Here is a 126,862-nt window from a genome sequence, read left to right on the forward strand (position 1 = left end):
ACTTGATCAGTGATGGAGACATATTTCGACGTACTTATGTAAGGGAGTACTGCACATGTACTTACGGGCGGGTAGTGAGTGCATTTGCAAGTGTGCAGGAGTGTGCACAGCACCTCGGTACTTTCTTGTGCCTATTCGTCAGTGCGCCGACATGTATATGTACATGTGTAACCACAAGTACTTGATGCTTTGTACAAGTAGGTAAGTACATGTACTTGCAAGTAATTGTAGGTTATACAACAACTAATCATTTTTTAAGTACAGTACTCCGTACTTCGTACTTCATAGCTTTTGATACTTGCTCATACATGTGCATATAAGTACAGTACATGTACGGAGTAGAGTAGTTGTACATGTACACCTTTTTAAGTTTCTTGTAAGTATCTATACAAGTACTCCCTAATGCGGAGTAAGTGCAAAGTACTTCTGTCCAGATAAGTACTCGTACTAGCCTCAGCAACCACTAAAGGCGAACATTAGCGTACCCAGGGATTTAGGTGCCAAGCAGTTTGATAGGCCCGTTACGGTCACTTGACAAAAGTGACGATTCAGTTTTGGTAGCACTACCTTTACAAATTGAATCGACAATTTTGTCACCTCCCTGTAGCAGCATGTTGATGCCCAGTATCAATTAACACGGCGTCGCGAACGCGGTGCAAGTAGTGTTATACTTACAATAATTACTTATTCGTGTACAGCGGGTACGAGTAAGTAACTGGGCAGCATTCCCTGGTACTAAAGTGCACCTTCAGGGGACTGGGTCCAATGGCTCCACGATTCGAGTCGCCGACGTCTCTGACCTTGTCAAGGGAATCAAGCGCTGGCTTCTCCTCATGAATTATCCCCCAGTCCTGAGGCTGAGTTGCGCCTACATGTACTGTAAGTGTACTCCGTACAGGAGACTACTTATCAGAGTACAAATCAGTTGACGAGTAAGTACAATTGTTGCAAGTTGTATTACTCGTACACGTATGCCGTGACTAACATGGCCCCCAATAGCATCAACTCTACCAGCCATTGTTGGTCCTGGCAAGGAAAACGTTGCGAGCTCGCTCCTCGCTTGCGGGTGTCCCAGAGCAGCAGCAGCAGCAGCAGCAGCAGCAGCAGCAGCAAGCAGCACGTACTTCTCTGCCTCAGCTTGCCGTGCTCGATGCTATAGTACCTTTCGAGCGCCTCCCCGACTACGGCATGCTAGGATGTTAGCGGCAAGCATCGCGTCCCCGTCCTTCAGGGCCAGCCGGCCTCGACGGCCTGGACCTGGTCGATGAGGGCGATTTCTGTTCGCTTTTCCTTAAAACCTTCCGCATCGTCTTTTGCAGTTCTTCCGTTTCCCAGTAGTTCTGCTCTTCTTCCGCTGCTGGAGAAAGTTCCCCCTCGAGGTCAGGTGAGAGAGGCTCACGGGCATCTCATCGTACCTTCCCAACCGAACGAAACTGCACCTGCCCTGAAGAGTTCCATATCCCGGAGCGAGATCAAACTTCGCCAGCATGGCCGATTCATCACCATGCGTGACATCGGGCAATAGTTTCTTCACCATTCTCGAACATGACTGCCGCCAGTACTTCGAATTCACCTTCATCTTTGACCGGTCCGTCCTGGCCATCCTGCCGTCGCCGCTTTTCATCCTGCTCGCTCTTTCGCGCTCCGTGTTCATCTGGAAGAGGCCCATGCTGCTGCGCCGCCGTCTCGATCTTCTCTTCTGCTGCAAGATGGTACGTTCTCCTTCATCCGAGGATGGATGTCATTGAGGAGCGGTACGAGCGAGAGGCGTGAATATTGACAAACCCCACACCCTTCTAGTTCGCCTTGCTCGCCCTTGCCGGCATCCAGGTGGCCATCGTCGTCCGGTACGCTTCGGACGACATGGCCTCCAAGCCTTCGCTCGCCGTCCCTGCCCTCTCGCTGGCCACCACCGTGCCCGCCGCTCTGCTATCCTTCCTCGAGCATTACCGCTCCATCCGTCCTTCGACCCTGCTCTGCCTCTACCTTGCCCTTGCCACCGTGTATGACGTCGAGCAGACTCGTATCCTGTGGATGAGCTCGTACGCATCCTGGCTCATGCTGGCCACCGTTACCGCCAGAGTCGCCGTTCGATTTTGCCTCCTGCTGCTGGAATCGGTGGAGAAAAGGTCACTTCTCCAGCCCGACTATGCTGCCTGTTCGCCCGAGGCACTTGGTGGCATATTCAATCGCAGCGTCTGTTGGTGGCTGAACAAGCTCCTCCTCCGGGATTCGGCAACCGCCCTTGGTCGAGGGGACTTGATGCCGCTCGATCCGCTGCTGCTGCCGAGCCCAACCAGGACAAGAGCCTTCGAAACTGCATGGGCCGGTAGAAGGAAAGGCGGCAAGCACGCGCTGTTGAAGACGACGGTCACCTTCTTCGCTACCAAGTATCTGCCCGTCATCCTTCCGAGGATCCTTCTCGTCTGCCTCAACGTTGCCCAGCCCCTTCTCATCTATCGAGCCCTCGAGCTTCTCGCCAAGCCCGACGGTGGAGCAGGCCAGAGCCCCGGCCATGGCCTCATCGCCGCCACCATCTTGATCTACTTGGGCGCCGCCCTCGCCACCGGCCTCTACAAGGGGCAGACCTACCGCTGCGTCGCCATGGTTCGGTCGGCACTCGTCACCATGCTCCATGACACGACACTCGAGATCCGCTCTTCCGTTGACGCAGACAAGAGAGCTCTCACGCTCATGAGTACAGACGTCGATCTGATTGCCTCGGGGCTAGAGAACCTCGACGTGCTCTGGGCCACACCCATCGAGATGGCAGTGGTCACCTATCTTCTTGTCGACAAGATCGGCCTTGCCGCCGTCGCACCCGTTGTCGTCGCACTCGCGTTTACTGCGTCCGCTTTTGCCTTGTCCAGGTTGGCCCCGAAGCACCAGGTGACGTGGTTGGCAGCCGTGCAAGCGAGAGTGGCCGCCACGGCTTCCATGCTGAGCAGCATGAAGGGAATCCGCATGTCTGGTCTCGCCGCCATACACGCCTCGATCATTCATGGCGCCCGTGCCACCGAGCTCGGCGAATCATTGCCCTTTCGAAGGATAGTCGTCGTAACCAACGTCTTCTGCACGGCTGCTCGCTCTCTCGCCCCGGTAGGTGCCTTCGTCGCCCACTCGCTCCTGCGGAATACGCCATTCGCAAAGGCCGTCGACGCCGCCACCCTCTTCTCTTCGCTCGCGCTTGTTATGCTCGTTGTCCAGCCGCTCATGCACCTGACGCTCGCTCTACCCGCGCTGCTCGGCTCCGTAGCCTGCTTCCGTCGCATCGAGACGTTTCTGCTATCCTGCGGCAAGTCGGGTGGAAACGAGCCAGTGTCTCGGCCACCTGGTTCGCATGTCAAGCCGGTCTTGTGCGAGGAACGGCGCTCTTCGAAAGATCTCATATCGCTTCGAGATGCCACATTCAGCTTTGACGACGAGTCCGATGCCGTTCTGCGTCATCTCTCCGTTTCCATCCCTCACGCCACACTGACCATGGTCACCGGGCCCGTTGGTTGCGGAAAGAGCGCACTCCTTCTCGCCCTGCTCGGCGAAATTCCATTGACTCATGGCGCACTGGATCGCCTTCCGTGCCTGAGAAGCAGCTATTGTGCCCAGGAAGCCTGGCTACCGAACATGCCCATTCGACAGATCATCCTTGGCCCTGCAGAGTTCGCCGATGGCTGGTATGCTCAGGTCATCCACGCCTGCGCGCTCGAGCAAGATCTGGCTACCTTCGCCGATGGGGACCAGACTGAGGTTGGCACGGGCGGCATCATGTTAAGCCACGGCCAGAAGCAGCGCGTTGCACTGGCCAGGGCCCTCTACGCAAGACCCCAGTTGATACTCCTCGACGACATCATGAGCGCTCTCGACGCCACCACAGAGCAGGCCGTTGTCCAACGTGTCTTGGGCGCCGATGGTCTCTGTCGTTACTATGACATGTCTGTTTTGCTTGTCACCCACAAGAGTAAGTGCTGCCCGGACTAATGCATCATGCCGCGGACAAACTGACGCGGTTCACTGCTCGCTTTCTAGCCCACTTTATGCATCTGATGGATCAGATATGGACTCTGCAAGAGGATGGGAGACTCTCCGATACGACGCAGTCGCCTGCCCTGGTGAGCGCGAGTGGCCATGGGGTCGTATCGACACTTGCAGCAGTCCCGGAGAACGACGATAGGGCCGAGGAGTCGCTTGCCGAACCTGTCACCACTGCGCAGCCTGATGAAGCGGACCCTTCACGCGAGCAAGGAAATCTCGGCCTCAGCTTCTACTATCTCAAAATGATGGGCTACAAACGAGTCACCTCGGTCGTGATCTCGGCCATCGCTTTTGCCTTCCTGTTCACCTCCCCCAACGTCTGGCTGGCGTGGTGGTGCAACTCGGAATCAGAGCATCTAGGTGAACGAGAGGGTCTGTTTCTCGGCGTCTATGCCGCTTTAGCCGTCGCCGTCATCATCTTCCATGCGTTGCAGTTGTGGACCAGTCTTGTCAAGGCAGTGCCGGTGGCATCCAGCAAGTTGCACCAAGTCCTGCTGGATAAGGTCATGGCCGCCCCCCTATCGTTCTTCGTGGACACGAACAATGGCGTGACATTGAATCGCCTCAGCCAGGATATGTCCTTGGTCGATTCAGAGGTGCCGGCCGCCATGGTCCAAGCCTTGGACAGTGCTCTCTTGGTCATCGCGACGGCCATTGTAATAGCCGTCTCGTCCAAATACACGGCCATCTCCTTCCCCCTACTTCTTGCCATCACCTACATGCTGCAGAAGTTTTACCTCCGCACGTCGAAGCAGATGAGGCTTCTTGATCTCGAATCCAAGTCGGCACTTTACACACACTTCCTCGAGACCCTGCAAGGGTGTCGCCACCGTCCGCGCTTTCGGCTGGCAAAGTTACTTTGGAGAGCGGAATCGCCGATTCCTCTCCGAAGCCCAAAAGCCTTATTACCTCCTGTTCAGCATCCAAGTATGGCTGAATGTGATGCTGGATCTGCTTGTCGCCGTCACCATGATACTTACCGTGTCACTTGCCATGGGGTTACGAAGCGCTTTCACCGCAGGTTCCCTCGGCCTCGCCCTAATGTACATTCCGTCCATGGGCAGAACGCTATCATACGTCATTCAATCCAGAGACTTGATGGAGACCTCCGAGGATGCCTTGAAAAGACTGAAAGCCTTCATCGCCGAGACTCCAACCGAACATCTGCCCGGAGAGGACGGTGTCGTCGAAGTGGGATGGCCGTCGCAAGGGCACCTGACCTTGAACGGCCTTACCGTGAAGTACAGGTGAGAGGAAATGTCCCCGTCTACCTGCCGTCGTACCAGGCGAGAGCTAAGCAGTAATTTGTTTCTGGAACGCAGCACTGAGACCCCGCCTGTTTTGCGGGACGTTTGCCTGGTGGCCGCGCCGGGCATGAAAATCGGTGTCTGTGGTCGTCCTGGAAGGTAAGAAGCGAGATCCCTCCGTCGTGGGCATGAAATAACGAAATACACAAAACACGTCGCATAATGATCATCGGTAATTTCATTTAATTAACGTACTTTTTGCAGCGGGAAAAGCTCCTTGATACCGAGCATTCTGCGGATGAACGACATTGATGCCGGATCCATCATCATCGACGACCGAGACCTGAGCTCTCTTCCTCGAGACGCAATCCGACGTAGTATTGCCGTCCTGCCGCAAGAACCGATACTCTTGGATGGATCTTTGCGACTTAACCTGGACCCCTTCGGCGAACGTTCCGATGAAGAGATCAATTCAGCGCTCGCCGACGTTGACCTGGGACATCTTTGCCAGGCGCCTGGGGCACTGGACGCGGCACTGGAAGCGACAAAGCTCTCGCTCGGTCAAAAGCAGCTTCTGTGCATTGCGCGTGCCTTGATAAGTCGGTCGAAGTTCCTGATGTTAGATGAGGCAACGTCGTCGGTTGACGAAGAAACGGAGGGCAAGATTATGCAACTGGTTCATGACAAATGCTGCGGCCGCACCGTCATTGCCGTTGCCCGCAGACTTCGCACACTTATGGAGTTTGACCTCATCCTGGTCATGGAGCAAGGACAGGTCGTCGAACAGGGTAGTCCAAGTGAGCTGCTCGCACGAGGGCATGGGCGATGGAGAGAACTATGGGATGATCAACAGTAGGCCGATGAAGGGAGTTGGCAATGCACAAGGCAGGCCGGTTAACTATCGATGGAAGCATGCTCCAACGGGCAAGTCCCAATATTATTCTCATGCCATTTCCATTTCTAGGTATCGAATATGCTATATACATGCATTTTTTAAGCACTGGACTGTTCCGTGCCGCATGAGAAGAACGACTTGGATTCCTGGATTCAAACAACTGTCTCGGGCCAAATTGAGGATCCCCAGGCACATGACGAGCCCTTGGCCAGTCCCCAATAACTGAGCCTAAGGATGCGCATGAAAGGACAAATGCTCATATACCACCAAGGCTTGTTTTTTTTTTTGGGGGGGGGGGGGGGTACAGCAAGTCTTCCGCTCATCATGCGGAGTTGAAATGCCTTGCTGCCCGCTCCCAGCCACGCCATCCTACAGCAGAGCATGATCGAGCCGACGGAGTTCCCCGGCGGCAGAGGGAGGCAACACGTCAGACTTCTGTTTGAATAGCAGTGGAAGCCTATTGCTTTTGGTAATGTCGCCCAAGGCAATACCATCACCCGTTTCGACCAAGCTCGTGAGGCTCGCGTGATAGCGGTAGCCGCAGCGAGTTTTGTCGCCCATCTTTTGTATGCAGAAATGCTCCCGCATATCGGCGACAGAGTCTCGAAGGCTGATTGTAAGCAGCTCGGCGGTGACACCGGCGTACACAGTCGACGCGGTGTCGGACGATTTGGCAAGGCAGTACAATGGCGTCACAGCAGGATACACGACGGGAAGGTAGAGATTGCAGTTGGGTCTGTAATAGTCGGTTCGTGCGAGCGAGTGAAGGCCGCAGTGGCGTCCAGATAGATGACAGCAGGCCGAGTAGCCGCTCGGACGCGGAGGCGGGATCCCCGTGAGGGCTTTCGGTGTAGGGCCCAGCTCAGTCTGGCTGCAAGCGAGGGCGTCGGTGTAGGAGTATGGCCTCGTCCATCGATAGTCGAAGATCTTCAAAATGGGCATGCGCGCACTTCCGGCAATGAACCTCTCGGCCCCATACGACAGAAGGGGGCCGACGGGGGTGGTCAACTCAAAATGATCCTGAAAGATGGCATCGATAGGGGATGGACTCCTGAGATCCTGCAGCCGGACGGTTCCGTCATCATACGAGCTCAAGATGGTGTTTCCGGAGCAACCGATGGCCGAGGCCGTGTTCACGGGCAGAAGACTCCGAGCGGTTTGGAAGGTGTTTTCGCCCAAGATGTATGACTCCGCGCATCGCTTCGAGGGCTGCAGCTTGTGTGCATTAGTCAAGACCGTTCCCGAGGGCGTCCTCGTGAGATAACGCAGGGGCTGCGTTGTGCCAGTCATGCACAGGGCGATGTCCCCGTTGCTCATGAACTTGGCCTCGCGCAGGAATCTAAAGTCGTGAGAGTGCTGCATTCTCCTCAAGCTGAGAGTCTCTGTAGGTTCGACCACAACGTCAGGCGTGTCCAGGGCCGGGCCACCATCGACGACTGGCCATCGACTGGGCGCCAGGGGGTAGAACAAGACGTCTCCCTTGGTGGCGACGACGATGGCATCTTGTGCTTTGTTCGTATCAACGTGCCGGACGTCTCGCTGGTCCACAACAGACGCACCATCCCGATGGACGGGTTGGAAGCAGGCAAGGGGGCGTCCTACGTCGTTGCGTTCCGTCGACAACAGGTGCAGAAAGCCATTTGCTCGGCCAACAAGGAGTCCGGGCTGGGGCGCGGTACTGTCAAGAATTGAAATAGCCGTCACGTCATCTTCACCGCCCCTGAAGCCAGCCTCGGCTCCCGGGAGGGACACCCAGGTTTCGGCTTGGAGAATGGATCGGGTCAACTTTCGGGATCGAATGATGACGTCCTCGCCGAGGCCCCAGGCGACCATCTCCTCCTCGGTTGTGCCTTGCCACTGGGAGGCCGCGTCGACGACGACGTGCGCGGGAAAGGTTTGCCTGCTCGACGGACCAGCACCGCCGCGGCCGCGACGTCCTTGACCACGAGCGCCTCGGCCTCGACCTCGACCATGACTTTGGTCGTCTCCGCGCGGTTGGACGGGAGGAACGAGTGAGGTGACGGAAAATGCGCGGCGGTCCCAGGCGGCCGATTGTGAAGTGAGCTTCCTCGCCAGCGCAGCCCATTCCTCGTCGCTCAGCCTCTTCGGAAGCGCGAGGGTTGCGAACCGGCTCCTGACGAAGCAAGACCAGCCTTGGGCCCGAGCAACGGCGTCCAGTGTCCTGCAGGTCGTTGCAATGCGTGCGACGGTCTGGGCCGAGTCGAGGAAGGAGAAGATTATGGCCCATATGGCGGGCTCAAGGTCTTGCAATCCAGGGGGATCGCGGAGGCGCAGCTCGGCCAGTGAGGGGGGAGCGCCAACCGCCATGGCTGGCGAAAGCCTCGCTTCCGCTGCCCGTTGCCGTTGCCGATGCGGTTGCAGCAATGTCCAGGATCCGAGAGGGACTGTTTACAGATGATTTTTCACCGAAGAATAGCTGGACAGCACTCTCGGCGTGTCGAATGGCAGCTTCTGAGCCAGGATAGGTACAGTGGAACAGAGGGCAGGAGGATGGCGGCTGTTGACAGTCCTCGATTGGCTTCGATAGATAGGCAGGCCTCTAGGTGGAAAGAAAGGCGAGCGTAATGTAGCTGGAGGAGTTGGTCGAGAAGAACGCTGCTGGTTCTTCCATCTACCCTCTCCATGAACAAGCAGGTTGAGTCAACGCCTGTGTGCACAGTACAGTATTAAAACCAAGCGTACTGTACGGAGTACACGAAAGGTGTACCGTAGGTGCAATGTGTACTGTACACAGTGCAGATTAAATATACTGCACAGTACGAAATCGGCGTACTTGAAATGAGAACTCAAATCTCTGCAGAGCCCCCATTTATAGTCGATTAGCTAGTACGAATTGAGGCAATAATGCTGTACTTAATTACGGAATACGGATACTCCGTCCTACCTACGGATAACTTCGTAAGTACACCTCTTGAACAAGTATGTTAGTACTCCGTACTCCGTACTTACGGAGTATTTATGTAACTACTTGTACAGGTAAGCCAAAGCTCATGTACAGTACATGTACGGAGTGCCTACTGTGTGCACTAGCACAGGTGCACAAGCACAAGTATGGAGGACGGGGTTTTATACGGAGTACTCCGTAAGTATTACTTGCTTCCAGTTGTACTTGTACCGTACAGTACATGTACATGTAAGCACTGTGGTTAGTTGATGTGGGGCCGTTGCGCGTCGGCGGTTGAGGCTCGCCGATGACGGTATTTACGGCGCGGCTGCGTCCGGCAGGTATGCGCCGGACTCCGGACAAGTAGTGGAAGAACTAATACATTAAACGCTTCCTCTTGGGCGCCATTTCCCTTTCCATGTGCTCCAAGTAAAGCTTTGTCCTCATCTACTCAACAGAAACGGCCCTAAGCGGGAGCGACTGGCGCAAGGGGGGACAATGCTGGCAGCGGATCATGGCGTCGTCCATGGAGTGAGGGCTCGTTCCCCGTCCCGGGCTGGTCTTTGCGGAAGATTGCCCCAATACCATGATTGACCCTGTTGAATTCAGGGCTGAAGGGCAACGGACAGCGACGTGAGTGCCAAATGCCCCGTGAATGGATGCTTGTATGGTCCACAACGCACAATGAACTACACGATGCAATCTGCCGGCTTCCAAAGAACACTTCACCGCGGAATACCGGTTGAACTGAACCGGTGCAATGTTCAATGCAGCCTCCGGTAGCTCCTACGCTACGACTTGAATTGCCATCAACACTTGCCACGTCATAGGATTCATACACGCCGAGGACGACCACCTGGTGAATGGTCAACAAGCGACATGTTCGTTGTCAACAGCGAAAGGAGACAAGTAGACCCTATGATATGGTGTAGTCGAAATCATTTCTTCAAGTGTTTCCTAAAGAATGCGTCTTGCTTTCGCATCACAAAAGTCATGGTGTGCACATGATGGGAGCCGCCGGGGACAAAGACCAAGTCAAAGTCCTTGTCCGCCTCGATCAGGGCACTTGCCAGCCGCAGCGTCGATGCCGGATCGACATTTTTATCGAGCTCACCTACCGCCAGCATCAAGGCGCCGCTCAACTTGTGCGCGTGAGTCATGTTGGACGAATCCTCATAGCTCGCGTCGACCGGGTAGCCCATCCACATCTCGTTCCACCAGAGCTTGTCCATCCGGTTATCGTGGCATCCGGCCGACGCAAAGGCAGCCTTGTAGAAGCCGCCATGATGAATCACGGCTGCGGCCGCGTTCTGCCCGCCGGCGGAGACGCCGTAGCAGCCGACGCGGGATAAGTCCATCCAAGGTCGCGACTCGGCCGCGCTGCGAATCCAGGCAATGCGGTCTGCGAAGCCGCCGTCCTTTAGGTCCTTGTAGCAAACATCGTGGAAGGCTTTGGACCGCCAGTTGGTGCCCATGCCGTCCATGCATACCAAGACGTAGCCTTGGTTCGCGACTCGGCGAAGCCTTGTCAGGTCTTGAAACGCCTTGGGCGTGTTGAAACCTTGCGGGCCGGCGTAAATGTATTCGATCACGGGATACTTCGTCGCGCCGTGGAAGTCGCTTGGACGAATGATGATGCCGTAGATGCTTGTCTTTCCATCCCGCCCCGGCGCAGCAAATCTCTCCGGGGGCATCCAGTCCGCATGGGGCACGACCTGCTGCAGGGAGACGACTCTCTTGCCCGTCCGTGCTTCTCGGACGACAGCTTGAGGTAGGGAATCAACCCGCGACCAGCTATCGAGTAGAAAACGCTTTTTTGGCCCCCACGTCCAAGTATGGGTACCGTCTCCTTTCGATAACACCCGAAGATCGGATCCGTCAAAGGCGACGGATGCCAGATGCGCGTAGTACGGGTCCTGGCCTGGTTCGATGCCGAACGCACGAAACCAGATTCGACGTTTTTCCTCGTCAATGTGCTCGACGGACCGTACTACCCAGGGTCCCTTGGTCACTTGGTTTTTCAAAGTACCATCGTCGAGCGTAAACAGGTAGAGGTGGTTCCAGCCATCTCGCTCACTGGCCCAAAGAATTTCGTTGCTTGATGGTAGGAGTTTGTAGAACAGCTTGTTGGCATAGTCAACAAAGGTTTTGCTGCTCTCCTCGACAAGAACGGTTACAGTACCGTTCATGATTATTTCTAGAAGCCGTAGGGATTGATGGCCGCGTTGGTTGAATAGAAATCGGTACCGCCGACCGTCCCCTGACCAGCCAACGTTGGTCAGTGAAAAGGGGTTTCGAAACAAGGCATCATCGACAAGGATCTCTCTGTTCGCCTCGAGGTCGAAAAGGCGTGGTCTTTGATGTTCGACGTTGTCCCCGGGCCTAAGATACTCCTCGCTAATCAATGCTGGACGCAGTTGGTCCTTTGGGGACGAGTCCACCATGTACAAGAGGGATTGCTTGGATGGCGGCCTGCATTGTTTTACCACCACGTGTCGACCATTAGGCGACGGGTACATGTCCTTGAACTCGTTGTCCGCGTTGCCGTCAAAGGAAATTTGCTTCTCCGCGCCGTCCGAGCTTCGACACCAGAGATTGAAGTTGCGAATGAACGGCTTGGGCCCGGTGCTCGGTGCCTGCGGAGACTCCTGGCCGGCCAAGGCAGTTTCCCATCGAAGGGCGAGGCCAAGGGGAGACTCTCCAATGGTCACGGTGCAGGGTCCATTCTTCACGGTGCACGCCACACGCTTCTCGGAGTCGTCTACCGATAGGCGCCAAAGGTGGCCGACGTACGAGGATATGGTTTTGGACTGGTCCGGTTGTATCGATCCATAGTGCTGAGGGTCTCCGGAATTGGAAATCCAATAACAGCTGATGGCATCGGCCGTGTTGTTGATGAAGGTAATATCACTTGCCTGGCGCGAGTATGGCGAAGGAAACTCTTCGCAGCCATAATCAAAGCTACCTGGATCGAACCCCCCCTGCCAAACTTCCAGCTTTCCGTCGTCTGTATATTGCCAAGTCTGGCCATCGAACTGAAAGCGCACCCAAGCAGCGTTGACCGGCACGTTGATCCAGGAAAAGGGAAGGTTGCCGGGATTGATCTGCTCCTTGCTATATTTTCCAAGCTCCGAGGCAAGTCCGGCATGATCAAAAGCGGTTCGACAAAGTTCCCTTTCGCAATCGACGAGGATAAATTGAAACTCTCCTATTCTGCCTTCTCGCCTGTACCAAAATACGCTGTCACTGCCGGACAACCAGTGTGGAGAAACGATGGCCCGTCGGACGCAACTCTTCTCGAACTCTTGGAGGCTGCATTCCATCTCTGCGGTGCTCTTGATTCTTCTGGACAGGATAACGTGCATGACATGTCCATGTAGTGTACTGGGTACGGGGGAAGCGATTGCGTGCTCTACTTTTCGAGATTCGAGGGGCAAGCTGTGAGAATCGGAGTGCCTCAACCAACCAGCATGGCAGCAGCTAAATCCCTCCTATGCAAGCAAGCATCAAGCAATGGCACAGAGTACGTGGAATGTCAGATGACCTTTATTCCCGGCTGCATTAGCGCAGTCGACCGGGTAGGGGACCGGAATGTCGGATGAGCGAATTCCCTCCGCACCGCCTGTCAACACCTCACTTACATGTGCCTTCGATGATGACCACAGACGGCCGGCGAAAAGAATCTGCACGTAGTTGGAGGTATGCTTCGTACCTATGCAAGGAAATCTGGACGTTTGCATTCTATTGAAGTGTACTGAATCAGTATTGATGCAGGATGCCCCGGTCTCCTCTGGTCCTTTCTTCCCAAGCTGGCTTGAGCTCTCCCGTTGTCAACTTCATTCGGATATGCGCCTCATGAATGGCAACGACCTTGTTTCAGATGCAGAGATCAATCATCTCTCGGGAATACCTCGGGGGCTGCGTAAATCAAATCTGACCACAATGGTCCAACAACATCAATAAGCCGTTGGAAGACAACGCACACTGCAGTGTAGGTATGTGTGAGATGCTGGACCGAAAAACGAGTCGTGGACAGCATACATGTGATACCTCCGTGTCGCGGTACGGCCGGCTCTTCATGTTCACGCGAGTAAAGGCCATTCCAGACAGGACAGGCATGAACCGAACTTGGCTTACAGGAACATCTTCCCCGCCCGATACGTAAACCATGCAGCTGCTGGCTACCGCTTCCACCACTCGGCTGAGGCGTCCCGAAGTGTATTCGTACCGCAGTGAACGTCTCCATCGCGTTGATGGTATTGCCAGTCGTCGACGAAATCAACGTCAAATCCTGCCCTTTGGTAGGAATTGCGAGTCGCACTCTCGAAGATGTCGGTACCGTTCACCATCGGCCCCCAGGGCTTAGGCGCAATATATCGAGAGCGGCTGAGCACTAGGCCGTTGACAACAGCAGGGGAGATGGAGCTCATCATGCCCGGGTACTTGCACTCTCTGCGCTTCTGGGCCAAATGACGCCCGTGCGTGGCCGAGTCTCCTACTTGTCGTCGTCTTTGCTGGTGGCAGGCCGCATCGGCCCACTCATACACCGCCGGGACGCGAAAGATTTCCTGGTCGGTGATGCCCGTCTCATGCTTGAGAAGGTCAATGGTTGCCTGGATGCGGTGGGAGGCATTCGCATTCGCATGCCTATGAGGACCATCCAGCAGGTCGTTGGCCGTAACCAACGATCTGTTCTTGTAGTTTATGAAGGGAGTCGCCCCAAGGCCGGCCTGTTGGGCATCCCTGACGAGCTGCATGCCGGCGTCGGGGTCGTTGATCATGATGCTCCAGCCACGGGTCGTGTTCGCGGGGAGGAATTGAAGGAACTCGTCGACATGCTGAACCAAGAGCCACTGCGAGTCGACGAGCAGAGGGTCTTGCACCCCTTGGGCCCGGAATATATCGTAGCCGGTAGGCGGTCGGTCAGACATGGCTCCGCCAGCGATTATTCTGCCCATGGGATATTTTTTCCCCGTACCAGGCGCCTCGTAGGGCGGAATGGTCTCGAGATTCCCGAAAGCTTCCATGTAGTTCTGGTTGGAAATGTCGCCCGGATGATAATGCACAGCACCGATGCCGGTGTCGCGGAGCTGCTGGAACGGGAGACGATGGGTGAGGTAGGATCGATGTTCATCCGACGTCGAAACCATGATTCGAAGAACAACAGGCCCCTCGGGCCCCGGGATACTCATGAACGTCGGCTCAAAGTAGTCCTCGGTCCATAGGTCTGGCGTGTGAAGTTGGCGAAGGGGGCGGTCGATGCCCGCCGCCTTGACGATCTTTGCAATCTCTCGAATTGTAGCCGAGGCCTCCGCCTTTTCCGACGCATTCATGTAGGCCCTTTCCCCCGACATGTCGCTGGCCAGCACCGTTTCGACCTTTTGGAGGTGGTGATGGGTAAACAGGGGGGCGACGCGCAGGGCCACGGCATCGCTGGACGTTTGGCCACCATCCGTCACGGAAAACTGCACCGTCGCCTTGCCGTCCCAGCCGGGCCTTCGCACATCTCTCGCATCGATTCCTAGCTCCAGGCCGTTCGCCAGCTCCTCGGCGGCGAGGACGGTGTCGTTTTTGACGATGCGCCATCCTTCTTGACCGCCGACGCGGCGAAAGACGCGCACCAGCGTCCGGGACTGCTCCTCGACGACGGAGACGGAGCCAAAGGCACTGGGGCTCAGGTTCATCAACGGCATCGTACGCATCGGAGCGAGGTACTGCGGCGCGCGCTGGAGGTCGTCTGCAGCATCGTGGCAGGCCATCAGCGTCTCGTCCGACACGACCGTCTCGTTGCCTTGCATGCCCTCCATCTGGCCGCATCGGCGGTTCGTGTCTCCAATGTTGGCGAGGAACAGAGCGCCGAGTGAGTCGGTCCAGCGATGCTTGCCCGGGACATCCGTCACGCCTTCCGTGTCCACCTTGCCATCACGGTTGGTGTCTGCACGTATGTCGACCTTGAGTGCGCACGATGCCTGCGCCAAGGCGGCTGCGGCAAGGACGTTCCTGTAAGCGGAAATGATGCATTAAGCATGTTGAGCCGGGAGAGCATACCCAAGACGGCGATGAAGGAGACAGATCTCATCCTGACGAGCCTGGAAGGAGCCCGAGGACGAAGGAAGGTAGGGCGGGGCTGGAGATGATCCGAACAGTAGACTGCACGACAGTCCCTCCATTCGATTGACGGGACAGGCAGGGTTATTATATAAACGACAATCACCCTCCTCCTCGGACAGTCAACGGCCCGCAGCATGACAAGTGGCCATCACCAAGGGTGGTGATTGTGCCTACGAGCGAGCACCTACGTATCTGCAGGAGCAGCACGGCAGACTCCACAAGCTCTGCTTGTCCCGTCCCGACGGACATGAATGAGGCTTCATCTACACCGTAGAGTACGATGCCGTCCTCGCTGGTGCAAGTACACTTTCTCGCACTAGTGCATCGCCCTTCTCCATCGGCATGGTCCAGGGACGAAGACGGGCGGCGGCGACGAGGACGGTGGGTGCCATGCAAACGATGCCAACGATGATGGTGTTGTGATTGTACTTGCACTTGCAGCTGCGACACAGTGGTTGGCGGAGATGGGAGCACGCGAAGCCGCCAACACCGCCTGTAATGTGCCTTGCTACAGCGGGGCGGCAACAGTGTCGTCGATTAAATTTTAGGCATATTAGCGCTACCACGACTGAATCATCACTGTTGACAAGTGACGTACGAAGGCGCGGGGTGCCAAGTTAGTACTTATTTAGCACGAACACCTCTGACTTGACGCGCTGAAAACCGAGCCAGACGCGTACAGTGGGGTGACATAAATGTCGATTCAATTTGTAGGAGTAGTGCTACCAAAACTGAATCGTCACTTTTGTCAAGTGACTGTAACGAAGGCGCTTGCCGGCGCATGCACCGCTAGTTATGCAGTAGAAATACACAGACAGATGACAGTATTCGTACGTCGAGTCATGCCATCAGTCAAGGTAAACTTCCGAGTCAGCGCTGTCAAACAGCGGATCGCCAAACATGCCCAGACCCGCCCAGGAGTGGACGAGTGAATGACGACTGCACGTTACTGTTGCCGCTGTGCCGCCCTGCTGCTGTTGCAGGGTCAAAACGGCATGCCATGTCCGACACCACTGCATCCGCCGACGAGGGATGCAAGCTATGATGTTGCGACGTGTGCAGCACGAGTAAGTGCACCCCTGCTCCGTTTCCTTTGCAACGTCCAGGCATAAACTCGAGTAGCTGAGATACAACACTTTGTCGGTTGTTGCAAGTCGCCCAGGATGGCTGAGATATGGAGGAAATGTCAACAAAAATCCAGAGTGGCGCGCGGCAGGCTGAGATCAACCCTTGCTAAGCTATCGTACGACAGCATCTTATAATAATGATAGCCTACCTAGTACTGTACTTACTTGTGTACTGTACTGTGCTCCGTACACCTAGGCGTACCCCGTCATGCTGGGTTGTACATGTAAGTGCAGTAGTTGTATGCTGGGCTGTATACCTAAGTAAGTATGCTGGTCATGTACTGCGTACTTGGCCTAGTGAAATAGCTCGCGCATCTGTATCTACAGCAGGTAATTAATACTCCGTACCGCCCGATCGATCGATCGATGCAGCCGCGGATGAAATCCTTCCAACACCGAATGTTGACTGCCGGTACTAAAATAGGCCCTGGAATAAATACAGCAGTACGGAGTACTCTGGGTCGGATCGGCTGCCTACAAGCACATGTACTTCCAGCAGGACCTTGTTCCTCCCAAGCTCCCCGTCCGGACACCTTGTACGGTGACGGCCTGTAGCTGGACTGATTGATACAATGATTTGGATGGATGCGGGAGAATACGTGCATGATGCAGATACAAGTACATGTTTCACTACGCAAATCGACTGCTGGAATATCGTATTTCCATCCGTACAGTGCAGCTAGCACGGAGCACGGAGTCAGCACTTTGTATGCATTTTGACGGAAGAACACACTCCCGTGAGTGGAAGGAGACCGTCGTCCCTACGTGGTGTGCGGCATTTCTCATCCATTCCTGACAATGACAGGCCAGCAAGAGCAAGCATGGCAACATCATGTGAAAAGGAAGCCGGCTGAGTGCCGACCACCATTGGGCGCCGCCGCGCTCATGTCGACATGGCCACTACGAAACATCGGCGGAGCGTAATCGGCCTCTCTTCACATCTACGCCTGCCCCCTCGGCATCCTCTACCTCGCGGCCTCGGTTCGACGCCGCAGCTGCGTGTGCGCGCACATCGTGGACACCATCAACCGGTGTCATTCGCTAGCATACTCGTCGTCTGCCTTGTCGAGCGAGCGTGCAATACCATGCTCCGCAACCCCCGTATGGTCGGTTCGTCCTCCGTCCGGGTCTGACCCGACAGCCCCTCCCAAGGTTGCGGGTGGACCAGGCCCCGGACACGTCCACCTTTCATGCTGCCGATCCCTGTGCACATGCATTTCTCCAACCTTGTCGGTCGCCAGCAGGTCCGTCCCGCCTCGCCGAATGCCATCGCTCCGCAACGGCCGCAAGGTCTATCGGGACGGTGCGCCGCTGCCAGGGACAGCCGTTGCCGCAAGAGGTCCACCCGCAAAAGTCGTGGACGAATCCGAAGCCGCTCTCCGGCATCTCGTGCGCCGTGCTCGAGGGATGGCGAATGGACGTCGGCCTTCCGCCACGGACTGCCTCGCGCTCACGTCCCGCTTCTCGGCGGCGGGGGGCTGGTGCTTGGATTGGTGGACCCCCGACGCAGATTCATCGACCCGATCCGAGACACGATGTTGCTTCCGACGGCGTCGACGGCGCCACGGGGCGACGTGAGCGTCGGACCCTCGGGCGCCGTTTCCTGCACCCGGAAAAGCTTGATGGCCGTCCCGTTCCAGATGCCCGTCGTTCCCTTCGCAACCTGCATCTCGCTCGTGAAGATGTTGCCCCAGAGGAGCGATTCGTACCACGTCATGGCCAGCTGCGACCATTCGAACGATTGAGTTCGCGGCGGAGACGCCTCCAACCCGACGAGATCGATTTCCCGGATGCGCCGAAGCATCTCGGCCGACGCCGCCTCCTTGCCGGGCTTCTGCTGCTGCGGGTAGAGGCTCAACACCTGCTGGACGACCATCATGAGCGTGTGCAGGGGCAGCTCCGGCAGCCAGCTGTCGATCCAGTAAGCCGTCGGCTCAAACGCCCCCGCTTGCGCGCCGGCAGACGTAGATTGCGCCCCCAGGCTGGCCGTGCTACCCTGCCGCGAAAACGACCGGGCCCCGGCCGGCAGCTTGCCGCGCGCCTTCTCGGACATGCCCCGGAGCTGCGTGGGCACCGCGTCGTTGACGTTGGCCACCGACGACGTCCGTGAACGGTTATCGCTCGTCGTCGAGCGCTCGGGCGTCGGCTGCGCCTCGTCGTCGCTGTCCTCGTCGTCGCCGATGGCAAACGCACCGACCTCCGGCACCTCCGAGAGGGACTGAGCCCGAGACACGGCGCTCCTCGGGCTCCGCGCGCTCTCGGCCGAGCTTCGCCCGGACGCCGGCTCGAACACGTCACCGTTTCCGCCTCCCTCTTTTCTGCGCCTGTGCCACGCCTCAATCTCCTCCTGGCCGCTCTCGAGGGTAAAGTTTCGCAGCGCCTCGATCCGCTTCCTGTTCTTCACCACCGCCAGCACGAGCTCCGCATTCTTGCGCGCCTTGTTCTCGATGATGCAGTTGATCGACTCCAGCAGGGAGCGGAGGAGCGTGTGGTTCGTCTCGTTGGCGAAAAGGAACGACGGCGACGACATGGACGAAAACAAGTGCATCAGCTGCGAGCCGCCGGTGGCGCCCAGGTTCTCGACGTGGGGGGCGATGTTGTTGATGACGGCCAACAGGGCAGGGTATATGGCCGCGAGGCTGCCCTGGCTCTTCGTGATGAGGCTGTAGATTGAGTGGATGAGAAAGTCGGTATACGTGCCCCTGAAACCGTTGATCCGGATCCCGGCCGGGAGGCTGTCCTGGCCCTCGAATCGCTTGTTTAAGCTCGCGCCAAAGGTTGGCTCGACGCTCAGCGTTTGCAAGAGGAAGGCGCACATGCGAACGATGCCTTGCTTGGCAGCCTCGTTCCTGTACTCGAGCGCGTAGAACAGCGTGAGAACGACAAAGTCGTGCGCTCGGTCCGTGTCGATGATGAAGGATCGAAACCTCCTGTTGCACTGCGTCGTTTCCCAGAAGAGCATCAGCATCTCCGGCGCAAAGTTTCCCGACGCCTGGGTGCCGGGCAGGTACGACGCCTTCTCCTGCAGCGGCTGGCTGAGAATCCGATGCATGCCGTCGACGATGAATTGGAAATCTTGAGGGCGATGAAGGCGTCCGAGAAAATGCCGGTAATAGTTCTTCTGCACCGGTGCCTGCTCCGGAATCGTGTACACGAGCAACGCGAGCAGAAACTGCAACGAGTCCGTCACCAACATCTGCTTTCCGTCCTTGAAAACAAGGTTGTTGTACGGCACTCGCCAACTTGCCGGGTTGTATTTCAGCGCCTGCGGTGGGATCCCGGTCAGTTGTCGATCTGGACGTGACGACATGGCGAAGCACGTACCGTGTTGAGCAGAGAGCACAAGACAGAAAGCACAATCTGCTTGTCCTGGCAGGTGCAGAGGTAGGTGAGCGTTCGCACGCCCTGCTGCGGCAAGACGTTCGGCGCTATGTACATGCTTTGACCGGCAAGAGCGAGGAGCAGCCGAAGTATCTCGCATCGATTGTTTTCATATTCCTTGGTCGTGGCCACGGCATTGTGGCACCCAACACCACTCTGCCAGATGGCGTAGCTGACTTTCGGATGGCCGCGTGGTTGGCGCGGAATGGTCAATTCCGAGTAGAAGAGTAGGTCGATCAGCGTGTCTATCAGCTCCTCGCCCAACGGCTTCGCATCCTCGTACTCCTCCGCATCCGGGTTGGGTATGGGCTTGTTGTCCTGGGCGCCGTCGAACAGCACTTCGGCGGCGATCGAAGCCTTGCGCGTCTTCTTCCGGCGGGCACCCCAAAAGAAACGCTCCTCCCACGAGGCAAGGCTCTCCTTTTCGTACAGGTATGGCAGGAGCCTCGTGAGAATTCTGATGCAGTTCAGGGCATCTCGCTCCGGCGCGAGCTCCGGGTCGGGAAAGGACGGGTGGTGTCGAAGGATGAACAAGCGAGACGTCAGCGCAAGCACGAGCGTTTCGATGTTCTCCAGAGCTTGATCGCGGGTTCGACGAATGTCCGCGGGCGAGAAGAGACTAAAAACATCTTCGGAAGATTCCGGAAGCTCCCAAAACTATGTCCAAGGTTAGCAAAGGCCGATGACGACGTGCTGCGGATTCGACGAACCGAGGTCCAATAGATGTCATCCGCTGCGATGCTACGATCCTCCGACAGCTTGAAGATGCCCTGCTTGAATACAATTTTGGAGTCGCTCGCCCCCATGGCTGTCGCAGCGCGGTGCTAGAGGAGGCTGTAGAATGAAGCAATGTGGGATGGTTGCTCACACGAGCTGATGCACAGGGACCGGGTCAGAGGTGAGGTTGCATCACAAACTAGCATGGACGGCTGTACAACTATTACTCCGTACCCAGTACAACAAGTACGGAGATGCTGTTAGGTGATTTCAACTTGTGCAGGGGCAGAACATGGAGGTACTGCTCCGTAGTAACCCGTACATGTACATACTTACATACTTAAGTACTACTGTACGGAGTATATACATACATGTAATACTTACCTAGTACTATGGCGCTCGGTATCGCCAAGGTACTTGCAGTACTTGGCCAGGTACGGAGAGTACTTCAGCAAGTACAAAGGCACAAGTACACGTATCACTCAAAGCGGCCACTTCAGCACAAGGCAACCACCAAAGGGGCCAATCACGTGCCTTGAACGAACGTCGTAGCCGCCGAGGAAATGGCTCGGTAACTTATCGATAAGAAACTCATATCCTCAGCAGCTCTTCTTCTGCCTCACCGTTGATGCCGCCGACTGTCTGGTCTTGGTCTATTCTTTGCGATAGCAAGCAGCCTCGATAGCTGACATGCTTCGCTTTCTACATCGCCCCAGTCGACTGCCCAGCAGAGTCGTCTACCTGGGAACTCCACTGTACAGCATCCCTCATGGCTCCAAGCCATTCTCGGTATCGAACGAGACGAGATCATCGAACCCTACCTCGGAGCCACAAGGCAAGGTGCAAAGGACGGGAGGGCGTCGCAAGGCGCAGAAAAAACGAAGAAAACAGGCATCAAAGGCCGATTCGGCAAATTTGAAACATGAATCACTGGGTTCCGGTGGTCACCATCCGAATGTTACGTTGAACGAATATTTGCGAGGCTTTCAACAAGATGGTCCCGCCGAGACGGACAGTGGTCCAGATGCCGCACCCAAGTCTTGGAAATCCATCTTAGCAGACAGAATCCAACAGCTGCGTGGGAAATATAACCCCAAGGACACGCCCAAATCAGACGAGAAGGAGAAGCCAGCGGGTGCACTGGATGAGGAGGCAGCACGAGAGGCGGTCACGAACGATGGAGCTACGCAACAAATACATTCAGGGGAATGGACATCCCTGCGCACCAAAATTCAGTCGGTCGAAGAGATTCCCGATGCGATGCCACAAAATGGGGCGTCTGAACGAGTCCAGCAGACGGGGGAGGCAGAGGCCACGGGAGAAGCTGGACAAGCGGCGGAGTCAGCCTCGAGCGATGCAACCCCATCCAAAAAAACAGGCGGCGGCGGCGGCGGAAAAGGGAAAAAGGCGAAAGGAAAGTCAAGGACTGCCGCAAAGACGGCGGCCGAGACTCCGCTGGACGTCAAGATCATTCGACCGCAAACATTGCACTTTCGGCCCGTGGAGGAGGATGAGCCGCTGCCTGTGCCACAGCTGGCGCACAATCTGGACCGTGTGCTGTTCAACCCCGGGGTCTACCACATGCAGGATCATCGTTCTCGAGTCTTCAACTTTGACCCGTACCTGGCATCGATCATGCCGGTCGAGGAGTTCGATTTTGGCGCGCTCAAGTCGTACATCACGTCGTCGGAAGATGTCAAGCTGCGGCAGCTGAGCGCAAAACATGGTCTCAAGTACTGCGGCTCGACCTCGAGCATGACTTCGATGCTTTCGCATTTCCATTTCCTGCTGTCGGCGTGGAGGAAACCGACGTTTGACAACCTTTCGCGCTCGCTGGAACCAGAGTCGGTCAACTTCACGGTGCTTTCCCGGGGACCGGCCGCGGCCTTTGCACGGTTCCAAGACGGCGTGTACGCCATCGACTCGGACAAGGAGTACGACACGGAGAACGTGCTGAGCATGCTCGGGAGGTCGATGGAAAAGCTCTTGACGCTGCCAAAGGAGGAGTTTGAACGATATCGGCGCACTCGATCTCATCAAATCTCCGAGGAGGAGCGAAATGCGGATGAATCGTATCACTACACGACAATGGGCGATTTCATGATGCGTTCGCAGCTCGACGCCCACGACGCGCGACTTCCGGGCTCCGGCATGTTTGATCTGAAGACGAGGGCGGTGGTGTCGGTTCGAATGGATGTCAAGGGGTACGAGAAGGGAGTCGGCTACGAGATCCGCAAGCGATTCGGACAGTGGGAGTCGTTTGAGCGCGAGTACTACGACATGATTCGAGCCGCCTTCCTCAAGTACTCCCTGCAAGTTCGCATGGGCCGCATGGACGGCATATTCGTCGCCTTTCACAACACGCGGCGCATATTTGGCTTCCAGTACATCAGCTTGGCCGAGATGGATCACGCGCTGCACGGCACGTCGGACCGGCGGCTGGGCGACGAGGAATTTCAGTGCAGCATCGCTCTGCTAAACGACCTGATGGATCGGGCGACGAAGCGCTTCCCAGGACGGACGCTCCGGCTGCACGTGGAGACGCGTCCGACCAAGGTGCCGCTGACGTACTTTTTCGTCGAGCCCGTGACGGAAGAGGAGATGATGAAGATTCAAGAGGCCGGCAAGCCATCTGTCGAACAGCTCGAGGACGAGATCCGCGGCATCAGCCGCAAGGAGCAGGAGGCCGAGTCCGTGGAAGAGGAGGAGGGTGCCCCGGCGGCGCGACGGACAGAGGAGGCGGACAATCTTGGGGAGGCGGACAATCTTGGGGAGGCGGACAATCTTGGGCAGGCTTCCACGACGGGCGACGCCCAGAGCGATGCTGCCTGGAAGGAGATGATGGCCAAGGTGGAGGAGGCGGTGGAGAACGAATCGGTCGGCATCCGATCCATCAAGGAGGCTGTCCAGGACGCGCTGGAGCACAGCGGCCTCCTGAGCGGGAAAACAGAGGTCGAAAGCGAGAGATGCGTCGACGACCTCGTCGCAGCTCTTACGGCGCATTCGTCGGAGATGAAAGTATCTCGCGAGTCGCCGGTCGAAAATGCCGAGGCGGGAGTCGAAGCAGAGCCGACGACGGGCGACGACGCCAAGGCAGAGACGGTCTCCCTGAGAGACCTGATCTTGAAGGTCACCGAGGACATGGAGAACAAATCGCACAGCTTGAAATCGTTCCAGCGCATTATTTCCGGCGTCGCCACGGACTCGGCAAGGCCAGGGATGGTCTCGGACGCGCGAGAGACGCCGATGGCCGCGGCATCGGCCACCGCCTCCGAGGTGTCGTCGGCCATCGATTCGGCAGCAGAAGAGGCCGAGAACGGCGGCGACGGGAGGGAAGAGCAGCCGGGCGATATACTCGGCCTCTACGTCACGATTCGAAATCGCGTCAACGGCACTTTTGTCGAGCGTCCGTCGAACCCGGGGAAGGAGTTTGACTGGACGGTGCAGTACGCCATCACGGAGCTGCCGGAGAAGAGGGCGAGACGGATCTACGACAAGATCAAGAAGCGGCGGAGGGCGGCGCTGTCGCAGAATCCCGACAGGGCGGAGGATTGGCATCGCATGTTCAAAGGGACGCTGCCGATCATGGCAAAGCAGGGCGAGACGTACAGGGCCAAGCGGACCCAGGAGGAGGCGGGCCACCCCGTCTACGTTGCGTGGGACAAGAACCCTCTGAGAACAGAAGGTCCCAGCTGGGCCGAGAAGAGCGAGTGAATGTCTTGGGCGAGGCGGAGACGGGCCACGGCGACGGGCATCGCATAGCATTGCGTTCTGTATAGTATCATTGTACGACGAAGGAGGCGGCCACCGACCTGCGCGACTTGCCAAGCAGCCATAACGGTGGCCGGCGCGACAAGAATACGACACCGCTCCCGCTGCTCGTGGCCAACGACTGACGGCGGCTTTCGGTCGAGAGAGAATCGCCATGGGCAGCGCTTGCTCACGTCTGGAATCGGGCGAAGCGCCTAGCGCACGGTTGGTCGGGAGTCGTAAGCATGGACAGTCACCGTCAAGATGCTCGCTCTCGGTCGTTTACAAACGACGACGGAGCATGGGTTCGCTGATGCATGCACGGATGCCCAGATGCTGGGTGCCAACACCGCTTCCACGGTTGGTGCGGGGCGGGGCCGATCTGGCGGCGGAGCCCGGAGGTTATGCCGGATCCGAAGCGTCGTCCGGGCGCCATCGGACGTTGCGTGACGCGTTGCTTCCTGGTCGAATCGAACGCCCGGCAGTCGCTCTTCCGTCACGATGCCGTCATCTCGTCTTTCCGGACACCAGGCCAGCACAGGCCATCCCCTGCCTCTCGTGTCGTGCCCACGAGGAGGTTCGAACAGTCCGGAATCGGACGACGACGAGAGGCAGCAGTTTCCGGGTGCCGCCGCGAAGGACACCGACAGGTACGTTCGGCACGCCACGCCGATCAGAAAATGCGTCGAGGCAGATGATTCAACCGCTTCCTCAGTACGCGCAGCAGGCATGGCTTGACGATGGCAGCCAGTCCATGTCAAAGCAGGGGATCTAGGTGCAGCCAAGGCTGAGAAGCAAGATGATGCGAGGGGGGAGGCGCATGCATGCACAGGCAACCGTGCCTACGCGCATACAGGTGCGAGTGCAAGCAGGTATTCTCGGTACATGCACTCGTAGATGCGTGTCTCGGCCACCACGGCGGGGGGCTACGTCATGGTATCTTGGGAGACTGGGAGAGTTACATTCTGCATCGAGTCACAAGACTAGACGATGTTGGAAGGTCCCTCGACGCTGCTGTTCACCATTGGCGACGGCAGGACGAGAACGGCTAGGGGTGCCGGCCAACGTCGGCTGACCGTCATCAGCCCAGCTTGATGCGAAGCTATTTTTTTCTTTAGGCCTCGCGTTCCGGTGGTGTTCCCCAACCCAACGGTGCGAACGACGTTGAGGCTCCTGGCTCGGCGGCACGACGGAGCGCAAGTCAGCGTCGCAGTAAGCAGATGAGGGAGGGCAGCGCATTGGCAGTCGGCCCAGTCCAATGGTTCGAAATAGGCACATGGTCGGGTTGGTGGTCACGCTGCCATTTTCAACTGCCGTCTGCTCTGTCTGCCGTCTGCTCTGTCTGCCGTCTGCTCTGTCTGCCGTCTGCTCTGCCTGCCGTCTGCTGTCTGCTGTCTGCCGTCAGTACGAGGGAGTGCCTGGGCAGAGAAATGTAGGTGTACTGTTTCCGTTAGGTGTGCTGTACTCTGTTTGGTGTGCTGTACTCCGTCAGGTGTGTTCCGTCAGATGTGCTGAAATTACTCCGTTAGGTGTGCTGTACTCACTACTGTACTGTACTTAGTTGCAGGTATACTGAGATATCATGTTTCATCTACTTGCCTAATCAGGAAGAATAAACTATTACCTAAGTGGGTGAACCGGAGCAGCATATTGGCTTGGTTGCATCTGCAGGTTCATCCGAGCGCTCTTGCTCAACCCACAATGGGTGGCTGCTGAGGGTCTCCCCCCCCCCCCAAGTATAGCCTCAACTCCAACTCCAACCCCATCTCGAGCCCCATCTCGAGCTCTAGCTCCCTCGTCCACCCAACCATCTCCCTCTCAAACCCCATCTCGAACCCCATCGCTTGCTCTAGCTCCCTCGTCCACCCAGCCATCTCCAACTCGAACGCCCTCTGGAACCCCATCTCGAGCCCCATCTCGAACCCCATCTCGAACCCCATCTCCAGCTCGCTCTAGCTCTCTCGTCCAACCAGCCCATCCCATGACCAACCGAACGACTCGGCTCCGCATCCAGACGCCAAGGCCGACGGGCGCGGCTGTACGACGTGTCTACTTGCGCGACACCCTCCCCTCCCCATCTGCCGGCCACCGCCGTCAACTCTGGCCTCACCGCACCGGCCGATGGCCTCCTTCTCCCAGGCGGTCTCTGACGGTACATGTGCAGGCGGCTTGACAGCCGTTTCCCGGCCCGTCGTCGGGGGCATGTCGTCGGTTGCCGCGCTCATTGGGTCACGGCACCCCCAATCCAGGCATGCTTCTCAGGGCCGCAAAATCTAGCTTCTCTTTCGAGATGCGATGCCGCTTGGATGGAACCTTGGATCCGTCCGTTCCCCTACCCTTGGATTCCATTACTATCAGCTGCAAGTTCGAATGCAGCACGGTGGACCCTGCGCCTGCCTGTCTGGCTCCTGCGAACAGCAAATGTATCGGGGGCCCTTCAGCGTGGCGGGAAAAAAAATCAATATCATGGGCTCGATCCCGTCGCCGGTCGTCGGCTGGCACTTGATCCGCGGCTTCGCACGGCATAGCAGAACATCACCATGCGTCCTCAGTCGCTGTTTCCATTGTTGGCTCTTGGGAATATCGCCCATGGCGCCGCCACCGGTGACGTCTCCCCCGGCGGCCTTGCGTTGACTCGTCGCGAACTGGAAGCTCGGGGCTTCGTCGACGACATCTGGAAGAAGATCAAGAACGTGGCCAGTTGCGCCGGCTGCGAGGTGAGTGTCGGGGCCGTCCACGCCATGGGTCGTCGGTGTGGCTTACACACAAGACAGGGCGTCTTGGGTCTGTTCAAGGGCCTCACGTGGCTCGGCGACGGCGCCTTTGTCAGGGTGACTCAAACCATCTGCAAGCTCGCCAAGGTTTGTTCCAATCTCGCGAATGCGTCACGACGCGACGCTCACGACACGCCACGCAGGTCCAGGATGCCGATGTCTGCGAAGGCGCCATCGCCCTCGAGGGCCCCGTCATCGCCAACGTCATCCGGAATTTGAAGATCGGCTCCAAGACGTCCAAGACCTTCTGCACCACTCTTTTCGGCCTCTGCGGGTTCCCCGACGTCGCGCCGTGGAGCGTGCCTTTCCCCTCGGTCAAGCCGTCCCGGAGTCGTCCCAAGTCCGGCGGCAAACCCCCGATCAAAATCGTCCACTACTCGGACATTCACATTGATCCCCTCTACGTCGCCGGCGCGTCGGCCGATTGTAGCAAGCCCATCTGCTGCAGGTGAGAGCCGGCCCGGAGCCCTGGACAGGTCGGCGGGGAACTAACGTCTGGCGACGACAAGGCCCTACACGCCCGCCGATGCGCCTGGAAAGAGCAAGTCGCCCGCGGGGCCCAACGGCGACCACAAATGCGATGTGCCCTTCAGCCTCGAGAAGAGCATGTATCGAGCCATCAACAAGGTTGCGCCCGACGCAGCCTTTGCCATCTTCACCGGCGACATTGTCGACCATGCCGTCTGGAAGACGAGCCAGACGTCCAACGCGCAGATCAGTACGCTTCCTCTCGAATTCCGACCATGGGAAATTGGCGCCGGCTAACCCTCTCCAGTCGATCACGCGTACACCACCATGAACGACTCTCTCAAGCTCGTATACGGCACCGTCGGCAACCACGAGCAGCATCCCGTGGACGCCATCCAGCCCATCTCCGTCGGCAACAACGCGAATTGGCTCTACGGCCTCCTGTCCTCCAAGTGGCAGTCGTGGATCGGCAAGCCTTCGACGGCGAGCGCCGAGAGCATGGGTGCCTACTCGACCAAGTATCCCAAGGGAAACCTACGCGTCATCTCGCTCAACACCAACCTGTACTACCAGCGAAATTACTGGCTGTACCGGAACATGGAGGACAAGGACCCCAACTCTCAGATCGCGTGGCTCGTCAGAGAACTAGACGCCGCCGAAAAGGCGGGCGAGAACGTGTACATCATCGGACACATGCCCTTGGGCGACAAGGATGCCCTGCCGGATCCGTCCAACTACCTCGACCAGATCTTGAAGCGCTACTCGTCCATCATTTCCGCCATGTTCTTCGGCCACACCCACGTCGATCACTTCGAGATCAGCTACACCGACTACGCCGCCCGGACGGCGGAGAACGCGTACCTGACGTCGTACATTGCTCCGTCGCTCACGCCGACCTCGGGCATGCCGTCGTTTCGCGTCTACGAAGTCGACCCGGACACGTTCGCCGTCAGGGATGTCATCACCTACATTGCCGACATGAAAAACCCTGCCTTTCAAACGACGGGTCCCGTGTGGGCCAAGTTCTACTCGGCCAAGGAGGCGTACGGCAAGGCGGTCGACCCGCCCGTCACGGACCCCGAGGCCGAGCTGACGCCGGCCTTTTGGCACAGGGTCACGGAAGCCTTTGAGAAGGACGCGAGCTTGTTCGACGCCTACATGGCACGCAAGAGCCGCGGGTGGAACGTGGCCAAGTGCACGGGTGACTGCAAGGCGGCCGAGCTGTGTCAGCTCCGTGCCGGCCGGGCCCAAAACAACTGCTTCGTGCCTCAACCAGGTTTCCATTTCAGCAAGCGGAGCGAGGTTGCGCACGAGCACGGCGAGCACGACGAGTGCGGCGTGCCGGTGACGATGAAGGCGCTGAGCGCGCTGACCGACAGCAAGGAGATGCTGCAAAAGTTCCAGGAGCTGATTGAAGAGGAGAGGGCTCGGGCGGAAAAGCTCGGAGAACAGCCGAAGCTGTAGCAGTAGCATCCCGCTCGGAGGCCTCTCGTTGGTTGGGATTCGGCAACGCACGCCGGTCGACGGCTGCGCACGCGAGGTCCTGGGAGGCAAAGGAACAATATTCACTCGCCATCGTGGCAGGTGGCCCTGAACCGCCTGTCGGAGCGGCACGTGACTGAAGACTTGATTCCGGCAAAAACCCAATTATCACGCAGCGAGTTCATGCTTTATTTACTGTCCAATACTTACTAGATGGGCCGTGGGAAAATCCCTCCTCCCCGTCGAACCTGGCTTGTTGTCACGCTTGTGGTTAAATGTTTGGCATGTTTCCTGTCCTCTCAGCTTGCGAAGCCTATGCCCCGTGTTCCGTTGACCTTTCCATGGCGACGCTTCCAACATAGGTCCGCATTGCGACGGTCAACGACGATGCCTAGGGTTAGGGTTATGCAGTTTCGGCTCCCGAACGGCCTGCGTATTAAATCTAGATACTCATCCTTGGTGTTTTGACCTGACCCGGAGGAGGGTGGAGTTTTGGCGCCGCCAGCGCATGCGCAGTTCACAGTGATTCAATACAAAGTTTTCCTAGGCACTCATTTAACGATACAAGGACGACTTAACTTCCAATGTACATCGTCGTTGACCAACTGAGGCTCGACTCACGTGCTTTACGCAAGCCAACAGGAACGCAAGTGGGCATTAAAGCTGATTGCCGTCTTTTTCAACAGATGCACGATAGGTTGGGTAAACGGCTTGAGCTCGTCGATTGGATTATAATCTCTTGATGCTGACCGTGCCAGGATGCGGCGGACGTGCACACCATGGTATTGTGCGGCAGACAGGGAGCGAGAATGGCGAGGTGGGATGAGCGTCCATTGTGGAGCGATCAACACCCTCCACCAGGCGGATCTCGCTGTGGAGCCGCCAGCGCACCCGAGGGTGGGGATGCAGACCGAACAATAGCCGTCAGCCAATCCGCCCAACACGTTCCGCCGCAGTGCGGTTACAGTGAGTGCCGAGTACTGTACATGTACTCCATAGTAAGTACGGAGTACTCCGTATGACCTGCGTAATTATCGCTAATGGGCTCATTCAAGTATTACATGTACATGTGCATGTACCTACAGACGCGTGCTTACTTGCTTGCATTGTACAATTGCCATGATTACTCGTACTATGGAGTAATACAAGTCGAGAGCCTGCGTAATTCAGTGTACAATGTATTGTATCCGCACTTGCTCCCTACTCCGTACTTGTACCTACATGTTCTTACTATAATAGTACCTGGCTGTTCCATAATGCTTGTTGTAATTCCTCGGCCCCAGTACAACTGCCTAGTATTACTTCGTTACTTACTAGTACTTACATGTACATGTACTATACACCCAAGTACAAGCACTGCATGTACTCGGCGGTTGGTGCGAGACGAGGCCCAAGTACGGAGTACATGCACAGCACACGTCAATATGGTATTAATTACTCCGCACGTCATGTAAACAGCACACCTACAAGTGCATGTGCTAGGCACCTACGGGCAGCACTAATACCAACTGCGTGGAACGGAGAACTTGGAACGGAGCCCGTAAGTAGGTGCTCGTGTCGTGTTCGGAGTGCTGTACAGCTGCTGGCCGCTAGCAAGTGTACATGTACGCGTCTCAGCTGTACATGCACAATCACGGTAGGGCGCCGGCATCCATTATTACCGAGCCCTCAGTCTCAATCGATGCGGTCCTGCAGATGCATTGTTCATCATCACAAAACGTTGACGGCATCAAGCAGTCGCCTCCACGAACTGTTCAGCATTTCCGCCCAACTCTGCTTGCATGCAGCCCGGACTGCGGCCGAGGCTGCAGGCGCGGCCCTCGCTGCTGGACTTGCTGATACGCCGCAGGAGGAGCGAGAGCGACGATGCGCCTGGCCGGCCGAGCTCGCTGTTCCGTAGCAGTTCGTGTCCTGGTGCCGCGACGGTGACGGCTGCCGCAGCCGCTGGCCGCACGAGTACATCGTCGCCTCCACTGTCGCCGCCAGCAGCTCCCACTAATCCCGATGCCAACCCTCCACCAGCGACGCCGCCGCCGCGGCCGCCACAACCACCGCCTGGAGCGCGAGCACCACTATTATTACCACCACCCTATCCTGAGACCGCAGCTGTAGAGCTGCCGAGCCCAAACTCTCCACTCTCAACCTCAACCTCATCCGCCTCCACCCCTCCGCCGTCCCCCCCACAGTCTCCCTCGCCGCTCTCCTCCTCCTCCATCGTCGACGAAGAAGCCGAGCCGACCGACGCTCCGCCCAAGATGGTTGCTGTCCGTTTTCCCCGTCACCCTCCACCGCAGCACCCTGCCAGCACCTCTCGGCGACGGTGAAGCCGTGAATCCTCATCCACCTGCCCCTCCCCCTTCGTCTCGAACACGCACGCACACTTCCCCTCGCCCTGGGCACCGCGGCGGCGTCGTCGGAGCTGACGTTGCCTCTTCCAGAAGAAAGCAAACGACCACGATGGCGAGGCCATCCAGTATGGTGGGAGCTCCCCCCCCCTCCCCCCCGGGACCTTGGCCCGCCTCGCTACCCTTGGCTGACAGACTGCTCGTCTTCTCAGGCAAAATCTTCTCCGTCTCGGGGTCAGTCGAACCGACGGAACAAACGACGTTGCCTGCGGCCCGAGCATGTGGCTAACCCGTCGGATAGGCCCGTCGTCATCGCCGAGGACATGATCGGCGTTGCCATGTACGAGCTGGTAGGTCGGATCCCGCCACGACGGCAGGCGGAAGCGAGCGAACCGTCCCCGGCTGACCTTGCCCCGTCGGCGGCGCCGCGCAGGTCAAAGTAGGCCACAGCAACCTCGTCGGCGAGGTGATTCGAATCAACGCCGATCAAGCGACCATTCAGGTCTACGAGGAGACCGGTACGTACGACGTCGATCACCCGCCGGCCACGCTCCCGCCGCGCCCGAGCCACGCACGCATGACTGACCGCAAGCAGCCGGCGTCAAGGTCGGCGACCCCGTCGGCCGAACCGGCAAGCCCTTGTCCGTCGAGCTCGGCCCCGGCCTCCTCAACGGCATCTACGACGGCATCCAGCGGCCCCTCGAGGACATCGCCCACGTGGCCAAGAGCATCTACATCCCCCGCGGCATCGCCGTCCCCGCCCTCGACCGAGTCAAGAAGTGGGATTTCACGCCGACGATGAAGGTGGGCGATCACATCACGGGCGGTGACATCTGGGGCACCGTCTTCGAGAACTCGTTCATCTCGACGCACAGGATCATGCTCCCGCCCCGCGCCCGCGGCGTCATCACGAGGATCGCGCCCAAGGGAGCCTACACGGTGGCGGAGAAGATCCTCGAGGTCGAGTTCGCCGGCGTCAAGACCGAGTACCCCATGATGCAGCTGTGGCCCACGCGCGTCCCCCGGCCGACGACGGAGAAGCTCGCCGCCGATCAGCCCTTCATCGTCGGCCAGCGCGTCCTCGACGCCCTCTTCCCCGGCGTCCAGGGCGGCACGACGGCCATCCCGGGGGCCTTTGGCTGCGGCAAGACGGTCATCAGCCAGTCGGTTTCCAAGTTCTCCAACAGCGACGTCATAGTCTACGTCGGCTGCGGCGAGCGCGGCAACGAGATGGCCGAGGTCCTCAAGGATTTCCCCGAGCTCACCATCGACGTCGACGGCCGCAAGGAGCAGATCATGAAGCGGACGACGCTCATCGCCAACACGTCCAACATGCCCGTCGCCGCGCGCGAGGCCTCCATCTACACGGGCATCACCGTGGCCGAGTACTTCCGCGACCAGGGCCTCAACGTCGCCATGATGGCCGACTCGACCTCCCGCTGGGCCGAGGCGCTGCGAGAGATCTCGGGCCGTCTCGGCGAGATGCCGGCGGACCAGGGCTTCCCCGCCTACCTCGGTGCCAAGCTCGCCTCCTTCTACGAGCGGGCCGGCAACGTCAAGTCGCTCGGCTCGCCCGAGCGCAGCGGCAGCGTCAGCATCGTCGGCGCCGTCAGCCCGCCCGGCGGCGACTTCTCCGACCCCGTCACCACGTCGACGCTCAACATCGTCCAGGTCTTCTGGGGTCTCGACAAGAAGCTCGCCCAGCGCAAGCACTTCCCCTCCATCAACACGGCCGCCTCCTACTCCAAGTACACCAACGTGCTCGACAAGTGGTACGAGAAGGACTACCCCGACTTCCCGAGGCTGCGCGACCGCATCAAGCAGCTGCTGACGGACTCGGAGGAGCTCGACCAGGTGGTGCAGCTCGTCGGCAAGAGCGCCCTGTCGGACCAGGACAAGATCACCCTCGACCTCGCCAGCCTCATCAAGGAGGACTTTCTGCAGCAGAACGGCTACTCCGACTACGATCAGTTCTGCCCCATGTGGAAGACGGAGTGGATGATGAAGCTCATGGTCGGCTTCCACGACGAGTCGCAGAAGGCCATCGCCCAGGGCCAGAGCTGGGCCAAGGTGCGCGAGGCCACGACCGAGCTGCAGGCCAAGCTGAGGCAGCTCAAGTTCGAGCTGCCCTCGGAAGGCCAGGAGGCCGTTTCCAAGAAGGTTCGTCCACCCGACCCGTCCGTCCCCTTGCGCCGTTGACGCTCCGGGGTTGCTAACGTCGGTCTAGTACGAGGCCATCCAGCAGACCATGATGGACAAGTTTGCCTCCGTCACGGACGAGTAGACGGGAGGTCCGTCATGTTTCCTTTCCTCGTTGACGAGAGGCGCGGTTGCTGCATTGTAAGCATGTGTTCGTGGTCCTGTTATAGAAGGGTGCTTTGTCCGTCCGTCAGAGGGAGTGGCGTGATTTCAGAGTATGCCTAGTACGGTACGCCGCCTTCTCGAGGTGTGTTCAATCGATAGCCTGATTTCGTACTGGCCAGTGCCGTTGGCGTGCGTGCGCTTCGAGGGTACGATCTGCCCAAGGTTAGATGTGTAGGAGGTTCGTTTGTATGCAGAATGCAGCACAATCAACGCTGCTGCAATGCATGGGTGGGCGATGGTTGGGACCCACAGACCGAACTTGCTGAGTAAGTAATAATTACTGGTGCTGCCGCCGCCGCCACAGGTCTGCGCCAACCGCTGTGGCTACAGCCTACAGTAATTACTATGCTTGTACTTACAGCGCACGATGCCCACTGCTGGTCCCGCCCCAAGCCCCAACCGATCGACCTCACCACATCCGCGACGATTTTCGATGCCGTTTCCACGTACGCAGCGTACTCGGTGCCCGCTCCCCGGTTGAGCGCAACCATGTCGGAGGAGCTGCTGGACGAAGTGGAGGCCATCAACTCCATCTACGGCGACGAATCACTTGTGCTGGCCGACGAGGAGGGCGGATCGGGGACGGCGACATCGTCGTCGACATCGTCGAGGTACATCCTGAGCTTGCCGGCCGGTGCGTCGTCGCTGCGTCTCGAGTTCCCAGCCTCGTACCCGTTGGAGCCGCCCTCGGTACTTGGAACGCAGCATTCGTCAGGGGGGGTTCGGGGCGCCGGCGCGCGGGACAAGGCGTTGTTTGCCGAGGTTTTGCGGGAAGTCTTTGACGTCGGCGCTGTCTGTCTCTTCGATGCTGTCGAGGAGTTTGGTCGGCGAGTGCAGGATCACGACGACGACAATGGCGATGATGACGGTATTCAAAAGGACGAGGACGACGAGGACGAGCAGGCGAAGCAGCAGCAGCAGCAGCAGGACGACGCTGGAGCAGGCAATGTCAAGTCGACGGCGACGCCCACGTGGAGCGTATCAACACCCTTCATCGAGAACCGGTCGACGTTTATAGCCCATGCCACTGGCGGCGTGACATCGGTCTCGCAGGCGCGCGCATTTGTCGCCCATCTCCTCGCGTCCGACAAACGGATCCGCAGCGCGACGCACAACATGACGGCATGGCGCATTCGCGGGTCGGTCGCCGGTACCTCCTACCAAGACTGCGACGATGACGGCGAGACGGCGGCCGGTAGTCGACTCCTCCATCTCCTCCAGCTCATGGGTCTTTGGGACGTACTCGTCGTCGTCACTCGCTGGTACGGCGGCGTGAAGCTCGGCCCGAGACGGTTCGCCATCATCAACGCTGCAGCGAGGGATGCCCTTGTCAGGGCTGGCCTGGTGGGAGGCGGAGACAACAACAGTAAAGGCGACGAGAAGGATAAAGAGAAGGAAAAGGAAAAGAACAAGGGTCGGTGAGGCTAACGCAGCTGGCGACGGCGGACTCGCCCATTGTAGGACAATCGACACGGCTGGAAGGCACAGACGGGAAGCACGAATGGGGGGCACAGATGGCATCAGAGGGGTGAGGAGATTCCCCATCCCGACCCCTGCCGTCTTGAATTCTCTCGCAACTTCTCTCTCGACCTCGCCTGCCCTACGAATCGATCGCGGCGCGTCTCACAGGCCGAGTCCGGCCTTCCGGCTCATCCAGCTCACGGCACAGTGCAGTGTTGAGAAGCAGCGCACTTCTGACCCTCGTAACTTTTCGCCGCAGCCTAGTCGGCGAGGCGGTCATGCCGCGGACGTCGCCACACTGTCCAAAGTGTGCGGCGGGCTCGCATCCAACCCAACGAGTTCACCCTAATGCGTTGTTCGACGGCATGCCGGGAGAAAACAAGTCAAAATAATCTTTATGCATCAAAGTCATGTACTCGCTATATCGCTGCTGAATACTCGACGCCCAGCATCGTCAGCAATGCATGCATGACCAACAGTCGGTCCTTTTGTTACCCCCCATTGGTTCGCAATAGAACCTCGCTCCGGTCGTGGCTTTGCAAACATACACTATAAGCCATTCTACCGTGGCAAGATGCGCAACGGTAGCATGACTCCACTTCCTCTCAGCCCCCTTGGTTCTTCTTTTCCAACAGAGGCCCGAGGATGGTCAGCGCCCGCGTCGACTGCTCCTCGGTGAGAATGACGGCTCCGGCCCGCGCCGTGGACAGGTAGGAAAGCTCAAACGTCTCCGTCATCTGCATATCCTCCACGAGGCGACCCGCGACGCCGCAAACGATGCCCGTCACCTCCGACGGCAAGTTCACGAGATCGAGAAAGATGGGCACGAAATTCGAGTCCATGTCGCCGACGATGGAGTCTTCAAAGAGGAGGAGCAGTTTCCGGTCCACCAGGAGGGACGGCGGGTCATCCTGGGCCAATGTGAGGGACATGAACCGCGGCCTCGACACGAGAGCCGAGATGATGCACGTGTACAGCTTCGTGTCCACGTTGTCGATCCAGCTCTGGCGGCGGACCGGGTTTGGCACCTGGCGGCTGGACGACGGTCGGTGGCCGTAGACGACGGCCGGCTGGGGGATCTCTCGTCCGGAGCACTGTATCAGCTGCAGGCCCTCGTCCACGTACGGGGAGACGTTGCGCTTCTGCATGAGGGCAAACGTCCTCGTCTCCAGCTCCTTCGTGTTGGACGGCGGCGGCGAGCCGGGAGGGGAAGCCGAGTGGATCGACGAGCTCTTGCGGCCGTACGCGTTCGCGTTGACGAAGCTGGACTGGTTCTCCGACAGCTCGAAGCCTTTGTCCGACAGGGCCTTGATGACCTTCTGCCTCTCCTTCGAAGGGACGAGGATGAAGTCGGAGTAGTAGGTGGTGATGAAGAAGATGGGGATCCCGGCCAAGGCGAGCGGGTGGCTCAGCTCCATGACCCTGCTCGCGGCATCGAGGCCGGCGCTGATGATGGAGAGGACCATGTACGAGTCCCTGAAGACGGTGACCGTCTTGGCCTGCTGGGCCGGCAAGGCGGCGATGACGGGCTCGAAGACGTTCTTGGCCCACGAGGCATGGCAGACGACCGAACACTCGATGGGCGTGACGCTGATGTTGAGGAAGCCATGCTGGTTCTCGGCCGTGAGCCCTTCGGGAGCGAACTCGGGCGCGTCGTGGGAGACGTCGAGGCTCTGCGTCTGCGGCAGGAGGACGCGGATGATGGGCTGGAGGAAAATGGGGTAGAGGTCGAGAGGGATGTGTATGAGCGTATAAGTGCCGTCCTGCCGCCAGACGAATCAGCCATCATTCCTCTAGCAGCAAAAAACCCCGGCCAAGATACGAGGTGAAGGGCAGGCGGGCAGGCAGGTAGGTAGGTGGAGAAGCGGGCAGGAAGATGGGTGGGTGGAATCATGAAAGCAAGGAGTAGTCGTTAGGGTGTAAGTGGTTGGTTGTATGCGTGAGTATGTAGGCATGTTGGTCGTCTTCAACAACCGTCGTAGTTCACAACGGCCGCTGCCAGGGACCCAATGGCGGGGTCATGCCATGGCTAACCAACATGTACTCGTACTGTAACATATCATGCTGCAGGCAGGCCAAACGCCAAGAGTGCTTGGTATGGGGTAACAAAGGCGCATCTTACAAGAAAAGAGACTTGGGCGTTCATGGTGAAGACGACTTGCTACCATGCAAGAAGGGCCCTGTCCACCCTTTGAGGGTGATTCTTTCCCGGTCGATACCTGTGCCGGTCGGGGGGGTGTTCTCACGGATAGCTGGCTGACTAGGCCACTTCAGGTTCAATCGCAGATGGTGGATGATGGTAAAAGTATGAGCTCGCTGGTGGAGGTAGACATGGATGCCGTCGTTGGACGGTTCACTCGCCGGTGTGCTGGTGGCCGTACCCGTGCGGTGCGGTGCGGTGCGGTGCGGTGCTCTGCGGCGGTGCGTATGCTGATGATGATGGCTACGAATGAATCGAACCGGATGTGCGCTGGGACGGACAAGGCGAAGGGAGCGTCGGAGCATTCACCAAGTTTTGAAGGAGCGAAATATTGGTCGTCACAATGGATCCGTCAGAGAGCCGCTATCGGCTCATCTGCTATCGGCTGGGCGTGGTCAAGGCACAAGCAGGAGGGTCTTGGGTCGCGCGTGGGGGGGGGGTGTCTTCCCTGAAGATAAGATTTGTTAGTTTGGAGACCCAGAACCGGGTACTTACGTGGGTGCAACTATTATGTGCGAGCCGGGCTTGGCTGTGGATGGCGAGCCATTGGGTGACTGGATGAGTAACGGTTCCCATGCAGCGGCGCCATCATTATAGCAAGGTTGCGTCAACCAGTCCCAAGACGTTGCCTGTTGCCTGTTCTACATACTGACAAGGCAAAAACAACGGGAAGAAGAAGGAAGCCATGAAAACCAACGCAATGCTATGGGAAAGACGAATTATCGTCGCAGCTCTTGGCGGGTAAACTGGCGCCACTGGATGCGGACCGCAGCGCAGCAGGAGGGAGCGAGCGAGTTGATGCCGTCACCAATCATCGTCAGCAGTCATCACCAATTAATCGTCGAGGGAGGGTCACGGAGTGTTCCGTGGGGACGGACACCTTCCTGGTCATTGCGCCTGACGGATGACGCGATCCCAAAGCGCAGGCTCGCCGCTGAAGAAGGAAACCTAACCCCCCCCCCCCCCCCCATTCCGGCGGTGGTGGTCCATTGTGGCGTTTGGCGGCAGAAGCATGAATAGTGCGAACGAACAAACGGGCGCACCAACGGGCGTCGATGAAGGGAACCTTTTACTTTCTTTGCTTTTCGCTTTCCGGACGATTGGGGCGCACCGCGCTTGGACCAAACGGGGGTTCCAGTAGCTCAAGGACTGACGACGTGTCGCGCATGTCGTTCCGCATCGGTTGAATGTTGCACTCGGTGCATTTGGCTTGGTGGATTGAGATGTGACTGGTGTAGTGTATTGTGATGATGTGCATTGTGATGCGATGTGCATTGTGAGGTGCATTGTGATGCAAACTGTCCCGTAAACTGCGATGAATGAGGTGAAGATGCGTGCCGATCCTCCTCTGTCTGCTCTGCTGATTTCTGGTCTTTCTCTGCCTTGCTGCCTTGGAGCCTGCGTCGTGCTTGCCTGCACCTACTATTGCCTGCACCTACTACTCCGAATTGCCTACACCTGCTACTGCCTGCACCTGCTATTGCCTGTACCTGCTATTGCCTGCACCTGTTATTGCCTGCGCCTGCTATTGCCTGCACTCGCTCTTGCCTGCACCTCCTGTTGCCTGCGCTCGTTCTTGCCTGCGCTCGTTCTTGCCTCCGCTTGTTCTTGCCTCCCACCATGCCGAGTGTCAGCTCTCGGAAGCGACATCGGGGATGCTCTTTCTCGTTTCGTCGCTAGACCCGTATGCATGGCGCCGGCCGTTTTTGGCCATGCACACCGAGCAGCGGCTGACGGCATCATCACTCACCGAAGCATGTCGCTCGCCTGAAGGCTGCTGTTGCCCAGCACCCGTCGCCAAGACAAGTCATCGCCCACCTCCAAAGTCTGCTCTCCGCCGACATCTCAACCGTTGCAGTAAGAGCATGCTACAGTCGCCAGGTTCGTCGGCGTGCACCATCTGCGTGTCACCTTTGCCGGCGTCGACGGTGGGTGATCTCGATGAATCCATGAAAGGTTGAATCGCGTAGACATAAAGTACGTTTGCCCATCCCTGCATCACGTCGAGCACATTTTCTTGTACGACGAACTGGAAGTGGCGACGTGGACGACGGGGAAATACACCCGCCTCATCTCCACCACAGTGTGGCCTCTTGTGAATCCGACGTGAGCGTCATATACAGCTTCATCGGCACCGCGGGCAGCAGAGGCCTCAGCCTGCACTCCACGGCAGCGAGAGGATCCTCATCGCCGGAGAGTGGCGTATGAGATTGACGGCATGTCGGGTGTTCGATGTCGCGTTTTATTCATCGCCTCATGTATAACCCAACGGATGCCCCCATGTATGCCCCTATGTATGCCCCCATATGCCCCCATGCATCCGCATGTATCCGCATGTATGTGTATACTGCTCCGTACCCGTGCCTTGTTCCTCCCACGGTTCGCAGGATGATTGCCTCGTATGAGGATCTGCTGTACACACCAACGCGCAAGGCCATCATCCATCATGCATGTTGGCTCCGGCCTGCGCCTCTCTCTCCCTCCCCGTCTGCCTCCTCTGCCCCCGCATCCACATCCGCGTCGGCCCTCTTGACGCCCACCACTACCAGGTTTCGCGGGCTTTCGCCAAAGTCGAACACGGTTTCCACCCACGCATCGCTCACCACATCCGACTGCTCCTTGAGATAGGTCCATCGATCCGTCACAATCAGCGCCTCGACGACCGTCGCGCTGAATGCCATCAAGCTCCACATGACACAGAGCTCCTTGCGACGGGGCAGGTACGCCGCCTCATACGCGTCAATCTCCTCGTCGGTCACGTCCGCCATCTTGTCCCGGACAATCTGCGCGTGCTGCTGGTACTCGCCGTTCGTCGTGAGCTTCTCGATCGCGCCCCGCACGTACGAGCCGATCGACCGGTAGCAGCTTTTCCCGAGAGCCCCGATGGTGACGGGGCTGGTGCACGTGCTGGCCGGGTCGCCCGCCAGGTCGCCTGCCGCCTCCTCGGTCGAGGCCTCCTCCTCGGAGCCCGACGTCGGCTGCTGCGGCGTCGGCTGTTGATGGATGCGGTCGACCACGCCGCGGTCGAGGAACATCTTCTGCAGCACGGCCCGGAAGAAGTGTCGGGTGAAAAACCTCTCGCTGTCCTCGCGCGTCCAGTTCTGCGGTGCCTGGCAGGCCATCATCCTCGTCGTGATGTTGAGCCGGACACCCTCGCCCTGGTAGGTCGAGAAGCGGTCGCTCATCGGGAACCCCTGCGGGTCGCGCCTGTCGGACTCGCGCGCCGCTCGCCTGTTGAGCGCCTGCAGGTTCGGTCGCAGGTGTGGGTGCTTGTACGTCGGCGGGCCGAGCTTCTCCGTCATGCGGTTGTAGCAGCACCCGACGATGGCGATGGCTCGCATCTCCGGGTTGAGCACGAGCGATCGGATGCCAAAGTGCGAGAGGTTGCCGCACGAGTGGATCGAGACGGCCATGAGCCTCGGCCTCGGCCGCCGCCTCCTGCCCTCGGCCTCGCCGTTTTCGATTTCGGAGACGACGTCCCCCAGTTCGCCGTTGTCGAGATGGCCCGACACGTACTGGATGTGACCTTTGCCTTCCTCGACGGCGTACGTGGACCCGAGCTCATTCATCGGTCGGAAGTCAAAGCCCTCGGTTCCGGCCACCTGCTTCGCCGCCTCGGCGATCACCCCTCGGTCGTCTCGGCTCGGGCCGCTGATGGCGAGGATCTGGTTCCAGAGCTTCTTGTTCCGCATCACCTTTTGCTTCACCGCGAGGCCCGACAACCGGTCGAGCCCCTTGGCCGCCGTGACGTTGCTCTCGCGTCCCTCGACGGCCACGACCCGACGGTTGTACGGCTCGCTCGCGAGGGCACGGCCGAGGTAGTTTTGTCCGCTGCCGAAGTCGACAAAGTGAGAGATGTCACCGCCGCTCGACTCGGCGATGTCGTTGGAGAGCCGCTGGACGTAGTTGGCGAAATGTTTGACTTCGTGCATCTTCTTCGGCCTCATCCCCACCGCCACCGAACGTGGGAGATCGGGCAGCCTCTCTTCCGGGGGACGGAAGTCCCGGCCGAGGGAAAGGTTACGGATCGATTTGATATACTCCAGCAGGCTCGCCGGCGGACCGGCTCCCTCGATCGAGATGGCCGATTCCAGCTTGTCCCTCATGAGGAGATCAAGAAGGCTCATCATGTCCGTCACCCGCAGGAAGTCGTGCCATTCTTCCGGCAGCACCTTTTCAAACAAGCTCGTCTCCGAGGTGAAAAAGTCGAGTATGTGGATGCCGCCACAGAGGGTCTGGAACAGGCGTGTCGTGCTCGCGAACTGAAGTAGCTTTTCCGTGTATTCCTCTGCTGACGAAAAGTCCCCTCTATAAGGCAGCGGGTGCTGTCTCGGAGACATGGTGGCCGTCTCCAGAATCCAGGATCCAATGTCAACGTTCGTATACAGCCCTTGACGCTGGGGTTGTAATAAACCTCGTCCGACTACTACCCTAGACCTAGACCTGGCTGAGTTCCTGCGGCCTCAATGGACGAGGTTGAGAGTCAGGACGTGTTTCTCCTGTACTTCATGAACCTAGGTACGCTTTGTATGGGATACCTCGGCTGTTTGTTCAACGGACGCGATCAAGATTGGGCCTCCAATATCCGGTGAGCACGTAAAGAGCATGAAGCAAAAATTTCCCCTCTGTTGGGGTTTGGCGAATAATACTGGCGATTTCGGCGTCGGTAAGTCTTACCAAGTTCTACTGCATTAGCCAACAAAACCTAACGCTGTGCTTCAGATGCTTCAAGAAGAGAATAAAAACGAAGGCGGTTTGTCGTACATGTCCTTGTCCCTTGCCGTCCAAAGATTAATTTTCAAGGTTGCAAGCAAAGGCGGTAGCAGATCGTGATGGAATTGATATGCATGCTAGTACGCACTTGTACATGTACTACGAGGTACTAAGTACTGAGTACTTGTCTGACGGGCAGCCTTGCTACCATTATTACTCTGTACATGCTAGTATGCTTAACAAGTAGTTGGTACTCTGTACTTGGTTTTGTTCGATCTTTCTCCGTATATGCCCGTCCATAATCTACAGTATGTGTACGGAGTACTGTACTTAATAGTTGAAGGTGTAATACGGAGTACTCCGTAATAATACTAACTCCGTACTTAAAGGTGCATGCGTGACTACAGTACAGTAACTGGTGGGCCCAACCAACGTCATCTCAACCAACCTCACCTCGGCACTCCGCCATTTTCTCATCCGCCTCGCAGTAACTCGAGCTTGGACGACGACTCGCACTCTTCCAGCGCATACAACGCCTCGACCGCGGCCCTCCGAACTCGCGCATCGTGCATCGGCCAACCCCATGCTCCCCGAGGCCTTGCCGTCGCCGCAACGATGATGTCCTCGGCAAACGAGGAGGACCCCTTCCTCCAGGTCCAACAGTAAGCATCCCACTCATCCACCCCCCCTCCCCCGAGGCCTCATCTCCCTCTCGAGGACCGTCTCCGTCCTTCCCCTCCCCCTCCTCATCCCTCTCCAACCGCCCAATGATCGAAGCGATGCCTGTCGCTCATCGCCCCCGTCACCCAGAGATGTTCTCGCCCAGCTCGCCTCCACCCGCCCCCTCTTCGCATCCTACCAGCGCATCCGCTCGCTCTCCACTGCGCCCTCGTCTCCCGAGCTGGCCTCGGCCCGTGCCGACCTCGAGTCCGCCCTCAACACGCTCGCCGAGGACCTCACCGACCTCGCCGCCTCCGTCCAGGCCATCGAGCATAACCCCGCCCAGTTCGGCATATCCGCCGACGAGGCCACCCGCCGCAAACGACTCGTCCTCGACGTCCGCCGCGAGGTCGATACCATGCGCGATGACCTCCGCGACAACCAACACCACGCGACCACGGCCACATCTGACCTTCCTGACCCCAGCACCTTCGCCTCCGTTGCCGACGACGCCGATCCTGATGGCGGCTCCTACGCCGAGTTTGAACAGCACCAGCAGCTCGAGATGATGCGCGAGCAGGATCAGCACCTCGATGGAGTCTTCCACACCGTCGGAAACCTCCGCCGCCAGGCCGACGACATGGGTCGTGAGCTCGAGGAGCAACACGAGATGCTCGAGTTGGTCGACAACGCCGCGGACCGCGTCGGCACGAGGCTCCAGAACGGCATGCAGAAGCTGCAGCACGTCATGCGCCAGAACGAAGACCGCTGGAGCAGCTGCTGCATCGCTGTCCTCATCTTCGTCCTCATACTGCTGCTCGTCCTGCTGCTGATAGTATGAAATGATCGGCGCTCTGCTGCGGCGGGCCATGCCACGGCCTTGCCACACGAAGCCACGCCATGGGAGACGACGCATTTCTGTCCCTTGCCTCCGTTTCACTTCTTTATTTCCTTTTCTTCGTCTGGGTCGGGCTGCCACGGAGCGGGCGCTTGCGGTTCAATAGAGGGCCACGGTGTTATGGCGGGTTTCATGCCGCCCACGAGCGGCTTCGTTGCATAGATAGGGGCTGTCATGTCTCTTCCAAGATATATATACATCCGCTGAGTTTAAACTAACAATGGGTATCGGTGGATATGCCCCAAGACACACCATTCGATCAAAATTCATCGACGTCCCAACTCGTGCAGGCAGTCTTGATGGCTGCCACCATCCCGAAGCTCTCCCCGCCGATGCCCGAATGCCGGTGTGCCCTGGCGTCTTCTTGCTTGCCGCTGCCATGCGTCGCTGCATGATCCAAACTTCAAGTGAATACTAAGCCGCTCTCCGATTTCAGCACCTCGGCCAGCGCGAGCAGCGATCCGGCCGCAGACGCGTTTGGAGGTGCCTTTCTGGGAAATTCCACCAGCGCCATTCGCAGCGCGGCGGCGGCGGCGTTGCCGAAAAAGTTGAGGAACCGCTGCTCGTGACCGTCGATCATGGTGCGCAAGACGACGTACTGTGTGTTGGAAGTCTCGTTGGCCGGCGAGTTGACGATGCCGGCGAATGCCTTCCAGTAGTTCGTGGGTGGATAGGGGTTGACCTTGGAGGATTTGCTAAAGTCCCGTAGCGAGATGGATGCGAATCCAGCGCCGAGACCGGCCATTCTGTCATTGTGGTTCTGCTCCGTAATCCAAGTCGGCCCATCCTTGCGCCACCCGATGGCCTGCCGGCCCCTCTCCGTCTTGTCGTTGCCCCTGAACCCAAACAACACCGGGCATGCGACCCGGTACTTGGCCAGCAGGATGTCGATCAGCGACTGGCCACGCCATTGAAAGTCCTTGTGGGAGAATATCTGGGCCGCGAAGACACCGATAGGATCGGCAGCCTTCGGATTCGCACCGGCTTCGTTGATAAACTGACTGATGATGCCTTTGGCGCAAATGTTGACGAGGTACACGAAGAGCGCCGGCATGGTCGCGTCGTTGAACAGTGCCCCTTCCGCCGGTTGACGCGGCTCCAAAACAAAAGTGGAAACGTCGATCGGCGGACTAGGAACTTTCCCCTCGAGCGATTCTCGCAAAATTGACATGATTTTGTTTGTCTGCAAACCATCAGCAACACAACAAGGCAGCATGGAGCGCCGGGGATGACCGACTGGTTGGACATTTGCGCCTTTGCCACCGGTGAGCTGCCCGATGGCGACGCGGATCTCTCTCCGGAAGGTGCCCATTTTGCCCTTCAATGGTGACCCGGGGACCTTGGACTGCGCCGTCAAGTTTTTCCGCAGCGTTTTTAGTTCTTGATGTATTTGTCGGTATCGATCGATGGTGGTATTTGATGGAGGTGCCGGTTGGGTTTGTGCCTGCACTGGTTTTGGCTTCTGAACCACGGCAGCGGCAGGTTTAGGAGCAGCCAAACCAAACGGTGCGGCCGGCGTGGCGGTGGGAGGGAAGGCATTGTTCGATGCTGGCTTGGGCGGTGCCGAGGGAAACCCGTTCGCTACTGGCGTCGCAGCAAAGAGCTGTGCCTTCACCTCGGACGACTTGGGAGCCGTCGTATCCGGCGTCGTCGTCTCGGGAGGTTTCGCTACAGCTCCCGGAGGCTGGACACGCTCAACTGGTTTCGGGGCTGCCGGTGCTGGCTGCGGCGGCGGCGGCGGCGCAGGCTTTGGTATCGTCTTCGCCTTCAGTATCTGGAGCCTTTTCACCTCCTCCGCCACCCGAGCCTCGGCCTTGAGCCTCTCCTCCTCCCTGCGCCCCTGGTCGAGAATCCGTTGGTGCTCTTCTCGCAACTCGTGAAGTTCGTACACGCGGAGGGCTGCATCTCTGACTCGTTGGTGTTCTGCCTGGGCCGCGGCAAGCGCGTCTCGGTGGCTGAGCTCTGTGTTTCTTTCTTCGAAAAGGAAGCTCAAATGATTTCCACGGTCGGGGCTGGAGAGAAGCTCGCTCTTCAGCGGAGAGGAGCGCGTCATGATGATGGTCGTCGTCGAAAAAATTGGCCAAGTCGCTGTCGGGATAGCATTTGTAGCTCGTTGACTAGGGCGATGCAGAATAACAACAGAACATCCAAATGGTATTATGCCGTCGCGGGAATTAAAAAGGTAAGGAGTCGTCGATCCCGTTTCCCTACAACCCGTCGGTAGGATGATAGGTGGTTGGTCGTTCACGGCATGCTCTCGGCGGCTCCGAGAGGATTAGCATCTTGTGCTGCGTTACGCATGTACAAGTAACAGTGGAAATGCACCTGCATTGTGGCACTAAGAGTCCGCGTACATACAAGTACAGTCATATAACACGGTACGTACCACCAAAATCCGTACAGGCTGCACCAATCTCGGCCGGTACCGCTAAAATGAAGTCCCGGACATCAAGCTACGCAAGTACAAGTACTGTACAGTACAAGTGTTACGGAGGAGTATGTTATATTATTCTGCAAGTATAAGGCGGACCTTGCTTGCGCAATGTTGATGAATAGGGCAGGAAAATAATAGGAAGCTTGCCAGGCGAACGATTGGGGCAGGGTCTCATGAGACTTATGCCAAGGAGTTTATGACTGCATGTATGCGGAGCATGTACTGTAATTACAGTACTTACTGTACTTACAAATGAGACACAGGTACGGAGCATTACTCCGTAGTTGACATGGTGCCGGATACTGGATATGGGACTTTTGCATTGAACCAAGCACGGAGCACTCGATAGTGTGAAGGCGCCCTTTGGAACCGCAGTCAGTCAGTCGACCGCGAAACGGCGCAAGGGAAACGACCTATGGTTCACCATCGTTGAAGCTACAAGATGTTACCGGGCAAGACATTGCCCTATGCCGGCCACGTTGGCAATTTCCTGATGCGCATCAAGATCAACCCCGTGTCGTTCGTCTCTGCTGCATAGAGGTGGAGGATCCCGCGACACGGCATGAATGATAGGGCAAACGTCGAATACTAGTAGCCATTCTCCAGTCGGCCTGTCCTCACGGCCACTGCTCGCCCTGGGCAGTGGCAGCGGCCGCTCGCTCGCTCGCCAACGTTGGGCTGAGGTTGGTTTTCGTCTGCTGCCACAGTTGAACCCGAGAGAGCTGTCACCGCGATTGGGCGTTGTCGATTTAGGCCTTGGTCCGAATTACTTGCATAGTACGGAGTACGGTGTTCTGCATCGTCTACCTTCTAGGTACCAAGGCCAGGTGGCTTCTGCCAAATTGGTGACTTGTTGTCAAGGAGTCGACAGCAACAGAGGCTACTTTGCTAGGTACTTCCAACCCCTTCGACTGAATCGACCGAGGCGTTGCGATGATTTTCTGTCCGCAAGCAGCCAGCTGTCTTTGCTTTCGACGGGTTGCCGTGGTTGCTAGGTTCGTTAGGAGCCGATTGCTGCCAGGAAATTGCTGTAATACTTGATACGTTGGCGCAAGGTAGTCCTGTTGGCGAAAAGTACATGTGCACGACGCAGGCTTTGCAGGCGGAGCCTCATCAGGCGAGGCACGTCCATGGGCGCTCATGGCCGTACTGGCAACAACCCCGTACTCTGTTCTCGTACTGCAAATGCTGCGTTTCGCCCATCTGCGAGCAGTTTTCCGTGCCGAGCAAACCCAAATTCGCTCGGCAGCAGAATAATTATCGGGAATGGGGAGCAAAGCCTGGAATGTCGAAGCTTGCGGAGCTTGTCGATAGGGCGCTGCTGTGCACATCTCTTGGCGGCGGGTCGAATTACGGTGTACGTACACAAGTACTGCATGGCATGAACACATTCTTGTACGTGTACATGATCTGTATACAGACGAAAAGCATCGCAAGTGCAGTAAGCTCTTGCGTAGGGAGTACACGTGGTTAAAGTTGGTGAGTGTTACGTTGTACAGTTCTCTGCTCGATGCGCCGACGGGGTGGAGGGCGTGTGCGGACGCCGCAGCTGCGGGGTTTCGCACTGCCACCAGCCTCGATGGATAGATATATGATAGATATTACTCCGTAGTTGCAGATACGTACTTAGGTACGGAGTACTGTACGGAGTACAGACAAGCCTGGTAGGTACGTACCAGGGAGGCATGGTGTGTCATTTTGAAGCCGGGCGGAAGCAATATGCCACGTCAGGCAGGCATGATGATGGATTCATGGAAGGGCGTCGTGTCCATCCGGCACGTACGGTGGCGGAGCATTTTACCTGTACTTTGGTGGCAATGCGGCACCGGACCCGTGTTCGTTCTTGGCCGGTAAGCACCTCGGATTCTATGTACATGCCCCAACAGCTTGTCCAAGTCGATACGCTCGACACCCCACCCCATCGTCCATTTCCCACCTCTCCAGGAAGCCTGTGCTGTGTCCACGGCACATCGGTCGGTTCAGGTGGTTCATGTCCATGACCTCTGCTGATCCGAGTTCGCTGCCGTGGTTCGATTGATCGTCACCTACGGTTCATCTCATCGTTCTCATACATCACCTCGACCCGGCTCAAGTGTGGAGAGATTTTGGCAAGAAAATATCGGGTACCAATGCCGAAGCCGTCACCAAGTCACCACACGGTTACCTCAAGTAGTACTAGTCCAGCATGCACCTAGTGACCAAGACCTACCTCTCCGTACCCGTACTCGTACCAATACCGGCATTTGCATCGAAGAATGCATGCAAGTACAGGTAATAACGAGTACGGAGTAGTTAGGTCCTAGTACTTACAACTACTAACCACCTGGTACCTTCTTGTATCACTTGTACGGAGTACTGCACTGTAAGCATCATTCGTCTCTCGGTGGCTCCCGCAGCTGAATCGTGGTGCCGAGCAGGTCCCGGTACCTACTCCAGGGAGCTCGAATGTGTACATGCAGGTGTACAAGGAACATGCTTGCCAGCTGCCAGGCTAGTAGTACCCAAGGTACCTACAATTAAGTACCTAGTACGGAGTAGGTACGGTACTGTACGTAGTGGTAGCGGAACATCACGAGTATTAGTGGTGGTACGCGTACTTACTCCGGTCTCCGCAGCATACTGCAATGGCCAAGGTATAGCAGCTCGTCTATGCCGGCACCAACAGGCCAGCTTGCTATCGTATCGTCTCCCAAATATTCGATCCGCAATCTGCATATAGCCTAACCCTCCACACGGCACCGAACTTGCACTAAACAGTAGCGCCAAACTGGCCTCGAACTCACCACGGGAAGTATGGATCCCTCGACGACACTCCAACGAGACGGTGGCTTGCGCCGGCGGCACCGGGCTAACAGGATCGAGCACCAAGGTTGTCGGCCAAGGGAACGCAACGACGATATCGCGGCTACTTGCGAGTAGGTTCCGAGCTAGAGGAGTACGGACCACCTGCTAGCTGTATGGAGCACTCCGTAAGCGTCCTTGCCTTGTTCATCCTGCCAACGTACGAGGGCCGACCCAGTACTTTACGACCAAAACGATCCTACCGTCGTCCGTGGCGAAAGAGCTAGCTGCTGAATCTTAATCTTGGTGTAGCGCTACCTACGAGCGGTACGACGAGATACCTACCAACCTTCGGCGGGTACCCAGCTACTTACGCGGCAAGGTGAAAATCAATCGCTGAGCTACCTAGGTCTAGGTATCGGCTGCATGGAGCTCTAGCTGCCTAGTAGTTATTAGTAGGTACCAGGTACGTACTTGCGTGGTCCTGTGCTGTGCTGTGCGGTACGCATTCGGGTCGTTACCTTTCCCAGTATTACCCCAGGACTTGCCTCGCTGGCACCTACTGCTCAAACAACAACCTTATCGATCCACGCATCTGTTTCGGACTTGCTGCCGACTCTTCGTGCCGGATCGGCTTGGCGAAAACGTAGTACGTTGCAGTAGTGCGAAAGCAGATGCCGAATGGCTGACAAGGTAGATGCTGCATACAAGCTCTGGGAGTAGAATGTCCAGTTTGCGTCACCGTCGCCCAGCTTGGTGGTGGGATAGCTAGCTACTAGGCAAGGTTAGAGGCAGGACTGCCTACCTACTCCGTACTCATCGAAGCATTAGGTCCTGCTCGGGCTGGCTTCACAGAAAGTACATGTACAGTACTGTAGAGTATTAGTACGACAACTACTTCCGGGTACTCCGTCGTAATATTTAACTGTCGTTAGTGCATCAACCCACAAACGCAAATGTCACCGAGTTTGCGAAAGATCAAAGAGGTGAAACAGAATCAATCGTTACTACGGGTACGCTCTGCTATGAGACTGAGTTGTCGCATCGGGTCTCGAGATCACGAGGAATCGAATGAATCGCGTTGTTGCTCGCTGAGTTTGTCCATACGCCAAAGCGAGTCTTCTGGTGTCCTTGCCCCCCCCCCCTCACCCCCTGCCCAAGTTGTTGCCTTCGCAGGGGTTTGTCCGCCGCCGCCGCAGCGCCCCCCCCTCCTCTCCTCCCTCCCACCCTAACGCCCACCCTAAAGCCCCCCCCCCCCCCTCCAGTGGCCGGCCCGCCGCGATTCCCCCGACAGTTCGAGCAGGTCAGCACCCGTCACCCTTCCCTCATTATTGACCTGGCTCCATCCACTCCGTGAGCTCGACGCTTCCCCCTCTGGAGCTGGACCGACCTAAACCACCACCACCCACCACCTTCCTTCCCCTCTCCCATCGCCACCCCTCAATCCATCCATATTTCCATCCCCCATCGCCCTCTCTCTTACGGTCCGTCATCCGACTCTTGCCCTTCGCACACTCTTTGGTCCTCCAGAGCCCGCCTCAACCAGACGCACCCACCCTCCTTTGGCAGAGTCTGTCCCATCGAGCTCAGGCCTGCCACCGATTCTAAGCCAACAACCGTATCGTCACCACGCAAGCAGAATCACCAAACACACCCGCCTCCTCCGGCCCGGGGTTAATTGACCTGACAGTCCGATTATTCGTCAGCACCCGACGTGCCACCTTTCTCTCCCTCCCCCTCCCTCCCTGACTGCCCGTCGTCGTCATGGACCAGCAGCAGCCGCAACAGACGCCGGCGGCGCCCCAGCAACAAGGCCAGCAGCAGCAGCCGCAGCCGCAGCAGCAACCCGTCCATGGGACCACTGGACGCAGGCTGCACATTGCTCACCGACGCAGCCCTTCGGAGCTGACGCCTTTGATGAGCATGTTTGCCAACCCGGGAAGTAAGTCCATTCCGTCGTCGTCGCCCCCTGCCATCGACGGCTCAAGCACCTTGTTGTCCTGTTCACCCACCCCTTGCTCTCAGCTCGCCAAGCCGAACCGTTCCCTCCCACGCAATGAAGCTTCCAGTACCGTTCGCTAACCGACCCGCCCCCGCGCAGTGGAACAATTAGCTATCCAGCAGCAGATTGAACTGTTGCAGCAGCAGCAGCAGCAGATTCAGGCCACGCACCAGCAATACGTCAACATGGGCATGATGCCCCCGGGGCAGCCCATGGCCCACAACGGGCCCTTCAGTCCTTTGCAGCCCATGGGCAACATTGGTCAGAACTTCCAGTTTCCCGCCCAGATACCGCAACAAAACGTGTCCATGGGCCCCCCAACCCAGCCTCTATCACATCGCCGTAATCAGTCGGCACTGCCCAGCATGGGCATGGGACCGCCCCCGGCTCCCTCGTCGGGCGCTTCCGGCTCCACCTTTGGCAACTTTGAGATCCCCGTCTACGGCCGGGAGAATGCAGGCGGCCGAGGCGGCCGTGGAGGTGGTGCCGGTGCCGGTCACCAGCGAAGGCATTCTCTGGCTCTTGCCGATGCGAAGAAGGCGGCCGAGATTGCCCAGCAGAAGCGGACGACGACTGGCTTCCAGTTTCCCGGCCCGGCCGCATCGTCCGATAAAGCCGATGAGGACAGTACCAAGGCGTCCGCCGCTCAGCCAAGCTCCGATGCCCCCGTCGCGCAGGGGACCACCCGTGGCCGCGGAATTCATGGTCGTAGCCAGAGCATGGCCGTGAATGGCCGAGGTGGCTTACGCATGAGCATGGACGGCAGCAGCGACTTCCAACGTCGCGCTAGCGGCGTCGCCCATTCCCGTACCGGCTCCCGAAGCTTCGAGGGCAACTGGCGAGCCCCGAATCAGAATCAGGATCAGATCGGCTCTGCTCAGACTCAGCCCTTCCAGCCCGGACACCGATCCCGCGGCTCCATCAACCAGTCCATGTCGTCGATCGGGGCCTTTCAGTACAGTCCCAATCAGTCCACGCTCATGCAGCTTCCTGGACAGATGATGATGCCCCAGATGTATGGCCAGCAGATGAATCCCATGCAGCTTGGCCAGCTTCAGGCTCTCCAGGCGGCTCAGATGAACGGCCAACCATTCCAGGGTCTCCAGAGCTCCCAGCACGCCGGCGGCCAGCTCAGCAACCAGCAGCAGCAGCAGCAGCGCAAGACCCTCTTCACCCCGTATCTTCCGCAGGCGTCTCTCCCCGCTCTCCTTGCGGACGGGCAGCTTGTCTCCGGCATCCTCCGTGTCAACAAGAAGAACCGCAGCGATGCGTACGTCACCACGCAGGACGGCCTTTTGGATGCAGACATCTTTATCTGCGGCAGCAAGGATCGCAACCGAGCACTTGAGGGAGACCTCGTCGCCATAGAGCTCCTCAACGTGGATGAAGTTTGGGCTCAGAAGCGAGAGAAGGAAGAGAAGAAGAAGCGTAAGGATATCACGGACACCCGATCGAACTCGACGAGTCAGGGGGCCCATGCTTCTGGTCAAAACGACGACAGCACCATTCCGGAAGGCGGCATTCGCCGTCGCGGAAGTCTTCGCCAGCGCCCTACGCAGAAGAAGAATGACGATGTCGAGGTCGAGGGCCAGAGCCTTCTCCTGGTGGAGGAGGAGGAGATCAACGACGAGGCGAAGCCGCTGTACGCCGGACATGTCGTCGCAGTCATCGAGCGCGTTGCCGGGCAAATGTTTTCCGGTACCCTCGGCCTGCTGCGTCCCAGCAGCCAGGCGACCAAGGAAAAGCAGGAGGCCGAGAGGGCTGCCCGGGATGGTGGAAACAACCGCCAGAACGACAGTCGCCAGCACGATAAGCCCAAGATTGTTTGGTTCAAGCCAACCGACAAGCGAGTTCCGCTCATCGCCATCCCGACGGAGCAGGCGCCTCGTGACTTCGTCGAGAAGCACCAGGACTACGCCGATCGCATCTTTGTCGCCTGCATCAAGCGATGGCCCATCACCTCGCTTCACCCCTTCGGCACTCTCGTTGAGCAGCTTGGACGCATGGGCGACCTCAAGGTCGAGACGGACGCTCTGCTGCGAGACAACAACTTTTCGTCGGACGAGTTCTCCGAGGCCGTCCTTCGCAGCGTCGGTCTCCAGGACTGGTCGCTGGACAAGGAGGACGAGGCTGCCATTGCCGCTCGCCGAGACTTCCGCGAGGAGAAGTGCTTTACGATCGACTTCAACGGCGGCGCCGAGCTTGGGAATGCCGTTCACATCAAGACTCGTTCGGATGGGAAGATCGAGATTGGCATCCACGTCCCAGACGTCGCGCATTTCGTCAAGCCCAATTCCCTCGTTGATCGTGAGGCCAAGAAGCGCGGCACTTCGGTCCAGCTTCTCAACCGATTCTCCGCCCTTCTGCCCCAGAAGCTGGCGGGCGAAATCTGCGCCCTGACGCCCGACCAGGAGCGATTGACCGTCAGCGTCGTGTTCAACGTCAACCCGCACAGCGGAGCCGTTGCCGAGGGCGACAGCTGGGTGGGCCGCAGCATCGTCAAGAGCGCTGGCAAGCTTTCCCTGGCCGACATCGACAGTGCCCTGGGCGACCCGTCCTCGTTCTCCAACGGAGCCGTTCCGGTCAAGACGATTCAAATCCTCCAGGGCGTTGCCCAGAAGTTCCGCGAGGCCCGTCTCGGCGCCGGCGGTGAGCCGATCGCGCCCCTGCGGCTCCTGCAGCAGCTGGACGACGAGAACAATCCGGTGCAGGACAACATCTTCCACTCGACGCCCGCACTGGAGCTCGTGGAGGAAATCTCTCAAAAGGCAAACGCCTACGTCGCGCAGCGTCTTGCCGAGGGCCTTCCCGAGAAGGCTCTCCTCCGCCGCCAGGGTCCTCCCAACCCACGCCGCCTGCAGTCGTTCGCCGAGCGCATGACGGCCCTCGGCTACGACATGGACGTCTCCGGCAGCGGGGCTCTGCAGAACAGCCTGTTCAAGGTGGACGACTCTGACCTGCGCAAGGGCATGGAGACGGTCGTGGTCAAGTCGATGCAGCGAGCCAAGTACTTCATCGCCAGCAAGACTGCGAAGCCGTTGTGGCCGCACTACTCGCTCAACCTGCCGGTCTACACGCACTTCACTTCGCCTACGCGCCGCTACGCCGACATGATCGTGCACCGCCAGCTCGAGGTCGTCCTGTCGGAGGGTACCATCGAGTTCACGGAAGACATGGAAAACCTTGTCAAGACGGTTGAGTCGTGCAACACCAAGAAGGACTCGGCGCACAACGCGCAGGATCAGAGCATCCACATCGAGTCCTGCCGCAGCTTGGACAAGAAGCGGCAGGAAGCCAACGACGACCTCATCGTGGAGGGCATCGTGCTGTGCGTGTACGAGTCGGCCTTTGACGTGTTGATCCCCGAGTTCGGCTTCGAGAAGCGGGTGCACTGTGACCAGCTGCCGCTCAAGAAGGCCGAGTTCAGGAAGGAGAAGAGAGTGCTCGAGTTGTACTGGGAGAAGGGGGTGCCGAGCTCGGCGTACGTGCCGGAAGATGAGCGCCCCAAGGCGGCGACGTCGCAGAGAATGAACAACGCCATGGCGGCCGCCCGGCACGCGCAGGAGGCCGAGAAGGCCAAGACGGAGCGCGAGGAGGCGACGCGCAAGCAGACGGAGACGGGCACCATGTCGACGGACGACGTCGACGCCCTGTTCGACGACGACGAGGACAACACGTCGGACGTGACGGAGGCCATGGCCGGGGCCTCGCTGGCCGAGCGGCCGACGCAGAGCGTTCCGGGATCGCCTTTGCGCGCGCCGATGATGCAGCGAACCAACTCGGACTCGAAGGTGCCCGTTTCGGACACGGCCGAGGCGCGGATGACCAACAAGGAGAAGTACCTCAGAATGTTCAAGTTGCGTGAGGAAGGCGGAGACTACGTCCAGGATGTGACGGAGATGACTCGCGTGCCAATCATCCTGAAGACGGACCTCAGCAAGAGCCCACCGTAAGTGACGCCATGGATGGATGACAGGGCCGAGCGTGCTTGTTGCTAACGATGGATGCAGTTGCCTGACGATTCGATCTCTCAACCCCTACGCACTGTAGTGGATGCCGAATACCGATGGCTAGAAGTTTGGTTTGATCCGGCAGCCAAAGATTGCATGCTGCGTTGACTGAAGGAGGATACGTCACGGAGAGGGCCGGTGGTTGCCGAAGATTTGTGATATATATTTTTAATGCCGAACTGGCGCAGATGTCGAAGAAGTCGGAGGAGCGAGTACATGTGAATGACAGAAGGTACAAAATAGCATGCGATAATAGCAACGTCGCACACATTTGAAGTGCCGAGAGTGAAATCGCAACGACTGGGCGGCATGCACTGGGCGGGTACCAGTCATGATGGCGTATGGCCCGTGGTCGTACGGTGGTATAGTACTTACTGCGTGACTTGTACGAACGTGGCTGATGAGCCCATTTGGCTACGGAGCAGGAATTTCAGCGCACAACATGATGCAGATGCTTCCACGTAGCTGGCCAGTTTCGTCTGCCCGGGAAGCAGATTTGCCGCCCAGATTCGAGGACGCGAACGAAGGAAGGCGAGATGTGGGACAATAGAACAACGCGATAGATTCTGCCGACGCATGATAGGGAATGTTTGCGACATGGAAGAGTCCAAGGTTGAAAGGGGATGGGACAAAATGGCGGTGGCTGACGCGGCGATCATACGGCGGAGCTGACTCGAATGATGCGGATGCCGTTGTGGTCTCTTTCTTTCCGCCTCATGGACGCGATAGGGCCTTGGCTGATGTTTCGTTCGGCTCGATGGCGGCATGGGAAGACTTGTCGGATGTGTAATCGGTATCATGATTGGCAATCATCTTATTGTGAGTCCTATGCCACTTGAATGGTAGGTTGAACATTCTGATGATGTTTCTTGCGGCAGAAGAACAGTCGAACGCCGACCGAAATGGGGCAATCTTCAGCGATGGCTTGCGACACCAAGCGCCTGAACCTCGTCAACGTAGGATGGACATCTGCCAACCTCTGCTCGGACCCTCTGACGTCTGCACCATGCCTACTAGTGCGGAGGTTGGCAGGCTGGTGATAGACCAGGAAGGGTACTGGATAGCAGCATTGCTCATAAAAGAGCCGGAAGGTGGAAAAGGAGAAGGTTGAATTTGGGTGGAAAGTGCAGCAGGCATATGCCTGTGGATGGGCGGGGAAGAGCCAAGCTGCCCATGAAGTCCCTCCCTCCTACATCCCCTTCCTCCCCTCTCGGTATCAGAACAGTTTCGGACACGACTTGCCCGAAATTCAATCCTCTCCTCGCTGCAATCAACTGCCTCCTGCGCCAGCGTCCTCGCCTCCAAGGTGCTTACGGGGACCACAAGGGCCACATGCTTGCCACCAAGAGTCGCAAGCCATCTGTGCAGCTATGTAACCCGGGAGACCGGGAACGTCAAGTATCGTGTTTGGCATTCTGCTCTGCTACCCTGCTGGCGGGGTCTTGTTGCCGCTCGGATCTTTGATCAGCCGCATGAATGAAGCTGGCTCTCGGCTCTCTACCACATCAGCAGCTCAAAAGGGCCGCAGCTTCCCTCATCCTCCAGGCTTGACTCAGGAGCAGACATTCGGATCTATAACCATCGTTCTCGTCCTTCGTTTTTCAACACCGCTTCCTCTGGGTGTGAGGTTGCAATATTGACCGAACGAGTAGTTTCCTTCTCCGTCACGCCAATACCTTGCACACGAGCCGCTGGTCACCGCTTCCTTCTCATTCCTCATCTCTTCCCAACGATATCGGGAATATCAGGCATCGCAACTTCCGACGTTGGCGTGCGGGTCGTACTCTCAGGATTTTCTCGACAAGAAAAATAGGCAGACGTTTGTCAACATGGCCTCGCTCAAGACGGTGGTCGTCACGGCCCTAATGGCGTCCGCATACGCCCTGCCGCCAGTGCAGAGGGTGTCTGCGAGACGGCTCAAGTATCACAGCCTTGCCGTACGGCAAAACGCTGCCGCTGAGAAGCAGGGGCTCAGCGATGTGGGCATTTTGCAGTTGTAAGCTCCCCTGCCTTTTGGCCGGGCCATTTCTTGAATAGTCAGTGCTGACAGTGTGGAAGTGCCCTGACGTTGGAAAACCTCGAGTCGTCCTTCTATAGGGAGGGCTTCGCCAAGTTCCCGGACGCCGAGTTCGCTGCCCTTGGTCTCAACGAGCGAGCGATATCCGACCTCAAGTCCATTGGCAAGACGGAGGAGCAGCATGTCGGTCTCCTGCAGTCGGCTGTCGCCCAGGCCGGCATCCAACCCGTCCAGCCGTGCACGTACAACTTCAACCTGACGGATGCCAAGAGCATGGTTGCCACCGCTGCTGTGCTCGAGAACGTTGGCGTCTCAGCCTATCTCGGCGCTGCACCACTGGTTTCCGACAAGGGCATTCTCACCACAGCTGCCTCCATCGTTACCATCGAAAGTCGCCATCAGTCCGCCATCCGCATCTTCTCCGGCACCAGCGCCATCCCGCAGGCCTTCGACGCACCCCTGAACCCTCGTTCCGTCTTCACCCTTGCAGCACCCTTCATCAAGGAGTGTCCTCAGGGGTCCAACCTGGTCATTCAGCCTTTCCCTGCGCTCTCCATGGATAGCCCCGGACCCGCCCAAGTCGGCTCCACGATCTCGGTCACGGCCGCCAACACTGCCGAGGCCAAATTTTGTGCCTTTACCTCTGGAGGCGTTTCTCCTGGAGGTACCATGTTCACTCCCCTTACCGACGGCCGGAACTGTGTCGTGCCGAGCGTCGCCGGAGTGTCGTACCTGTCGTTGACAAAGGAGGCACCTTTAGACGGAGTCCTTAAGGATGACTTGATTCTTGCCGGGCCGATGGTTGTGACCGTCACGTAGTACGAGCCGTTGGGGTTCCATCTTGCCTTCATTTCTCGTGATTTGTTATCTTCTCCCCTCTACTCATGAAGATGGCGACAGTTTTTGCGTTTCTATGCCGCTGGACGCAACGAGCACAAGTCGTGCTGTGGGAAGCTCAAGCTGTCGTGAGCCATTGGCTACGTCGCGGAACGGAAGGAATAGTCATCACACGGGCCCAGCCATGTCGGTCCCTTGATAGCACTAACCCGAATGTTTTCTTATCATGTCTTTCCTAGATACAATATTCACAAAACCCAATTCCAACTGGCCTATAGAGACACAGTCGTATGCTGTCATACCAAGCGACAGGATAGAGCTCTCAGACTGCACGCTAGCGAACGGGAGCCACGTTCGAAGTTTCACGCCGCAAACATGACTGGCCGTCTGCGATTGCTTCATACCCGTCAATACGCGCTGCCATTCACGCTGTGTCAAGCCTGAGTTCTCCGTATTCTGAAACGGTGTTGAGACGCTCGTCAACAGCTTTGTCTCGTGGAGACCGATGCCAAGGAACTACAAGGTCGCTACTACAGTTGGCCATCACTCGAGGGCAAAGAAACGCGAGGGATTTGGTATCTTCTACATGACGTGGCAAACGATGTAAGCCAGCCTGTCGTCACCGGCCACAACCCTCCAGTTACTCGATGCTTACTTGGAGCCATGCCGGCGTCCTGGATCGACCATCGACATTAGCATACAAAATGGCATCCAGGCCAGTTCAGAGGCCTCGCATTGGGTCCCCTGTCCGCGGGGCCACCACACCCCGACACCCAATTCTTCCATGCTATCCACTGCCAGAATTTTGAATCTCTCCAATAACTTGCTGCAGCTGCAGCTGCTGATCCTCGTAGACATCGATGCGCCGCCTGCCAATACGACCGATGTGGTCCTCGAAAACAGTTGTTCCAAACATGGCTGATGCTTTTCCGGCCACCCGCTCGGCGTTCCGCCAATTCTGTGACTTCGCCTCGCGCCTCATCGTTCTCAGAAGGGCCTCGCGTCCAGGTACGCCTGAGCCTTGGCCCACGCCGCCTTGTCCGTCTCCTGCAACTCCTTGATGTCCAGAGTTTGAAGACCCTGGTTGAGGGCACTGAAAAAGTCGACGCACAAGCGGAAGTCGTCCGAGAGCGCCTCGGCAAAGGGGACGTAGGTCCGTGGAAACTCTCTCAGCCTGTCCGCCCGCTGTTTCTTGCTGTCGCCCGCCTCGTCGTCGTCGAAGAATGTTCGTATGGCGATTCCCAGGCCGATGTCGGGCTCGTGGAGGAAGGGAAGTCTTTGTCTTTTCGTTAGCTCGCGGCGCATCGCATTGTTGGGGGGCACATACCTCTGGCTGATCTCCAAATAGTCGTCCCTCTCCCGCTTGCATTGCCCGTACATAAACATCGACGCGACGATGGCTTCAATCAAATCTCGCTCAGCCTCCCGCACCGTCGACGACAGAGCGCGGAACGCCAGCAGGCTCTTGTTAAGAGGACCTGTGTAGCCGTAGACCTGGTGGCGAAGCTTCAGAAGTGTGGCACACTGGCTGATCAGGGTCAAGCTCAGTTTGTCCTCGTCGGTGCCGTTGTGTGGCATGCCTGGCACATCGTCACGGGCATGTGCGTTGAGCACGCCCAACCGTATCAGCTCAAAGGCGAGGAGGGCCGCTTCGTCGACACCGGGCACGGCGCGGTTTTCGTCGGCATCTTTCAGTGCCAATAGAGTGGTGGCCATCGCGTTTCCCCATTTCGTGAGCTTGTGATCATCGTTGACGTAGCCTCGGAGGTGAAGATAACGCCAGATGGCAACCGAGGTGACCATCTCCATGCTGTCGATGCCCTTGACGAACCTCTCCTTGGCAATCGTCAGCTCGGCAAAGTCGGAGCTGGCCAAGGCCAAGACTTCCAAGGAAACGGGACCGGCAAAGTCGGCGGGGAAGAATCTGCGAAGGTCGCTCTCCTTCACGTCCCAGGTGGCCACCTTCTGCGAGGGCGGCGGCTGGGTCGTCCGATAGTTGATCGTCTGGGCAAACTTGGGGTCATACCATACGCGCATGACGATGTCCTTGTGCCCGATGCCCCGATGGACCCGGGGGATAATGAGACTGAGAGCCTGCTCCTTGAGGGGTAGTATCTTTTCGGTGACGAGCTTCTTGTACTCACTGGACACGCCGCCGTACAGCGTCGGCTGGACCACAGCCTGGCCGTGCGTTATGCAGTTCAGGTTCCGGGCGCCAATGAGACCCGTGTTGAGGTAGTGAAATAGCTCGGCCGGAAGCTGGAGACCAAGGTACTCGTGATTGTCCTTGGTCAGCCGGTCAAAGTCATTGAGGCGGACCTCGCCATTTTCTGCAATGTAGATGAAATGGTGGACGGCCATGCGAGCCTTGCGATACTTGTCGAGCCAGTTGGGGTCCTGCGCCTGGACTGTTTCGTTGAAGGAGGTGACGATGGTGGCCACGGACTTGTCCGAAGTCCGCAACATGTTCATGGCGTCCATGATTGTGAAGGAGTTCTGGTAGATGGACGGGTCCAGAAGGGGGGGGAAGGGCGGGAGAAATGAGGTGCCGCTCATGAGCAGGGCGTCAATGAACATGGCCTCGTCGGCGCCCAGCGTACGCATCGCCTTCTTCTTGGAGAGGGCGGTAACCGTCTTGGCCTCCCAGTCGAAGCTTCGAATGACGGAATCCTTGATGGGATACAGCAGGAGATCCTGGGGACCCATGACACCAGCGCATTGGTCGGAGTCGATCAGCTCGAAATAGGCCAGCTGCAACCCGTTAGAGCCAAGCTTCGCTGCTGCCGCGGCGGGACAAGAGAACACACCTGAGCGCAGGCATTGTAGGGAGGAACCAGGAAGTGCAGGCGGCGGTGCTTGAGGATGCTCAGGAGCAGGGGAAAGAGGTTCCGAACACAGAAGGCGCCTGCAGCACGGGGTCAGCAGGCGGGCGTGGCAGACGAATCAGACGAATGGGAAAAGGGTCTCACCAGGATTGGCACCGAAAGTAGCGACGGCCTGCTCAGCTTGCGACTGCGAGTACAGAGCCCATGCCTCGTCCGTCTTCTTGTTGGCCGCTCGGCGACGGGCAAGCGACACTTGGTCCTGACCGGCGACTGACTGCCCGTCAAAGATGAAGAAGGGCACGATGCGGTTCTTCTCCCACTGGTCTAGGTTCTCGTTGATGTGAGCTTCGATGCCGGTGAGGCCGCCGAGGGCGGAAAGCAGCGGTTCATGGGCGGGCGGGGTGTCGAGGATGAGGTTGAGCCAGTACGTCGCGTCGATGGCAACGGCGCAACCGTCGAGCTCGGCAATGTCAGACGTTCTGCGGGATCCCTCGGTGTCAGCGAAAGCGTCCACGTCGCGAGGACGGCGGTGGGAGAGCGTAGGGGCTGGCATACGTAGCCTGGCTGTTGAGCCAGGAATCTTCCACGAGGACTATGACGGCGAGCGGTTAGCCTGAAAACCATGCCAACAAGGCGGGCAATGGGCGGATGGCGGGCGACGGGCGGCATGCGTCGTACGGTCGTCGCTCGCGTACGGTGTATATCCGAGTCGAGAGGGGATGTCGTCGGCTTGGACGAGCAGTGATCGGGGTCCTCGACCCGTTGTCGACAGCTCCCGTCGGATGATGGAGAAGAACGAGAGCATGCCGGGGACTGTGTCGATGGAGGGAAGACCGTCGAGGTTCCGCCGCTTCTCCACGCGAGACCGAAGGAGCGGGGAGCGTCGAGTTCATGGCCGCCAGCTGGCGAGGACAGAGTAAGAAACAGGAGGGACTCACAAGGCATCTTTGACCAAACTGTCGGCGATCCGGGCGCCGGCGTTCCTTGCTCTTGTTCGAGGTATTGCCGCCGGGCAGAAGCTGGGTGCTTGGGAACTATGCCGCTTCTCCCACCTCCCCCAGAGGAATAGAATAGGTGGCCAACGGAATCCGGGTGACTTTGCAGAGGCGAGCGCGTCGGGTCGTTTGCTGGCTCGAAGCGATTAGGGAGCAACGATGGGATCGCTGAAGAGAATGGAGAGGTTGCGTCGGCAGCAGGGTGTCTGGAATACCAAAGCCCCCAAAAAGCCTCGGGGCAAGCTGGAATAAAAGAAAGTTGCAGTCGACTGGGGGTGGACGGGTGTTTGTTGCCGATTGACTTCGCTCCAGGCTCCTTCCCCCAGCATCAGTTGAACAGTCGAGGTACAAGTGCTCTGTACCTGCTAGTGCCGTTCGTGCTGGGGGGGGGGGGGGGTAGCTTAAGCAGGCGCGACCTGCGAGAGAGTTCACCCGCACTTGCAGCAAGTAAGTACATGGTACACCTAACTACAGTTTGGAGTAAGTAAGTAGTTGTATACGGAGTAAGTACTTGCAGTATTACAAGTACAGGCATGTACAGTACTCCGTACAGAGTGTTTGGAGGGGAGCACTGCATTGCAAGGGCGCCACACTGTGAGCTGTGGCTGGCCCGGTTGAGCTTACTTACAGTACATCCAAGTACATGTACTTGGCAAGGTAACTTCACTTAGGCAGCTACAAATGATAAGGTACGCAGCTACAGTACGGAGTACAGATGAGTAAGCATTAATATGTGCCTAATTCGTACTGTAGCTTCATATTATCAGCTTTCAAGCAGGTAGCCAAACTGTGGGTGCTGTGGCTGTGCCTCGACAAACGCTGCAGCAGTCAACTCGCCATTCGTCCCAAGTACAAGTAAACCACCGTACGGAGCATTACGGATGCTGCGCGACATGATGGACAGCGGCGCGACGGGAAACAAAACGTACATGTTTGCCATGTGAACATTGTCAAAGGTGAAACATTGTTCCTCACCACAAGGCGGCATTCGCAGGTGATGAGAAAATCTGGTCGTCTCTTGGGCCGTGACTCGGCATTCGCAGCGGGCAACAGGCGCCAGCGACAGTGGCAGAATACGCAGGCGCAGTGCAATGCAATGCAATGCATGGAGGAGAATACTACCACTACGTCTCCTCGACCCTACCAGCATTACTGTATGGATGATGACGGCCAAGTCCAGTCATGCACTATACAAGCTGATGTACTCGTTCGTTCGAGTGCTACCTTGGAGCTCGCTCTTCGTCCCTCGTCCTCCCTCGGTCATCAACGGCCAAACCCCACCTGCGTTGCCCCCCCACCGCCTCCAACTCAGCGCCAACACCACGCAGAGAGCCAACCCCAGACGTCAAAGAGCCATGGCTGCAGCTGCAGTCGCGGAGATCCCCCTCATAGACCTCGCCGGCAACGAGATAGATGTGTCCCGGAAGCTCGTGGCCGCCGCCGAGGACCATGGTTTCATCTATATCAGGAACGTCGGTGCCGACATCACGCCGGCGAGCGTCGACGAGGCCTTCTCACTGGTATGTCACGATACAGACTCTTGCATGCCGACTCGTACACGCCCCAGGACGCAAATGGCTTATCAATGCCCTTCGACCCGTAGTCAAAGATGCTATTCGAGTCGCCAGTAGAGGAAAAGCAGAAGTGCTCCATCCAGCAGAACAACCGTGGCTGGTCCAGCATGCACTCCGAGACTCTTGATCCCAAGCACCAACGGGTACGCCATCGCCACCGCAATCTCCTCTTTACACCGCCGCCCAGCTTATCTTGTCATAGGTCGGTGATTTTAAAGAGTGAGACCCAGCCTTGCTGTGTTGGACGGAGCAGGGCCGTCCCTGGCTGAAATGTCGGAGGGCCTTTAACTTTGGAGAATTCGTCGACGACAAAAGTCAGCAACCCCTGCCACCCGCCATTGTCCCCGATGAGGCACGCCTCGCTGCCTTTTCAACCTCCTGCCGCGTGCTGTGCCACAAAATCCTCCAACTCCTCGGACAGGGTCTGAATGTGCGCCTCCCTCGTCCCACCACCCTGTTCCTCCTCCTCCGCCTCCTCCTCCGCCTCCTCCTCCGCCTCCTCCTCCTCCCTCGCTGACCAGCTCTTTCAGGTCGGCGACTTTTTCTCCCGCGTTCACCCTGTTGCCATCGACTCCTCCTCTTCAGGCTCCGTTCTTCGCTTCCTCCGCTACCCGGCCCCGGAATCTGTCTCTCATGACGCCGACGACGTCCGCGCCGGCGCCCACTCCGACTATGGCTCCATCACGCTGCTCTTCCGCCTCAAGGGCCAGGCCGGCCTTGAGATTCTCAAAAAAGACAACTCCTGGGCACCTGTGCCTGTTTGTCCTCCCGGAACCGACAAGGATCCGAGCCCGCCCATTCTGGTCAACATCGGTGACTTGCTCTCCTACTGGACCAACGGACTATTCAGAAGTACAGTTCATAGGGTCGTCTTTCCAACCGCCGGGGAGAAGGTCGCGGTGGGAGAGTCGAACTCCGGGCCGAGATACTCGATCGCCTACTTCTGCCACCCCGTGGGCTCGGCACGCTTGGAGCCTGTGCCAAGTGAACGGGTCAAGAACTACATACCTGTTGATGATACACCAGACGTCAACCCATATGCCGAAAGGAAGGTCATGACTGCGGATGCACATCTCTTGATGAGGCTGAAAGAAAGCTACGGGACCTTGTATGATGACAAGCAGGAGGAATCTTCTCAGTGACGGACCTTTCTTTCCTTTCGAACTAGTTTCGAATCTTGATACAAAACTCGCTGGAAAGCTTGCCGTGGTGAACAAAAAGAGTACTTAGTCGCGCTGTCAGACCATGCCGCAATACCATCGTCGTGAAGGGTCGCTAAATCCATCGTAGTACTTTCTCAGAATGCTACTGTCCTCCAACATGGTCAGACCCCGCAAGAAGCGCCAGTCATAAACGGAAATCCACCCTTGCTCCGACTCCACGAGTATGGCTCGAGCCGCTTCCAGTTTTTCAAGCAACTGTTTCGTCTCGGATGCTTGGTCCACGCTCTCCACAAGGAGAATCATGTTTCGACCTTTATAATCGCTTGCACGCGCCCTCTTTTGATCCTGAGATTTGAGCCACTCGTGCGCGCACACGGCTGTATCGAAAACCCCGTGGGCTTTCAACAGTGCGACAGGCTCCGCACACTGAATGATGGTCTGTTTGGAGGACAAAAGAACAACGGACCCAGCAAGGCGGCACCCAATGCCAGCGTATGAACACGAACTTGCCGGACTAGGATCCAAACTCGCTGTCTTGATGTGCTCCTCAGCGTTCATCGGGCCCGGCCTCTCGATCGAATTTTCTCTCGAACCCACAGACGATGTTGGCGCCTGCTGAGACTCCGTGCTGTCAAACTTTGAAGCGACATGGTTGTCATCTACCAATGACAATCCTCGACGGGCACACATTGCGTGTTCGCCTGGCCGTTGGGGCGTGGCAGAGACTGAGGTGCACTGTGTGACTGGTTGCTCAGATGAATTACCATCAATAGCTGCCAGCGGTGTGCGAGCCGGAACCTCAGCAGAACATGCCGAGAAAGAATTTGATCGTCGCCGCTTTCTAGGAGGTGCATCGACAAAGCCAGGCGAAAGGGCACGTTTTTCTGGGAGGCCGGCATCGTCGTTCCTTGTAGCTTCTGCTGATGGCAATGAAGCTGAATTCGGAGGAATGAGATCGATGGGAGGCACTGCCGACACGTTCGATCCTTGCAGGGGAGTCATCGTCCTTCCTGGGGCGTCACAGGCTCGCCCTAGAAACTCGACCGCCATCGGTGACGCTCGCAGGTCTGGCCGGAAAGGATCCTGCCGCGGGCCCGCAGGAGACGGAGTTGGCATCGTGCTGGCAGTTAGTTGACTGACCGCATCAGCTCCCTGTCCTCTCGGATCTGCCCGTTCTAGCTTAGCAATCCATGCAAGATTCTCTTGGCTGTCTTCCAACTCGGATAATGTGGTTGCTTCCTTTGCCATTTCTTGGAGCTCTGTGAAGGTGACTGTATCAAACAGGTCGCGGTCCGAATGAATCTTCGACACGCTCGGGAAACGTAGAGTCCAAAAGCCCATATTTCCTGGCCGATCGAAGCTAAAGCACCTCATGTCAAAAATAGGGGGGTTTTGAAAGACAACGGATAGGGGAGTGGTTGTCTCCAGCCCCTTGGGGACGGTCAGGTTGGCCGCGGTGTCCTCGTCGAGCTCCACGGGTATGGGATTGCTAAAGCGAATGAGTGTCCTCAGCTGTGCCTCATTGAGCTCCACGACGGTGACCACTGTAAACTTTGGCGTCGTGTTCCATCTCTGAAGTTCTTCCTTGTTCTCCAGGCAGCCGACAAAAAAATGAGTCCATTTCAAGTTTTCGATGCCGTAGGTTTTTGCCTTGGTGGCATTAAAGCCAGCGCCAATGACGGCAAAGTCTCCAGCGTCACCGTAACGGCCAATGTACTCTTTTTTCAACTTTATGCAAAGCCCCCCGAATCGATTGGTACCGCCGGCGAAGTTGAAGTAGGGATCATCTGGCTTCAGCACCAACCCTTCACCCTTTTCCATGATGACGGTAGAAAAGGCATGGCGTAGGTCCGACATGGCGCTCGCATGTCCAAAATCAATAATCCGCCTTGGAACAAGCTCAGAACGGCCTTTCTCGCTGTAAATAATTTGCCGAAGCAGCCTGAACCGTTCCGAGTGGCGGACGTTGAGTAGTGATTTATTGTCGAGCATTAGAATGTCATAATACACGACCATGAGGCATTCGTACGGTTTAGGACTTTCCTGTCAGCATTTGGGTTCAACGAACGCGGCGGTAGCAACTTACGGGGTATCATCCTCGGTATTCATAAAGCGGCCTCGGCGAGTGACGTGATTCCTGATCTTATGAAATGGGAGTATTTTATTTTCCTACTCAAGTCAACCATCAGACACTCAGCATGGTCGTTTGGGCATACGTACCAAGTCACTATACACAACCAACTCTCCCTCTAGAATGCAATTGACATGAACTTCTGACGCTGATGTACCGAGTTTGAGCGATCTGATGATTGCCCTGAGAGATGGGTCAGCCGAATCTCGCATCAGGTTGACGGTTCACCGGCGTACCCTCGCAGAGCCTGCCTGTCCTCCGTGCTGTCCTTTCCACTTTTGGAAAAGATTTGAATGCTCGGCGGCCGCGAGGTGACGTTGACATGAATTTGACAGTACTCTCCGTCCAATTTCTTTTCGACAGACATGTGGCCATGGCCCAAGCTGACGCAATGTTTTATGCTTCGAGCTTTGAACCAATTCTGTCTGCCTACTTTTATCCCTAGCCGAGGGCTGACAGACGCTAGCATGCTGTTGGTGAGCGGCACCGGGCACACAGAATTTGCGAGCTTCCCCTTGGCGTCTTGGATGACATGAATGGCTGTTGCAAAATCGTCATGTATCCTCAGTATCGAAGGAAGTACAGGATGGCAAGAACGATATACTAGATTCGAATCCAAAATCACCGGTTGGTAGTCTTTCAGAATGAGCCGAGTGAACCACTTTGCCTCCCTAGCACTGAGCCGGCGGTAGACGCCTTCCAGATCGGTCCGGTCTCGCGAGGAAAAGGAGGCATGCGAGCTCCGGATAGCGGGAGAGCTCCACTTGATCCTTGATGCCAAACCGTGCAGGGTTTCATCAAGTTCTTCGACGGAGACCTGGTGCTTCGCGCTGTACGAAGGGTTCGGCTGAGAAAGGGTAGTCAGCACGGAGGCATTCGAGAAGATGGAGTGGTCGGCTAACTGTGACGGTCAGAATCCGCTCGGTGCAGTCGGCGAGATCCAGACCCAGGCCTGGCTGCTTGTACCTGGCAAGCTCTGCCAATCGAGATGCGCCGAGCATCAAGGCCCGACCTACAATCCTTTCGAGGCTAGCATCGCGTATGCAATAGACGCGGTCGGTTCTCTTCTCCGGTAGCAACGTCGATAACAGTGCCGCCAGATCAGCGTCCTGGGCATCGATGAGGCTCCGGTGATTCACAAACCAATCGGCCACCACCTTTGCGTTTGGTTTTTGGGCCAGGCGGAGCCGATGGCACTCGTCCAGCAGGTCGCAGACGAGTGCGAACGGGATAGGCATCACCCCTTGAGGGGAAAGGCTGCACTGAATGTCGTGAATACCGGGGGGGGGGCGCCGACAGGATGATATCCGGGAGAGCGAACCCCGCTATGCCATTGATACCATTTTCAATTGCTGATGATGTTCGCATCTACAAGCGAGGGAGGGAGAAGGCAGGAAGGTCAGCTCGATTGCAGATAGAAGGCCTCGGCAGTACAGGCCAGTCACTCTATACAAGTACAACTAAGTAGCCCGGCGATGGTGGTGCTTGAAGCTGAAGCTCCACCTCTGTTGAGGAGTGGATCGCGTTCGGAGGGCTGGTTGGAGAGCTGACGGACGCGACGTTGACGGGAAGTCACATGGGCTACGCACGCACGACTTCCCGACTTGGCACCTGCCAATTGAAGTACAGTACTTACTTGACTTGGTACGGAGTACAACTACAGTACAGTACTTACTTGACTTGGTACGGAGTACAACTACAGTACTGTACAGTACATTTTCACAGTACTCTGTTCTTGTACATGTATACTGTACACGTAATGAACAGTACGCGTACTCAGCAAGCGTACTTACAGTACTTTCATTTACATGTAGAAGTAAGTCCAAAGTACTTACGGAGCACGTTTAGTTTTCTGAAGCATGAATATTAAGTACTTGCAGTACGAAAAGCACTTAACTGTGCTTCGTGCTTAGTGTGTGTGTTCAAGATAGTACTTGAGCAAGAACACTAAGACTTGTCAGGACCTGCCTAAAACACCTACTACGCTCGCTTAGCACAAGGGCATTGAGGCAAGGGGCAGCAAACCTAGGAAGGCACCGATGACGGAATTGGAAGCCGTGACCAATTCTTCTTTTCTCGAATCTACAGGTACACCGCCTGTACGGAGTACGGAGTAGCAAGAATACATATATAATTAGTCCTCGTCTTACTGTTTCAGATCCTTCCAATGAAGGCTGCGATTACTTGCTTTTGTCGTCGCTGCCTAGGTAACGAACCCGCACGTGGACTCGTGTATGCAATACGGAGCACAGAGTACGGAGTACAGGGTACATACATGTACACATTTGTTGTACATGTACTCCATTCGTGCCGATGTTTCGTACAATAAGTACTTAAGTCCTTGCAAGCAAACACACTTACTGTACTGTACTCTGTACTTGGTACCTGCATATACTGTACACCTACGGAGTACAGTACGGAGCGATGTACAAGTAATAAGTACAATTAGGTGTACTTAATACAATACTACTCCGAACATGGCGCTCCAATGTTTCCACGTGCGAGGCCCCATGGTCTTTTCATGCAGGTCCCGAATGCCAGAATAGCGATAATTGAGGTGTGATTGGCCCCTGGTTTGGGTCGGAAATTGGAGTATCCATCTCAGAAGACAGGCAAGTGGAACCGAACGCGGCGCCGGAGCCGACAACGGTGAGGTGCGACGGACAGCTGGTTGCTGCAGTGTACAGTTATGTAGAGCTCGCATCTGGCAGGAGCCACCCACCCCTGGGGGAGCCCATTTACCGCTTCCTGTACTCCGTACTCCGTATTACTCCGTACGATGATAATACATTGTAAGTACGGAGTACAATACTTACATACCAGTACGGAGTGGTCCGTACAAGTACAGTTTGTAAAGTACACCTACCTACATGTACAGTACCACCTATTACTTGCCACCCATTACTCGTACATGTCCATGTATGGAACATAGGTAGATATTGTACTGGAATACCAACAAGCAATATTTCCATGTTTGCCCAACGCGAGGTAGGTACCTTGGTAGGCACACCATGTAGAACACAACACTTACTTTTACAAGTAAGAGAGCGTTTTGTATACGTACACCTACGGAGTACAGGTACTGTATTCACAGCATGAATGGGCATGCACTCGGTACGGGCTACTTGCAAGTAGGTACCTACAGTACTTGCAAGTAAGTACCTAGTAGTAATTACTGTACGTATAACGCTCTAGCGGGCCTGGCAAGCCGCCTTTGGGCATATGGGGAACCGTTGGTGCAAAGTAAACAAACCACACCACGCATTGACCCAACTTTGAGACAGGCAAGCAGCCGACGGTCCCCTCGCCTCCGCACAACAAAAGGCGAGACAAGATCCAAACGACCGCCACTCTTCATACTAGTGCACGTAGGCTCGTTCCATGCACGACTGCCAGACGTTCTCGTGGCTTCAACACCATCGTCGATCGCGTCCTGCTTCCTGACGTTGTTGCGTTGGGCTGCAATTGCATCGGCTCCTCTCTGTGGAGTGCCAACTTACTGCACGCCAGCAGTACCTCCAGCTGGTACTTTCAGCGCTCTCCTCCACCCTCGACTCGCGGCGCGCCTCTAAATCTTATTGTTTATCCACCTCAACTGCCATCGCCACCCCTCCTCTCCGCGTCGCCCTCCCCTGCAGGCCGCAACCAAATGTCGGCCCCCAGTCGCTGAGAAGACCCTTCCAGTGGTACCGCAAACGTGGGGGGTTGCTGCGTTGAGAGAAAGCACCAGCGACGGCCGCGTTTCCACACCCTCCCCTCATGACGGCTTCTCTCTTGCGACTCTGCGCTGTTGACCGTTGCCGCTCCCTATTTCAGTCTCATGACTATTTTGATTATTTGACACTGGTCCACTACCGAGCACCTGTCGCCCGCGCCCGCCTGCGGCGTCGCAGCACCATCAGGGCTCCATCCACTCGTTTGCTCGCTCAAAAGCGCCGCCGCTTTACGCCCAGCGGCAGCAGCAGTCATTCGCTTCAGAAACTCGAAACTCGCATGGCCTCGCAGCAGGAGGTCCGCCGTCGGTATCCGGGTGCCGACCGCACTGCCGCCGAGTCGATTGTCGTTGCCATTCCCACTCCCACCACCACCAGTACAACCATCACGCCGGCCACCGTCCCAGGGAAGGCCCATGGGATGGCGTTGGAAGCGAGCGGAATATCACAACAAAGCCGCGGCAGCGTCAGCGGCATCGACGCAAGCATGATTTCACAGCAGCAGCCGCCGCCGCCGCCGCCGCCTTCCTCTTCTAAAGACATCGGTCCCAGCACTCAACTGTCCCGGTCCGACTCTACCTCGTCCCGCATCACCAACCGTCTCTCTCTTACCCTACCGATTGCTCCGCCGACAAGCGACCCGTCCCGGCCGGCCTCCATGTCGACGGCCGCCGCCACGTCGATGCCCATGAGAGCCCCCGAGAAGCCCGCCGCGAGCTCACCCACTGATGCCAACGAGTTTATAATAGCAATTGCCGCTCAGGAGCGTCGAGTGCTGGAGATACGGGAGGAATTGGCCCGGGCGGAAGCACATCTGGTCTCGCTGAAGAAGCAGTGGGCCTCCAAGGAGGCGTACCAAAAGAAATCTGGCGGCCAGCAGGTCGAGCCGGACAGGGACGGTACCCCCTTCGCCGTCGTGGATGACCCCGTCGCGTCGCGGCGAAGCGTGGAAATGGACCGCAGAAAGATGCTGCTCCAGGGCCAGGCCCACGGCACACCGACACAAAACCGGCGCAGGGTGATGCGTGGGGGGCACACGAGAACGCTGTCTCTCCTCTCGCCCGCGAGCACGAGCGCCGAGTTTTCCGTTCACGAGGATGCGGGCCCGAGCGACGTGAGGCGTCTGCCGGTACATCGCCGGCCGGACCAGTTCAGCAATCCGGCTCTGCTGAAACGGGCATCGTGGCAGCCACGGTCCGCTCGAAGCTCACCGGCCGTGCCTCAGTTCGTCGAAGACTTTAGGCTAGGACTTCAAGCGTTCGTCGAGGATATTCGGCAGATTACCGTGGGGGATGAGCCGATCACGGGACAGCGGGATCGCATCGTCGCTGCGTCCGGTCGGAGGCCGTCGGACGATGGGCGAATGTCTCGGTCAGGGTCACCGGTGCGACCGAGGGGGAAGCCTACATCGGATCCTTGCAGCTTGATGACGTCGACCCCAACGCCTGCCAGCAGAAACCGAACACGGTCGTTGGAGAAGCTAAGCACGACGAAGAGCAAGCACTATTCCTTGACGCCGCTGGGCTTCGACTCGCTGGACGACAGCGACTGGGCCAACTGGGACTCGTCAACACCGGCCAAGTCCCCGCGGTGGAGCGGGTCGACGATGAACAGCGCGGGCCGGGATGACATTGGCCCGATCCTGGAAGTTGGAGAAGAGAACGCGACGCCTGTGTAAGTGCTTCGGCAGGGGTGAAACATGGTCGATGCTTTTGCTAACAGGCTGCGTGCAGAAAACTGCCAACGTCGGCAAAGGAGCTCGCGCTGTTGTCTCCGAAATTGGAGGAGCTGCTTCCCAGCGTGGTGAATAAGCTGTCGCCGAGCAATCTGAAGAGAACGGCCAACAACCTGTTGGACGAATGGGAGAAGTCGCTCACCGCGCCAGGTGAAAGCGACAAGGAGAACAAAGCATAGCGAAGGCGGAGGTGACGCCGTTTGCGCGGCAAGGAACGATTTCACTTTGTATCATATTGCACGGATCGACAGACGACGACATGATAGGCGTCGAGGGGCGGTTGGACGACGTGGGGGGTTGGGGGGCGTCAGGCTACCCCCGACGGATGGCCTGCATGAGGCCTGTGATGGCTGGGCCTGAATGTTTGTAAAGATGACTGGATGTTTGTACAGATGACGACTGATGAGATGAGATGCACATGCGGAACGACAGCACAGAAATGACATGATCATTCGTCCTTTTGCGGTGCAGTGCTGCGAGCTCTGGCAAGCCGGCGCAGAACTTGGGCATGGAACAACCGATTCTTGGCTTGCCAATGTATCCCGACATGGTTCAGCTGAACGGAACCATTTTCTCCTACAAAGCGCGAAAATCGCCGGGGTTTCCCATGAGTCCAGTAGGTATGGAATTATACCATCAACCCCTCAGACACGCAGGTTTCGCACATATTCGCACGTAGCTGCCACAGGGGTGGGGGAGACCGGCCATGATCCAGAGCGGACACGTCATAGCACGGCCGAGCGTTTTTCAAGTCTGGTCGCATTGACGATAGACTCGAGTCAGAGACAAGAGCCTAGGTCGTCTCTCAGACTGACGCCCGGGACACGTAACTCGAGGGCAACGTCGCGCGAAGCAACTGTCAAAGCATTCGGGGCAACAACTCCCGGAGTCACGACGACCCAAGCTCGACCAGGAATGCATGATGACCGCGTCGACCAAACGTGGTTTTCCCAGAGGACGCCGGGGGCCGGTGGCGATGCATCGTCCTCTTGCGATGTCTTACCACCGCTACCTAGCATCCCCTAGTTCGGCACACAAGCAAGCACAAGTACTCATTTCAAATTCATCGTCGCGAAGTGGGAGAACAAATCGGTGCCGCAACGTCATATAAGTATTTATGGGACGCAGCAACGGGAAAGGGAACGCAACAGGCAGATGTCGGCTCTCTGAACTCACTCTTTCCGATTTCCCCGCTCTTCGCGGTTGAATCGAGCCATCTGCGTCTTCAAGGCCGGCGTGTCTGCGCTCACCAGCACGCTCGCCCACTGATCGACGCCCTTGATGTCCTTGCACTTCACCGACCCCTTCCCGAAGCCGATGGGGACGCAGTTTTTGTATATCGTCTCGTAGGAGTGCGGCGGCACAATGAAGGTTTCATGAAAGATGCCGATGTGGTCATGCTTGGCCGCGTTAAACCAGTCCCAAGCCTTGCGGTGCATCTCCTCGTAGGCGAAGCGGTGGATGCTCTCGACGTCGCGGAAGTAGTAGGTGGCGCAGAGCGAGTTGGCGTTGTCTACGTTCAAGCCGCGCCAGTCGCTCATGGTGATGAGACCGAGCTCGTCGCGGCGCCGCATGAGATCGGCGTTCATGGCCATGAACCAGTCACCGATTTCCTTGCCACCGGGACACAGAAAGCCCATCGGGTGATTCATCTGGGCGCCAAGGTTAAAGACGACGAGGCCCTCGACGGCGGGTTCGGTGCCGAAGGAGCCCGACGGCGAGGGCAACTGGGCGGTAGCCCGTCCGGGGACGACATTGGGGTCACGGTAAGGCTGCTTCGGGGAGGACGAGGGTGTCCGGAGGCGGAAGAGCGCGTTGAGTGCGAGGGCGAGAAAGAAGGTGACCGGAGGCACGATGGCGTAGCCGGAGGGAAGCGCGCAGAAGAAGAGCTGGACAAAGGCAGCGGCGCCAATGGGGGCGGCGTTTTGAGTCAAGGTCGTGATGAATCGCTGGAGAGTCGAGTCATAGGTCAGCAACGGTGGCGACGCGTCGCTTCCACGGGCATCGGGCGAGAGAACGAACATTGTATCTGCCCTGGACGACGAACTGGTGCGGGCCACTCGCCGGGGAGAGCTTGGCTCGAAACTCGCGTTCCATTTCGAGAATCTGCTGCTGGCAAGACGGGAAGGCGAGGGCGACGGTAGTTGGACAATGGAAAGATGACGGCAGCCGGCTCGATGATGTGTCGTATCGGCAATACGTCAAATCGGTTTGTACACCAGGTCAAGACTATATATCCTCAATACAGCGTGGAAGGTATCGAATCGGCTCCAGGATAGCGTCCAAGGTCTGGTCGAGGTCGGGTCGAGGTCGGGTCGAGGTCGAGGTCAAGGTCGAGGTCGAGAACGAGAACGAGAACGAGAACGGAAACCGGAACGAGGACGACAGGAGGGTGGGATACTAATAGTGTAGCCCGTCTCCAGGTGCAGTTTGACAGCCGAAAGCCTTGTAAACTATTTGGTGGGCACCAACGGAAGGTTGGCGGAAAGCCTCGAGCTCGACATGCTCGGATTGGGGCGATGCCATCAGTTTCATCTTTCAGCTTCGGGCCATGCTAGCTTCATACGTGCCGCGAGCAGGGCCGGTACGTCATCAGCCACCACTCGACGAACCACCCGGCACATCTGCTGTCGTATTCGCCTCAGACCGCCCTAGCAAGGGCATGCCGCCTAAGCGCCACCGATAGATTCTCTCGCTGCGTCGGAGACAAAAGTTGGGCCGATGACCGAGGACGGGTAGCACTGGTCATGTAATCCATCCGCCGCTTGGATGGCCAAATGTCCCGCAGGCCGAGCCCTACCGGCGTAGCGTCGTGGCACAAGACGTGCCTCGATCCCAATCGGGTGCGGAAACGAGGGAGTCACCTTGTCGCAGTCGTAAGCGTCAACGTACATCTCCTTCATGGGCAGGCGGGCGTAGGCATTATCGTCGAAGCAGAGAGGGACGACACTGAGATCCGAGCAGGTTGCGGGTGGCTCGCATTCACATTCACCTTTGCATTCACCTTTGCATTCGCATTCAGTTAGCTGCGAGCCAGCGCGTTGATTCGTCGTAGGTTGGTATACCGTATAGTTTGTTATTTGGTTGGTTCATGAAGGGACCACCAACCTGTTGATACCATCATACGCCAGCCTCTTCATGCCACATGGCCTAGCAACGGCGGGCAGTGGCAAGAGCTCCCTTGGTGGTTGCCGCCTCATGGTTGGGAGCCTCGGCCCAGGCATCATCCGAAGCCACATGACCCGATGCACATTCTTTTGCCTTCTTCCGCCCGTCGTGGAGCCAATCAGGACGAAAGACAACAACTTCTACTCCGTTCATCACCAGTACGTCCATCACCATTACGTCCATCACCATGTACGTCCATCACCATGTACGTCCATCACCATGTACGTCCATCACCATGTACGAAACAGACTTGCGGCTCTCGGCTCCAAGACCTTTCATCCTCCTCCACGCGGTAACACGGTTCTCCGTCACGGTCCACCACAACTGCCGCATCGCCTTCGCCTCATGTCCTTGTAGCACCTGTAGTACGGAAGGTCCACATTTCCCCAGAGCTTGGTTGCAACACAACGCAGGCACCAATCAGTCTAGGACAGGGCAACCAACCTGAGCAACGAACTTGGTGCACCACGAACCGTCCCTTCTCTGGTTGAACAAAGGATCAGGTGCTTCGGAGAGGGATGCACGCCATATCAGTTCGAGGTGACCGACGAGCTTTCGAGCTTGGCGATGGATTCTATCGCCGGGGAAGACACCAAACAACGGTCGCTTACTTTGTTGAATGTAGACGAAGTGTCTGACCCGGTTTTCACTGTGTCGAAGTCTCAGGGCACTGCAACCAGCTGCCGGCTGCCCAAGGCCTGTCGGTCGCCATCCTCCCTGACTTCTCGGGCAAGCCGTGGAGTAGAACGAATCGTGGTGACATTCGCCTGCTACGTTTTGAAAAAATGATCACAGCATCGTGGCATCCGGAGCTCGGCCACAGCTTCGAGATGCTGTTGGTACAATTGACACGACAATCCATCCAGCCCCCGGTCCCGCGGTGTGCGTTGAGTGGAGAGAAACCAAGGTCAGAGTAATGACATTTCCGAGATGCTGCTGGTATATTTGACACGACAATCCATCCAGCCCCCAGTGCCGTGGTGTGCGTTGAGTCGAGAGAAATCGACGTCACAGCAATGGCATCTTCGTTCGCCCACTGGCAGTATTCTACGCACGACTACTTATAAAGTCACGGTTATGCTTGTCTTCATACATACCGCGCAAGTCCTCATGCGATGCCAAGCTACATCTCCAACCGAGTAGGCTGTCGAATCACATCACAGCGTTCATCACGGTGACGATCCCCTTCAAGCTTTCCCCACGTCTCAACCCCGCAACACCACAACCACCCACCCATGATCCTCCAGTATTCCGGCCCATCGTTCGATTACCCCGAAGCTGGGTACGCCACCCCACATAAGCTGCCATCAACGTCGCATTCGACTGGCGTCGCCGTCATCACCCCTATTCATGACTGTTTTCTCGCCTCGGAATTTCCCTTCCTTCTTCGTCCCGTCCTCCTCTTGCCCTGGGGTATCTCTAGAGGCCCCTCGCCGCCTCCATTCATCACCATGTCGTGCAAGCACTTCATCAACGACCCGACCCACCTAGTCACATCCGCCCTCCAGGCTCTCACTCTCACCAACCCCAATGTTGCGCTCGACGCCACTCACAAGATCATCTACCGCCGTCCCGCCGCCACTTCCCACGATGCCGCCTCGGCGCGGAACGAGGTCTCCATCGTCTCGGGTGGCGGCTCCGGCCACGAGCCCTCGTTTGCAGGCATGGTCGGGCCCGGTCTGCTCTCGGCCGCCGTCGCCGGAACCATCTTCGCCAGCCCATCGGCCGAGCAGGTGCGCCGCGCCATCACCTCTCGCGTCGACACGAAGGAGGGCATCCTCGTTGTCGTCATGAACTACACCGGCGACGTCCTCAACTTTGGCATGGCCGTCGAAAAGGCAAAGGCCGCCGGTGACGCCGCCGTCGAGATGGTCGTCGTCGGGGACGACGTCGGTGTCGGCAGGGCGAAAGCCGGAAAGGTTGGCCGACGGGGCATCGCGGGGACGGTCCTGGTGTTGAAGGTGGCCGGTGCCCTCGCGGCCATGGGGCGGCCGTTGGGTGAGGTGGCGGCCGTCGCGAGGCTGGCGGCGGCCAATATCGTCAGCGTAGGTGCGAGCCTTGCCCATGTTCACGTCCCGGGACGAGCGGTCGACGCGGCGGACGCGTCTGCCTTGGCCTCCGGAGATGTCGAGATTGGCATGGGCATCCACAACGAGCCCGGCTCGGGTAGGGGAAACATGGACCTGCCCAAGCTCGTGGCCACCATGCTCGCCCAGCTCCTCGATCCCGAGGACAAGGACCGTGCGTTCCTCGACGTCAACTCTCGCGAGGTCGTCCTGCTCGTCAACAACCTCGGCGGCGTCAGCGTGCTCGAGCTGGGAGGCATCACTAGCGAAGTCGTCGGTCAGCTCGCAAGCGCGTACGGCATCCGCCCGGTACGCGTCCTCGCCGGCGCCTTCATGACGAGCCTCAACGGCCTCGGCTTCAGCATCTCGCTGCTCAACGTCGTCAACACCGGCGTCGGCATCAACATGGTCGACCTCTTGGATGCCCCGAGCGAGGCTACCGGCTGGGCGGCGCCGATCCGCAAGGAGTCGTGGGAGGCAAGGAACACGTCGACGAGGGAGGACCGCGAGAGCGCGGCCCCTGACGCCAAGCCGAGCGGGCTGAAGATGGATCCTGCGCAGGCCAAGGCAGTGCTGACCAAGGCACTGGAAAATGTCGTTGCGGCCGAGCCCAAGATTACAGAGTACGACACGGTGGTTGGCGATGGCGACTGCGGCATCGGCATGAAGCGGGGCGCCCAAGGTGAGATTGCCCACAGTCAGACCTTGGCCGGACGAGACATGTACCGCTGACACGAGGCAAAGCAATCCTTCGGCATCTGAGCGAAAAGCCCCCGACCGGCGACGTCGTCGTCGACGTCGCCTCGATCGTGTCCGTCGTGGAAAACACCATGGACGGCACCTCGGGTGCGCTCTACGCCATCTTTCTCAACGCCCTGGTGCACGCCCTGCGCGTTCTGGGTCCCGGCAGCGCCACCGCCGACGTCTGGGCACGCGCGCTCAAGCAGTCCTGCGACGCCCTCTCCAAGTATACGCCGGCGCGCCCCGGCGATAGGACTCTCGTCGATGCGCTGCACCCCTTCGTCGAGGTACTCGCCACGACGTGCGACGTCCGGGCCGCCGCCGCCGCCGCGAGGAAGGCCGCCGACGCGACAAAGGGCATGCAGGCGAGCCTGGGGAGGACCGTGTACGTCGGCGGGAGCGGGTACGAGCAGGTGCCCGACCCCGGCGCCTGGGGGTTGGCCTGCTTCTTTGACGGCTTGGCAGGGCTCTGAGCCTCGTCGCGCCTGGGCGTTTCCTTGGAGGAGAAGCCATCGCTACCGTCCGACTTGATATCACTCTGTACGTTTGCGACCATCTGCGATTGACCGCTGCACAATTTGGCAAGCGCTGTGGACGTGTTGCATGCGAATTGAAATCTTCATCAATCAGGTGGCAAACGTCCCATCTCGCCAGTTCGAGAAGGCTCGTGAAAGGAAGACACAAGTGGTCGTATGAAGCACATTGTTTTTAACGCCTATGTCGTCCCAAAGTCCTGCCCTCGAGACGGACCGACCGTAATGTACGTTTCCAATTCCAGAGCACAAAAGTAAAGGCCGATGCAATCATCACAAAACTTAGCTCAGAAGCACCAAAATAACGCTATCGCCCCGCAGGAACCTGTGAGACGGCGGCGGCGGTCAGCACGGCATTCGACGCACACGTAGGGTGGAAGCAAACCGACATTTTGCTGATGAATCTGTCCTTGTTGATCGACTTGGTCTTGCCACCATCCGTCTTGCTCGTTTCCGTCCACATCTCCTTGACGTTTTCGAGAATCATGTTGCAATGGCGGTCAAAGGCCTTGACGCGCGCGAGAAGCTTGCGGTTGTTGCGGATCGAGATGAGCACCTGAACCCGGTTGCGAACGGCCGTCTGCAGGAGGGACAGGGGGCCGGCTGAGAACTCGTACTCTTCGAGTTGGGCAATTTCGTACTCGCTGGAGAGAGTGCTCTCGTTAGCTCGTTGGCCTGCACGCGATTCTGCTTCGTCGCAGAGGGGGGCGGAGAGGGGGGCGGAGAGGGGAGGCCTTGAATCGTACGTGAGATCGGCGCGCGACTTGGTGAGGAGCTCCCTGGTGTTGCGGTTAGATTGCGACGTCTATCGAATGGTAACAAATTCGGGAACGCACTTGATCTTGGGGTCCTCCATTGTGAATGCTGGGCGTGCACGGTCGTGATGAGTTGCTTCGGTGAGGAGATGCGTGAGTGGATGAAGTTGAAGATGCGAGCACACCAAAGCAAGGCTGACGTTTCGATGCTCAAAAAGTTGGCCTGCTCGAGTTGGCGGTCGAACATGATTGGTCCGTGCAGTTCGTCAGGCTGCTGTGGGGCGGCGAGAGACAGTTCACTATTTACTGTAATTATTAATACTTACTTACTGTATACGAATTATTAGCAGGCTGGAGCTGCAACAACGACCAGTGGTAGTCATAGTAGCCTCGAACCCTGTACCTGAAGACGCTGCAATCACTATTAGCTATCCTTGGTCTAATTTTTGGCTTCCCCCCCCCCCCAAGTTTCGCATCCGCTCCCCCGAATCCCGATTCCGTTCCTCCCTCGATGCGCATGCCTGCCCGCACAACGAGCGCACAGCATCGTTGATTGATACCTAGCCTGCCAATGTCCTTCCGAACGCTCGCCGCCCGAGCTGCTGGTTCGGTCGCCAATGCTGCAGGCAGCTGCACTGTTCGAGGTCGAAGCACGGCACAACCCGCAATGGCACTGGGTATCCGGGCGGTACGTTTCACGCGATGGCCAAGAACCGTGCAGTCGTGGCATGGCAAGCTCACAGTGACTCCCACAGCTCTCGAGCGAGGCCAGCACCATCGGAGAGCTTCCCGGCGACGAACCCGACGATGTCGTCTTCGAGAGCAGATACGGCCTGCGGACGGTCATGCTCAACCGTCCGAAGAAGCTCAACTCTCTCAACGGCTCCATGATTCGCAAAATCGTGCCCCGGCTCATCGAGTGGGAGAAGTCGGACATGGCTAACGTGGTGGTGATGAAGGGCGCTGGCGAAAAGGCCCTCTGCGCCGGCGGAGACGTCGCCGCACTGGCCACCTACAACCAGGACGGCGCCGATGGTTGGAGAAAGTCGGCCGAGTACTTTGGCCTCGAATACAAGCTCGACCACTACATTGCGACGTATCAAAAGCCCTACATCGCCTTCATGGATGGCATCACCATGGGCGGCGGCGTTGGCCTGAGCATCCACGCCCCGTTCCGAATTGCCACGGAACGGACGGTGTTTGCCATGCCCGAGACGACGATCGGGTTCTTCCCGGATGTCGGAGCCTCCTTCTTCCTGCCCCGGATGAACGGGTCCGTCGGCACCTACCTGGCCCTGACGAGCGAGAGGTTGACGGGCCCAAACGTCTTCTACGCCGGCGTCGCCACTCACTACCTCCACTCGACGAGCCTGCCAGACCTCGAGGCCCGGTTGGCCGAGCTCCGGTTCCGCGACCATGACACGCTCGCGACGAGATTGGAGGTGATCAACGACACGCTCGAGGAGTTCTGCACGGGCCTACCCTTCAACCAGCCGATGCAGCTGAGCGGCGAGGTCCGGATGGCCATCGACCGCTGCTTCGGCAAGAACAACGTCAAAGACATCGTTGCCGCCCTCGAGCAGGAGCGCGGCGAGACGGAAGAGTGGGCGCGAAGGCAGATCGAGACGCTGCACAAGCGGTCCCCCACGGCCGTCCACGTCGCGCTGCGGCAGATGCGCGTCGGCCGCAAGTGGGACATTGCCGAGGCGTTCGAAAAGGAGCACCAGATGGCGTCCAAGTTCATGCAGCACCACGACTTCACCGAGGGCGTCACGGCGCTGCTCGTCCGCAAGGAGAAGCCCCAGTGGCAGCCCGAGTCTCTCGAGGCCATCCCCGACAGCGACAATCCGGCCAAGCCGTTCTTCGAGTTTGAGAAGAAGAAGGGGTCGCTCGAACTCCTCAGCGACCGCACCTACGCCGAATACCCCTTTGCCGCGCTCGGCGTGCCGTCGGAGAAAGAGATTAGGACCATTATCAAAGACAATTCCTTGACCGCCGAGGAGCTGTCCGGGATGGTCGTGGCCTCACGCAAGGGACGACAAGGCGTCTCGGATGTGGTGAAGGAGATCATGGCGAGGAAGACGACGGTAGACGCCGAGGGCAAGGTGAAGTGGGTCACCGACGACAGTGTTGCATCGAGTCGGCTGTAGAGGAGGGATTCAAGAAAAAAAGGGGACATGTAGGAGTACCATGAAAGAAAGCGATGGAATCTCCAACCTCTGGCTACGGTGCTGCCTAGGCATGGAAAATGGACAGCAGGCACCAGCCACTCTACCATGGACCACTCACGCCCGTCTTCCCTCCGATTCGCTTCGCTCTGGTCTACGTTTTGTCCGTTCTGGGTTGCTCCGCCATAACCAAGGGAATCCTGAGCTGCGGTCACGAGCAGACATGAATACGGCCTCTGGCATGTAATAAAACCCTTGCCCCCCCCCTGATGCTAGCTTCAGCTGCCTTCCATTGGTAAGTAGAGAGCAGTCCCATTTTTGGTCGTAACTGCGATGAATGACTATTGCGTCACGGTAGACGAGACATGGCAGTTGGGCAAGGGCGGTCCAGTCCAGTCATTTCCGCTGGAACCAGAAACGTTGCCGTGCATTCGCCTTCACGTCAGTTGCTGGTATGCTAGACCAGTTGGACCTCGGTAAACGAGCTTTCACCAGAGCAGTTTCACATACGGTGCCCAACCATCAGCTTCGTGCATGACCAAAATCAAGCTCGTTTTCCAGCCAGGCCATGGTGGACAAGAAGGCGACAAACTCCAGGTCGGTTGGGCCGCGGCCTCGCCTACGTGCTTTGGTCACCCTGGAAACAGTGGTCGGTTGGTCTTCTTCAGTGGAAGGCATAGCCGAGGAGACCAACTCGACCATAAGGTTGCCTTGTCTTTTCAGAACGAAGACATAGCTGTGCAAGGTTTCGAGCCATTCGTTCGATGGAACCGAAGGATCTGATGCGCATTTCGGCGAGGGCGTCCTTGACGGCCGCGGCTGTATCGGATGGGATGAGCAGCGATTCAATGGCCAGCATCGTTTGCACGGGCGTGTCTTCCCGGGACAAGCCGTTGCGCACGAGTGACTTCTGAAAGTCGCCACTATGGCTGTTCCAGATCAGGAAGAGAGCAATGGACTCCTCGTCGTCGAAGCGTTGTTTGGCCTCCGGATCGAATAGTGAAGGGCGGACGAATCCGTTCATGTACCGTTCGAAGCCCAAGATTTTGAGTTTGAGGGTCATGGCGTCCTCCCAATGTGGGTATTTTTGAATTTCTGGAGTTTGTCAGCTTCTGCGGTGACTTGACCAGCTAGGATGGCCGAGACGATAGCATCCGTCTTCTCCACATCGTTCAGGAGCGGGAGGCGAGGGATTGTATCCATATCGGGCGTTCGTCGTTGCAGCAGATGTTAGCAGACGCATCGTGAGACGTGAACGGATGGGTTCCGACTTGCAAGTTGACGTGAAGAGGGTGTGTGAGGGGCAGAAGCGTACAACACGAGCAGCTTGGTAGCGAGCCACGACTTGGGGATATCGGAGGCAAAAGAGTGATGAGGAGAGAAGCAGGCCGTGTTGGGCGGTGGAAAGAAGCAGGTGCGGTAATAGGTTGATGAAGGATGTCGGCAGCGAACAGTTTCATATTTTCGTCACTTTACCCGGGCAACGGGTGGTCCGAACAGCTGGTAGAATGAACAACAACAAGGTGGCGCACCTGGCGGCGGCTGCACAAGTAGTCCTGATCCCGTCAGGTCGTTTGGTTCGGGGCCAAACGGTGCACCCTTCTCATCTCCTGGGCTTGGGCAGCAGCATCGTGTTCTTTTTAGTTTTTAGCAAACGAGAGTAGCGAGCATGGGAGACGGTGGATTCTGGGCGTAAATGGTATTTCCAGAGTAGATGGCGAAACAATCATTACGATCAGTACAGCATTACTTGGCTTATTGATGGGACGCGCAAGTTTGTGCAACGAGCGACTGCGAATCACAGCCGTGTGATGAATCAACGGCAAGGTGGTGCAGCTTGGTGCCGTCATCGTCACTGGTCACATTGGCATGCAACGTATGTATCATGTTATAATTGTAGCGAGGACGAAGGAGAGGGTTGGAGGGCTAAGAGCAAGCACATTAGTACTGTGCACCCAAGTGCAGTGCATGAAATGTGGGTGGAAAGAAGATGGACGTGAAAGTGGAAGCGGGGGTGAAGGTTGGAAGGATGTTAGGTAAGCACGATGGTATGGGGCCATCGTTCCGTCGACATCAAGTCGAGTGCAGCGTGAATGGCGCAAAATGCGGAGCGGAATAACCTCAGCATTGAATTGGGCTGTCAGTCGATGAACAAGTACGTACTTACTCCGTACTTGTTGCGGCATCTGGGCACGAGCAAAAAGGGTTGGCCAGGACCAGGGTGGAGGGGTAGGCTCAACAAGGCGTTCCGCGTGCTCCGGAGCGTAAGCTGAGATGTCGACAAAATAGCAGGCGGCGAAGGAACGGCTAGTAGATACTAGGATGGGTCCAACTACTGTACTGTGAGTGTACTTGAGTATGATGAAAAGATGGTGGGAAAGATGGTGGGATGCAAGATGTGACGACGGAGGGAACGACGCCAAAACAGAACACCTCTTGCAACATGACTGGGCGGAGAGTGACTGGGCGGAGAGTGACTGGGCGGAGAGTGACTGGCGTGGAGCGGTGGGCTGCCTGTCGCTCACTTCGCAGCGGTAGGGGATGGCGTGGTCGGATGGTACGCCAGCAAGAAAGCTGGAGAACGAGGAGTGGATGCAACGGGGACGAGCGAGCGAGCAGGAGGTGCTGGCAGCATCGCTGGGTTGGAGGATGAGGATGGGTCATGAGGATGGAACATGGGCATGGAGGGAATGTGGGGATGGCCTCAACAACCAGGCAGCGACACAAGCCACGCCCTACGTACTTGTACGGGTATAAAAGGCAGCGACGCCCACCGCCACGCTCACGAGCGCAGGCCGTCAAGTCAGCGCGGCAGGACAAGCCCAACTGCGCCCTTTCCGCTGTTTTCGGATCGTCTCTTGTTGCTGCCACAGTATCGAACGCGCGGACACCATTAAAGTACGAATGATTCCGCAGGCAGCATTTTGAGAGGCATCCATCTGTGTTCCATACTGCACTCAAGTATATTAGTACAATACGTACAGTACTTGCAGTAGTACGTACTTACATGGACTCCAGTTAGACACCCAAGTACGAGTATTATTACTTTACACTTGCTTGCAGTACGTGTACCAGTACGGAGCACACACACGTTCACCTGCGGTAAGTACTCCATATTAGGTACTAGTATGATAAATGCGCATAATTTATTAACTCTCAAGGTTACTCGTCAGCGCATACTCCGTACTGCATATTATTACTTGTACTCCGTACTTGTGCACCGTACATGTGCACTTACTTGTACAGGTAGGTATTAATAATAAGTACTGTACGGAGTACTTACTGTTCAGCAGGTACTTACAGTGCTGCAAGTACAAGTAATACTCTACAGAGCACAGTACTACACGTTCGGTACAGAGTAATTATTATCAAGTACTGCCGCTCTAGGAGACTGCCCCGCCACTGCACAGGCACCCGCACAGCTTTAGCACCAATCCGTACTAGAGCTATTGTACCGCCTTGGAGGCGAGCGGCCAGTGCTGTGTCCGAGTTCCAGCGTCCCAACTCGCACCAACGGTCCCTGGCCCTGGCTGGACCGTGGCCCACAGCGCCACACCCACAAGCCTAAGTACAAGTGCCACAACGGGCCACGGTTGTCGGTCCTTCGGCTGCCCCAACATACAACTAGATACCTAGTACTTACAGTACAGTACTTTGGTGCCTACACATGCACCCATTGCTCGCTGTTTGAGACCTCCAAACCCCTGGACCCGGAGCTAGGCCCTGCTTGGCTCAACACAGAAGCGACCGCTGGGCCCCGCTCAAGCTCAGCGGCAGCAATCAAAATCACGGGCACAGTAACTAACTGTATTACTGTTCTTGTACGTGCGTTACAGGTACTTCGTACACGCTGGTGTTAGCCGTCAACGCGTCCCGTCGCCGCAGCACTAACACGCAATCTGCCGCCGTCAACACCACCCCGTCCCATCCTGCAACACGTCGCGCGTGCAGTCACCATTCACCCACCACAGGTGAATTGCGCACGACTATCGGTCATTCATACTATCGTCTTGCGCATCCTCTCCTGTGCTTTTTTTATCTTTCTTTCCGAATTTCCCTTTTCCTCCTTTTCCTACTCGATCCTGCCTCGACCCTGTCGGGCCTGTCGCAGACACGCCCGCCCTGAAGTCGCTGCACCCTGGACGGAGTAAAGTGGCAGCGGGTCCCGTCGCGCACACGCGACAAATTGCAGCGTGCTTCGCGCGTCACGAACCATGAGATGACACCCGCCTCCTCAATTTGATTCGGCCTCGCACTTGCTCCGTACACCTACTTACTTACTTGCACCTACATATACCACACGCACGCACGATTCGCACTACCTGTGCTGCACATCAACTCGCTCCACATCCGCACATGCTGCCTTTGCATTTTGCTTCCAGGTCTATTTACCTTTGTCCTTGCATCCGCATCTGCATCTGCATCCGCCGCCTTCTCCTCCCTCTAGTTGCAGCCGACCGCCGACCCTGCCAAACGTTGCCGAACCTAGATTCTCCTCTCCTGCTCGCCTCAAAACAACAAGCCTGCACCGGCGACGGCGACGGCAGCGACGCAATCGACCGCCACCGCAGCCGCCACCGCCCGTCGCGAGCCCTGGCTGCCGCTGCACGACCCTCCTCTCTCGAGCCCGAGCCCGCGGGGAGCCATCGTCGACAATGGCGACTCCTCGCCCTCACGCCGCCTCGCCCGGCGGTGCGTGGTCGGGCGCCCTCACGGCTGCTCCCACGCCCACGCAACCCCCGCCCGACGAGACGGGGCTGCAATCCAAACCCATGGGCCGTACGCTTACCCCCCTTTCCCGCCTCGCCCTCTGCTTTCGTTCCATGCCTTTCCGCGCCGGGCCTGCGTCCGCTGACTTGTTCTTCCCTCCCAGTCAAGGTCCACTACACCTTCGACAAGGAGGCCAAGGTCAACTGCCTAGCTCGCCACCCGCAGACGCTCGTCGTGCAGACGGTCCCCGTCGACGACAGAAACACAATCGGCATCGTCGACCTGAGATCCTGCGTCCACGCCATCGTCCAGTGCAGCCCCGAGCTTGCCGGCCACGACAGCGACTACGCCGTCTACGCCGTCGACTACTCCGAGTCGGATCTGCCCTTGGTCGGCCAGGGCATGCTCTCCTGGATTCTCGACTCGATGCGTCCCGCCGCCGCCGACCCGATCGCTCACCAACCCCAGATGGTTACCGGCCGCGTCACCAAGAACCTTCTCGCCGTCTTCGGGGGAGGCAACAAGGATACCCTCGAGGTCCGCCTGAGGCTCTCGAGCTCCGCCAAGGTCCTCCGACCCTTGCACCACGACGCCGCCGACTTGGACCTTCAGCAGCAGGGTCAGCAGCACGGCGTCGACCGGCTCATCGACTGCGCCATCGAGGCTGCCACCATGACCTCCCCGGGAGGCTTGGAATGGAACGCCTTCGTTCAGTCCAACCCCCAGCTCGGCCACGCCGCCCACGTCTCCCGCGTCGCCTCGCCGGCCCTTTCCCAGAGCCGGATCCCCGCGCCCAACGTGCAAGAGTCGACGCTCCAGCAGCAGCCCCCCGCCGTCGCCCCCCGAGAACAGACGGCAAGTGCCCTGCCGCCAGCGGGCCGGCAGAACCCTCCTCCCGAGCCGCACGAGGTTCAGCGAGTGGCCCCGACGCCCGTCGACCTCAACGAGCTGCCCACCGCTCCCTCGTCGAGACCGTCGAGCCGCGCGTCCAACAGGGCACCTCGGAAGAGGCAGCCGACCGGTCGCCCGCGGGGGAGGCCGCGCAAGAGGCCCGCCGAGGCCGCCACCTCGGGAGCCGAAGACGCCGCCACCGAAACCGACGACGCGTCCAGCAGGAAGCGGGCGAAGACGACCAAGGCCAACGCGGCCGAGAGCAAGGCGGCCATGAACCCCTTTGCCGCCGCAAACGAGTCCCTGCGCGTCGCCGCCAGCATCTCCGGTTCCCTGAGAAACTTTCGTCCCGTCGCCGCCGGCGGCGAGTCGGCGCCGGGCGGTCAGTTCCAGGAAACGCCTCGTGCTCCCACGCCCGTTCCCGAAGGAAGTCCGTACGGGGGACCTTTGCGGACCCAGAACCCGAGCAAGCTACGGCGGGAGTCGACCCTGGGTCAGCAGCACGACGCCGCGAGGTTATCCGAGTCGAGGCTGCAGCCGCTGTCCCCGAGCCAGGAGGATGGCCGGTCGCCCGAGTCTCTGGCCGCCACCCCCGCTGCCTTTTCGGACGGCAGCATGCTCGACATCTGCTCCTCGCCGCCCATGCAACGGCCGACACCCTTCATGCGGTCTAGTCCGCCGCCGTCGAGCCCTGTGCTGCCGCCGATGCCGGCCAGCGACTTTCCGCATCCCTCTGCCTTTGCCCACGGCGAGCTCGAGGCTCTCTTCGGCGAGGAGCCCCTCCATCGCACCCTCCAGCCAACCCAGCCTCGTTCGGCCAAACCGATGCCCAAGAGGGCCAGCGGCGTGCCGATACAGGTCTTCCAGATGCAAGACGGCCCCATGGGCCAAGACATGGTCTTCCTCCACAGCCTCAACGGCGCACCCCACCCGTCGCCCGACGCCGAGTCGCAGGCGCCGAACTACCCTCCTGCTCATCTCGTCCACCCTCATCCCATGTCGGCGCCCCCGGCGCCATACCACCACCCTCCTCCGCCTTCGAGCGACGCCCCGACCCTGCCGCCGTTGAAGAACGAGGCTCCGGGATACCCGAACGCGGCGCGCGTCGCGACCAGGCGGAAGCCCAAGCCGGTCAACGCATCGTCCGTCCACCGTCCGAGCATGGTGCCTACGCCGCCGCCGACGACGGATGCGGCGGAAAGGCCGACGAGTCCGTTGCCTGCCGCACGACCGTCGACGTACGCGGCCCAGGAAAACTCGGCGCCCGTGGCGGAGCCCATCAGAGGCCTCGCTCAGGAGGGTGCCGACCCCTCCCGTCGCGATGTTCGGATCAAGCCTGCTTCTCCCGAGCCTGCGTCGACGACAGCAACGCCCGTGGAGCAGCAGCAGCAGCAGCAGCAGCAGACGGAAGAACATGCGCCGAAGGAGCGGTCTCGGAAACCGCCCACCGAGCCGTCAAAGGTGGGAAGTCGCTCCTTCGGTCGATCGCAATCCGCAGGCGCCCTGATCCTGCCCCAAGTCGCCGCCAGCGAGCCGGCTGGTCCATCCTCCTTGTCGCACTCCGTCACGCCCGAGCTCGACCGCCCGCCGCCCGCCGCGCCCTCGGCCTTGAAGAGGGCCGCATCCTCGGGTCCGCTGGCCCTGCCGGTGCCCGCGAGCGATCCCGTCGGGCCGGCCAGCTCACGCTCGCACGTCGTCGGCCACGAGCAGGCCAAGGCATCCGTTCAGGCCGATGACGCCGCACCTCCGCCCTCGTCGCCGCCCGTGCACCGGTCGAACAAGAACTTTGTCAAGAAGAACGCCATCAAGCAGCGGTTGGAGCAGGCCATAATCAACGGGGAGATGCCTCCGTTCTGCAGCAACTGCGGGAACATCGAAACGCCCACCTGGCGAAAAATATGGGTGCAGGAGAAGGACGGCGAGCTGCCGAAGAATATCGACCTGTCGGAAAAACCCGGCATGATCACGGCGCTCGAGGTCCTGACGCGCGACGCCGACGAAAAGGTCACGCGGCACCGCATCACCAAGAAGGGCTTGGCGCCAAAGGAGGACAAGTCGGAGTGGGAGGAGCTGCTGCTCTGCAACCCGTGCGGAATCTGGCTCTGCAAGTGCAAGGTCCACCGGCCGGCGGACCGATGGAACAAGGACCAGGAGCGGCTCGGCCAGGAGCGCCGTCGGAAGGGCACCGGCCGGAACACGTCTCGCCCCAAGAAGTCGCGCCCCAAGAGCGAGGCGCCGTCCGGATTGACGTCGGAGGCCTATCTGCCGACCGATCCTTGCGGACCGCCGCCGCACAAGACGACGGAGCCCGCGCCCCCGCAGGCCAACGTGTCGTCGCGCCCGGGCAGCCAGCAGGATTCGCATGCACGAGCCCCGATGACGGTCGGTGGCGACGCTGAATCGCTTCCGGGATCGACGCACTCGCGCGGCAGCGGCACCGCCCAGAGCCCCGTGGATCTTTCATTCGACGAGGCCGTCGGCAGCACCAAGAGGCTGCTGTTTCCGTCGCCGAAGAAAGACGGGCAGATGAAGTCGCTGGGCGGGATTGATGCGAACGTCGTGCAGGTCCCCGATGAGTTCCAGCCGCTCAAGGGATCCCTCGCGGCCGCGGGCGAGAAGGAGAACGCGCTCGCTCCGTTGCGGAAGAACGACGAGGACGACTTCGAAGCTCTGTTCAGGAGCCCGGCTCTGGCCAGGCCGTCGACGCCGCCGCCCAACGCCGAGCCCGAGGCGAATGCGGAGAATGTCGAGCGGTTCAAGACGCCGACGCGACGCACGCCGAGCCACAGGCCGATAACGAGGAGCGTGACGAGGAGCGTCTCGCGCTCGCTGCGCATGGCGGCCGTCGTGGCGTCCCCGAGCCAGCTGCTGGCCCAGCAGACGCCGACGAAGACGCCGCGGTTCGGCCTCGGCGCTCTGGGAAGCGTCGGGCCGCGGAGGAGCCCGCGCAATCTGGGCAACGAGCTGTCGCCGACGAGCCGCAACATCCACGAGGCCTTTGGCGGCTTCTCGGACGACATCAGCTTCGACATTCCCGACAACATGGATCTGAACCTCCTGCCGATGCTGGATCAGATGGACTCGGGCCTGAACTCGGACATGCTCATGTGCCTCGACCAATTCTTCAGCACCGACGCCCTCATGACGAGCTCGCCTACCCAGAGCAGGACGCACGCCGGCCTCGACGGCAACGGCTCCCCAAGGAACTGGGCGCAGTGAAGCGAGGATGGCGTGGATGGAGACGCGGGCAAGCAAGGGGACGGAAGGAGGGATCGTCGTATGCGGACGCATTCATTGCGCCCGGCGACTGGGCTATGACTGATGACGAGCGTTTTTGCACATGCATAAGAGGAAGGGAGTTTTGTTGCCTTGCTTTCATTTCTGGCATGGCCTGCTTGTCTGTCCGTCGGGCGGTAGCAGGACGGATGGATACCCAATTATGATACCACGGAGAGGGGCGATCGATGTCATGCCTCCTCGATGGCCGGGCCCACGGCTCACGGATGGAGTACGAAGGCCAGCTAGATAATTTACCGGAGAATCTGGTAGAACAGTCGACCGAGGTTGTCTCCGCGACAAAGCTTCGAGGGTCAATACAATCAAGAGTCAGATAACACAGGATGCAATGCTGTAGAGTACGCCGGTGAAATGCTGCAGGCGCGCGTGCATTTACCATTCTTGAGAGCATCAGAAGCTTTGCAAAGCCAGGGGGGCGACCGGCTTCTTGCGGAGATGTTGACGAACCGGTTACGCCATGATGTAGTTCAGAGATAGTTAATACGGAGTTTGACGCTGTCGTTGAAGAAGCACAGAGGAAGTTCCAGCATACAGTATTTGTTGTATGCGTTGTCGGACCGGCCCCACTCGGCCAATGTTCCGAGGACAAAGACCAATGACAGCGAAGGGATGGCACCTAGGCACTTACGTGTGAAGGCTAGGCTATAATCGGCTAGACCGGGGAACGCGCCAGTTTAATTAGCTTGGGCAGATTACTGCCGCCAGACGCGTCCACCGCGTCTGCCGCAACTGATGCCTGGAAGTTCAGGCCTCTTTACCATCGGCAAGCAAACGACGACGACGAGGTCTCTCTGCCTCTCTCGCGCTGCTGCAGCATCACCAGCGATTTCTTAACTTTACACTGCGCAGCTGCCGCTACCCCTCTGCCACTGCGGCCGTGCTCGCGACGCCCACTGCCGACCATGGCGGACGCCGACATCCACGACCGCTTCTCGCCCAACAAACCCCTCGAGCCCGATGTCGTGGCTGAGCTGCGATCCATGATGCGTCTGCACGACCTCTCCGCCGAGGATCTCTACTTCAAATGGGAGTCGTACTGTATAAAGCTCGACCTCGACGCTCAGGACCTCCGGCTCAAGCACGTGCGCAACCTCAAGCAGAGCATACAGGATGCGCTCGAGAGGAACCACCGGCAGGCCCAGGTCAAATCCGAGCGCAAGGTGCAGGCAACGCCGAGAGCATCCGGCACCGACGTCTTCGGCATGCTCGAGGGCTTGGTGCCCAGCACGCCGGCCTCGGGGGGGAAGCTCGGCCGGGCCCCTGGCAGTGGGAGCACAATCAAACGGAGAACAGAGACGCCCCACGGCCTGGGAAGTTCTCCGGCCGGCGGCATGCGGGAACAGTTGAGGGCGATGAACGGTCAATCGTATGTACCCAAAAAGTTCTCGTCATCCGCCCGCGGCCATATGGCCGTTGTGGCCGGGGGGTGGGGGGCGGTATGAAGAGTGGGAGATGTTGCGAGCTAACAGCCGTGTCCTCTCAGTGCCACCTCCTTCAGCGACCGAGCAAACCCGGGCGAGGTCATCGAAGTCCTCAACGATAGCCTCCCGCCTCACGAACCGCCCATGGCGCCCTTCTCCGAGCCACGGATCAAGCTCACCGCCGCGTCGGACCAGAAGAAGATGGCATTCAAGCCGCTCGCCATGAAGCTCTCCGAGTCGAGCGAGATGCTCGACGACCGCATCGACGACTTCCTCAGCCTTGTTCAACAGCACCACAACCTCGAAGACTCGGCCTTTGGCAACGGCGCGAGCCAGGGCACGGCCGAGATCGTCGTCGTCGGCCGCATCGCCTCCGATTCCCTTGAGGGAAAATTGAACGCCGCCTCGCTCGTCATCGAGATGTCGCGACGGACCGGCATGGGCTTCCGCGTGCCGCTCAACATGAACAAGATACGCCAATGGGCCTTCTTCCCCGGGCAGATCGTTGCCCTCAAGGGCGTCAACCCGACGGGGAACGAGTTCGTCGTCCATGAGCAGCTGGACGTGCCGCTGCTGCCCAGCGCTGCCTCAACCGCCGCCGCGCTGCAGGGGCACCGTGAGAGGCTCATGGGGGGGGCCGACGCCGACGTCGACACCGAGCCCCGGCCGCTGAGCATTCTATTCGCCTCGGGTCCCTACACGGCAGACGACACACTCGACTTCGAGCCGCTCCACGCGCTCTGCAGCCAGGCAGCCGACACGTACGCCGACGCCCTCGTCCTCACCGGCCCCTTTCTCGACATCGACCACCCACTCATCGCGACGGGCGACTTCGACCTACCGGACGAGGCCAACTACGACCCCGACACGGTGACGATGAACACCGTCTTCAAGCACCTCGTCGCTCCCGCCCTCGTCCGGCTTGCGGCCGCGAACCCGCAGATGACCATCGTTCTCGTCCCCTCGGTCCGCGACGTCCTTGACAAGCACGTTGCCTGGCCGCAGGACGCCGTCGTCCGCAAGGAGCTCGGCCTGCCGAAGTCGGTGCGCTTCGTCACCAACCCGATGACTCTCTCCGTCAACGACATGGTTCTCGGCATCTCGAGCCAGGATATCCTCTACGAGCTGCGGGCCGAGGAGGTCGCCCAAGGCGTCGTCAGCGGCGAGCTCATGGGCCGTCTGGTCAGGCACCTCGTCGAGCAGCGCCACTACTTCCCGCTCTTCCCGCCCACCGACCGCGCGAGGCTGCCGAGGACAGGTACCGAGGACGGCAGGGCGACGGGTGCGATGCTGGATGTCGCGTACCTGAAGCTCGGCGAGATGGTCAACGTACGGCCCGACGTCATGATGATGCCGAGTGCACTGCCGCCGTTTGCAAGAGTAGGTGGAAAAGCCCAACGTCTGCCCGAAGACCCCCTCCTTTTTGGCCCTTCCTTTGCACACTCGAACCGGATAGGATTGCTGACGGGCTTTGTTTTTAGGTTGTCGAGAGCGTCCTCGCCATCAACCCGGGCCACTTGTCCAAGCGCAAGGGCGCGGGCACGTATGCCCGTATGACGTTGCATGCGCCCAAGACGAAGGGCACCGAGTCGGCCGATGGTATGGTGAGCCACCGGGTCTTCGACAGGGCGCGGGTGGAAATTGTGCGGATATGAAACGAAAGACGACATGACATGACACGACATAGCATAGCATAGAGCAGTATTAGGTGCATATGGACGAGGAGGAGTGGTCTTGGAAGCCTGGGAATGCCATTGGACGGCGGGGTATCTCTTATTTGTTGTATTGTATTCGGAGCCAGTACGCATGCGCCGCAAAAGGGACGGACAAGACGGAGGAAGCAGAATCTAGCCGGCGTCACCTCTCCATGTCTGCATCCACCTTGCGCCTCTTGTCGGCGTCGTGGCGATCCGCATCCCCGTCTCGGGACGTGCTCCGCTTCCGACTCCTGCGATTGTCGTCGTGGCGCCGCCTCGGGGAGCGCGAGCGGGATCGCGTCCGTGATCGGCGGCGGCGGTAGTCGTCGTCATCTCGCGTGCGATAGCTGTCTCCTCCGTCTCCTCTGTCCCGCATGTCAGCACCCTTCCTTGGGCCCAGCGGGATCGCGTTGGCGCCGTTGGCACCCCTCTCGTCGGATCGGAACCGGTCGTCGTCGGGTCGGAACCGGTCGTCTCCGTCGAATTTACTGCTGCCAGTCCTGTCCCCTCGCCGCCCAGAGTCATCGTGCCTCTGCCCCCACTGACCAGTATCCTCCGACCTCATGTCCCTGTACTTGGTGGCGCCCTTGCGGCCGAGCTTGGTCATGTCCCTCCTCTGGAGGTACTCGGGCAGGGCCTCGCGGTTCCTCACATCGTCCTGTATGCGGCTGCCCATAATGTCCCGCTGCAGCAGGCCGGCGGCCTCGGTCTCGGCCTGGAAGAAGGCGCCCTTGTGGTAGTACTTTTGCATGAAGCTCATCTTGCCCTTGGCATCCTTTTCGTCTCGCTGTTTCGCAAGGTGCTCCTCGTCCTCGGCCGCCCGCTCCTCGGCCGTGAGATTGCGTCGCCGCTCGACCTCCTCGAGTTCCTTCTCACGCTCCTCGACGGCGGTGCGGGCGCGCTTGAGCCGCTTGAGCTCACGGACCCGCCACGCGGCTTCCTCGGCGGCCGGGTCGAGTTCGTCGGTGGTGTCGACGTCGGATTCGGCATTTTCCTCGTCGTCCCAGTGTTTCTTGCCAGCGGCGCGGGCGGCGAGGTCCTTTCGGATCTGCTCCTCGACGAGGTCGTCCGTCGCCTTCTTCTTCGCCTCCTCCTCGGCCTCGCGCGCAGCCTCGTCGGCGTCTTGCTTGGCCGTCTTGGCCCGCTGGCTCTTTGGTACGAACTTGGGCCGCATCATGAGCTTCCTCGGCGCCTCCTCCTCGCTGCTGCTGCTTGCCTCGTCCGACCCGCTCTCGTCCTCCTCGTCATCGTCATCGTCCGACCCGCCGCTCTCATCCTCGTCCTCGGTGACGAAACCCTGCTCGGCGGCGAGCCTCTCTGCCCTCTGGGTGGCCTTCCTTCGCTCCGCTGCTTCCCTCTCGCGCTCGTTCTGCCGCGCATTGAGGTCGATGCGGTTGAGGTTGCTGATGATCTTGCCTGCACTCGCGGCCTTGGGTGGTGGTGGGATCTTGGGCCCGGGCGCGACCGCCGTTTCACCGTCGTCGCTATCGGATTCTGAGGAAGATGAGGCGCCTGTGGCCTTTCCGGCACGGTGGCGAGCCGGCCGGATGGGGTTTGCCGTCATGCGTTTGGGAGGCATGTTGGGAGGCCGGTTCGAAGGTGTTGTTAATTGGAGAGTGAGCGGTTCGAGATGGCGCAGCTGAAAACAGCGGCGAGGGAACGTCGCTTACCCTATACCAACCCCCGGTTCGTGACTGATGGCCGCTTTCGATTGTGAAAATATTGTCAAAGGTCGTTTGACGGTGATCAAAGGATATTCGGATTTCTCGCGGCACTTATAGTATGCTGAGTACCTTTTTTCATTGTACTGCGAGTCCGAGGCATCATTTTGTGTTTTAGGCATTTACATCGAGTATTTGGCGGATAACTGTTTATTTACTTGCATCCATACATGCATGTACTATGTACCGACAGTGCACAGCTATTTGCCACACTGCCCCTCACACATGGCCATCCCCTCTCAGTTCAGGTCAGCTCATACTTACACTTTTGCATCTCAGTTGCATCATCCACGATCTAATTAACAATTGATCACACCCGGATCTCACCCGGCGAGGCATTGAAATGAGCCAAAGGACAGTGCTAGTGACGGGAGCCACGGGTCTTCTCGGCAGAGAAGTGGTGACCACCTTTCACCTTGGAGGATGGACTGTCAGAGGAACAGGTCACTCCCGCGCGGACGGAGTTGATGTCCTCAAAGTTGACATACAGAAGGAAAGGGAGGTAGCAAAGCTCCTAGATGAGACAAAGTCAGTACGAAATGCGAGGACACGACATGCAAGAGGATGCGCTGACAGGGTACTCGATCGCTGCAAGACCGGACGTCATTGTTCACTGTGAGGAGCCTCTCACTCCCGCTCCTCGAGGGCCTCGAGGCCTTCTGGACGGCGAGATCTGACAGATTCCAGGTGCGGCCGAACGATTTCCAGACAAGGTAGACAAGGATCCCGAGGGTGCGAGAGCGCTCAACGTGGCGGCCAGCCGGAGGCTCGCCAAGCTCTCGGCAGGGCGCGACATAATTCTCATCTACATCTCCACCGACTACGTCTTTCCTGGCCCGCCTGGTGAGGCACCTTATGAAGCGGATGGAGTTCCGAAACCGACAAATTTGTACGGCCAGACGAAGCTTGACGGTGAGCGAGCAGTGCTGGAAGCATACGATGAAGCAGGAAAAAAAGGCTCCGCCGTCGTCCTCCGCATTCCTGTCGTGTATGGGCACGCGCAGACGCCGGCCGAGAGTGCGGTGAACACGCTCTTCGAAACGGTGTGGGAAGCCCAGAAAGCGGGTGCCAAAGTCAGCATGGACGACTGGGCAATTCGCTACCCGACGAATACCGAAGACATTGGACGCGTGTGCCGCGGTATGTCTCGGCTTATATTCTCCTCCCACTCCCTCCCGGCACCATGTCTCAAGGCACTGCCTCTGCCCTCGGGCCATTTGGCAACACCGCCCCCTACCTACAGGCATGTCTGCACTCGCACATGGGCGCACAGTATGTGCACAGAAGAGCAAATTCTCCAGTGCACACTCGTGCTCGTACATGTTCGCGCACATGGGCTCCCGGGGGCGCGCTTGAGTAGTGCTGACGGTTTGCCCTAGATGTGGCAGTCAAATATGTCGAAACGACAGACCGAGAAGTGCTGCCGACGATCCTTCACTTCTCAAGCGAAGACAAGATGACAAAGTATGAGATCTGCCAACGATTCGGCGAGATCATGGGTCTGCCGACGACGAACATCGTACCCAACAGGGCGGGCAACGACCCCAAGGCTACTGTCCAGAGGCCGTTCGATTGTCACCTGAGCACTCGAGGGCTTCGGGAGCTGGGCATCGACGTCTCGACGTGCGACTTTACCGCGTGGTGGCGGAGGGAAGTCGGTGCCTTTCGAAAGTAAGCCCGAACGACAGCAAAGGTCAAGACGCATACCGGTGCATATTTGCCTGTATGCCCGTTCGGATCGGAAATGCGATGGATGGGCCGGACGGCTTGCGACGGCCGAGAGGATGGTCATATTCTGGGATGTAGGCAAGAGTCGACGCTCAGCGGCAGGATGGATGTAACACGAGCGTGACCTGGGGGCCAGCGGTGCCATATTCAGCGAGCACATGCAGAAGCTGTTTCATGCTGGCACAGATGTGGCAACTGCCTGGGAGATCTTGCCTTGTACTCTGGAAAGCCACTATGAGCATATCGTAGGCGTGCATGCGAATCTTGTCCAGGACTCTGGGATGGCTACTACGAGCACGCAGTAGGCGTGCATTCGCATGAAAGTAGATGCAGAGACAGCAGATGTGGCTTTGAGACAAGGAATGAAAGCCACGAGTTGGCGTCGCCAGAGGCATGTCCCCAGTCCCAGTTGCTTGGTGGGGGGAGATAGGGATGGATTACAGGCGAGCAGGCGAGCAGGCGAGCAAGCCAGCCAGCCAGCAAAAAAGATAGGTTTCCAGATGATAAGTGACATAATTTTCGTTAGTTGATTGCAGAAATTGGCCCCCGACGAAATGGGCGTCGAAGGAGGGCGTCGAAGGAGACCGCCCCCCCCCCCTTCCCTAAAACGCAAGGGGAGCAATGGGCAACTTGAATGAAATTTGGCAATAGTGGGAGGGTATTTCGCAACTTAAATGCATGGGTGAAGCCGTTGATTGGATACAGGCGGCGGCGAAAGAGGAGAGGAGGAGGAGGAGGAGGAGGAGGATTGGCAGGTTGGCAGGTTGGCAGGTTGGCGGATTGACGGATTGACGGATTGACGGATCGATGGGTTGACGGGTTGACGGAGGGTTGGCAGCATACAGGCACACCGTGCTCCGTACTGAGAGAGGAATAGGAACGAGAGGAATGTGCTCATCCCAGAAGGTTCCGTTCCGTTCCAGGCTGAGGAGGGGACTGGACGTGAGTGGGCGAAATGGGCGATGGAGCTCGCGCCATCGCCAGTGCGGGCTTAGGCATGTCTCGTTCGCAGCAGTAGCGAGGACGATGCTTTGTGCGGGCGACGCACGCTTAAGGGACAAAAACAAAATGAAATGCCAGCGTTGGTGCCCTTGACGACCAGGGAACCATCGGGCTATCGGACGATGGTATTTCTCTCCTTTACCTCGTCTCTGTCGTTTATCATCTCTCCCCTTACGATCGTTGGTCCGAGAGTTCAGCGGTTGTTGCCGGCGATGTGTGCGGCCTTTTTTCCGCAGAACCAGAACAGATGACAGATTGCCATCAATCCACCCACCAACATCATCCATCATCGCCTGCCGACGACAAACCCGACTTTCCATTCCGCTCGACTGTGGTGCCAACAGACGACACTCACACTCTGACGAGCCTCCGACGACCCGCCTCCGACGAGCTGCCGACGGAGACACGGACGGAATACAGGGAGCAAGCTTGGTAGCCGATCGACGTGGTAGCCTTTTCAACCACGCCACTGCTCAGGCGCTCGGATCGGATCGGCTCACATCGAATTGAGCCTCTTGATTCGGCCTCGCTCAAAGGAAACAACAGATAGCAAACAGCAAAGAGGACAAAAGCAACGTGGTGGCATACGAGATCGCGATTACGGGCGGGTCGAAATCGAGTTACGAGCAATAAATAATCATACACGACACGTACGCCAAAAACGAAAGCAGTCTAAGCGAAATCTCGGCTCGAGAGAGAAAAAGAAAGGAAAATCTCGATTGTCGAGATCGACCAGTACTGCGTGTCGCTGTCCTGATTGCCGGCCAGGGCTTTGCTTCGGTAGCCGGAATCCTTCGCACCCGTTGGTTGGTGGCGGCACAGGCACAGGTAGGTCCCTGGCGCTGCGCTGGACTGGACCCCCGCCCGCTGGACGCCCCGCTAGCCGCCCCTCTGGTGAGGGCCTAACGGACGGCAATGGACAGCGCCATGGCCACTCTGCAGGCTCCCTCAGCGCCGCCCGACTTTCCCCTGCCGCCGCTGCAACGTCAGACGTCCCGGTATCGCAACCTGCGAGGCAAAAGCATATCGTCGACGCAACCTTTCGAGATCTTCCACGACGTCAGAGGGGACCCCTTCGGCACGAGCCAGAGCCGTCCGTCATGGCTGTCCTCGCGACCGGCGCCTCGACGGCGCTCCAAGAGCTTTGCGAGCGTCCGCTACGCGCCCGCCCAGATGCAGATGGAGCTGGAGATGGAGAGGCGTCGACCGATGGATATGGAGACGCAGTCGCTCAGGGTGCGGCACAAGCAGCCGGTGTACCGAGGGCACGAGTACGAGTTCGAGTACGGTTACGATGACGAATGCAAAAGGCACGCAGTACCGGTCGTGCACGCGCTGCACCCTGGACACGCCGGCGGCTACCATCCGCCGACTAGCACAGCGCAGCCTCGGCGGCGGGTGGGGATGGTGGGCACGGCACGCTCGCCGCCACCGCCGCTCCCCACCTTTATTCTCAATCCCAAACCAGTCAATGTCGCAAACAATGCGCGGATCGAAGCCTTGGAGGACGCCCTCAGATCACCCTTGTACGACCTCGAGCACTCGCCGTCCAAAGCCGCGAGGGAGACGGACGATTTAGACAGGCAAACCGCTCACGCCGTTACTGACTCGACGCCACCCTCCAGCTGGTCATCACCAACCTCGGATTTTCCGCAGGACCAGGACGACGACGACGAGCACGACGACGACGAGGACTTTGAGCATTACCAGCACATCCGGGACGACGACGAAGACTACGACGACGAGGGAGAGCACGAGAGAGAGCACGCGAGAGAGCACAAGAGAGAGCACGAGAGAGAGCACGAGCACGAGCAGAGCCAAGGTCATCGCCACGACCTAGACGAACATCGCCATAGTCGTCTCGAGCCCGAAGCCGACCCCGAAATCGAGACTCGAAGATCGCCGCCGCCGCCGCCGCCTCCCTTGTCCTTTTCCTTCCCATTTTCGGAACCGCGACCGGCGGAGGAGGCGCGACGACCCAAGGGAACTGCAGCCGCCGGCTCGACACCCCTAGATCCCCTCGGAAGCCCGTGGAAGCGACCGGCTCAGGACGAAGAGGAAAAGGAAAAGGAAAAGGAAAAGGAAAAGGAAAAGGAAAGGGAAAGGGAAGAGAAGAGCGCCCGCGTCGCCGACGAGATCGCCCGACTCGAGGCCGAGACCGACCGGATACTTGCCGAGCAGCGCAAGCTCGATCTCCAGCGCCTTCACGCCTCCCTCCCGACGCCGGCCAAGCCCGTCGCGGCCGACAAGCCGTCGTCGCCGGTGAAACCCACGACTCCCACCTCGACGCCGAAGCAGAAGCGCTCGCGCCTCGGCCTCGACAAAATCCCCTCCCTCCTGAGACGCAGACGGTCGAATGCGGCCGACACGATGAATCCCAACGACCCAAGCAACCCCAACAACGCGACCCCTCCTCCTCTGCCCTCCAACCGCGGAACCCCCTCCGCCGTCGCCTCCGCGAGACCGAACCATAGCCAGCGTCCGAGCGTGAGTGCCGTCGATGACTCGTCGTTGCCTGTGACCGCCATGAGCGAAGACGCCGTCGTCGCCGCCGCCGCCGCCGCCTCCAAGCCTGCGGCCATGCCCTTTGATGCGCCCGCCTCCGCCAGCAACGGCGGCGAGAGGGTACGTTTCGGCACCCATCGAACCTACGTCCGAATGAGCTCACCAGCTGACATTCTTCCCCTCTTGCTCTTCCCCCCCACACAGTCGGTTGTCGTTCGATGCGATACCTTCATCACCACCGTCACCGTCACCGCCGACACCTCACCCGGCGACATCATCCAAACCGTCGCGAGACAGACGAAGCATCCCGTGACCGCCTCCACCTCGGTCCTTCTCGAGGCCTACTCCGCCCTCGGCCTCGAGCGTCCTCTTCGCCGCTACGAGCGGGTCCGCGACACGCTGAATTCCTGGGACAGCGATCAGCAAAACTCGCTCATCGTCGTCGCGAGCGAGACCGTCAGCAACGACCAGAACCTCGACATCGACTCCGTCGACCGCACCGACGACCCGCCCCCGGGCTTCTGCGTCCAGCTTCACCACTCCTCCCGACCGGGCAAGTGGCAGAAGCGCTGGATGACCCTCCTCGACAGCGGTCAGATGTTCCTCTCCAAGCGACCCGACGCCGGCCCCTCCGACAAGGACAGCACCGTCGTCTGCCACCTCTCCGACTTCGACATATACAAGCCCAAGGAGAGCGAGCTGCGGCGGAACCTCAAGCCGCCCAAGAAGTTCTGCTACGCCATCAAGAGTCAGCAAAAGACCTTCGTCTTCCCCAACGGCACCAACTTCGTCCACTTCTTCTGCACGGACGATCATCAGCTCGCCACCCGCTTCTTCGACCTCGTTCACGGCTGGCGGAGCTGGTACCTCGCCAGCAAGCTGGTGCCCCCCGAGGAGGAGATCAGCGCTCCTCCGCCGCCGCCCAATTTCAGCAACCCCTTGATCAACAGGGCAAAGTCGAACAAGGAAACCTTGCGCATCTCCATCGACGGCAGCGGAGAGCCGCTCATGGACGTCAGCGGCTTCAAGGCGCCCGACATCTCGACCCTCACCCTGCCACCCCGCAAGACGTCGTCCAAGGGCTCGTCCGGGAGCAAGTCGTCACCCACAAGCCCCGACGGGCCCGGGACCTTCTCCTCCGAAGGTCTCCTCGGCGACGGCTACGAGAAGCGCCGGCAGGCCGAGGCGGCGACGAGAGCGGCCAACAAATCGGCCAAAGTCGAAGGTCCCTACACCGAAGGTCCCTCTCTCCTGAACGGCGGCATCCCCTCGAACACGACGACCGCCGCGGAGACCAAGTCTTGGTTTCCCTCGGCTTCCGAGCACACGGCCCGCATCCGAGCCAATTCCCTCCACAACACCCGCCGACCCCCGAGGGTGACGGATCCTGACTTGCTCCGACGGGAGAATCCCATGCCTGCGCCGCTCCTCCAGTTTGACGACGCGACCCTGCCCCAGCCATCGCGCCATCACCATCATGGACCCAAGTCGAGCCCCAACAGGACCCGCTCCATGGGGAGGCGCCCCGGCGCCGGCGGCGGACCGCTCATCGATTTCGCCACCGGCGGTCAGTCCGAGCCACTCCCGAACGGGCCGCCGAAGCGGACCGTATCCCGACGAGGTCTCCCCGCTTCGGCACCTGGCGTGCAAGGCCCTCCGTCGCACGAGCTTTCCCGGACCAGGAGCCGCTCGAGCGCGGGATCCGTCCGCAGCAGCCACTCCCGCCGTCACGGTCCCGACAACCATTCTGCGCCTCCCGTGCCTCCCTTGCCCAACCGATCCCCGCGCCGCGATCAGTTCGACATGCCGGTGTCTCCCCAAGGCCGCGGGCTGCGCCGTCCCGAACCGCTCGTCGACCGTGCGCGGTAGACGACCCCAAAACCCTCTCCCGTTCGTCATTTCACCCTTCTTGTCTACCTTGTACCATTTACCCATTCCCCCCAACTTGTTGCCCCACGTTCTCTCTCCAACCTGTGAAGCCACAGCGTATGAGGATGTCTGCAGAAAACATGCTGTTTTTGGGTACCTTGCGCGCGCGACGCTCTCCCTTCTGTGCTGCGTCGGCATCGGCTTATTATTAATATCGGCGACGCTGGTCTCAGCTGCCGAGGCGAGAACCATGCTGCATTTGCTGCGAGATTGCTGCTTGCCATATTGGGCTCTTATAAAAGAACGGAACGGAACAGATGCGGTTCAGATATTCCATTACTCGGCGACATGGGCACGCAACGCAAACGCTACAGTAATTACACGTACTTATTTATCGGGAAGGGGCGGACGTTATTTCCTCTTCATTTTTTTAGGGCCCAATCACATGCCTCGACATGGATGCTGTAGAGACCATATACAATAATGACGATTTCAACTTCACAAGTGCCATCCATCCCTTCCCTACCGTGTCGTGCCCTTGTACGCAACAACGCAAAGTTGATCTCGGCCTAGGTTTGGGCCTGAGCTTCGGGCTTACATGTTTCCGGTCCGATTGGTTTCGCCGTCTACTTGGTTCGCTTAAAAATCTTGTCGAGGAAGGCCTTGAAGACTTCCTTCTTGAGGCCGTCACTCTCGTCGACGTTCTCGATCATGGTGTCGATCTCCTTCTTGCGTTTTTCCTCAAAGATCTCGAAGCACCCCTTCAGATCCATGTCGTCGTAGAGCTTCTTGATGATGGCCTCCTTGGCATCGTCCTTCTGGCCATAGTTGTCCTCGAGGATCTGGCGCTGTTCGGACGTCGACTTGGCGAGCGCTTGGTTGACGAGCCAGGAGCACTTGTTGTCCTTGATGTCGGTGCCGATCTTGCCGATGTGCTCGGGAAGGCCAAAGTTGTCGAGGTAGTCGTCCTGGATCTGGAAGTACTCGCCGAGGGGGATGAGGATGTCCTGGGCCTGCTTGAGGTTCTTGGGAGTTGCTAGATTGAGCTGGTGGAGGGCGAGGGCGACGGGGAGGTAGAAGGAGTAGTAGGCCGTCTTGTAGATGACGATGAACTGGTACTTTGTCATGGAAAAGTTGTCGAGGTTGACCTTGTCCTCGGGCGCCGTGAGGAGATCGCAGAGCTGGCCGAGCTCCGTCTGGAGCGTCGTCTCGTGGAAGAGCTCGAGGAGGTCGACGTAGGCGGGGTGGGAGCGGAAGTACTTCTTGAGGAGGATGTAGATGCCGGACTCGAGGATGAAGGCGTCGTTGATGGCGATCATGCCCACGCCGTCTTGACGGTACCAGCAAGGCTGTCCACGGCGGGTGATGCTGCTGTCCATGATGTCGTCGGAGACGAGGAAGAAGGCTTGGAGCAGCTCCGTCATCCAGCCGAGCGTCGCCGACTGGAAGTATTCCTGCTCATCGAGGGGCCTGCCGAGGAGGATGGAGACCGAGTCGGGGACGGACATGCCGCGATTGCATTTACCGCCCAGCGGGTTGACCTCGAGGTTCTGCCCATCCCGGCACCGTCAGCAACCGCAGATGTTCGAGACGGACGAGACCTGTCTTGCGCAGATCCGGCACGAGACAACGAGGAACGGAGAGCGGGCGGGCGGATTTTTTTTGGAGGGGTTCTGGTTTTCTTGGGGGGAGGGGGGGGGGGGTTGTGTTTTTTGCTTCACCCACCTTCTTGAGCCAGTCGAGCTCGGCTTGCGGCAGGTTGTACGAGCGCGCATGGTCGAGGATGTCTTCCTCGAGCTTCGGGTACACGGCCTCGAACTCTTTGAGCGTCGTTTTTTGCGCCATTTTGGGCGGGCAACAGTGCTTCGACGGGCGGAAGGGGGAGGGGGGAGGGTGTGGAAAACAGGAGGATGAGTGCACCAGCGGGGGAGGATGAACGAAGAAAGAAGCGCTCGCGTTCTACCGCGACGTTGGGACCCTGGCGGGGTTGGGTGGTTTTTGGAGGGGGTACCCAATGCAATTACTCGTACGGAGTACTGCGAGTCCCCGATGGGTGCACGGGGGGAATATGGCTTGTGGGACGCGATATGGGGAAGCAGTTCCGTCGGCTCCTCGCATGAATGCTGTAATACTAGCAGTCGTGGTACGGAGAACGGAGAGGCTAACACGATCGAATCAAACTCAGCACCATCGCTAACGATATAGGGTCAACTTTTCTACCGCAGAGCGGTGACGGCAACTAGCTAGCTGCGGACGAGGGAAGAAGAAAGTTCATGCGCGGGCAGGGAGCTGCGATTAGATGAATTCTTGGCTGCGATTGAGATGCACCTGATAGATCGGTGGACATCTCATGTGTATCGTATTTTGTACCATGTAACAGTGACACCTGTACTACCTACTGTATGCCCTACCTAGTAGTGCAGGGTCACCCTAATCCCAGGGCCATGATAATCACCGGGACACCGTCGGATTAGGGTGGTCCCCTAGTACAGAGTAAGTACTCCGTACATGTGCCTACAGTAAGTTTGTGCATGCATCAGGTACAACTACTTACTATTACTTACTTACCTAGTACTGTACGTACACCTACCGAGCGCACGCAAGTACTGTAGCACAACTGCATGTACTCCGTACATAAGTACATGTACTACCTACTAACCTAGTAGTACTACTAACCTAGTAGTACTGTACCTACGGAGTAGTACTCCGTACTGGCACTAAAAATTACATGTTTTGGTGGGGTTGATGGGGTTGAGAGCCTCCGTGATCCGCACAGAGGTACATGCTTTTGGTAGACCTGCTCGTAAAACACAGACAAGTAATACTGCGAGTACTTGCAAGAAGGCGTACTTGCATTACAGTATCACTATTAGTACTTACATGTGCTGTAAGTACAGTAATCAAGTAATACACAGACATATACTTGCAAGTAATACAACCAAGTGCGGAGTACTACTTGTAGTACCCCAGTGCTGTACTGGCCTGTTTGTAGCGCTCGAAGCCATTACACTAATGTCAGTGCAGACCGATTTGGGCCACGAATTGGTGATACCAGGCAGCAGGCCAAACAGACTGCAAGCCATTCCCTCGTTCAAAAACAAAGAAGAAACCAGAGAACCAAGCAAAATTATACCAGTGGCAAAAAAGGGCTCGATTATGCGCGCCTCCAGTCACCTCATGGATTTTTTTTCTTGCCTCGGCAGCAGTAGGCCTCGTGTTGAGCAGTTCCCGTACTGGTGATACCTGTGACGGAACGAAACGGAAACTAACAGGTAGTTGTCGACACCAACAATGCACTTCTCCTCCAGTGATGCTCAAGTGATATGTACTTTGGTGATGATTTGCTCAAGAACGCGACGGCATTTATTAATTGCCATTGTATTCGTGGCCCTCTCCAGGAGCATAACGAGCCGCTGCAGTCGTAAGTAAGTTGGTGCGATGTAAGTATGTGTATGCATTGCAGGTGCAAATTGTACGGAATTTATGAGTAGTTCTGTCTTGCATATCAGAACACAGTGCGTAAATACAGTATACTCTTTAACCACACTGTACACTCACCAACGCGTTTCTGCGGGACGGGTCGCCATCTTGCAAATGCTTTGCACGGGCACGCACAATGGATGAATGGCGCCTGGATTGGGACATCGCAAGTTCATCTCGTCCCAATGAAACCATATCGACCGAGCTTCCCACAGCTTGGCTGATGCCGGATCCCCCCATCGGATGCCGTATTTGACAGCCTCCGACCGGCGTACTCCCTCGATCGCTTTCTCTCTCCAGCACCCTTGGCCTTTCACCCCACGACACCATGACGCTGAGCGCGCAGGAGCTTGCCCAGCTTCGGCTCGCTCTGCAGGATGCCGTCATAAAATGCTCCGAGAGATGTCTTTACCAGTCGTCTAAGTGGTATGCGTCCCCCCGGCCCCTCGACGCCGTCCGCCACCCGGAGCTCCCTCGGTGGGAGGCTAACCTTCACCATCTAGGGCCGCCGAGCTTCTCAACGCCCTTCCCGAACCCGAAGACGCCGACGAGGATCTGGATCTTGCCCAGGAAAAGTCCGTGTCGCCCATATTTACCCCCAACCTCGACCCGGAAGAGGCTGCTCTGGAGGCGAGAGAGCTGAGCAAGTACCTGCTTGCCAAGTCCTTCTTCGACTGCAAGGAGTTTGACCGATGCGCCGCCGTCTTCCTCCCCGAATCCCTCCTCTCCGCCGTTCTTGCCTCCCATTCGGAAGTGGCCGGAGAGTCGACGCAGATGGGAAGAGGCAAGGCCATGGCTTCCGAGGCTCGGCCGTCCAACGCCACTCCGCTGCCCAAGATGAGCCAAAAGAGCTTGTTCCTTGCCCTCTACGCCAAGTTCATGTCGGGCGAGAAGCGCAAAAATGAGGAGTCTGAGATGGTCATGGGTCCTCAGGACCTCGGCACCGTTGTCAACAAGCAGCTGCTCGTCACCGGGCGATATCTGGCCGCCTGGTTCGACGAACGAACGACCGACGACGAGGAGGTCCTCGGCAGCCAAGGTTGGCTGGAGTACCTGTACGTACGCAGCAAGACGAGAGATGGACCGTGCAAGCGGCGAACGAGGAGCTGACAAACCTCCGCGTGCAGGTATGGTATGGTGCTCGCCAAGGAGAAGAACGATGCCAAGGCCATGGAGTTTTTCATTCGAAGCGTCCACAGGTACCCCATGAACTGGGGCTGCTGGCTCGAAATGACTTCTCTCATTTCCAGGGTAGAAGAGGTACGTCGATCGTGGCCGAGCTGCCGCCGTTTCTCGCCACGTCGCTTCGGGCATGCTGACGCGCCGTCGATGGCAGTTGAACCGAATATCGAGACATTGCCCTCAAAATATCGTCTCCTTCATGTTCCACCTCCACACCTCGCTCGAGCTCTACCAGCAGTCGCCCAGCCTTGCCAGCAACCTCGAGCAGCTTCTTGCCATCTTCCCAACCTCGTCCTTCCTCCTCACCTGCAACGCCCTTCTTGCGTACCACGCCAAAGACATGATGGCGGCTGAGCAGCATTTCAGCCGACTGCTTGCCCTCCACCCTCATAGGCTTGATTCCCTCGACGACTACTCCAATATCCTCTACGTAATCGGCCTGCGGCCAAAGCTCGCCTTTCTTGCACACCTGTGCTCGAGCGTTGACAAGTTCCGGCCCGAATCCTGCGTCGTCATCGGAAATTACTACTCGCTCATCTCGATGCACGAAAAGGCAGTCCAGTACTTCCGCAGAGCCCTGACCTTGGACAGGTCTTGCCTCTCGGCCTGGACGCTGATGGGACACGAGTACGTCGAACTCAAGAACACGCACGCGGCCATCGAGTCGTACCGGCGGGCCGTCGACGTCAATCGGCGCGACTACCGAGCCTGGTACGGGCTCGGCCAGACGTACGAGATGCTCGAGATGCACACTTACTCGCTGTGGTACTACAAGAAGGCCGCAGGTCTCCGACCCTGGGACGGCAAGATGTGGCTGGCCGTCGGCTCGTGCCTGCAAAAGATGGGCCGAGAACGCGACGGCATAAAGGCCCTCAAGCGAGCGCTCCTCGCCGACGCCTATTACGACGTCGGCAGCAGCTTTGGCAGCGGGGGCGACCTTCTCGGCGCCCGTGGGGCTACCGGCCATATGGACCCCGAGATCCTGCTGCAGATCGCCGTCATGTACGACCAGCTCGACGAGGAGGAGGAGTCCAAGGCGTACATGGAGCTCTGCGTCGCCCAGGAGGACGGCGGCGCGGCGGCGACGGCAGCCGACGGCAGCCTCGGCGGATCCGCCATGCGGCACAACGACTCGCCCACCGGCTCGGACGACGGCCGAGATCGCGACAGAGGCTACGGCGGAGCGTCCGAGGGCACTGGCGTCACGGCGGTGACGAGCAAGGCCCGCATGTGGCTTGCCCGCTTCGCCATGCGCACGGCCGATTACCAAACGGCCAACCGGCTTGCTACCGAACTTTGCCAGGACGGTGTCGAAGTCGAGGAGGCCAAGGCCTTGGTGCGCGAGATCAGGTCCATCTTGGAGTCGGTCGCTGGCGGCTACGATGCCGCGGGCTAGAAGCCTCGGCGAATCTATCAGCCTCGAAACCGAGAAAATCGCATTTGACCTTCAAAATGATTGATTGACCTGTAAAGCGATCGAACTACCTTGTAAAGCGACTGATGACAGATTACAACAAATTTTCGTACTTTGCTCTTTTTACTTGATTGACGATGATGACCTTGACTCGGATGATCGCAAATCGGTGGCAGCTCGATTGATGGCCAGACAATTCACTCGATTGATACGGTTTCATTAACCATATGATGCATGATGTCTCGTTGTGGAGCAGTGCAAAAGAATTTTGGGTGAAAGAATTATTATATTTATCACAATTGATATCTCAAGCACAAACACAACCCGCCGTCGACCGGTTAAAAAATCTCGACAAGGGAGCGTTGCGACCCATGTACCGAGCCTTCACCGTATTGGCGGAGTGAGTGTGTCGAGAAGCGGTCCGCAACAGACAAAAAACGACACCGACAAGCTTGACATGCGTGTTTCCCAGAATTTCCCAGAATCAAGTCCCACAGTAGGAGTGGGTTCATTATTAGTTTGAATCGAATCGAATCGATATCGTGAGCCTGTCTTTTTTCAACGCCGAGAGTCGAGTCCAAAGTCGAAAATCCGAGGATGCAGGCCTGCGGAGGCGTGCTGGTGCAGCGGCGCCAGGGGGGTGGGTGCAACCTCAAGATTGGACGGTCGATGCTTACAGGAGCATGGCGACGAAACCGGCGACGACGAGAGCTCCAACACCAGCACCAGCCCTGTCGGCACCGCCAACCACGACGGAAGGCTCGGTGGTCTCGGCAGGAGTAGAAGCCTGGGTGTAGACCGGCGCGGGAGCGGGAGCGGGGGCAGGAGCAGGAGCCGGAGCAGGAGCCGGGGCGGGAGCCGGGGCGGGAGCGGGAGCGGGAGCGGGGGCAGGAGCGGGGCAGGAGCGGGGGCAGGAGCGGGGGCAGGAGCGGGAGCGGGAGCCGGAGCAGGAGCGGGAGCCGGAGCCGGAGCGGGGGCGGGTGCGGGGGCGGGTGCGTGGTGGGTATAGACAGGAGGAGCCGGGGCGGGAGGAGCCTTGGTGTAGGTGTGGGGAGGAGGAACCGGGACGTTGGTATGCGGCAGCTCCTTGGTGATGGTGCATGGGCAGTCGGTGATGGTCAGGGTAGCAGCCTTGGTGACGGTGTATGTTTTTGTGCCGACGCAAATGGTGGTGGGCTCCTAGTGTGGGGTGTTAGTGACCATCGCCTTGCTTGCTGCGGTTGGGATTCCGAAGGAGACGACAAGTGGAACAACAGCTGGCAACTTACAGGGCAGTATGTGGTGAAGTCCGAGTGGATGACATAAGTGGTGTGGTGAGGCTTCTTGTCGTCATCATGGTGATCCTTCGTCTTCGTCTTGATGTCGTGGTGCTCAGTTGTCTTTGTCGTCTTGCCGTGGTGGTCCTCGGTCGTGCGGGTGTTGTTCTTGCCACCCCATGGCTTCATGGTAGGCCAGGCCTTCTCCTCGTGCGATCCCTCGATGGCAGCGGCAGAGGCCGTGGCGACAAAGGCCGTGGCGGCGAAGATGGTGGTGAACTTCATTGTGCCGGTGGAAGCGCGAACGTTGCTTGCAAGTAAGCGGAGCGAATGTCGGAGCGGAGCTGATGAGAGCTGATGAAGCGATGGAAGTGATGATGGATGGGAAAAAAAAGCCAACTTGGTGGGAAGAGGAGGGCCCCTTTGTAGTTCTGTTGGATGGGCGGAAAGGTCTCTCCATCTCTGCATTCAGTCGATTCTCGCCAGTCGACTTTGGAGGGATGCGATTGTCTCCCGCACGCAATCGACTCTTACACAAGGGTCGTCGCCGGATAAGGCATCGCCACCACCGACGGCGGGCCAGACAAACGCGGATCAAGGCTGACCACGAGCTGGTACCGGCCCACCCCACCGAGTTGGGCGCTAGCCTCAGCTGGTAACAGGCATTTTCATGCGGTGCAGGCTAGCAACCGGCCGCCCTGACAGCTGCCAGACACCTGGGTTCGGCAGCGACGAGGCGTTGAGGGAGATCTGCTTGATGCACCCGATGCGCTCGGCAGAAGCTGCCAACCAAGTGCATTCCAGCTGGTGACAGCCGAGCAGAGGACGAGTGCAGACGCACCGGCGGCGTTGGTCATGACTTTGCGCGAAGCCCAAGACGAAGCCGACGTCAAGGACCAAGGCGTAGGTCGACGACGGACGGGCGAGGAGGTTGCCGCTATTGACCTGACCATGCGAGGCACTAGGCTTGGGGAGGTGCTCAGTCCACTGCCTTGACAGACGCCAAACGTCAATCCGGTCGGCCTCCCGCCATAGGGTCCGTTGCTGTTCATGCACCACATTGGCGCTTCTCACATGTTCGCCGCCGCCGGCCCCAACAGAGGGAAACTCTATCTGACAGCGGCGCCACCATGCTTCCAACTCGGGCACTGGCTTCCAGAGACGGCCAATGCCGGACCCATGTTGGTTGTCGTACGACGGCAAGCAAACAGACAGGTCCGCACAATCGACTTGACTGTTCGATCCGTCACTCGCCGACACGAGCGACCACGGCGGACGAGTGAACGGGACCAAGCGAGCAAATGACCGAGCGAGCGACTTGGCGGGTTCGGGAGCACGATGCCGGAGCGAGCATGAATTGATGCATCTCCTCCGGCACAGATCCTTGCGTTCAGGGCAGACAGGCGCCGGGTAACGAAGGACGGACGGTAACGCAGACGGGGTAGGCTTCGGCCAAGTGGCCGCAGGCGGCGCGGGGTTGCGCGAGCGGATTGGCTGCCGGAAGCGCTAGGTCCTGGGACTGGAATGCTGGCGATTGCATCGACAGTGCAGTCGGGTGCCGTATCTGTAAGCATATGCGATGTTGCTGCGGCGCATTCGAACCTTGTCGTCGGCTGCTTTGCTCTGGCTGGATGCGTATTGTACGCTCGGCGGAAGTGATTGCCGCGTCCATGCATTGTCGTGGCACATCATGACGATGATGGCGTCGCTCCTTACTGACAATGAATATGAGTGATCAAGAATGCGATGGCATGCGCTACACCTGATTGATCGAAGCCGGCAGTTGCTGGCCCGGCGACGATCTTCATTCCCGAGACGGTCCTGAACCTGAAGCGAGACGCCAAACCGTCAGAGGATCGGTGGCGTGCCTGCCGGTGGCATCCATCGCGGGGTGCAACGTGTGCCTGAACCCAGCGAGGGTTGTCATGATGACGATGATGACGCCGATGAGGATGATGATGATGATGATGATGATGTGAAAAATTCTTCGTCTCTTCCCCGCGGGCGGACAGCCGAAAGCGAAAGAAGACGAGTGCCCCCTTCCTTCCCAAATCCTGCTTCACGCCACCTTCCTACCCAAGTACAGTAGTTGTTTGTGCAAGTGATAATACCGTACTACGGACGTTACACGTACATTTACACAGCGCAGCACAGCACACTTGGCCTAGAGTCACGGTGCTCGTCACGTGTGTGCCCGACCTGCGTCCTCGGTGCCTTTTGCCTCCTGGACTGTGCCGCCATTACTTGGGTCATCACGATGGCATGCCATTCTGACATGTGCGCTGCCATCACTTGAAAGGCTTCCATCGGAGTGTTGCTAACAATAGGATTGTCGCAAGCAGAAACTGCCAAGCCCTGTCAGGCTGCGTTCAGGATAACGACGGGCCTTGAGAAGGCCACCGGAAGCGCCCGCGCCGACCGATCCGGGAGGGGACGCACCGGCGACGGATAGGCGTCACTGGAATGTGTCTTCCGACACTGTCTCACCTGCTTCTACGGTAGGTCTGCGCGAACCGTCGAGCGACGGACCGAAGTCGGTGATGAGACCTGACGCTGGCCATCCGTGCCTACCGTGACGGCCAGTGCCTGAACAACCCGAGATGATTGTCGCTCCGAAGGACGAAAGACAACAACAATCTTCCGCCGACTTAGTTTCCGTATGCCGAAGGACACGAGTACGGGTATCTCGACCCCTGTGACCGACCGGCCGACGGCCTCATCAAAGCCAAGCAGCCTCCTCCCCTCCGCCAGCGGCCTGCCTGGGACGCAGCCGTTCGCGGAAAGGTACCGCTCGAGGCAATCGGCCCGCTGCACATGCCGGGAGTCGCGAGCTCGGCAGATAACGGAACAGGAAGTTATTAGGCTGTTTGCCTGCCTGGCTGCTAGGCACGAGCTGCTGGCCGCGGCCGTCTCCCTTCACGGTTACGGCGGCCCTTTGGCACAATGTCAAAGTTTGACGCATTCAGAATGTGGCACCGCCGACTCTCGCGGAGCAAACTACTCCGTGATCGGCACAGTTCAAAGTCCTAGTTAGGGTATTACGTGCTATGCGACTAACCAACAGCAGTCAGCGATGCATCCCTTTTTGCCTCGCTTCGAAATCCAAATCCAGGCACCGAAACGGTTTCATGTCAACGTCCACTGACAGCCGTCAACGGGTGGGGAATTGACTCTGGCCCCACTGAAGGAGGAGGTGGGACCGAGTCTCCGAATGGCTTCTGCATCCGAACAACAAGAGCTCGTGGTGCCTCGCATCGCAGGCAGAAGCAATCCGGAAACGATTCGCTCGCCCGACGATGGCAGCGTACTTACAAGTACATGAGCGAAATTTTCATCAGGCGTACACGTGCTCCGTAATACGGAGTAAGTATAGTAAGTACGTGTACACCTGCTCACTCCCATGTGAGGACCCCTCTTGCCGGCATTCACGTGAAGGCAGGATGAGAAGAAGAAAAGTGCACTCCACCCCTTGCTGACGCCAACAGTACAAACAAGCTATGGACGGATACTTGTGTGCTTGAAAATGTGCCTGCCACATTCACTCCTACTCCGTATGCACATGAAGTTGCGTGATCATCGGACCAGCTGGCACCGCATCGCCGAAAGTCGCCTCTCCCTTGGGTTTCTTCGAGGGCCTTGGGCTCTCGCACATGTCAAGACGGCTCTTCTGATCAAAATTTCCAGCTTGCGCGGGCCGACTTGATGCTGCTTCGCAGAAGATAGCACGAGGCGCCGTGGACTGTCGCGACGGGCGCATGCGGTGTTGGTGCGGATGCGCTGCAAAGGCCGTCCAAAGGGCCCAACACTGCCTCAACTTCCTTGGACACGATTTCCAGGCCAAGGGAGCATCTCGTATCAGCACAGCATGTCGAGAAATACCCTGCTCGAAGTATTCCCAAGAAAGGTCATTGAATTGCACATCCATCATGCGCAGGGAGGAGGGAGGGCCAACACCATGCGACGGCCCATGCATGCACAGTACGCGCAAGCGGACGTTGGAGGTGTTTGTGCCCTCATCCTATGGATCCTCGGTGCAATCAATGCATGGCCAGGACAAGCATGCGTACCGGATGACACATCGGTCAACATCCGATGAAGGTATGCTCTGCCGAGGCTCGTCTCGTCTCGCACGAATACGAGCGTGCCGAGGTGCACTGGGTGCTCCGTACACAATCATGCCATGTCCCAGTGCTCTTCTGCGCCCACATGCAAGGGTACCGCAAGTGTGCTGCTCTACCCATTTGCGCAAGAATAGTGCATGCCGTCGTGGGGAAACGACAACAGAAGCACCTGCAAGCGCACGACACCGGCCATACATGTGTCGACTTACACTTGCGTGCACGCGCAGGTGTTGGTGGTGTACAGTAAGTACTTGGACATGCACATGCACATACACGGAGAAATGGAGTACTTACTCGCAAGTGCATTTGACATCTCTCTCCACCTTGTTGTTTGCCACTTCCGACTGCGGATCTGTTTCGGTAAACGCTACTTCGTACCGGCGGGATGGGATCAGGGCCGATGGATGCATGATGTTTGGAAATAGTGGGTGGATGGATGGATGGATGCATCTTCCAGTGGGACCCTGACAACCATGCGCCATATACTTGCATGTACCGTACGGAGTACATGTATGTGTGAGTGTACATGTATGTGTGAGTGTCGACAGTAGGTGTACATCAAGCGACGAGTACGGATACGCTGGGTCGGTCTGAAGTCGTACACATCCATACAGGTACACCGCGTGCCCGTTGCCGTCTTCGTCTCGTGGCCTCCCGGGTCTTGTTGCCACGAGGCCCGCAGTGGCTGCGTAAGTCCAACTGATGGTGGTTCCCGAATAGCCCGAATATCTAGTAGTATCCACGTGTGCGGGAACGCGTAAGGTGGCAAACAACGGTTTGCAAACCTTTTACTCCGTACTGTGTAGGCTGTGGCGGTTGTCGAGGTACGTGCCGAGTGCGGCATCGGAGGCGGCCGGGGACGCACCGGCGAGCCGGTGTTGGTTCGGGTTCCTACACCTATCATTAGGCGTACGGCGTACATGGGGGGGGCATCGACCGCGGATAGGCACGTGCATGCATGCGCCGTACATGCACACGCAGGTGTCGTCCAACGCATTCGAGCACTCCGTGCGTGGATGAGCAGGGCTCGCGTCCATCCGCGCCACAGACGGCTGAACATGCCATGTGAAGACTGTGTGTCTGTCCGCCTGGCCAGCTCCCGAGCTCACCGGCCAATGTCATTTACGACGCGACGACCGGAAGGACGAGTAGCGGAGCAAGGAGGATGAGGCTGAGCCCGATCTTCGGTCCTCCCGGCTCACGGTCGACGGGGCTTTTGCCGGAGTTCGTCGAGCCCCCTACCGTTCTGGTCCTCGGTGGGGCTCGGCACCAGGTACGCGCTATGGGCTTGGCACGCAGACCCGGCTTGTCGGGCGCCCCCCTGGCGAGGACTTCAGGGGCCCTGCGACGCTGGGATCAGTGGCGGGCCAATGGGAGGGCCCTGAGGGGCAGTTTGGCACGCTGAAACGCGACGTTTGACCACGGCTCGCCTCCTCGTTCGCCTTGGTCCTCCTTGGTCCTGCTGGGGTCCTGGCGGTAGGACGACGACTCGAACCCGACTCCGACGGGGGAGGAATTGAGGCATTATTCTTGGGGCCCAGTTGTTTGCTGCGCCGTCTGACGGCCCGGGGTGCGCAGGGAGCCGGCCTGAGCCCAGCAGGTGCCGCTCTTCGGCATCGTGCCGTGGCCGCCAGTCTGTTCGCCTGCCATGTTGGCAACGAGGGCCGGCGAGGGCCTCCGCAGCTGCTCCATCGGGCATCGCGTGCGTCGTACGCGTCAGGTACCCGTGTTTCCGACGCACTGCTGCAGCGTGGCAGTGCCCTGCATTCCTGCGCTGCGGCCCCTGCAGCTGCGGTGAGCGGTCATGCCATTGCTCCGCACTCGTACCGACCTCGTAGCCCGAGCTTCCGTCCATGCATGCCTTCGTCCTTGAATTGTTTGGGAGCTGGAATCTCGGACCCGCAGGTCGAGGATGAAACCGGGCGATTTGGTGTTTCGCCGCGGCCACAGGCTGTCTGAACAATGCGAGGGCGTTCGTTTCGTCCGAAGCCAAACGGAAGCTGCGGAACTTTGTCCCTAGTGGGGGGGGGCGGACCGCCGCCAAAGCGTTACGCCCTCTATGGCGACGGGCCAATGGCTGCGGCTGAGGCAAGGGCGCCCAAAGCAAGGAAGCCCATCGTATCTCCACAGGGGCCACGATCGCTCCTCCCTTGGCACCTGCGGGTAGTCTGACGGTTTCTACTGCCAAGAAATCGATACCCGCTCGAGCATGCACCGTCTACCCTTGGGGCCTCGCAGGGAGCACAATACCGTACACCTGCTCCTACGGTACGCATACAGGACAAGTATACACCGTACTTGGTGCGTGATGTACGGAGTATTACTGGTGCAGCTACTCCGTAGAGGACAACATGTGCGAGTACATGCACAGCATGTGCGCGTACCGCCAAGTACAACAAAAGACCTGCAAGCGAACGAAATGGTGCTCTGTGCGGGTGTATTCGCATGTACATGTACATGTGCTCGGACTCGCACTCGCTTGCACCCGTTCGACCCAGCGGCGGGACAATGCCATCTAATCATTATTACCAGCACGAAACCAAGTAGGGAGGGAGTACATGTACAGCACGCGCACTCGCACGCACACCTTGTTACTTGTACTCGTACAAGGACTCGCAAGGCACGCACTTTAAGTACAATGATGCTGGTACGCAAGTACTCCGTACTCCGTAGTCGTACACCGTAACGTAATAGTAAGCGCCTACTCTCACATGTACTTAAGAAGTTGTAATACTCCGTACTTGCCCTGCAACTTGCAAGGTAAGTACTCCGAACATGTACATGTACAACTTCAAAGGACCGGTATAGTACGGTAGGAGCGAACCTGCTGGAAGTGGGGAGCGCTTGGAAGTCACGAACGGCGCGGCCGCTATGTGCGCCACGCCGCCACCACATCGTAACCCCATCGCGTACCTGCACACGTGTACTCCGTTCCGATGCAATGTACCGACGTACCTGCCGAGTACGGCACGTACCCTGCCCATCTACTATACACGAACCTGACTACGTGTAAGTGACCGAGTTGTACCTGTACTCGTTCGAGCAAGCCCGGGTGAGTACCCAGTACCCCCCTGCCGTGAGGCGATGCAGATGATTCGGCGGGAAAAGTCATGCAAGGTACGGGTTGCGAATACCTCGCCTCGACTCTTCACACGTGTACACGTACTCGTCGGTAGCCACGAGACAATTTCTCGTCCCGGCTTCCCAAGCGGCTTCGGCCCCTCCCCCCCATCATCCCTCTCGTCTCGACTACTCCGTCGTCTCAAGGGCCGAGTGTGCGCAAGCCGTATAAAGCGGTTCCCTCCCTTTGCTCGTTCCGCATGTCGTCTGCTAGCAAGCAATAGCTGTAGCTTGCCCATCACCTCTCACCCAACGTCTTTGCTACTTAAGCCTTTTCGTCTTCGGACCACCGTCGACGAACAATCATTCCTTCCACAAGCTCGACGCTCCCTCATTCCTTGAAGCAGTCCATCAAGCAAGCAAGCAGGCAGGCAGGCAAGCAAGCAATCAGGCCGGCACGAGGCGTTGTATTCATACGAGATCGTACATACACGCGACCGCCAAGTCCGTCGCAACCCGCCACCTCCTTGCCGTTTCTCCCGCCGCCGGCATTAAGATCTCTTGAGGCTAGTTCTCGAGATCACGGCCCTCGAAACAGAAAACAACAAAAACAGAAGAAATATCTATACAGCAGACGGACGACTTTCATCCGGTAAAGAGCCGCAAGCAGAAACAGACCAAAAAAAATAGAAGCAGATCACGATCACGATGCATTTCACCAATACCTTTCTGGCCCTGGCGGCCTCCGCTGTTGTCGCCAACGCCGCCTCCGTCACCTTCTGGCCGCTGGACAACTCGACACGGACCATCTACTTCACATCCAACCCGGGATCGTCCAGCTTGCCCCCCGTGACGGTCGGCTTGAAAAACGTCACGGTGCAGTTCCCGGACCAATGGGTTGGCAACTTTTACGCCGTTCGAAAGGGCCAACCGAACGTGCCCGGCATGCTGGGCGAGGTCCAGTTCGGCGGCTGGAAGGGGCTGACGTACTTTGACGTCTCGGCCATCGTGACGCCCGGCGACCATCTCAACGTGAAGCAGATGTGGCCGGCCCAGTCCCAGTCGCCCATGTCCGGATGCGAGGTGTTCCCGTGCAACAACGCGTACTACCTGCCGGACGACGTCCAGACCAAGACGACGCTCGAGGTCGACCTCTTCACCACGCTCGGCGTCGGTTCCACCGGCCTCAGCTTCGGTGGGCAGTCGTACTAGAGCAGCAGTGCTAGACTCAAGGCACTGCGCGACCCAGGTCGGGGTTTTTCGCACTCCCACGCCCGTTACATTCCACCACGCTCTTTCCACCCATCGCTCGATCCATCCGCCGCCGCCCCTGCCGCTGCGCTGAGCGCTCGTCGGCAGGAGAGGCGGCACCCCGACCCGTCACGACGAAACGATGATTTTTTTTTTCCCTTTACATTTCTTGTTAGACAGCCGAAAAGATATACCCCGTTGAGGTCATGGGGCAGGTGGGATGGGGGGGGACTCGCTTGTGCGAGCAAGCACCTGCGCCTCATACGTTGGACAGTGGCAGCGGCAGCATGGAACGCGGCAGGGCACGCGGCGAATCACGGCAGCTGTTTCGGGCGCTCGCATGCCGGCATCAACCAGCACCGGCACCGAGCCGCCTCTCTTCGACGGTCGTGGTTCTCCGCCGTGCATGCAGTTTGGGGGTGCTTTGGATGAGGCTGGCACTCGTTGACCATTTTTCCCGTTCTTCTTTCTCATTCTCACTCGTTCTCCCCAGCGGAGCATTTTTCAGACCAGACGACCCAGTTTCCTGTACCAAGTACATGGCCGAGTACGGACTCGGGGGAGCATCACGGAGCGCCGAGAGGACTTGTTGGCCTTGTTGCGGTTGATGAGGTGAGGGAGCACAAGAGCACAAGAGCACAAGAGCACAAGAGCACCAGACATCAGATAGAGCCCAAGCCCGGCTTGTTCGATGGGAAGCAAACATCTTCTGCCCGTACCACCCGTCGTCCTGCCCTGCACCGTCCGCCCCTGCACCGTCCACGCCACCCCGCGCGGCGTGGACGAGTGAAGGAGCGAGTCCTACCGTTTGCCCTTGAGTGATGGATCGAGACGTCGTTGGTCGTCGTCGTCGTTGGCGAGTCGGCTGTTGCCACGTGCGCCGAGGACGGTTAGGCACCGCGCTTGTGCGAGAGGGTACTAGGTGCTAGGTAGGCATCTGCCAGTAACCCCGTACTACTGGTAGGCATCCTGCCACTAGCACCTTCGTATGGCGAGGCACCATGCGCCGCCAGCAGGCTGCAGGTACTTCACGCCGGCAATAGGCCACGTTGTGAAACATGCCACCGGGACGCCCCCCGTGGCTCGTCCAGCCGTGAGCTTACGAGTCGCGACGTGGCTTGCAGCGCGCAGCTCATGTACGCGCAACGGATGACACCAACAAGCACCAGCTAGTAGCTACTAAGTAGGTAAGCACGGAGTACAGATACGTACAGTCGTACGTAAGTATTACTCCGTACTCTGCAATACATTCTTTTACTTGCATGTACTTGCGCACCTACAACGACTGCAGTACACCAAAGTACATACTATCATCTCCTGTAGTGCTTGTAATACTGTACTTCGTACACTTGTAATGGTCAGCAGCTGCACAAGTTGACTCGGCTACGCCCGTGACGGACCCGCTCGCCGCACCAGCCTCAGCAGTTGAAACGATGATAGCTGATGCAAGGCGAAAAGAGGTATTTGCTGTGCCGAAATGTGATCATCTTCATGTGTCATTTTGCACTCCGCAGTGTGCCACCGGTATTGTTCGAGTTCGAGAGGGCGCGCAGGACCAGAAGCAGCCACCAAAATTCACCTACACTCACAATGTTGTGCAAGCGCGAAAGGCACGTCGCAAACTCATGGTGTGCACCGTACCATCAAGCGCAATGCCGTCGTCGAGCTTCTTGCTCCTTGGCCAAGATGCGAGCGAGAAAATCCGTCATGCCTGATTGGAATTAACGTGAACCTCACCCCCCTCCTCTCGAACGGCTTGCCCCACCGCATAAAGATGCGCCGGATCTGTACAGTAAGTAATACATGTCGTAAAGTTTATCCTTCCGTCAAGGGTGGCGGGACTGCCAAGCCAAAATTGACCACATCACCAGAGTACCGATACGGCGTTTCCCAAGAATGGGGGGGGGGGGGGGAAGGGGGGAACAATGGCTGAGCTGGTAGGTGATAGTTGCCAGGTGAAAGTCACGAGACCAGAGCTTTCGACTCGGTACGAATCATGACGTGCCAGCCTGCATGATTCTGAGGAAGGAGCTAGCAAGAGCAAGGTGCAGCTGCCAGGCCAGCAAGGAAGCGCACCTCCCTCGCCCCTTCTCTGCATGTTCCGGGATCGGCGAGACGTACCTCCGGCTCAGGCGTGGTCCGCTGATATGTACGTGTTTGAGGAGGCCATGTACTCGGTACGGAGTAATTCGTGGTGCGCTGTGTTAGGTACAGATGCACGGGAGCAAGAGCAAAGGGAAGCGCCCAGCACCTGTAGGCAGAAGACGTGCCGAAAAGCATCGAGGACAGCCGAGCAGAATAAGCGGCCTCTCCATGCATCCGGCGTCAGCGCAGGCAAACGACGCAGCGACAGGCAGACGACGCAGCGACAGGCAGACGACGCAGCGACAGGCAGACGACGCAGCGACAGGCAGACGATGCAGCGACAGGCAGACGACGCAGCGACAGGCAGGGAGACTGACACCGAGCGGCAGGATGAGATGAGGCGGACGTGCGAGCGGAGAACGCGTTCGGCTCGGTCCACGATGGATGATGATGGTGATGAAGATGCTCTTCCACCTTCTGGCTCACATCAGCGCCGCTACACGCCACCGCGCGACGGCATCGCAGCAGACGCCGCGGGGTTGTGTCTCAATGTGAGACCATGCTGTTGCTGCTGAACGCCCCCAGACCCATGCTGACCCCTTGGAGCCTCCGACGTCGAAAGTTCCTTGGCCATGATTTCCTGACGCGGCCATTCGGGCATAAGATTTCCCTGCTCGGATCGAGCGCTCGACGACAGGGGAGGACCTCGGCTCGTCGTACAGACTGAAAGTTTGCCTTTCCACGAGCTTTAAAGCGCCCTCGTCGGCCTCTCAGGTGCTCGCAACTCCAATCAAAGTTGAGAGATTCGACTCAAGTCATTGTTCGGAACCCATTTCTGTGCTCTGGACACGCACGATTCGGAATCGAGCAGCAGCCGCAACCGCAACCGCAACCGCATCCGCAACCGCAACCGCAACCGAAATCGCCACCGAAATCGCTAGAGATGCGCTTCCTCTCCGCCACCGTCACCGCTGCCCTCACCGCCCTTGCCGGGTAGGGGAACCTGCCCATCTCGACTCGTCCGATCATGCACCATACCGCTGACGCACATCCATGCAGCATGGCCGCCTTGGCCGAGGGAGCACCGGGCGAAGTGAAGCCGTGCCCGACAGTGACGTCGACGTCGGCGTGCTCGACCTGCGTTCGTCCGTTCTGCGTGACGGAATCGACCCTTACCTGTCGCTACGGGTGCCCGACACCCGTGCCGACCGTCGTCAACAAATTTCCTTGCGGTGGACATTGTCCGGGGGGCTGCAACACCTTTTACGTGCTGACCAACTGCGGAAAGCCGGGCCCGACGCCGACGGCAGCCTGAACCTGGCGGGGCCGTCTATTCCACCCAAGGCCACCGACCAACTGATGTGGGTGTATCCATGAAACTTTGGAAGCGCGAGTACGTAGCTTGAAGAATCCGTTGAGGAGAATGTGCTTTCTTTATCGTGGCGTATTCGCCGAGTCCATACTCTTGCTCGGCGAGGCGGACCTGCGTAGCACGTGTACACTGCCAGAGCTGGCATTTCTCCCGTCCTAGCATGAAATGACGCAAAGCGTCCGACGCTGGCTTCACCGTGGCCCCCATGCTTCGCCGGTCGATTCCACCAGCTCCGTCCCTAGCATAGTGCTGATTTGACTAGTTCCCTCGCACCGGGCCGTCGGGTGAGTGGGTGCTGCTGCTAGCGAAGCCGCATCGGTAACTATTACTCCGTACATGCAAATAAGCATGCGCCTCGTATCGGATGCTGCAGAACCACACGCAGGGTGGGCCGAAGGGCCTTTGCCGCTTGACAGGAGTCTGCCAGCACGACATTCGTTCTTTGCCGCCAAAAGATGCATATTTATATTTATATGCACATCTACGCTGGGGAGGCCCGGCCGTCAATCGTGCGATGTCTACCGATGCTCCCGAACGACGAAATCTTGGCTCGCTCGCGTCGAGAATGTGGTCATCTGATGTACGATGGTGCAAGGAAGAAGTGCATCGCTTGCTTCCGGGGATATGTGGGCGAGTGAACTTGATATATGGTTCCCCACACCATCCAACGGAGGCGGAAGCTGGCGATGCCGTTGCTCATGCGGCCGATCCCTGTGCCATCGATACGCTGTTGGTGACGGATGAATCTACAATAAGCAAGATTTGGTCCGCTTGCTGGATGAAGGGATGGCAGACAACAGTACTCGATGCTACTGCGACATGACATGCCTGTGTACATGTACTGCAGTTGGTACTGGCATCCCGCTTGCTGCTGTCTGGGGTACGGAATTACTCGCCAATGTACGGAGTACTCCATACTTGCATGTACATGTAAGTACTGTATTTGCAATAATTACAAAGTACGGAGTAGAGAATACAAGTCCAGTAATATTCCGTAAGTACATGAGCTCTGCTCTTGGATGTACACTAAAGGACATGGCCCCTGGCAGCATGCTCTTGGTCATACAGGTACTTGCATCCCCACAGGGTTGTGGCACAGTCCACCAAATATCTACTACTAACAAACAGTACTCCGTACAGAGTACTAGGTAGTTTACGCCTACAGTACTCCGTACTTCGTACAGTACGCAGTAATTACGCCGTACAGAGTGCAGATCTCAAATCTACAGCAAGTACCTACCTTAGTAGTGGGCAGTAGGTAGTTTGTACGTGTACTGTACACTCACTAATTACAGAGCAGGACACGGTATACCTGAGCATGGACAAGTAAGTGCTCCGTACATTTAAGCATTTCATACGCAGTATCAGAATTCTTGTTCATGACGGAATGCCTGTACATGTAATTAAGCTGTTACTCATACAATTCGACAAGACAAATTACGATGTAGTATTGCCTCATTTCACGGCATAATCAACCCGGTTAGGCAAGTCATCGTATACATTACAGGTAGTTGCACGTGTTGGTGCTGCCTACAGTGAGGAAGTGCTACTGTAACTCTGCATCTACAAGCAGGACATACTTCCTGTAGTTGTACATGTACCTGCGGTACGAGTAATACGGAGAACCTAATGTCATGTATGTACTCCGAACGAAGCGCTGACATGTACGGATAACCTGTGCGGTATTATTCAAGTACGGTGTACCTTGAGTACAATGGAGGAGTCTTCAGGACATGCGCTAGCAGGAGAAGGTCTCCACATTGTTCGCGCTGAGCTCCATAAGCAAGTACATGCACCCAGGGCACGGAGTATTATGAACCTGGTAATCCTCCATATTAATGGAACTTTCCATTCCAACTCTGTACCTAGTTAGTACAAGTACGTTCAGATAAGCACCGCTTTGTCTTTACTTATGCGAAAAGGCCTTCGTTCGATCCCATCAGTAGCGGGCAAAACGCCTATGAATGGTCGAGATTCGAATGCCGCAATCGAGCCAGCCATTCCACGTACAGTGCTGTAGGTACCTACCACGAACGAGTGGTTCTTAGTTGTACTAGCTCACCTACATCCAATACGTCAAGGAAAAACGACGAGATATGCGTTGGTTGCAAGTAAGTACTTGCAAGTACTGTACGTACGAGGAGGATACTGTTCATGCAAGAATTATACTTGGATGGTACTGTACATGCACCCGTACGGCGTATGCCCAAGTACAGTAAGTAAGTAGTCTTAAGAGACTTACTTACAGTAGGTACTCCGTACTCGGCGGAGTAGTAATACCTGAATAAAAGTACGGAGCACGGAGTCGTGCATTTAAACGGGTTGGCCCTGTTGACAGTCCATTCACCCCCCACATGAGGCTCAAATTTTCATCATGTGCTCGATATCCTGCCCAATCCAACCCGTCGTGATGGTTCTAGTTTGAAAGTTTGGCAAAACCACATTCGTTTTATCGGCCAGTCACTCCTTTATTGTTTTCTTTCCCATTGTTGTCTCGTAGTCGTTGCCTGCCGCTCTTTGTGTCGCCGAGGTACACTTGCATCCATCCATCTACTTACTGTACCGTCCAGCAGCTTGACAGCTTCGCCCGCCACTTCCACAATCGTTTCTTCACCTTCGCCGCCACTCGTTTACCATCAACCCCGCCTTCGACTGACCGGACCCTTGTTTGGTTGGCATCGCGAGATAACATGGCCGTCTCACGCCTACTGTTGCCACTCCTCGCTCTCGCGGGGAGTGTCGTGGGCGAGCTGCAGCCGATTGAAGTCAAGGTACTACGCTTGCTGCGACGCCACGTCACTTTCCGCTCACATGAATCGTCCTTCGGCCCCAGGGCTCCAAGTTTTTCTACAAGAACGGAACCCAATTCTTCATGAAGGGAATCGCGTACCAGCAGGAGCTCGGCCCTGGATCGAGTGGCAACGGCCTTTCGTACGTCGATCCCCTCGCCGATGAAGAGTCGTGCAGACGGGACGTTCCTCTTCTGAAGGAGCTGGGCACGAATACGATACGGACGTACGCAGTCGACCCGACTGCCGACCACTCGGCTTGCATGAAGTTGCTCGACGAAGCCGGCATCTACGTCATTTCGGACCTCGGAAACCCCCTCGAATCCATCAACCGCAATACTCCCCAATGGAACACGGCTCTTCTGAAGCGATACCTGCTCGTGGTGGACGAACTGGCCAGGTACTCCAACGTCATCGGCTTCTTCGCCGGAAACGAGGTGACGAATGCCAAGAACAACACGGACGCCACGGCCTACGTAAAGGCCGCCGTGCGGGATGTCAAGAAGCACATCAAGGAGAGCAAGGAGATTACCCGCTGGCTCGGCGTTGGCTATGCCGCCAACGACGACCCGGATGTCCGCGACAACATGGCCGACTACTTCAACTGCGACACCGTCGAGGACTCGATTGACTTTTGGGGCATCAATATTTACTCGTGGTGCGGCGACAGCGACATGAAGACGGCCAGCTTCGGCAAGCAGATGGACTTTTTCCGAAACTACTCTCTCCCTACTTTCTTTGCCGAGTACGGCTGCAACCAGGTCCCGGGCGGTGCCGAGGGCCGGCTGTTTACCGAAACGACGGCTCTGTACTCGGATGAGATGACCGAAGTCCTCAGCGGCGGCATCGTCTACATGTACTTTCAGGAAACGAACGACTATGGTACGCCGCATCGCGCACCCGCCTTCCCTCCCAGTTCCCCCTCCCCTCCTGATCATCAATCACCGCCGCCGGTGCGCTCGCTCATCTTCCTCCCAGGTCTTGTCAAGGTTGAAAAGGGCAAAGCCAAGAAGATGAAGAACTTTGCTGCTCTGAAGAAGCACGCCAACGGCGCCCGCCCGACGGCACTGCACATTGACGACTACAAGCCTGCCGGCATGATGCGCCAGTGTCCGGCCGTCACGAGCAACTGGGAGCTGAACAAGGCCCTCCCTCCGACGCCGGATCAGGGTGTCTGCGATTGCATGGTAAAGTCTCTATCCTGCGCGCCAGCATCCGACATTACGGCAGAGAAAATGGGCGAGGTGTTTGGCATCATCTGTGGCAGGGACCCGTCAGCCTGCGTTGGCATCAGCGGCAACCCTGCCACCGGTATCTACGGCGCGTACAGCATGTGTGACGACAAGGCCAAGTTGGCCTTTGTTCTCGATGCCTATCATCAGAAGCAGAACGGTGAAGCCGGGTCCTGCGACTTTGGTGGTGCCGCAGCTCCGCAGACGCCCTCGAAGGACGCCTCTTGCGCGGCGTCCCTGTCCTCCGCAACAGATGTCAACAAGTGGGCTGCGAGTGCCACCTCGCCGGCCGGAAAGGCGACAAAGAGTGAGGAAAACACGGGCGCCCACGGCGTGTCTTTCCCACCCGCCTTCTCCGCCGGTCGCCTGATGATTCGTCTCTACACTGTCGTTGCGCTGAGTGCTGGCGTGGCCGTCATTTTATTCTAATGGTTTAGTTTTACACGTTGATCTGTACAGAATGTCAGTTGGCTGAGACATGGCGCACTCCAACAATTCTGCAGCAGTAAGACGTCATTTTATCGGTAGCATAGTCTTGTTATGACGGATCCTCCGGACAGATGGGTACTGTTGGGAACAAAACTACAAAATAATATCTTCGACCACGAAAAAGGGGAAGGGATATCCGCCATTGTACAAAGTACTCTGTATGCTCTTCGTGTGTAGAACTTGACGTGGAATACTCTGTACACATTCATGCTATGGAATTGTCAAAATTCGGCCTCCCACGTACATCGACAACATCCAAGCAAAATAACTTCATTTATCACGTCCACAGCGTACTCGTGCAAGGATCGCTATGTTGTACGTCATCGAACCATGCCCAAGACAAACATGATATAATGATGCCATCCGGAGGACTGCCCGTCATCGTGTGCGCAGTACGTGGCACTAAATACTATGATAGCGGTACCAGGTACTGCAACCAGGCACCAGCGCCCGTGATATAACTCTAAGCGCATCATACCTGGTGCTAATGTACCTAGCTCTACGGAATATTACAAGTATATAATACATGTATTACTTGCACTTACAGTACATACAAGTACCCTACATAGTACTGCCTACCTACCTAGTACATTACTGCAATTGCATGTCTTGTACCTCCAATACAAGCAAGTACCTAAGTATGCATGTAGTAGGTAGTATCAAGAGACATGTACAGTACGGATCCCATTTACGGTACTGTACAGTACTCACTCCGTACTCCGTACTTACTCCGTACGGATACAGTACTGCGTAATCTGTTGTCACACTATATGTACCTAGTAGACATAGTAGGTGCTATTATCATATGATGCGACATCTGTATACTTGTACGCTAAGTAAGTACCAAGTATAGTATGTTCTTAGTGCCATACAAATACTCCGTATTTCGTGCTACCAAGTTAATTACTAACCACGAGCCTACTGCTGTACCCAAGTATACTTATACTTTAGTACCTAGTACTTGGCTAGTGCCCTGTTGTTTCAGGGGATCAACAGCCAGCCCACCACCCGTCCAGCCAGCTAGGTTGTCGAAGCGACGTCAGCGTGATTACCTGGACGGACCGAAACCACTCCAGTCAGTTTTCTACACATCAACCTTGGATCGGAGCTGCTGG

At 58.0% G+C, this 126,862-nt stretch overlaps 36 protein-coding genes across 36 annotated transcripts; 20 read left to right on the forward strand and 16 right to left on the reverse strand.

Annotated features, from left to right (window-relative positions):
- Nucleotides 1–1,487: 1,487 nt before the first annotated feature.
- DCS_02646 (uncharacterized protein) lies at nt 1,488–6,132 on the forward strand (the record flags this gene model as incomplete). The annotated part of the gene is made up of 6 exons (XM_040799973.1): nt 1,488–1,712; nt 1,801–3,955; nt 4,024–4,759; nt 4,812–5,276; nt 5,352–5,435; nt 5,541–6,132. 6 exons carry the CDS (start codon nt 1,488–1,490, stop codon nt 6,130–6,132), a joined length of 4,257 nt encoding a protein of 1,418 aa, XP_040660856.1.
- A 408-nt stretch (nt 6,133–6,540) lies between these two features.
- On the reverse strand, nt 6,541–8,499 carry DCS_02647 (uncharacterized protein; the record flags this gene model as incomplete). The annotated part of the gene is made up of 1 exon (XM_040799974.1): nt 6,541–8,499. The coding sequence occupies one exon, from the start codon at nt 8,497–8,499 to the stop codon at nt 6,541–6,543; it is 1,959 nt and encodes a 652-aa protein (XP_040660857.1).
- A 1,515-nt stretch (nt 8,500–10,014) lies between these two features.
- DCS_02648 (peptidase s9b dipeptidylpeptidase iv domain protein) lies at nt 10,015–12,441 on the reverse strand (the record flags this gene model as incomplete). Its single annotated transcript, XM_040799975.1, has 1 exon — nt 10,015–12,441. One exon carries the CDS (start codon nt 12,439–12,441, stop codon nt 10,015–10,017), a length of 2,427 nt encoding a protein of 808 aa, XP_040660858.1.
- An 816-nt stretch (nt 12,442–13,257) lies between these two features.
- DCS_02649 (uncharacterized protein) lies at nt 13,258–15,246 on the reverse strand (the record flags this gene model as incomplete). Its single annotated transcript, XM_040799976.1, has 2 exons — nt 13,258–15,076; nt 15,125–15,246. The coding sequence occupies 2 exons, from the start codon at nt 15,244–15,246 to the stop codon at nt 13,258–13,260; spliced, it is 1,941 nt and encodes a 646-aa protein (XP_040660859.1).
- Nucleotides 15,247–17,764: 2,518 nt separating this feature from the next.
- DCS_02650 (high-temperature-induced dauer-formation protein) lies at nt 17,765–20,501 on the reverse strand (the record flags this gene model as incomplete). Its single annotated transcript, XM_040799977.1, has 3 exons — nt 17,765–19,579; nt 19,639–20,352; nt 20,406–20,501. The coding sequence occupies 3 exons, from the start codon at nt 20,499–20,501 to the stop codon at nt 17,765–17,767; spliced, it is 2,625 nt and encodes an 874-aa protein (XP_040660860.1).
- A 601-nt stretch (nt 20,502–21,102) lies between these two features.
- DCS_02651 (PET127-like protein) lies at nt 21,103–24,126 on the forward strand (the record flags this gene model as incomplete). The annotated part of the gene is made up of 1 exon (XM_040799978.1): nt 21,103–24,126. One exon carries the CDS (start codon nt 21,103–21,105, stop codon nt 24,124–24,126), a length of 3,024 nt encoding a protein of 1,007 aa, XP_040660861.1.
- A 2,576-nt stretch (nt 24,127–26,702) lies between these two features.
- Nucleotides 26,703–28,868, forward strand: DCS_02652 (acid sphingomyelinase; the record flags this gene model as incomplete). The annotated part of the gene is made up of 5 exons (XM_040799979.1): nt 26,703–26,879; nt 26,937–27,023; nt 27,080–27,384; nt 27,446–27,654; nt 27,712–28,868. The coding sequence occupies 5 exons, from the start codon at nt 26,703–26,705 to the stop codon at nt 28,866–28,868; spliced, it is 1,935 nt and encodes a 644-aa protein (XP_040660862.1).
- A 1,799-nt stretch (nt 28,869–30,667) lies between these two features.
- Nucleotides 30,668–33,515, forward strand: DCS_02653 (vacuolar ATP synthase catalytic subunit A; the record flags this gene model as incomplete). Its single annotated transcript, XM_040799980.1, has 7 exons — nt 30,668–31,150; nt 31,325–31,364; nt 31,444–31,465; nt 31,533–31,581; nt 31,665–31,749; nt 31,827–33,391; nt 33,459–33,515. The coding sequence occupies 7 exons, from the start codon at nt 30,668–30,670 to the stop codon at nt 33,513–33,515; spliced, it is 2,301 nt and encodes a 766-aa protein (XP_040660863.1).
- A 425-nt stretch (nt 33,516–33,940) lies between these two features.
- On the forward strand, nt 33,941–35,017 carry DCS_02654 (Protein IMPACT like protein; the record flags this gene model as incomplete). The annotated part of the gene is made up of 1 exon (XM_040799981.1): nt 33,941–35,017. One exon carries the CDS (start codon nt 33,941–33,943, stop codon nt 35,015–35,017), a length of 1,077 nt encoding a protein of 358 aa, XP_040660864.1.
- Nucleotides 35,018–35,661: 644 nt separating this feature from the next.
- On the reverse strand, nt 35,662–37,202 carry DCS_02655 (uncharacterized protein; the record flags this gene model as incomplete). Its single annotated transcript, XM_040799982.1, has 2 exons — nt 35,662–36,819; nt 37,179–37,202. The coding sequence occupies 2 exons, from the start codon at nt 37,200–37,202 to the stop codon at nt 35,662–35,664; spliced, it is 1,182 nt and encodes a 393-aa protein (XP_040660865.1).
- Nucleotides 37,203–39,700: 2,498 nt separating this feature from the next.
- DCS_02656 (CRA-b-like protein) lies at nt 39,701–41,596 on the reverse strand (the record flags this gene model as incomplete). Its single annotated transcript, XM_040799983.1, has 1 exon — nt 39,701–41,596. The coding sequence occupies one exon, from the start codon at nt 41,594–41,596 to the stop codon at nt 39,701–39,703; it is 1,896 nt and encodes a 631-aa protein (XP_040660866.1).
- Nucleotides 41,597–42,362: 766 nt separating this feature from the next.
- On the forward strand, nt 42,363–43,470 carry DCS_02657 (uncharacterized protein; the record flags this gene model as incomplete). Its single annotated transcript, XM_040799984.1, has 2 exons — nt 42,363–42,631; nt 42,687–43,470. The coding sequence occupies 2 exons, from the start codon at nt 42,363–42,365 to the stop codon at nt 43,468–43,470; spliced, it is 1,053 nt and encodes a 350-aa protein (XP_040660867.1).
- A 460-nt stretch (nt 43,471–43,930) lies between these two features.
- On the reverse strand, nt 43,931–45,580 carry DCS_02658 (uncharacterized protein; the record flags this gene model as incomplete). The annotated part of the gene is made up of 1 exon (XM_040799985.1): nt 43,931–45,580. The coding sequence occupies one exon, from the start codon at nt 45,578–45,580 to the stop codon at nt 43,931–43,933; it is 1,650 nt and encodes a 549-aa protein (XP_040660868.1).
- A 4,926-nt stretch (nt 45,581–50,506) lies between these two features.
- DCS_02659 (Ribonuclease II/R) lies at nt 50,507–54,794 on the forward strand (the record flags this gene model as incomplete). The annotated part of the gene is made up of 3 exons (XM_040799986.1): nt 50,507–50,684; nt 50,844–54,693; nt 54,755–54,794. 3 exons carry the CDS (start codon nt 50,507–50,509, stop codon nt 54,792–54,794), a joined length of 4,068 nt encoding a protein of 1,355 aa, XP_040660869.1.
- A 1,789-nt stretch (nt 54,795–56,583) lies between these two features.
- DCS_02660 (twin-arginine translocation pathway signal) lies at nt 56,584–57,590 on the forward strand (the record flags this gene model as incomplete). The annotated part of the gene is made up of 2 exons (XM_040799987.1): nt 56,584–56,750; nt 56,813–57,590. The coding sequence occupies 2 exons, from the start codon at nt 56,584–56,586 to the stop codon at nt 57,588–57,590; spliced, it is 945 nt and encodes a 314-aa protein (XP_040660870.1).
- Nucleotides 57,591–58,595: 1,005 nt separating this feature from the next.
- DCS_02661 (XPG I-region protein) lies at nt 58,596–61,238 on the reverse strand (the record flags this gene model as incomplete). The annotated part of the gene is made up of 5 exons (XM_040799988.1): nt 58,596–60,359; nt 60,416–60,513; nt 60,578–60,912; nt 60,989–61,025; nt 61,112–61,238. 5 exons carry the CDS (start codon nt 61,236–61,238, stop codon nt 58,596–58,598), a joined length of 2,361 nt encoding a protein of 786 aa, XP_040660871.1.
- A 1,353-nt stretch (nt 61,239–62,591) lies between these two features.
- Nucleotides 62,592–64,144, forward strand: DCS_02662 (uncharacterized protein; the record flags this gene model as incomplete). Its single annotated transcript, XM_040799989.1, has 3 exons — nt 62,592–62,948; nt 63,032–63,145; nt 63,533–64,144. 3 exons carry the CDS (start codon nt 62,592–62,594, stop codon nt 64,142–64,144), a joined length of 1,083 nt encoding a protein of 360 aa, XP_040660872.1.
- A 96-nt stretch (nt 64,145–64,240) lies between these two features.
- On the reverse strand, nt 64,241–65,986 carry DCS_02663 (uncharacterized protein; the record flags this gene model as incomplete). Its single annotated transcript, XM_040799990.1, has 1 exon — nt 64,241–65,986. One exon carries the CDS (start codon nt 65,984–65,986, stop codon nt 64,241–64,243), a length of 1,746 nt encoding a protein of 581 aa, XP_040660873.1.
- A 521-nt stretch (nt 65,987–66,507) lies between these two features.
- DCS_02664 (uncharacterized protein) lies at nt 66,508–67,534 on the reverse strand (the record flags this gene model as incomplete). The annotated part of the gene is made up of 3 exons (XM_040799991.1): nt 66,508–66,836; nt 66,975–67,143; nt 67,199–67,534. 3 exons carry the CDS (start codon nt 67,532–67,534, stop codon nt 66,508–66,510), a joined length of 834 nt encoding a protein of 277 aa, XP_040660874.1.
- Nucleotides 67,535–70,055: 2,521 nt separating this feature from the next.
- Nucleotides 70,056–71,923, forward strand: DCS_02665 (uncharacterized protein; the record flags this gene model as incomplete). The annotated part of the gene is made up of 2 exons (XM_040799992.1): nt 70,056–71,683; nt 71,743–71,923. 2 exons carry the CDS (start codon nt 70,056–70,058, stop codon nt 71,921–71,923), a joined length of 1,809 nt encoding a protein of 602 aa, XP_040660875.1.
- A 993-nt stretch (nt 71,924–72,916) lies between these two features.
- DCS_02666 (uncharacterized protein) lies at nt 72,917–73,841 on the reverse strand (the record flags this gene model as incomplete). Its single annotated transcript, XM_040799993.1, has 2 exons — nt 72,917–73,693; nt 73,767–73,841. The coding sequence occupies 2 exons, from the start codon at nt 73,839–73,841 to the stop codon at nt 72,917–72,919; spliced, it is 852 nt and encodes a 283-aa protein (XP_040660876.1).
- Nucleotides 73,842–76,147: 2,306 nt separating this feature from the next.
- On the forward strand, nt 76,148–78,192 carry DCS_02667 (uncharacterized protein; the record flags this gene model as incomplete). Its single annotated transcript, XM_040799994.1, has 2 exons — nt 76,148–77,660; nt 77,723–78,192. The coding sequence occupies 2 exons, from the start codon at nt 76,148–76,150 to the stop codon at nt 78,190–78,192; spliced, it is 1,983 nt and encodes a 660-aa protein (XP_040660877.1).
- A 342-nt stretch (nt 78,193–78,534) lies between these two features.
- Nucleotides 78,535–79,108, reverse strand: DCS_02668 (small nuclear ribonucleoprotein Sm D2; the record flags this gene model as incomplete). Its single annotated transcript, XM_040799995.1, has 3 exons — nt 78,535–78,577; nt 78,642–79,031; nt 79,089–79,108. 3 exons carry the CDS (start codon nt 79,106–79,108, stop codon nt 78,535–78,537), a joined length of 453 nt encoding a protein of 150 aa, XP_040660878.1.
- Nucleotides 79,109–79,578: 470 nt separating this feature from the next.
- On the forward strand, nt 79,579–81,157 carry DCS_02669 (3-hydroxyisobutyryl-CoA hydrolase; the record flags this gene model as incomplete). The annotated part of the gene is made up of 2 exons (XM_040799996.1): nt 79,579–79,695; nt 79,763–81,157. 2 exons carry the CDS (start codon nt 79,579–79,581, stop codon nt 81,155–81,157), a joined length of 1,512 nt encoding a protein of 503 aa, XP_040660879.1.
- Nucleotides 81,158–81,839: 682 nt separating this feature from the next.
- On the reverse strand, nt 81,840–82,418 carry DCS_02670 (uncharacterized protein; the record flags this gene model as incomplete). Its single annotated transcript, XM_040799997.1, has 2 exons — nt 81,840–82,270; nt 82,322–82,418. The coding sequence occupies 2 exons, from the start codon at nt 82,416–82,418 to the stop codon at nt 81,840–81,842; spliced, it is 528 nt and encodes a 175-aa protein (XP_040660880.1).
- A 3,412-nt stretch (nt 82,419–85,830) lies between these two features.
- Nucleotides 85,831–89,995, forward strand: DCS_02671 (uncharacterized protein; the record flags this gene model as incomplete). Its single annotated transcript, XM_040799998.1, has 2 exons — nt 85,831–85,954; nt 86,049–89,995. 2 exons carry the CDS (start codon nt 85,831–85,833, stop codon nt 89,993–89,995), a joined length of 4,071 nt encoding a protein of 1,356 aa, XP_040660881.1.
- Nucleotides 89,996–90,975: 980 nt separating this feature from the next.
- Nucleotides 90,976–93,149, forward strand: DCS_02672 (uncharacterized protein; the record flags this gene model as incomplete). The annotated part of the gene is made up of 3 exons (XM_040799999.1): nt 90,976–91,439; nt 91,557–92,874; nt 92,976–93,149. 3 exons carry the CDS (start codon nt 90,976–90,978, stop codon nt 93,147–93,149), a joined length of 1,956 nt encoding a protein of 651 aa, XP_040660882.1.
- Nucleotides 93,150–93,351: 202 nt separating this feature from the next.
- On the reverse strand, nt 93,352–94,770 carry DCS_02673 (uncharacterized protein; the record flags this gene model as incomplete). Its single annotated transcript, XM_040800000.1, has 1 exon — nt 93,352–94,770. The coding sequence occupies one exon, from the start codon at nt 94,768–94,770 to the stop codon at nt 93,352–93,354; it is 1,419 nt and encodes a 472-aa protein (XP_040660883.1).
- Nucleotides 94,771–95,451: 681 nt separating this feature from the next.
- DCS_02674 (NAD dependent epimerase/dehydratase family protein) lies at nt 95,452–96,945 on the forward strand (the record flags this gene model as incomplete). The annotated part of the gene is made up of 4 exons (XM_040800001.1): nt 95,452–95,527; nt 95,600–96,052; nt 96,292–96,583; nt 96,777–96,945. 4 exons carry the CDS (start codon nt 95,452–95,454, stop codon nt 96,943–96,945), a joined length of 990 nt encoding a protein of 329 aa, XP_040660884.1.
- Nucleotides 96,946–100,012: 3,067 nt separating this feature from the next.
- Nucleotides 100,013–102,016, forward strand: DCS_02675 (uncharacterized protein; the record flags this gene model as incomplete). The annotated part of the gene is made up of 1 exon (XM_040800002.1): nt 100,013–102,016. The coding sequence occupies one exon, from the start codon at nt 100,013–100,015 to the stop codon at nt 102,014–102,016; it is 2,004 nt and encodes a 667-aa protein (XP_040660885.1).
- A 626-nt stretch (nt 102,017–102,642) lies between these two features.
- DCS_02676 (Farnesyl pyrophosphate synthetase) lies at nt 102,643–103,861 on the reverse strand (the record flags this gene model as incomplete). Its single annotated transcript, XM_040800003.1, has 2 exons — nt 102,643–103,566; nt 103,742–103,861. 2 exons carry the CDS (start codon nt 103,859–103,861, stop codon nt 102,643–102,645), a joined length of 1,044 nt encoding a protein of 347 aa, XP_040660886.1.
- A 1,963-nt stretch (nt 103,862–105,824) lies between these two features.
- Nucleotides 105,825–108,074, forward strand: DCS_02677 (uncharacterized protein; the record flags this gene model as incomplete). Its single annotated transcript, XM_040800004.1, has 4 exons — nt 105,825–105,922; nt 106,000–106,551; nt 106,624–106,756; nt 106,833–108,074. The coding sequence occupies 4 exons, from the start codon at nt 105,825–105,827 to the stop codon at nt 108,072–108,074; spliced, it is 2,025 nt and encodes a 674-aa protein (XP_040660887.1).
- Nucleotides 108,075–108,650: 576 nt separating this feature from the next.
- Nucleotides 108,651–109,633, reverse strand: DCS_02678 (uncharacterized protein; the record flags this gene model as incomplete). The annotated part of the gene is made up of 2 exons (XM_040800005.1): nt 108,651–109,271; nt 109,361–109,633. The coding sequence occupies 2 exons, from the start codon at nt 109,631–109,633 to the stop codon at nt 108,651–108,653; spliced, it is 894 nt and encodes a 297-aa protein (XP_040660888.1).
- A 7,604-nt stretch (nt 109,634–117,237) lies between these two features.
- DCS_02679 (SchS21 protein) lies at nt 117,238–117,741 on the forward strand (the record flags this gene model as incomplete). The annotated part of the gene is made up of 1 exon (XM_040800006.1): nt 117,238–117,741. One exon carries the CDS (start codon nt 117,238–117,240, stop codon nt 117,739–117,741), a length of 504 nt encoding a protein of 167 aa, XP_040660889.1.
- A 2,564-nt stretch (nt 117,742–120,305) lies between these two features.
- On the forward strand, nt 120,306–121,242 carry DCS_02680 (uncharacterized protein; the record flags this gene model as incomplete). The annotated part of the gene is made up of 4 exons (XM_040800007.1): nt 120,306–120,416; nt 120,451–120,486; nt 120,550–120,858; nt 120,925–121,242. The coding sequence occupies 4 exons, from the start codon at nt 120,306–120,308 to the stop codon at nt 121,240–121,242; spliced, it is 774 nt and encodes a 257-aa protein (XP_040660890.1).
- A 2,685-nt stretch (nt 121,243–123,927) lies between these two features.
- On the forward strand, nt 123,928–125,687 carry DCS_02681 (beta-1,3-glucanosyltransferase; the record flags this gene model as incomplete). The annotated part of the gene is made up of 2 exons (XM_040800008.1): nt 123,928–124,008; nt 124,071–125,687. 2 exons carry the CDS (start codon nt 123,928–123,930, stop codon nt 125,685–125,687), a joined length of 1,698 nt encoding a protein of 565 aa, XP_040660891.1.
- Nucleotides 125,688–126,862: the final 1,175 nt, after the last annotated feature.

This window comes from Drechmeria coniospora, chromosome 01 (assembly GCF_001625195.1).
Source record: "Drechmeria coniospora strain ARSEF 6962 chromosome 01, whole genome shotgun sequence".
Lineage (NCBI taxonomy): Eukaryota > Fungi > Ascomycota > Sordariomycetes > Hypocreales > Ophiocordycipitaceae > Drechmeria > Drechmeria coniospora.